Source organism: Ziziphus jujuba, chromosome 3 (assembly GCF_031755915.1).
Source record: "Ziziphus jujuba cultivar Dongzao chromosome 3, ASM3175591v1".
NCBI classification, from domain to species: Eukaryota; Viridiplantae; Streptophyta; class Magnoliopsida; order Rosales; family Rhamnaceae; genus Ziziphus; species Ziziphus jujuba.
This window is the reverse complement of record NC_083381.1, coordinates 18230532-18374710: the sequence shown is the minus strand read 5'-3', so window position 1 is coordinate 18374710 and position 144179 is coordinate 18230532. Positions and strand designations below refer to the sequence as shown.

Here is a 144179-nt window from a genome sequence, read left to right as displayed (position 1 = left end):
GAACTATAACTTTTTATCCGTAATTCAAAATTTGGCATGTCGCCAGTCTATAAACTTGTATCGACGAGATCTACACAATGGTACCTTAGTCAAACCAAAAATATTGGATGTTGAAAAAGTCAACTTGAACCCATGTTCACTTGGTCAAACTTAGTCAACTTGGTCAAACTTGTTTAATCCGTGTTTTTTTTTTTTTTTTTTTTTTTTTTTGTACGGGGTGTTACACTCCTTTAGATTTGTCTTGATTTCATTTAGACTTTATAACTTTTAAAAATCATCATTAACCTTTCTTTAATTTTCTAATATATTTCAAAACAAACCAATTTGTTAGATTTTACTAGTTTGTACCAATTAATTTTAATAATTAAATGTCAAAGAAAAGTTAAAAATATATATTTTATGATTAAATAACATTATGAAAATATAATTTTGGTATTTAATTGTTAAAATTAAATGGTAAAAAATGATAAAAACTGGCAGATTAATTTTTTTAATAATTTTAGAAAACTAAAAAAAAAATGATAATTTTTCAAAAGTATGTAGTTTAAGTAAAATAATGGTAAAACTTAAGGATAAAAAATGAAAATTTTCGTTTTATGCTGATATATCCTGAAAAGCATATATCCTAATGTCCTAAGATTTATTCTTCACCCCCTAACAATTAAAGTGCATTGTCTTGCATTTTCATTATTTAAAACATTGTCGGAAAACTTGTTGGTTTGCGAAATAAAATAAAAATACCAGATCTTGAAATGTTGTGTGATATCGACTAAGGACTCTCTAACTGTCAAGAATTTGGACATTTGATGCAAGATAGCTTTCATGTAAAATAAATTACTCACCATACATAATATGAGACCTCATGACCTTTATGTATAGAGTTAAGCAAAAAAAGAGACCTTTATATATATAGGCCTTTCATAAAAATAAAATATATAAAATAAATACTATTTTTGTATAGTGGATCCTAAATATATTTATATTTAGGACCCACGTCATATTTTTATTGGACCGTACGATCCCAGTTATTTTGTGATACCATATATTTTATATGTATCTTTCTTACTTGATTGGGCATTAAGTCGAGTGATAAAATTCACCACATATTTACTCTATCCCATCAAATAATAATAAGTATAATGATAAAAGGTTAGCTATATTTTTTGTGCCTCTAGTTTCAAATCAGTGCCTTTATTTTTACTTCTTTTTTTTTTTTATATTGAGTATTTTATTTTTGTTTTGGTTTCAATCGGGGTTCTCTAGTTTTTTTTTTTTTTTTTTAATTTTTTCTTTGGTGGGTAATTTTATCAATTAAAACTCTTAATTTTAATTTTGATTTCAATGCATGCCCTTATATAATTAACTTTTATATAACTTATAGTTAGTCTCATTTCGTATCTTATTTTCTAAGTTTTCAAGTTAATTATATTTATTAGATTTTAATATGGATCCTACATAATCAACCCTTATATTATAATTTACCTCGTTCCTTGTCCTTTTTTTTTATTATTTAGATTATTATATTTTTGGACCCTTTATTTTGCCTCAAGTTTATAAATTTTGACAATTTTATTTTGTTATAGACCACATTAGGAATAAAATAAAAATTAAGTGCTTTGATGGGGAAATAAAAATAAAAATGAAAGTGTAGGGTCCATATTAAAACCCAAACTAAAACGGTGGCACTTAATTAAAACAGTTTAAAATAGAGTACCAATTTGAAACCTTGACTCAAAACTAGAGAAACCAAAAATACAACTAACCAAAAAATAAACAAATAGTGTCCACCACTTCATGATCCCAAACAAATTAAAATGGCGTCGCTTTTCGCTTTCTGTTATGACAAGCTCACTTGTCCGTTGTCACTGCCAGATAAAAGAAAGTCCTATATACATTTAATTTAGCGTAAGTACGTGGCATTTTTTTATTTGACCGACAAAATTTCAGCTTTTAGATTTTATGTTTTTCTATTAACTATTTTTAATTTTCTATATTTATCAGAATTTATTTATCGATTTTTTAATTAAATTTTACTGAGTAAAACAAGATTTAAAAAGTTTAAATAAAATTATCTCTTTCTAACCGAGTAAAATAGGTGGTTCTCATTTAAATACAATATATGCCCTCAAAAAAAGCAATTAATCGGTATCTACTACATGATGCTGTTAAATCGACCAACCATTAGCTCCTATAATTTAGAGTAAGTGGCATATCTATTACATGATGCTGTTAAATCGACCAACCATTAACTCGGATATACATTTAAACTTTAATTGAAGTTTTCCTTCATGGCTGAGTAAAGTAGGTGCTTTTATATATATACAATATCTACCCTCAAAAAAGGTAATTAATCGCTATTTACTACATGATGCTGTTAAATCGACCAACCACTAATGCTTTTGCGATCTCAAGCTTGTTCGTGTTCATGATACAAATCATGATTACTAGCTAGTAAAGCTATAGCAAACTAAATTAAAAGTATTTTTTTTTTCTTTATTTTGCGCCCTTTAGAACCCAGATCTTGCAGCATATAAAGTAGTATAAAACTGTTAGTAGGTTGCTCTAAGAAGGAAACCCAAATATAGTAAAATATCTATAAATGAATATTTATGGGATTATGAAAAATTATTTATTTAAAAGAGTTATTAATTTATCAATAAATGAATATTTATTAATTTAAAAGAATTTTACACTATATTTGTGAAATAGTTTTACTAGCTGTATAATATATATTAACAAAGACAAAGATTAATTAAGTTTGATTAAATCTACAATCACAAAATTGATCATCACTCAATTAATACATAAAGAAAAAGACATTATCGATATAGAGAATTTTATCATACAAAAAAGTCTAATAATAAATGCAAAATAAAAAAAAATTATTATTCAATTGGCTAATTAGTTTCCTCTCTACTTATAAAAAATTGCGAATCAATTGATCAATTGATAATTCTTATTTCAAATCTTATGTCCTATTCTTGTACATTTTGGAAAAAGTAAAAAATTTTTAGATGCATATCTTTTAAAAAAATAAAAACTATATCTAAAAAAATAAAAGCTATTAAGTAAAATTTTCTTATGATATATGATATATATATATATATTATTTATGTTTTACAAGTTTAATTAATTATTAATTTATATATTCAATGGGTCCTAAAAAATTTTTTTAAAATTTATTATCATGCATCTAGGAATTTATTCATTTAATACACCGGTCTTAATTGGGATTAAACAATTTTATTTATTTAGCCAAATTATTCAATTATTGAAAATTCATTTATTGAAGTTTTGCTATACTCATTTGCGATGTATATGCATTGAAAGTTTCTGTTTTTTTTTTTTTTTTTTATTTATTAACAAGATTATGGTTAGGGGAAAAGAAAACAATTTTTTTAACATATACATGATTACATAGGCTCCTAATAATTTATTTAGTTTGGCTATGATATGCATAAATTACATATTATTGGCGATTCGGATTATAAATGCCCATCTAGGTGATCTTACCCAACATAACATATAATTGTTATATATAATATATATATATATATATACACATATAATCATATTTCTATCAAATTTGTAACATTCTGGATTTATGATCTAGCTCCACTTGTATGATATTGTCAGTTTTGGATTTAGCCCATACAATTTGTTTTGGTCCAATCTCGTTGGTTTGCCTGAAAACCCTCAATTGTTATGAGAGTGTCTATTTTATGTTTGAACATCACCATTTCATTTCCATATTATGTGAGATTGAATACTAGATAGTATTTGTCAATATGATAGTATGCTAACTATCCACACTCACCCATACTTACCCTGGTAGCATCACATTGGTTTACTCATTACAATCCAACCCCTTAAGGTCCAGCATTCTTGCCCGCACTTATCTTGATAGCATCACATACGTTGATTTGTGGTTGCCACAATCTGCCTCGTTGGGGTCTAGTATCTTCATTGCTATATTTTCTCCAAGTACAAACTTTGATATCATTCTATAACATCTGGGTCTACAATCCAGCTCCACTAGTAAGATATTGTCCACTTTAGACTTAGTTCATATGGTTTTGTTTTGGCCAAGCCAACTGATTTGCTTAAAGGGCCTCAGTAATTAAGAGCGTGTCTAATTTATTTTTGAACCATCACCATTCCATAGCTAAGCAATATGAGATTAGATACCATATAACCTTTTCAAGTACAGTAGCTTACCAATGCCACACACCCCCCTACACTATGTAGTATTTGTAAATAAGGTAACTTACCAGTGCTTTGCATCTTCTCACACTTATCCTATCTGTATCACACTAGTTCACCATTAGTCATTACAATATCAATATGATGATTTTACATCATAACTTCCTTTATCAATCTTTAAATTATTTCAAATGCTAAAATTTTTTTAAAAAAAAAACATTAATAGTTTCATAAATCCTTTAAGGTTCATTTTGTCCCAAAAAAATTTTGTTATGTCATTAAATTCATTTTATAAGCCATTAATTGATTTTCAAATCCTAAACTTTTAAATAATTCAATAGTTAATAAAAGAGAATCTGATACTAAAACTTTCAAGTTAACTTGATGTAAGCATAATTATGTGTGTGCTGTGTATATATATATACATATACATATACGTATATAAAGAGTAATGTTCCATGGGAAACATGTTTCTAACATAAGGTGGGAACATTTCGACATATTAAATACTAAGGGTGCCACCTTAATTAATGATTTAATACTAAAATTCTTGTTGGATAAGTGACTACCCTTAGCACTTATCACATTGTTAGGTATCCAACATAAAATGGAAACTGTGTTCTCAATAAATTAAAACGGTAATATATAAATAACTAATATGTATAAGTATATATAGATATACACAAACAAATTTAAATCAGATTTTTAATATCAAAACTAATAGTAGGCCCTCATTTTTCAATTTTTAAATCATATCAATGTTTTATATTTATTAATCACCAGATCCTGACTGAATTTATTTTTTCTAAATACGGTCTTAGTATATTACTAAAATTTTATTTGAACACTTTAAAATTTTAAATTCTAAACATTGATATAATTAAAGAGTTAATAATTAAAATTTTGATGTTATAATTATTAAATCATCCCGATATAAATTTGACCATATATGTATCTTAATTAGTTTTGTATTTTTTTTTTGGCTGAAATTAATTAGTTTTGTATTTTTTTCTAAGATAATTAGTTTTGTATTTGATCAATATATCATGTTTCCTTTTCATTTATGAGAACCAAATAGAGAGCAAAAAATCCCATAGACCGGGAATTTGGTGGTCCCCAGACACAAAATTGAATGGGGTTTGTATGTGAATTCCACCATCATGTAATGTTTTTCTATATTTAGGGATCATTTAATCCTATGACCATCAAATTTTTGCTGCTGAAAGGATTATATCAAGCTTGGACACATGATGATGGATTGAGATGAACAGATGTGCAGATTTAGAATATATAAGAGAGTTGGAAGAAGGGAGCAAATTTATGTATCATGTTCGATAGTCCATTAGGTTACGTACCATGGACCACAAAACCCCACATAGTCAAAGTCGGGTCCATAGCTGATATATACTTATCGACTAAAAATTAGTGGTCCGGAATTTTGTGGTCTTTAAACATAAAAAACTAAAAAGAAAAAAAATCATATTATATAGATTCCACATATAAACCCCATACATTTTTGTATTTAGGGATCAAAAAATTCCGAGTCCATCATCCATGCGCTTCTCTGCTTGCATTTTTTTTTTTTTTTTTTGCTTGTGCCGCTAGGACTATGTATTTCTTATAATTTTGGAACATACTAAAGTCCAAAAATAAAATAATTATTTTATATTTTTGTTGACTTGAACATGTGGACAATCGATAGTTTTATACCAAAATAGTTTTTTTTGGTAAAGTGTACCAAAATAATATTTATTTACTACATAATATGGTTATATATTAATATTTAATACTAGATAAGTGAAATGTCAAAAATTATTAAATCAATTTGGTAAATAGATAGGGTACTTCTAAAAGTATTGGTGGACAATATAGGATGTACAATAATGAGAAGGCAAAGTAGGCTGGCGGCGCTGAAAAAAATGTACGAGGATTATTTACGATTTTGTTGTCGTCTAGGAGTCATACATATATACCAATATCTCGTATACTCGCTTGACTTGATTTGGCTTGCAAATCACATAAACTACACTGAAACACCCATAAAACTGTCGGTTTGGATGACTTGGCTTAGTTTACTACTATCCTTAGTTGATATCAGTCTTCTTCTTCTTTTTTTTATTATAAAAAAAATCACTGGATTTCGGAAAGATAACTAATAATCATCTCGATTTTATAGGGTGGACTTGCATATGCTCACCCAAAATATTATTTGTAATAATCAGTTATTATATCTGGAAGCGCTAGAGAAGGTCGCTACGGGCCTTTTCAACCTAATCTCGCTCTTCTGGGCTTCCTGCATCTGCATCATACTACCATATCTGTCTTGTAACACTACCATGAAATTTTTATCTCCAAATTTGAATTTTGACTCGATTTGATCAAGATTGATTGGGATTGATTAGGTAATTCTTATAATTGACTTTTTACTATAACATAAATTTTGTATTGATTGAGATATTGTGACAAAGTACTCATTAATACGGATTTTTAAACCAGAAATATGTAAAATCGGAATTAGAAATTTGAAAATTATAGTCAAAATAGTCTTATGGGCATTTTGAGCATTTAACAATTGGATCCCATATATTTAACTGTTGTGCAATTTTATTATTACAATATTATTATTATTATTTTGAAATAGTTAAAACCCATTAACCTGTTAATTATCTATATATATATTTATATTGTAATTATTTATCTAAACTATTAATATTTTATTATTTTTAATGTAAAGTCCCACATCGGTTGGAAAGGGGAACGAAACACACCTTATAAAGTGGTGTGGATACCTTTCCCATACGACACGTTCCCATGAGCAAAAGTAAAACCATGTGGGCTGGGCCTAAAGCGGACAATATCATGATTAGGCCTAGAAAGCCCAGTCCAATGGGACTGGCAGGTAGGGGTTGTAAGAGGATTCCCCCTAGCCATTACAACGCATTTTAACAAAACCTTGAGGGCTGGGTTGTAAGAGGATTCCCTGACAAAATCTTGAGGGCTGGGTTGTAAGAGGATTCCCTGACAAAACCTTGAGGGCTGAGCTATAAGAGGATTCTCCAGGTCTAAAGAGAACAATATTGGACGCGGGTGGTCTGGAAGAAGATAATATCATACGCGGGTGGTCTAGGCTATTACAGATGGTATCAGAGCCGGATCCGGATCAATGTGCCAGTGAGGACGCTAGGCCTCGTGCCAGTGGGATTGGTAGGTAAGGGTTGTAAGAGGATTCCCCCTAACCATTATGATGCATTTTGACAAAACCTTGAAAGCTGGGTTGTAAGAGGATTTCCCAAGCCCAAACCATTATGACGCGTTTTGACAAAACCTTGAAGGCTGGGTTGTACGAGGATTTCCCAAGTCCAAAAAGGATAATATCAAACGCGGATGGTCTGGGTTGTTACATTTAATTTTTAATTTTTAATTTCTTTTATTTTGGATATTTTCACTCTTCCACTCACTACTGTTCATCTGCCTTCCCCGATTACTCAAAAGGAAAAAGAGAAAAGAAACCAGCAACCCCTCTCTCTCTCCCTAGGAGGTGCCAACAAAAAAGAAAAAAGAAAGGGAAAAACAATTCCTCACTCTCTTCCTCTCTCTCTCTTCTCTCTCTCTCTCTCCTCGTTCATTTTCTCTGGGGCACAATAAAACCCCCTCCCTTTCCCCCCTAATTTCTCAACCTTCCCAATGGCCAACCTAGAGAGAGAGAGTGAAAATTCTTCAAAAGTGAGCCTTAACCACTCCAAATTTCTTTATGATTCCAAAGAATTAGAACCTTGAGAACTCATTTGAGGATTTGATTGTCAAGACCCGTACAAGATCCCTCACCGGAATCGCAGACAAGCCCTGATCCCAGGGAAACCTTACCGGACCTTCCAATGGAAAATCCGGCAGAACCTCCCCTAAAGGTTGGACTTACCACAAATTTTTCCTGCCCGAAAAACACTTCTAAAAACATCCCCTTATTCCTCCCACCTTACTACAATTTGTTTCCACAAATTTACAGCACTCCAAAATAATAACATGGAATCAGTAAGCAATTAAACAAATATCTGTCCAATCCGTATACAGAGCATTATACAAATAAATATGAAATTAATACAATGACAGATGAAGCAATACAATATGGAGAGGAAAAAGGGAGGAAATGCTTCTTGAACTTTCGACAAAGAAATGAGACGTCGGATTCGCCCGAGACGATCAACGTCTCCTAACTTGGGCCTAGGGGAATGGAATTTAAAAACATGAGATGCTAATCATTTCAGTGAGTAACCCAATTTAATATACAATTATAATCGTAATAATAATTATAGTACACTTGATTAATTAAGAATAAATAAGTAAATAAATAATAATTAATTAAAAATGATATTTTCTCTCAAAATCCTCACCATTCACTCCGTTGGAAAGGTTCCCCTTTTACAACATGTTCGCAAAACTCAATCTTTTATGCCCCAAAATCAAGGAATAATTAATTAAATAAATTATAAATAAAATACATTAAATCAAAGGTCTAGAATGTATAATAAGAAACAAGAATAATTTTAATAACAATTATTAAATTGTATACAAAATGTCATAAATAAAATAAGCAAAATCACAATAAAATTTACAAAAAATAATCAAGGAAATATCAAATTAAATGGAATGCAATAATTTAGAATGCACATAAATACAAATATTAATTTAGAACTCAATATATACATTGAAAACATTTTAAAAATCCAATAATTAAATTTAGAATAAACATCACTAAATAAAATAAATAAAATCGTAAATAAACTTGTATTAAAGAAATTTGGCATAAAACAAAAATAAACTCAGTATATAAATTATAAAATTTATTGTTTAAATCAATGAAATAATCAAGGAAACATTTTTAATAGATTTTAAACCTCAATTTAAAATAGATAAAAGAATACAATAAAATTCATGTTAAAATCTCAAAATTTAAATAAATAATATCAACATGGAAAAATAAAATTCTAAAACACCAATTTAAAATAATTGATAAAAACATGAATAAATACATTTTAGAAAATACTAATTGTAAATAGGTGATAAAACAAGTTAAATACATTTAATTCAAATACGACTTTAAAACTTTAGGATTTGAAATTTATATCTGAGAAACAATACTTGACATACCACACTATATACCAGTGATGCCCTATGATATCCAACGTCCCGAGCACCATCTGGCGGGAGGTTAAAGAGAGAAACTTGCACACGGTTGCTTCGGCATCCCGACAGTGCCGCTACTTAAACCGTCATCCCGGCCATGGAGGGGGGCAGCTTATCGCCAATATCAAACTTGCCTGCCCTCGGTCCGATGGCAATTCACGGGAGACATTATAACTTACGCGCTCATCCACATGCACAGTACAGAAAACCAGTACTGTATGAGTGCGTCTAAAATCAATTATCAAATTTATTAAAATACCAAGTTTTTTCAAAATTCACCGTGGGAATTATACCATTTTTCAAATTCACAATCCCATATTTTTCTTTAATCCTCATCATAAATCCATCACTTTAAAATCCATCAATTTCAAATCCATCAATGAAATCAACAATAATTTAAACATAGAATATCAATTTCAAATATTCAATTAATACAAAATATTCACAAATTTTATTCCCAAAATTAATTTGAAGGTGGGTCACTCACCTCGAGCACGCAATTAACCCAAGATCCTCCATGGGATCAATTCCATGACTCATACGTGCTCCTAGAACAACAATATTACATAACTCAAATAAATTAATATTTTACTCGGGTATATAATACAAACATTAACCAAAATTTGTGAGTAATATATGGAAACGAAGCTTATGGAACGAGGATCGTGGATTCAGGCTTACCTCCTGGAGATTAGACCCGTGCTGGCAGGGACCTCGTCGAAAATCTCTCGAAATTCAAGTCCTCGATTCTCTCAATCCGTCGCGAATTGGAGGAAAGCGGTTTAGGGAGGTCAATTTACTGGGGAAGGATAGGTGGAGTGATAGGAAACTCACCGGAATTGGGTTTTCTGATGAGCTGCAATGGTCACCGGAATCTGCCACCGCTGGTGGCCCGTCCGGTGGCCACTGGCCGTGAAACTTGGTGAAGTGGTAGATCCAATGATGGGTAACTCAACGAAAAATGTCCTAATTCGGGCGCATCATCAGTGATCTGGCCGTGATTTTTAGCTGGCCGGCCGGTTTTCAGGTGGGATTCAAGTTAGGGTGGCGCATGTGGCTTAAAAGTGATCGGACGGCAGTCAACGGTGGTGGTGGCTTCTCTCCCCCTCTCTCTCTCTCTCCCCCCTCCCCTCTTTCTCTTTCTTCCCCCCGGCTCATGTTTTTTGACCAAAATAAAAGCCACCCATGGATGACACTGTTCATTCATGGGATTGGCTGAAAATTCAACATGTGGCACACAATGTTCACTCAACGCAAAATATATTAAAATATTACAGTATTCGGAAAACTTTGCATGTCCGTAACTTTCAAATCATATGTCCAAATCGGATGTACCACTAGTCTATGAACTCGTATCGACGGGTACTGAACAACCATGCAGGAACAAAAAGTCAACTCCGGCACTCCTTGGACAGTTTTGATCTCAACTTGTTTTGCTCATAACTTTCAATCTGTAGCTCCGTTTCCAATGTGCTATTAGTCTATGGACTCATGACAATGTGTACTTTTTAACTGTACCTCGGTCAATGTGAAATTCCATCAAGAGCAAAAAGTCAACATTTAACCCCTTCTCAATCAATGACGATCAAACCTGGTCAACCTCGGTCAAATTTGAGAAATTTCTGGTGTGTTTCGGGATGGGGTGTTACATGATTCTAAGTAAAAATCACTCAAACTCCTTGAAAACTTCTGCCATCTCCTTGCCGCTGGAGTCAGTTAGATTTGACCACCATTCGTGTAATAGCCTAGAACACCCGCATGCGATATTGTCCTCTTTGGCCCTGGAAAATCCTCTTACAACCTAGCCTTCAAGGTTTTGTCAAAATGCGTCATAATGGTTTGGGCTTGGGAAATCCTCTTACAACCCAGCCTTCAAGGTTTTGTCAAAATGAGTCCTCGCTGGCACATCGATCTGGATCTAGCTCTGATACCATCTGTGACAGGTCAGACCACCCGCATGCGATATTGTCCTCTTTGGGCTTGGGAAATCCTCTTACAACCCAGCCCTTAAGGTTTTAAAAGGCTTCGTAAGGAAAAAATATCTACACCCACTTATATGGAGTGTTTCGTTCCCCTTTCCAATCGATGTGGGACTTCACAATTCGAGACAGATTTTGCACCATTTTGAAGGTTATTATCTGCTCTACATTGGGTGTAATTATTTGTGAGAAATCCTTTTGTCTAAGTCAAAGTGCCATGTGAGGGAGCTCAAACTCAAGCTTTGAAATTGATATGCATTTCTTGGTTTTGGACTTAAATTTAGGTAAATCTTTCACTTTTCTTAATATTTTAAACTTTAGACTGTGTTTTGAATGTGAAATTTTGTTCATTAGAAGTGTGAAAATTTTGGGTTGCTCATCCTTGTTTCTGTCGGCCACGGAATTCTTGGTGGAGGATTATTGTTTGTAAACCATGCTTTGTAAAGGTGATTTAATGACTTGCCATGAGAATCACGTGGTTTGTGAATTGGTTGGAAAATTGAATGTGAAATTTTTTTTTGGATTTTTGATGGAGAAACGGATGATGATTAGTAGAATTTAAATTGGTATTTGTGGAATTAAATGAGTAAAGCTTTTAATTTTAGTAGTTTCTTACTGTCTTTGTGTTTTATTTACTACTTGGCCACAAGAATGAAAATTTAAATAATTCACTTGCTGATTTTCTTGTGAAAGTGGCGGTTTGAACACGTTGTTAGTGGAGGATGTGAATTTTTGAGTTTTGGATTTATGTCAGACTGTGGTAGCTGGTGCCTTGAGTAGAAAAGCTAAGGGATCCTAGATGGGTCTGACATGCCTCCCAAGGAAATTGTTTGTGCTGAACAAGTATGGATCCTCTACTCCCCTTCCAAACTTAATTTTCCACATTTTCTTATGATCTCTATATCAACAGCCGCTCCTGCATACAATCATGTATATAATACATACATTTTGTTATTATTATTTTTGATGAACTGTACATACATATAGGAAAATTTTTCATGGTGCGAACCACAGCAAACGCTTTTTAGAAAAAAGAGTCAGCTGTTGCTGTGTATGTGTACATAACGTACACAGTAAAACTAATGCTTTTTTTCAAAAAGCATCAGCTTAAGTGTGGTCCGCATGTGAACTCGTCCATATCGTAGAACTATTCTATACATTTATATATATATATATATGTGTGTATAACTAGACTCCAATAGAAATGTTAAAGATATCATACAGATGCATTGTATGATGTTCTTAATTTAACATCCTCATTAAAACCTATGTTATTATGATCCTAATTATATACTTACTTTGAATTGGGTACTTTATATAGAGAGTCTTTTGGTACTTAATCTACCTAGGCTTGCATGTAAGATGTTCATATGTCCAAAATATTTGTTTAAAAATTTATAAAAGTTTATATGCTATTTAGCATAACTTTCTTCCAATAAAATCAATTTATAATTTAAAAGGGAAAATGACACACTATTTTTTAAAAATTTAACTAATGTAGCAAGATGTATAAAAGGAACAACAGTGTAACACGATCTATATTTTCTTGGTAAATGTGTAACTAGATCTATATTAATGAGATCTAGATATAGATATACATCATTTTCTAGTACTGTATATTAGATTAACAAATTCAGTGATGCAATCAACCATTAAAAGATTGGGCATTATCTTTTACCATTGAAGAACTGTTTTAAAAGGCAAAATTCAAGGTACTTTTAGAGGTGAGGCACATTTTGGGGTTTAAAATTTAGAACATTATACCTGTGAGTATTTCAGGAGGTAAGCCATACATGCCTTGGCATAAATATATGCTTTTTTGCGTGGTGAGGCATATGCAGTTAAATTTAACCTTTTTGGTTTTTATTTTATAAGAAGCCTATTTCACACTTATTTAAGTAATTTATAAATTAAAAATGTATGTTATATTGTATCTTTATTTGTAATTTATTAATTTTATATTTATGTAGACTTTAATTGCTTTATTTTTCAGTCTAACAAATTGTTTATTTTTTTATTTTTTATTTTACTTATTATATTAATTTCAATATATATTTAATTTTAGTCCTCTAGTCTAAGTTGGTAATTACCACCAAAATCTAGGCAAAGAGATTTGGGCTTACTCCCCCACCCAATTTTTTTTTTTTAACAATATATATATATATATATATATATTTGTTATTTATTTTAAAAGTGTAAAGTCGCACATCGGTTGGAAAGGGGAATGAAACACGCCTTATAAGGTGATATGGATACCTTTCCCTTGCGAGGCCTTTTAAAACATTGAGGGTTGGGTTATAAGAGGATTCCCCAGGCCCAAAGAGGACAATATCGCATGCGGGTGGTCTGGGGTGTCACAGATGGTATCAGAACCGGATCCAGATTGGTGTCAAGATCCATCTAAGATCCCTCACCGAAACCCCAGACAAGCCTTGATCCCAGGGAAACCCTACCAGACCCTTCAATGAAAAATCCGGAAGAGCCTCCCCTAAAGGTTGAACTTACCACAAAATTATCCTGCACGAAAAACACTTCTAGATACATCCCCTTATTCCTCCCACCTTACTACAATATATTTACATAGATTTGCAGCACTCCAAGTAAATGATAGGGAATCAATATATGATTCAATAAATATGTGTCCAATCAGTATACAGAGCATTATACAATACAATTAAGTACGAAATTTCATACAATAAATGATAAAAAGGAAATAATACAAGATAGAAAGGAAGGAAGGAAAAGCCTCTGGAACTTTCGGCAACGAACCAAGATGTCGAGCTCACCCCTTGACGATCACCGTCGACTAACCTGAGCCTAGGGCAACGGAATTTAAAAATATGAAAAGCTAATCATCTCAATGAGTAAGCCAATCTACTATACAATAATAATAATAATAATAATAATAGGGTAAATAACTTAGTTAATTGATTAATAAAAAATAAGTAAATAAATAATAGGTAGTTAAAAATAATATTGTCCCTCAAAACCTTCACGATTCACTCAGTTGGAAAAGTCTCCTTTTTAAAATACTTTCACAAAATCCAATCTTTTATGCCCCAAAAATCAAAGAATGATTAATTTGATAAAAATTTAAATAATCAAATTACGAATAACATATAATAAAATAAATTTAGAATACTTGCATTAAAGAAGTATAACATAAAAGTGAAATTCAATATATAATTCATAAAATTTGATTTAATAAACTAAAATAAACAGTGTCAAAAATATAATTTAAATAATTACAAGCAATCATGTAAAATAAATGATAAAAATATATTATAAAATTCACTATGAAATGTTCAATCAATCTATAAAATAAAAATATGGCAAGATGCATTTAAAAACATTATTTTAAAATAAACGACATAAAATATGAATAAATACATTTTAGAAAATACTAATTGGAAATAGGTGATAAAACAAATTAAATACATTTTGTAACACCCCGTCCCAAACTACATTGGAATTCTTGCACGTTGACCGAGGTTGACCGTTGATCGAGTGGGTCAAAAAGTTGAATTTTTGTTCTGGGTGAAATTTCTAGTTGACCGTGGTACTGTAGTGAAGTACATGATGTCCCGAGTTCGTAGACTAGTAGCATATCAAAAACGGAGCTACTGTTTGAAAGTTATGGGCAAAACAAGTCAAGAGCCAAACTGTCCAAAAGATGCCGGGAGTTGACTTTTTATGGTTATAGAATTTTGTTTTGACTTTTATATGGTTGTAAAATACTCGTTGATATGAGTTCATAGACTAGCGGCACGCTTAAATTGGACATCTGGTTAAAATGTTATGGACATGCGAAGTTTTTCGAATACCATAATATTTTAATATATTTGGCTTTAGTGAACAGTGTGTGCCATGTGTCGCAATTATAGCCAATCCCGTGAGTGAACAGTGTAACCCACGGGTGGCTTTTATTTAGGCAAAAATGCATGAGCCTATGGAAGGAGAGAGAGAGAGAGAGAGAAAGCTAGAGAGAGAAACCGACCAGCCACCACTGCTTAGCCATTTTCTGGCCACCCTTTCTTTACACGCACCACCCCACCTTGAAGCCCACCTGAAAATCGGCCGGCCAGCCAAAAACTACGGCCAACTGACCGTCGACACGCCCAGATCGAGGCTTTTTCCGGCGGCGGCATCGATTCCTTCAAACCCAGATTTCTCCCTATTTCGGCCACCATCGCCGGTCCCATTGAGTTATCCATCACCAGATCTACCTTCCCACCAAAAATCACGGCCAGTGGCCATTGGACGCGCCTCCGGCTGTGACGAGTTCCGGTGGCCACGGCGGATCGTCGGGAAATTGACTTTCGGCGAGTTTCCGGTTGCACTGCCCCTCCTTTCCCACTAATTCTGACCCTCTAAACCCAAATTCGGTGTCCATTTTTCTCAATTCTTAACGGATTGTGAGAATCGAGGGTCTAAAATTTGTGAGCTTTCCGGCAAGATTCCGGCCACCACGGGTCTGATCTCTGAGAAGTAAGACCAGATTCATAATCCTCGTTACTCAAGCTTCGATTCGGTATATTACTCGTCAATTTTGGTTGTTATTTGTGTTCGCTCCCCGGTACCCATTTGGGAGTTACCCGATTAAAATATTAAAATAATTAGTTTTGTGTATTGTGGATATTTTAGGTGCACGTGTGGGTAGTGGAGTTGATCTGGAGAGGATCTCGATTGAGACACGTGCTTGAGGTGAGTGACCCACCTTTAAAACTATTTTGGGGTGATTAATTATATTTATTTTGTGTTAATTTGATATTTAGAATTATGCTCATGTGGTGGAATTTAAATATAATTGTGGAAAAAACATTATTTTATATATATATATATACCCATTGATGCTAAATGAAAGTTTGGGTTATTAACAAATTCTTGATTATTATTATTGTGATTTAATTGTAATTATTACGTTTGAGCAAGGTGTTTTCAGTTAATAAATTGTATTTGGATTTTAATATCATTTTTGGGCATGATTTGATTTTAAATATTTCAAAGAAAATATTGGTTTAAGTTTGGTGGTTTCAAATTATATAATTATGCCCATGTAACATTATTTGATTGATTTTATGATTTGGGGAAATAATTATTTGTATATTATTATCGGTAGATTTATGCTGGAAATGTAAAAGAAAAATGTGGAAGGTTGAGTTCGAAAAAAAATGGTATAATTCCCACGGTGAATTTTGAAAAAATTACGTTTTTTTTTTTTATAGTAAAATTTGGTTATTTATTTTAGACGCACTCATACAATACTGATGTTCTGTACTATATATGTGGATGAGCGTGCAAGTTATAATATCTCCCGTGAGTTGCCATTGGACCGAGGGTAGGCAAGTTTTATATAGCGCACATAAGTCGCATCCCTCCATGGCCGGGTGACGGTTTAAGCAGCGGCGCTGTCGGGACGCTGAAGCGACCGTATGCAAGTTTCTCTCTTTAACATCCCGCCAGATGGTGCTCGGGACGTTGGGTATCATAGGGCTTGGTTTATAGTGTGATGCGTCAAGTATTATTTTTCAGATGGAAATTTCAAATCCTAAAGGTTTTAAAGTCGTATTTAAATTAAATGTATTTGATTTGTTTTATCATTTATTTATAATATTTAAATTATACTTTTGACATTGTTTATTTTAGTTTATTAAATCAAATTTTATGAATTATATATTGGATTTTTCCTTTGTGTTATATTTCTTTAATACAGGTATTCTAAATTTATTTTAGTATATTTCATTACTTTTTATTTGTATTTAGATTATTTAAATTTTTATTAAATTAATTATTCCTTGATTTTTTTGATATAAAATATTGGGTTTTGCGAAAATATTTTAAAAGGAGAATCTTTCCAACACAGTGGATGGTGAGGGTTTTGAAAGTAAATATTATTTTCAATCAATTATTATTTATTATTTATTTAATTGTTTGGTATTGATTAATTAAGTTTCTTTTATTATTATATTATTAATATTAAAATTGTACAGTAAATAGAGTCACTCACTGAGATGATTAGCATCTCATATTTTTAAATTCCGTTCTCCTAGGTACAAGAATTGGTAGACGTTCGTCCAGAGTGAACCTAACATTCGTCGTTGTCGTAATTCGAGAAGTTATCTTTGTCTTCATTTATTTCTATTGTAATATTTCTTTCATCCTTGTTGTATAATTTCTATAGTTAATGATACTTTATGAAGCTCTGTATACTGTCTTGGACATTTATTTACTAATTATGCACTGATTTCCTATTATTCATTTGAAGTGCTGCAAATTTGTGGAATTAAATTGTAGTAATGTGGGAGGAATAAGGTGATACATATAGAAGTGTGTTTTCAATGCAGGAAAATTGTGGTAAGTCCAACCTTTAGGGGAGGTTCTGCTGGATTTTCCATTGGAGGATCCGGTAGGGTTTCCTGGGATCAGGGCTTGTCTAGGGTTCCGGTGAGGAATTTTAAACGGATCCTGACACATTTAATTTAAATGCTGCTTTAAAACTTTAAGATTTGAAATTTATATCTGAAAAATAATACTTGACACACCACACTATATACCAGTGATGCCCTACGATACCCAGCGTCTCGAGCACCGTCCGGCGGGAGGTTAAAGAGAGAAACTTGCATACAGTCGCTTCGGCATCCCAACAGCACCGCTGCTTAAACCGTCATCCCGGCCATGGAGGGGGGCAGCTTATGGCCAATATCAAACTTGCCTACCCTCGGTCTGATGGCAACTCACGGAAGATATTATAACTTGGGCGCTCATCCACATACACAGTACAGAACACCAGTACTATATGAGTGCATCTAAAATAAATAACCATATTATTAAAAAAATATTAATTTTTTCCAAAACTCACCGTGGGAATGATACCATTTTTCAAATTCACCATCCCATATTTTTCTTTAATATCACCAGTATAAATCCAACGATAATATGTAATTTTTCTCATATCATAAAATCAACTAGATAATATTTCAAGTGCATAAATATATATTTTGATAGCACCATAACTTAAACCAGTATTTTTCTTGAAATCTTTAAAATCAAATCATACCAAATTGGGTTTACGGGGTCAAAATTAGTGGGAAAGGACGGGCCGTGCAACTGGAAACTCATCAGAAAGTTGATTTCCTGACGAGCCGCCGTGGTCACCAGAACCCATCACCACCGACGGGGCGTCTGGTGGCCACTGGTCGTGATTTTTGGAGGAGATGTAGATCAGAGGATGGGTGAATGGATGGGATCGGCGGTGAGGCAAGCGGAGGCCGGATTGGGGAGAAATCTGGGTTTGAAGCAATCGACGCTGCCGCCGGAAAAAGTCTTGATCCGGGTGCGTCGGTGGTCGGTTGGCTGTGATTTTTGGCTAGCCGGTAGGTTTTCAAGTGGACATCAAGGTGGGGTGGTGCGTGTATGGAAAGGATGGCCAAAAAATGGCAAATCGACGGTGGCCGGTGGTGGTGGTCTCAAATTCTCTCTCCTCCCCTTTCTCTCTCTCTCTCTCTCTCTCTCTCTCTCTCTCTCTCCGGTCACACGGCTCACACACGGGTTTGAGCCAATAAGAAGCCATCCCGTGGGTGCCACTGTTCACTCATGGGAAAGGCTGAGGGCTTGACACGTGGTGCCCATTTTTCACAATAACACCATTTAATTAAAAATAATATAAAATAATATTGTATCAGAAAAAGTTTGCGAGTCCATAACTTTTTAACCGGATGTCCAAATTAGGCATGCCGCTAGTTTATAGACTCGTATCGATGAGTGCTTTACAGCCATACAAGAGTCAAATCGAAATTCTACATAAATAAAAAGTAAAACTTGGCACCCTTGAACAGTTTGGACTGCAACTTGCCTTGTGCATAACTTTCAAACGGTAGCTCCGATTTTGACGTACTACTAGTCTACAAACTTGGGACAATACATACTTTGAAATGATACCTTAGTCAACACAAAAATTCCGACGTACTTTGGGACGGGGTGTTACAATCGGTATGCCAGCGAGGACGCTGGGCCCAAAGGGGGAGAATTGTAAAGTCACACATCGGTTGGAAAGGAGAACAAAACACGCCTTATAAGGTGGTGTGGATACCTTTTTCTTGCAAGGCCTTTTAAAACCTTGAGGGCTGGGTTGTAAGAGGATTCATTATGTCCGAAGAGGATAATATCGTATGCGGATGGTCTGGACTGTAACAAAAAAGCCTCCCAATAAAACTATAAATTTATCCGATCTTAAGTTAGGAAACTTTTCAAAGTTTTTTCTACTGTGGGTCCCTTTTAATTGTTTTTATAAAATAGTATGTTAAAAAAGGTTTATATCAGGACCCGTCTAAAATTTCTCACTGGAACCCTAGACAAACCCTGATCCCAGGGAAACCCTATCGGACCTTCTAATGGAAAATCCAGCAGAATCTCCCCTAAGGGTTGGACTTACCATAAATTTCCTGCACTGAAAACACACTTCTATAAACACCACCTTATTCCTCCCATCTGACTACAATTTGTTTTCACAAATTTATAGCACTCCAAAATAATAACAAGGAATTAATGCAGTATTTAATAAAATGTGTCCAATGCAGTATACAGAGCATTATACAAATAAATATGAACTTAATACAATGTCAGATAAAGAAGCAATACAAGATGAAGAGGAAAAATGGACGAAATGCTTCTTGGACTTTCTGCAATGAATTGAGACGTCGGGCTCGCCCTGGATGATCGACGACTCCCAATCCTTGTACCTAGGGGAACAGAATTTAGAAATATGAGATGCTAATCATCTCAGTGAGTGACCCTATCTACTGTACAATTATAATAGTAACGATAATTATAACACATTTGATTAATTAAGAATAAATAAGTAAATAAATAATAATTAATTGAAAATAATATTTTCTCTCAAAACCCTCACCATTCACTCCATTGAAAAAGTTCCCCTTTTAAAACATTTTCGCAAAACCCAATCTTTTATGCCCCAAAAATCAAGGAATAATTAATATAATAAATAATTAAATAATCCAAATACGAATACAATGTAATGAAATATAATAAAATAAATTTAGAATACTTGCATGAAAGAAATATGACATAAAATTCATAAATTTTGATTTAATAAATTAAAATAAACAGTATAAAAAATATAATTAAAATAATTAAAATAAAATCATGTAAAATAAGTGGTAGGAAAATACTATAATATTCATTTTGAAATATTCAACCAATCTATATAATATCTTTATGGCAAGATGCATTTTAAAAACATTATTTAAATAAGTGACATAAAATATGAATAAATACATTTTAAAAAATACTAATTGGAAATAGATGATAAAACAAATTAAATACATTTAATTTAAATACGATTTTAAAACCTTTAGAATTTGAAATTTATATCTGAAAAATAATACTTGACGCACCACACTATATACCAGTGATGCCCTATGATACCCCTATGATACCCAGCGTCCCGAGCACCATCTGGCAGGAGGTTAAAGAGAGAAATTTGCATACGGTCGCTTTGACGTCCTGACAGCGTCGCTACTTAAACCGTCAACCCCGCCATGGAGGGGGGCGGCTTATGGCCAATATCAAACTTGCCTGCCCTCGGTCCGATGGCAACTCACGGGAGACATTATAACTTACGCGCTCATCCACATACACAGTACAGAACACCAGTAATGTATGAGTGCGTCTAAACAAATAACCAAATTTATTATTAAAATACGCAATTTTTTCCAAAATTCACCATAGGAATTATACCATTTTTCAAACTCATATTCCCACATTTTTTCTTTAATCATCATCATAAATCCATCACTTTAAAATCCATCAAGTTCAAATCCATCAATTTGAATATACAAATATTTCAATGGCATAAGGTCAAGCCATTAATATTTCAATGCATAAATATTTTTAAAACATAATAATTTCAATCCATATTTTTCTCAAATTCTCAAAAATTAAATTTAAATCATTAATATGAAAACCATATAAATTCCATATATAATTAATTCATATAATTATGCACAATAATTGAATAATAACCATAGCAATAATTAAAATAAATCAAAACCACAATTTCTTTAAATTCCCAAATATATTCTTTTGGCACTAAGACATATATTAAAAACATTATAAATTGGCAATACAATTCTAGATAGAAATTCTCATAATATTGAACACATAAACATATTTTTGAAATATTCCATTATGAAATATTCCAACAATGAAATTTGATAATAATTACCAAAATCTCAAATTCCTTAAAACCAAAATATTTTATAATGTACAAATATTTAATTCCATTCAAATTTGGCATCAAAATTCCAAATATAAATTTACCAAATATTCAACACATCAAACATATTTTTCAAACAACCAATTAACACAAAATATATATATTTTAACATCCCAAAATAAATTTGAAGGTGGGTCACTCATCTCGAGCACTCAATTAACCCAAAATCCTCCATGGGATCAATTCCACGACTGACACGTGCTCCTAGAACAACACTATTACACAACTCAAATAAATTAATATTTTATTCGGGTAAACAATACCCGGTACCCGGGGGGACTAACACAAACATTAACCAAAATTTACGAGTAATATACCGAAACGAAGCTTATGGAACGAGGATCGCATTACCGGCCTCCATTGACCCCAATTCCGCCTGTGGTAGTCGGAATTTGCCCGAGAAGTACTGGCCAAACTTCACCTCCTCATAACTCGCAAACCACTTCGAATTAAACAATTGGAGACCATATTTGAACTCAGAGGACCCAAAATAGGGGGAAAGGGGTGGAAGATCGGGCTGGGTTGGCCGGAAACTGCTAGAATCGCCGGAAAACTCAAACCCACCGCCGCCGACTTCACTGGCTTGATCTGGGGGGTGTTAGGCCGGGAAATTTGGAGGGTGGTGTCGCCAGGGAATGGGCTCCTTCCCTGGCCCGTGCATGTGGCCGTCCGGTGACCGGAATTTGAGAAACGGCAAGGACCCGTGAGGAGGAAAAAGGAAAGGAAAAGAAAGAAGAAGAAGAAAGGTTCGGGGGGGCTGGGGGTGTTTTTCCCACCTGGGGGAAGGAAAAAAAAGAAAAGAAAAGAAAAGAAAAAGAAAGGAAAAGAAAATAATTAAATAATATTAAAATAATATTATTGTATAAAATAATAATAAAATATTATGGTATTTAATCATGGTTGACATGTGGCATCTCACCATTGTGACACATGGCACCCTTTATTAAGTCACACATGACACACTGTTCACATATTTAAAAATAATATTAAAATAATACTGTATTTGAAAAATTCTATAGGTCTATAACTTTTAAACCACATGTCCAAATCGAACGTACCGCTAATCTATGAACTCGTATCGACAAGTACTTCACAACTGTGCATGAGTCAAAGCTCAAATTTGCATGAACAAAAAGTCAACTCCAACACTCCTTGGACAATTTGGACCTCAACTTGTTTTATTCATAACTTTCAAACTGTAGCTCTGTTTTCGACGTGCTACTAGTCGTGACAATGTTACTTTTTAACGGTACCTTGGTCAATGTGAAATTCTATTAGAAGCAAAAAGTCAATATTTGATCTCTTCTCGGTCAACGACGGTCAAACCCAGTCAACCTTGGTCAAATTTTAGAAATTTCCAATGTAGTTCGGGACGGGATGTTACATTTATAACTATATTTTTAGGAAATGTTTCTTTTGCACCATATGAGTTTGTAATAAATACAAAAATATCCGTACGATTCTAAAAAAGAAAAGAAAAGAAAAGAAAAAGAAAGGAAAAGAAAATAATTAAATAATATTAAAATAATATTATTGTATAGAATAATAATAAAATATTATGGTACTTAATCATGGTTGACATGTGGCATCTTACCATTGTGACACATGGCACCCTTTATTAAGTCACACATGGCACATGTTCACATATTTAAAAATAATATTAAAATAATACTGTATTTGAAAAATTCTACAGGTCTATAACTTTCAAACCACACGTCCAAATCGAACGTATTGCTAATCTATGAACTCGTATCGATGAGTACTTCACAACCATGCATGAGTCAAAGCTCAAATTTGCATGAACAAAAAGTCAACTCCAACACTCCTTAGACAATTTGGATTTCAACTTATTTTACTCATAACTTTCAAACCGTAGCTCCGTTTTCGACGTGCTACTAGTCGTGACAATGTTATTTTTTAACGATACCTTGGTCAATGTGAAATTCTATTATGAGCAAAAAGTCAATATTTGATCCCTTCTCGGTCAACGACGGTCAAATCCGGTCAACCTTGGTCAAATTTTAGAAATTTCCAATGTAGTTCGGGACGGGATGTTACATTTATAACTATATTTTTAGGAAATGTTTCTTTTGCACCATATGAGTTTGTAATAAATACAAAAATATCCGTACGATTCTAATAAATTATTCGCACTTTTTGATGGCAAATTAAATGACCCTTTATACCCTTAATAAAATTAAGTTACATTAAAAAGCCTTGTTCCTTTTTTTTTTCTTGGTTTTTGAAAAAATTAATTTTTTTTTATCATTTTACAAAAAGCAAAAATTAATTTTGGATACTTGAAAATTTCTTAAATATTTTTAATTAAATTAAATTTTACTATGTAATAATTTTTCAATTAAAAAAATCATGTGATGTGTAACATGCCAACTCGAAAAAATGTCCCAATTTTGAAATTTTAAACGTGTTTGAACAAGGTTAACCAAGTAGGTCTTACGGTTGACTTTTTTACTGTGAGAGGAATTTATATTGATACAGGTATTATAGCAAAGTACTTATCGATACGAGTTTGTAAACTAGTAGTATGTCAAAATCGAAGCTAAGAATAAAAGGTTATTGTCAAAACAAAATGCGATCTAGATTGATCGGCAAGCTCGAAGTTGACTTTTTATCAATATGATTTTGATGATGACTCATGTACTATGTGATAATGTTCGTTGATATGAGTTCGTAAACTAGTGGCACATTTAAATTAGACATATAATAAAAAGTTATGGGTTCGTAAAATCGTATCTAATTTTTCTGGGATTGATTTTACTTAGTTCGAAGAGTCCCTGATAGGTGCCACGTGGTACCAATTAATAGGTGCCACATGCCATAAACCAATATTGCCACGTGTCACCAACTAATGGTGCCACATGCCACCATAAAACATAATAATAAAATTTATTTCTTTTCTTTTTCTTTTTCTTTTTTCCCTTTTCTTCTTATGATATCCTTCTCCCTGCAGAAAACACCCCTTTCTCCCTCTCTCTCTCTCTCTCTCTCTCTCTCTCTCTCTCTCTCTCTTTCTCTCTCTCTCTCTCTCTCTCTCTTTGTGGGTGAAGGGCCATGGCCACTCTCCGACCGTCGGAGACAACACGCACTGGTTGGTGTGGTGGCTCACGCCCAAGAGAGCCCGGTTGTCCAATTTCAGGCTGTTTAGTAGACGGATGCACTGACATCAGTGGCTCAAGGCCAACTTCTAGCATTTCGCTTGTTGGCCTGTTTTTCGGCAGTCTCCGGTCTTGAGCTCCGTCCCTTCCCCCTAGTTTTTGACCCACTAATCTCAAAATGGCCTTTATTCATCCAAATTCCAAGCCGTTTGTGAGATACATTAGAGGAGAGTTTAACCAAAACTTCCCAACCATTTATCTACAAGTGTCGGCTGCGTTGAGCCCAATGAAGATTAGTAACGTATTTCTCGTTTCTTCTGCTTTTCATTGGTATCTTATTTGCGAATTATGGTAGAGTAATTGAAAAGTTACCATTTCTTAGTGAATTTTGTATTTAGTGTTAAATTGAATATACACATATGTGTCTCGATGTATATGTGTGTGTATGTTTGCAAATATATATGTATTTTGTACAATATTGTTGCTTTTTTTTTCATCTTTTAATGTATTAATTAATGATAATACATTATAAATATATATCAAACAAAAAATATGCTAAATATTTTAATGTATTGACCACTATATACATATTTTATATGAATATGTTTTTGAGGACATATAATAAAAAGAAAAATATTAATACTACATACATATATATATGTAATTTAAGTCCCCTTGCCCTTGGGCAAGTATGTCTATTTTCCCCAAACACCACTTGATAAAATATGCGAGTTGCAAGGAGCCAATGAGCCACAAATCATTATCCTGTTGGCTGGTGACAAACAGCTGGCATCCGCGGCCATCAACCAGTGCTAAGAGTATTTTTAATAAAAAGTGAAAATAAACAAACCATACAACTAAATGGAACCACAATTTGCTTGTTCTTCGTTTAATTAGAAGAAAATGCAACTAAATTCCGGTATTCAGCAAGAGCCCACAATGGAAAAATGTTCCTGTAAGCTGCATAATGCAGCGTGCAATTCTTAAAGAATGCCCCCGTAACTTCCTGCCATTATGTTATTGCACAAATCACAAATCATTACTACTCAAAATTCATATAATTTATAATTTGCTTGTTTTTGGTGCATTAGATTGTAGTTTGTAATTAACCTGCTGTGGGAAATCCCCATTTTCCAATTGGGAATTTATTAAAAGCTTTGCCGCTGCATGCAAAGGAGCTGGGTCTCTATCAGCCTATCACATTATTAAGAAAAACAGTTAATTAGAATGTTCTTGTATATATATATATATAATAAATTAAAAGTAGAAATTAACAACTAATTAGTTAATATACCTGTTGACCATGGATTAAACCCATCAATGCTAATGCAGTCTGCACCAGATTCGAGTGGTCTCCTTCAAGTGGTGTGTATACCTGCACTCCAGTATTCGAACACCAAAATGTTTAAATTAATGTTATAAAATTTAACAAGCTTTGAATAATACGTAAATTTTATGAAAATTTATATAACCCAAGATTGACAATTAATAGTATTAGTAATTGGAGAAGAGAAAAGGAAGACCTTGTTAGGGCATGAAGTGTAGCTTTCGGCCCAACCACCATCCCCTCTCTGTGTATTACGCAAAAACTCAACACCTCTGCGCACAGCCTCGCAGTTGTAGTAGTTCTTCCCAGCAGCCTCCAACCCTCTGATTGCGAACCAAGTCCCATACACGAAGCATATTCCCCAAGTCCCATACCTACAAATCAAAATTAAATGCTCAATTTCTTGGATGTTTTTCTAACTACTTTAACAGTTTTAGCACTATTCTTAATATCATATATATATATATATAAAATCGGGTACATATCAAATCAATAGGATGGTTTTAAAATTAAATATTGGTTTATATAACTTTAAATTTTAAAAATTGAAATTTAAAAAATTTAATTAGTAACCAAATATGGATTTATTAATATACTAAAACTGTATTTGACAAAAATAAAAACAGTAGAAAACCATAAATTATAAATTTGATTTAAAAATTACAGCTTTTGAAGGAATCTTAAGTATAAAAAAAAGCCGGTAAAATCATCCTTTCAACTTAATAGAGCCCATTGTATATAAAATAAATGGAAATTTTCTCCTCGAGTCAAGCCGCAACATGTTGCAAAACGTTGAGGAGCCCACGATGCCTTGGGCGCCCTGCCCCATGAGAAAATTACTATTATATATATATATATATATATAATACCATGAGCCATCTGGCATTTGAACTTGTTCGAGGTATCTCACGGCCTTGGTGACAAACATATCAATCTCCTTCTCCTTCTTCCTATGCTCGGGGAATAACTTCTTAAATAAAATCAGAGCCTGAAGTGCAGAGGAAGTGCACTCTGGGTACCTGATTTATATTATATTATCATTCTCAAATCGTTTTACAAAAAGAATTAGCTGTTAAAAAAAATTATTATACATTAAACCACAAGTTAATTGTAAGAATTAATTTATTACTCGTATTCGATCACAAGGCCCTCAAGGAATTCCACAGGATTCAGCCACTGAAGAGAAGAAAATAATTTGCAGTTAATAAGTATATATATGATTTATTTAAGTAGCTTGTGAAGGGACTAAATTTAAGATTCGCTGATTATGTTTATATGATAATGACATTACTTAACCTCCAACCATCTTGGAGCTCCTGGTGGCTCCCAAGCTGATACACCACCATTTTTACCCTGATTTGAACCCATAAAACATTTTTTTATCATTTACACTAGAAAATGGAACTAAGAAAATGTAATTGCAAACCTTAGTACTTTTCCATTTACCTGTAGTGGAAGTAGGACATTAACTGCATCATAAAAACACTCCGGTTCTATTGGATCCCCAACAAGTTCCGGCGACATGGCTTTGAACATCAAGCAACACTGAAATATGACGACAAATAATATTTGTGGTGGTAATTAAGGCAACATATATATATACACACCCACAAACCCAAACAACAACAACACCCCCCCCCCCCCCCCCCCCAAAAAAAAAACACCCCAGTACACCCTTTGTTGAAACTTGAGATGTGAATATGTGTGCAGAAAATACATATACCTTGAGAGCTTCTGCAGTACAATCAGAAACTTGCCAACCATGATCTCTATCAGAGAAAGTCCATGCTCCTTTAGAAGTGTGGCGAAAATGGGCTAAGTAGTCACCAGAAGGATTCACCCTCACCTTATCAAATATTGATATATTGTACAATTAATTACAATTAAGGAGAAAAATTCCACATTGGCCAGTTAATCAAATTTTTGCCTCAACCATAACCTTTATTTCTTCCTGTATGTGTATTTATGCTTATATGTTCTAGAAATAATAATATTTATTTTACAGTAGAATCCTTATTTTTCAATAGAAATGCTTCTTAGATTTAGTAAAAACCTGTGACATCTTCAAAAACTCATGTGCTTTCTTCAGTATGGGTCCGATTTCGTTACTGACATTGGCAGCAAGCAGAGCTTGAATTGAAAGACTAGCGTCCCATGTCTGACTCCCAAGGCTCTGTAATATCCCAATCCAAATCAGTATATATGTTTTGCTTTTGAATGCATGTTTTTCTTACAAATAATGAAGAAATAAATAAATATTTTAAGCAGAGGATGTCAATAGCAGGTATATAAATATAAATATATATATATATATATATATATATATCTCTACTAACTTGCAATGTCAATCCATCTTCGGCAACCCAAAAGAAATCAACAACTCTTGCAATATGCTTCTTAAAATATTCACCATTTGGATCATCCGCCCAGCAAGCAAGCATCATCAATGGCTGTCAGATATGGATGGAGTAACAAGGAGACTTATTGAATGCATTTTGTACAAGAATATCAATTAACCTCTCTCATTGATTTAATGTATGTTAATTTACAAATTAAGGCCTTAATTACCTTTTCTACGCATGCAATAGTAATGTATCTACTGTTCTCATCTTCATAATGAATATGGTCTAATGCTTTTTGGACAGCACTCTCTCTTATCCTTTTGAAAAGCCTGCTGTTGAGAAGAGGCTCGGCCACATAGTAAAAACCATCCCACATTAGGCGCTGTAATCTACCATGGGGATAGTAATTGTCCTCCTTCATTAACAAATGCATACATCAATCAATCAAGCACGGTCACTTTGAATATGCATATCACAGTCAAATTTTATGAATTTGTAAATAATAAAATGTTCACCTTTGCACAACAATGGCGAACTTTGGCCCATTTGATTTGATTGTAAGGTTGGTTGTAGATTTCTTCTCTGAGTTGTTGAATGAGAGGTGTGATTGGCCCAACAAACCTCTTACCATACAAATACGACATGGGCATGAAAGTCAAACGAGTATAGCACATCATCTTGGCTGCATATTCATATCACTTACAAAGTTATATACAGATTTACAGCTATATACATATATAAATATATAAATATATATATATATATATATATATTAAAAGGTTAAGGATGTACTTACCTCAGCCAAACTGTATAACTTGGTGCTCAGAGAGGATATTTTCAACTTTTGAAGTTGACGATAAATGGGCTCCTTTATTTAAAACTGTTGGATTATATGTATTTAATATCATGGGTTTGCCTGTTGTTCCACTGGGCAGGTTTTGACAATAATTCTTTCACAGGTTCATATACAGAAATCTTGTTACGACTTCTCCTTCCTCTAAATGATAAGGTTCAGTGGACTTCTCGCAATGTCACCGGCAGCAAACAGCCCACGTTGCCTCGATCTGAGCACTTCACCAGACCATTCAATCAGTAGGAACGATGGACAATGTGTACAAAGGGCAGGGACGTAATCAATGACAAATTTGAGGTTATACGTAATCCAACGATTTTAGATGATTAAACCCATTTATCCTCAACTTAAAAAGTTGAAAATATCCTTATCTAAGCTGCATTGTTAATATATATATATAGAGAGAGAGAGAACTGGTGGACTGCTTGTGACTGAGTATATGGTGAAAAAGATGCTTACATGGATGCAAAGGGACAAGAGTTTGATAGAACCAAAACTCTGGTGGCAATGGATTGCTTCCCTCCCAGTCATATACACCAAGAATCTGCAATTAATTAATTATTTATTTATGCAACAAATTATGTTAGTATTATTTGAATTGATATTAGTGAACGAATTTGAATATTCATATTATTCATACAGCCATCCAAGTCTTTCCCCAAGATGCAGAGTACATGGCGCCACCATGATCAAGAATCCACTTTCTTGCTCTGCTACAGGCACTGTTCAGGCCGCCATCCGGTCCTTCTCCGAGTATCCTCATGGCCAGATAGTTGAGAACCGTACACATCATCATACTTGGCCCTTCAATGTGCAATCCCCATCCACCATCTTCATTCTACAATTTATAATTAATTGGTACTTTATTTTTTTTACAAAATTAATTAACTAATTAATTAATTGTTTGATCTATAATATTTAATTTTTTTGTAATAATTAATTAATTTAATTACCTGATGGCAGTACATATACCACAGCATTTCCCTTCGATGATGTTCATTGAATACGGTATGAAGTGTCCCGGTAATATACATACAAAACACCTGAATTTTTATTTATTTTTTTTTTTTGTGGGGGGGCTGTCGGTTAGAATATTAAAGAAAACATTGTACTTAATAAGATTTTGGAGTAATTTAATATATCCAGCAAGAAACAATATGAGGAAATTTTTTCGAGTGCTTTTTGGAACACTTTTTTCCCTTCTCTCACAAATCAGGCTTGTGGACCCCAGACATGTGGGTCCTGTTGGTTCATGAGAGAAGGAAGCAGTGTTTAGAAGAAAACTGAAAATTTGGTCGAAAGAGAGAGAGAGAGAGAGTTAAAAGGGTACTGACAAAGAGAGGGACGTAGAACATAACACCAGCATTCAGAGCAGGCCAATGGCCGTGTGGACTTTGCAAGGCAGACCAGAAGTTGATTGCTCTCCTCATTGTTGCATCAGCAGTTTTATAACTAATTTTCTTATCGCCATCTTCAACCTTCTCTTGAGGAATGCTTTGTTTGAATTTCTTTTCTCTTAGAAGCTGACAATTATATACCATAATTAACAGTTTCTTTGCCGAAAATAAATATTTAAAATTAATTTAATCTCAATTTACTAATGACAACATATTTATTGCAACTTTATGATTTCAAGTTTCCCAAAAAAAAAAATAAAATAAAATTCAATTACTTCCAAGTTTCCAATAAAAAATAAATTTTAAAATAAAAAAAATACTACAATTACTTAATAATTTATGAAAATATTTAACTTTATAAAAATAACAATGTATATTTTAACTTCATTAGTACATTTCATATTAAAAAATTTAAAAAAAAAAAAGTTAAATAAAAGCTGCCCTTTTGATGCCAAGGTTCGTGTCTTTTCACACATTGGACGGTCAAAATAAAGTTGACTGTCTTTTTCCGTGCCTTGCCACTATATGATGTGTTTTTCTCATGTCTCACGCTAAAACACACCAAGATTTTGCCTTTGCCGCCTTTTTAGCATAGCGGTTTTTCTGTTATATTGTGATGTGCCACTACGAATATGTAATTCTTAAAATTTTGGAATATACTAAGGCCCAAACAATAAAATAAAAAAGAAAAAAATCGTTATTTTATTTTTTGGTTAACTTGAACATGTGGACAATTGATAGATATGATATTTTTAGCAGAATTGGTGGACGATATAGATTATACAATAATTAAGGCAAAAAAGTAAGTTGTCGGTGCGGAAAAAATTCTAGGATAGTTATTTATGATATTTTTGTCTTCTAGAAATCTTTTTCAGCAAAAAATAAAAAATAAAAGTTTCTTTTTTTCTTAATATATATATATATATATATGTATATAAATAATTCCACACCACAAAAAATAATAATAATAATAATAATAATAATAATAACCAATTTATGGATGCAAAAACCAAAGCCTGGTCTTACATATATACTAATATCATGTATACTCGATCGACTTGATTTGGCTTGAAAATTACATAAACCGTACCAAATCACCAATAAAAACTGTCGGTTCGGATGATTTGGTTTAGTTTACGCGTATCCTTAATTGATATTAGGTTTCTATTTTTTTTTAATTACTTGATTTCAAAAAATTAGTGATAGTTAGCCCCATTGTATATAGTGGACTTGGTTCACGTTAAGGTAAGCTTCTCCTTCTTTTTATTACTGATAATATGATGTTCTATTAATGGTAATAAGAAAGAAAAATACACCATAAGTTGAATATGAAGTCCACACTACAACAAAATTAGATATGAATATAATAATTAGTTATTATACCTGGAAGCGCCAGAGGAGGTCGCTACAGGCCTTGAGGTTGAATCGGTTTTGGTAGAAATGTTGGCGAGCCTTTTCGACCTCTTCTCTCTCTTCTGGGCTTCCTGCATCTGCATCATACTCCCATATCTGCCTCCCAAGGAAATTGTTTGTGCTAAACAAGTATGGCTCCTTTTCTCCCGCTCCAAACTTAATTTTCCACATTTTCTGATGATCTCTATATCAACAGAGACGCTTCCTGCATACAATCATGTATACAATACATACATTTTTTTCAAAAAAAATTTGTGATGAATCATGCATACACCTTTCTTCACATAAAAAATATACTTATATATATATAAAACAAATGAAGGGCAATATACGCACACACACTCACACACACACACACACATATATATATATATATATATGAAAGATTAATTAGATCTGAGGAGTATTAGTATAGCTATAGTTATATATCAGCTCCAAAAGTGATTGAAAAAGGATCTCACTCTCAGATGCACAACTAGAAATGGAAAAAAGGCCAAAATGTATCTGAATTTTTATGTTTTTACGATCCTATCTCTTCAACCATCTCCTACGCACTTAGAAATAGTTCTCATATATATCCAATTCACTTCCTGCACTATATATAGACCCAGTTAGTGTACTCTACTCACTGCGTTTCACTTTCATTACTTATCATAATTTTATTTTATGTCCTAGCCAAGTGTCTATTACAAAAGTTAGCTTCGTAAAAAATAAAAAATAAAAATAAAAACCTCCAAATGTTCACTTAGCTGGAAACCATAACCATTAAATTCTATTGAAGACCTATATTATTGGGGACCAAGGAAATTTATGGAAATCTACCCATAAAATGCGTACCAAATTAAAATGAAATTATTAATGTTGTCATGTTGATGAAATTATATATATCTTTAAACAAATAATACAATTTTTTTTTTTTATCATTAGAACAATTTATAATTTAAAAAAGAAAAAAGTATATCTCTGATTCATTCATGAATATTTCGTATGGTGTGGATATAATGAGCATAATAGCTTAGCGAAATGTATTAAACGAACAACAGTGTAACACGATCTTGGTAAATGTGTAATTGGAGCTATATCAATGAGAAAGTGATTTAGCTGTGACATACCAAAGGAATATATATATATATATATATATATGTGTGTGTGTGTGTGCGTGCGCGCGCGCGGGGGCGCGGTGATATAACTACAAAATAAACAAGAGAGTATAAGATACTTTTTACATATTCACAATAGCTAATTTTAACTCAAAAAGTAAAGACGATAGGAAATTTCTAATTTGAAAGTTTATGGCTATTCATATGCAAAAAGATGGACTGGTAAAGTATTTAATGAGACTTCAACCAAAAAAGGGCAAAAGAGCAAAAAAAAAAAAAAAAGGGGATCCAGGACTGGTAAAGTATTTAATGAGACTTCAACCAAAAAAGGATAAAACGTGCACGGACTACTGATTTGGAGCCACAAGATTTTATTTTATTTTATTTTATTTTTTAAAAAAGGAATATAGCGGATGCAAAGTTGTCATAGTCACTCCAGATATGAGGTTGACCAAATAAAGCCGGCACGAGAAATAGTCAGAGTAACCACCATGCCAAATTTATTTTGACATTTTGGAAAATCTAAGTAAATTTATATTAAAGTACTGTATATTAGGTTACAAAATTTGGTGCATTATCTTTCACTCGAAAACATATCTTATATTGTATATTTATTTATAATTTATTAATTTTATCTTTATGTAAACTTTAATTGACTTATTTTACAGTTTAACAATTGTTTGTAATTTTATTTTTTAATTTTCATATTAATTTAAATATATATTTAATTTTTATCCCTCTAAAATAATTCAATTCACAATGACTAGAGGTGAAATCTTTTAAATCTAGAGGTAAAGTAACATTTGAACATGGCCGCCCATCCAAATTTTTTATTTTAATATTATATTATATTACACATATATAAATTTTTTTTTTTGGTTATTTATGTTAAGCTTCCCCAATAAAAATATTGATAGTTCAAGTTAGGAATATTTTGAGATTTTTTTTTTTTACTGTGTTTCCACTGTAATTTATTTTTATAAAATACTATATTAAAGAGGTTTATAACTATATTTTTAGGGAATATTTCATTTATAAGTTTGGAATAAATAAATAAATAATCCCTTATGTTTTTAATAAATCATCCACACCTTCCGGTAGCAAATTAAATTACCTTTAAGAGCCTTTTTTTTGGGGCAAAAATTTATTTTTAAAAAAAAATTTACAAAAATTAATTTTGAAGAATTGAAAGTTTTGTTAACATATATTTTTAATTAAATTTGTTTGGACTATGTGATATTTTTCAATTAAAAAAATTATGTGATGATTTTAATTAGATAAGTTTTTTTTTACTATTGATAATTTGTCAAATATATTTAACTAAATCTATTAAACTGTATTATAATTATCAAATATATTTAACTAAAGGTATTTGTCAAATATATAATTTACTTTAAAAAGTTTCTATAATTAAAATTATCATATAATTTTTTTTGAAATAAAAAAGAATTAAAAAAATCACATTTTTAAAATAAATTTAATTAAAAATAAAGAAAAAAAATTTGTTTCAGATCAATTATTAAAAAAAAAAACAAAACGAAAGGTTACTGAAATAATGCCACGTACACATCACTAATAATTCAAAAAGAAATCTTGCTTGTCTTTTTTACTAAAATAAATAATTTATGATGAAACTAAGAATGCAAAGTTTTGTATAATTGTAAATGAAATAAATGATAAGTTGAAAAAGGAGCAAATGTATAGAGCTTTGAGATTCGTTGACAATGGTTTTATCCAATGGCTTTTTTTTTTTCGGCTGGTTCATGTTTTCGATACAAAAGCATGGACCTTGAAAAATGGACTACATTCTATGTCGTGTCATGACAATCTAGAAATTCAAAATATCTATGGCTAAAAGCATGATGATGCAAGTAATATGCAGGTAAGTGGAATAGTTAACAAGCTTTAATTTTAAATGACTATCCGTATGCTTGCTATATATATATATATATATATATATATGCATTGTTTAGTATATCGATTTAAAATTGACATTAGTTGCAATATTCAATAAAAGTTACTCAAGTTTATCATTTTTTTACTAAATTGTCATTCATTATCAATATTGTTGGTGCTTTATGCGAGCATAACAATGACGTTATATGAAAAAAGTGATTTAGGGACACCAAACATGCGACGTAATATAAAAATGAGAAATAACACGTCGCTAAATATGACGCACTTTATACTGCATCCCTAAATAGATAGAAAATTGACGTTTAGCGACATAAACTTAGCGACTATATGAAAAGAATATACCGAAGGTCGCTAAAAACAAAAATAAGCGACTCTGGTTCTTGGTGTCGCTGCATATAAGAATATGAACTCTTTTTCTATTGTTCTTTAATTATTTTTTATATTTTTTTTATCTACAACAAAATACTGAGACTATTTTTTAAAATATAAAGGAAAATTACTGGTGTGGTGATTAATATTTTTATTTTTCAAGTACAGATTATTTTCTTTTAAAATTTGCAAGTAATTCAGATAGTTTTTTTGTTTTATAATTACGAGAACCAGCGATGCAAAGATTTACTCATGCATCGCCTGATATATGAAAATAATATTTTTATGTTTGTTAATAATTTTTTTTTTCATTTTCAAATAAGCACTGAAATTATTTCTTAAACATGTGAAGCAATATTGCTTAGGTGATTATTTAATTTTTTTTTCCAGTACAGGTTATTATGTTTCAAAATTTGCTACCCATTTAAGATTTTCAAATGGAACGGGCGACGAGAAACCTTAGTTTTGAGTCGCTGGTTCAAAAAATAAATTTTTTGTTTTTTAATAATTTTTTTCTCATCTTCAAATAAGCACTGTAATTATTTCCTAAATATATGCAGTAATATTTCTTAGGTGGTTATTTTTGTTTTTCCAGTACAAGTTATTATGTTTAAAATTTGCTATCCCTTTAAATTTTTTTATTTTTTTTGGATGAACCAAGTGACCCAGAAGACTTCCTTTTGCGTTGTCGGTTCCAAAGTTTTTTTTTTTCTCAATAATTTTTTATTTGACCATCAAATAAGCATTGAAATTATTTCTTAAATATCTAAAGCAATACTACTTAAGTGGTTGTTTAACCTTTTTGTATTTTCAGTACATGTTAGTATGTTTTAAAATTTGCTACCAAGTTCATATATATATTTTGAAACAAACAGGCGACGTAGATATTTTGCTTTTGTATCGCGGGTTCAATTTTTTTTTTTTTGATTTAATAATATTTTATCTGACCATCAAATATGCATTGAAATTATTTTGTAAATATGTGAAATAATATTTTTTAGGTGTTTGTTTAATTTTTTATTTTTCCAGTATAGGTTATTATGTCTTAAACTTTGCTATCAATTTAATTTATTTTTTAAAACAAACAGGCGACTCATAAACATTCCTTATGTGTCGCCGTTGATAGATAATTTTTTTTTGATTTTTTATAATGTTTTTACCTCATCAACAAATAAATATTGAAATTATTTCTTAAATATGTGAAGCAATATTTTTTAGGTGGTTGTTTACTGTTTTTGTTTTTCTAGTACAGGTTATTATATTTTAAACTTGGCTATCAATTTAATATATTTTTTGAAACAAACAAGCGATGTATAACTCTTGCTTTTGTGTCGCCGGTTACATTTTTTTTTATTTAATAATTTTTTATCTAACCATCAAATAAGCATTGAAATTATTTCTTAAATATGTGAAGTAATATTTCTTAGGTGGTTGTTTAATTTTTTTTTCATTCTGGCGACGCATCAGCCTAACCTACGCGTCACTGGTTCCATTTTTTTTTTTTTTGAATAATTTTTTATCTCATCTTCAAATAAGCATTGAAATTATTTCTTAAATATATGAAGCGATATTTTTTAGGTGGTTGTTTACTATTTTTGTTTTTCCAGTACAGGTTATTGTGTTTTAAACTTTGCTATCAATTTAATATATTTTTTTAAACAAACAGGCGACATATAATTCATGCTTTTGTGTCGTCGGTTACATTTTTCTTTTGATTTAATAATTTTTTATCTGACCATCAAATAAGCATTGAAATTATTTCTTAAATATGTGAAGTAATATTTCCTAGGTGTTTATTTAATTTCTTTTCCATTACGGCGACGCATTAGCCTACCCTAAGCATTGCTAGTTCCAATTTTTTTTTTTTTTGAATAATTTTTTATGTCATCTTCAAATAAGCATTGAAATTATCTCTTAAATATATGAAGCAATATTGGTTAGGTTGTTGTTTAACTTTTTTTCATTTTCCAGTATAGGTTACTATGGTTGTTTATTTTTATTTTTATTTTTTTTGAATGGAACCGGCGATGCAAAATCCTTCTTTATTCGTCGTCTGTTCCTTTTTTTTTTTTTTGTCTTTTAATAACTTTTTGCCTCATCATCAAATAAGCATTGAAATTGTTTCTTAAAAATGTGAAGGAATATTGTTTAGGTGGAACAGGCAATGCATAAGTCTTTACTATGCGTTGCTGGTGACTTTTTTTTTTTGGGGGGGGGGGGGGGGGAATTTGTTTTACATTACCATCTAGTACGCATTGAAATTATTTCTTAAGCAATATTTCTTAGGTGGTTGTTTAATTTTTTTTTTCCAGTACACGTTATTATGTTTTAAAATTTGCTATCACTTTAGATTTTTTTTTTTTTTTTTTGGGGGGGAATGGAACAGGCGACACAGAATCCTTCCTAAGGCGTAAACGTTGACAATTTGTTTTTTGTATTTTAATAATTTTTTTCTCATCTTTAAATAAGCACTAAATATTTGCAAAACAAATTCACCATTGAATTAATTAAATATTAACTCATGTGCGATATTTACATATTGGTTAACCATTTTATATGTACAAACAAAAGCTATTACACAACCATGCATAGATATTCATTGTGATGAGATGCTTGAGATCATCTGTGTTGCCCATTCTTCTCTAAACTGGTTGACCTGATCAGCTTGTAACCAAGTGACACCTTCATACTGAACATTATAAAGTTATATAATCTTACATATACAAACAATCATAAATATTAATTATTATTAATAGAAATATGAAATCATTAAATAATTTACCATTGTTCTTATATTTTGTCGACGAGGATTTGTCCTGACAATATCTCTCATTATCATCATAATATAATAATCGCATTCAGTGCTTCCGATCTGTATAGGTCTGAATTTACAAACAATATGTAATATTAGGTAAGAATACATGTGTAAGACAACAAACGTGTAAATTTATTAACAACTAATAATGCTCACTTTATATATAATAATTACCTTAGCAATTTGCCACCGAAGTTTCTTTTCGGGTGTCTTCCCCTCGTTCCATGCAACGAATGAACTATATAGAAATATAAATATTGTATAATATTATAGTGTAGTTTAAATAGTATATTCAATATAAGAACAATTAATTAAATAAAATTAAGAGTTTTTAACTTACTCATCAAGCAAAGATTTTAGATCCCCATCAATTCTATTCTTATGAGACTTCAAGGAATCAAAAAATCATGCTCCTGCTTTGTATACATCAACAACACAAAGCATCCAATGATTGCTAAAAACACTAATAAGTATATTAGTTAATATGAGGTTTTATTAAAGTGATATTGTAACAACATAATTAAATTAAAACTAACACAATATACCTTGCACAGTAAGAAAAAAACCATAGCTGATCTGGCGATGCATCTTGCCATTTACTCATTATATGTATCATCTGTTCATAAGGGTTTGTATGACCAACCGGCGCAATAATAGTCGGATGAACAAAGCAAAATTTCCGTTCATATGGTGTGCCCGTCAATCCGTCACATAAAAACCTGCGTAATCCGATTACAAGTAAATATAGTTTTAAAACCAAATTTATAAATAATTGAATGAAATAATTAGTTATAGACACATCCAAATTTAGGTTACCTTATATAGAACAAGATGCACTCAGCAGACAATTCTTGCATGTAACAAAAATAGGATATGTCACTTCTAGCTATGCACAACTTTTGTTCTTCCCGAAAAATCTCTTTTTTCATTTGAAATGTATATAAATTATTGCTCTTGACAATTTTGATCCGATGCAGCAACTCACGTATCGGTGGGATAATGATTACGGGATCAACATCATTTTATCATCCTCAACATGTGAACTCTTTGGACTTCCCTACAAATATCAACAAACAAAATTTGAAGTATAACAAAAACGAAATTAGTTAAAACATACAAATATCAACAAACAAAATTTGAAGTATAACAAAGACGAAATTAGTTAAAACATATACAAAATTAATTATTATATATATCTCAATCAAACAATACCTCATCGGATGGCAAAATAACAAGATGCCTCGGCCATGCAACAAAGGCACCTTCAGCATCACCGACACATGTAATGTCAAATGATGGAACAGGCAAATGTGCAAATTCATCAATCACCTCATCGACAGTGACCTTATAATTTTGTGTACCCAGCTTCGTACCACGGCACATATCCGTTGGCATAGAAGGTACCAAAATGCCACGTGCTACTATATGGCTGACATTGCCTTGTGCAAGATTGCATTTTACGTCCTACAAAGTTAAAAACAAATTAATATATATTCACATGACAATATTCATTCACTCGAAAGACTCGATCCCATGATCTTATGGTCATAGATCGGGTACTCAACCATGGGAGCTACCCACTTGGACAACATGACATCTTAACAATAACCCACTTAAACATATATGTAACTGCATAACATACATATTAATGAGCAAAATATATATATATATATATATATATATATATATATATATATATATATATATATATATTTTTGGTCAAAATACCTCTGCAGATGTCATGGGAGGAGGGTCTACGGTAGCTGTAGATGGGGTCTCTTAAGCAACAACATCATCAGATATAACAGAAATTGACAGGAGAGTAAAACCACATGACGATTCTCTTTGTTGCTTTTAGTTTTGAGGATGCCCACAAGACCAACAATCAGCTTCTCCATATTCTTATATTTTTCATTATCTAGGGCCTTAGCCTTTTTCTGTGGACGTTGCTAAGGGGTATGGAAGAAGTTTGCCACCGTGTATCCTTTGCCTCGACCCTCAAGCCTACCTCCGTATTCGTCATTTCCCAATGCTTGTGTGAGGATATCAACCAAATGTGAATGATCAATTTCTTCTTTTGCTGCTTTGTTCTTTATGACATTCTACAATATATTTATTAAATGATTAAATGTCTCGATTGATATAAGATTTAACAAAATAATAATATATGCAACAAATAATCATAAAAAAAGTGTACTCACAATTTTTTCCACCATATTTTTAGTTTCTTCATTTGCATATTTTCCATCCTTCCCCATATGCGCCCGTATCCATAAGTCATCTCGATCGATACACTCTTGGGTGCCTCTTTATTTTTGCTTCAAAAGTTACAAATAAATTTTAATAATGCAAGTTATTAACAATGGCCAAATTACATATAGTTAAATGTAAATAAAAATAAATTGCATACAATGGTTTTTTCCAATCGGGCATATCCCATTGTACCCATTCGATGCGGATACTTATTTAATTTCCATTTTTCGGAATATTGGCGACTTGTTGCCTACAAAAATTATAAACACATGTACAAATTAGAAAACCCAAATAATGTAAGTCACCATAACACATTTTATACAAGTAACATTAACGTGTATTAAATAAAACTATACCTTGAATTCATCCGACAACTTTTGTTTCACAAATTCATTCCACACCTCTGGGGTTATGAATGTATGCATTTTGGGTCGATGTTCAAACACTTCAGATGTGTCGATATATGGTTTAATAAAATGTACATATAATTTATTCTTGAATTTTCTCCATTTTTCAGCACAAATGCTTAAAGTTCTCTTCTTTAAACTCTTGTCTTTTTTCATATATAGCTGCAAATTTAAAACATATATATTTATTAATATTGGTTAACAAGTAAATGTGGTAAGTTAGAAATACAAGTAAAATGCATACAAGTTACTAATGCAAAAAACCTATAAAATCTGCATCAAATAAATATGACCAATAATAAACAATTAACAATAATGTATTACCTTTATCAAAACCCATAGGTTATCTTTTAATACGTTTGACACGTCTCTCCATTTTTTAATAGTAATTGGAATTGTACTCCTAACCAACGAGCCCTCTAAATTGGTAATTTGGACAGCCGCATGGTTAATAGCAATGCCAACCTCATTATATTGAGGTTCCAAACTTTTTCTGCCCCCAAATCCATCCTAAGGCCTTTCATCAGTGTAGCTCCTCTTCTTCTACGCTCTGTGGATGACGTAGTCGGTATTCCCATATCACTTGATGGCGATCCATCATCATCCTTATCCGAGAAGGCATGATCATTAAAAGGATCCATAATTCTACATACATGCACATTTAAAACAAAATATTAACTATACTTACTGATTAATATTAATAACAAAAATAAACATCCATAGGTCATGTAATTTATTTACCAATTTATGCAGCAAATAGTATCCTTTTAACGTGAATCTCCCTTAACAGTCATTTAACATTTTCAACCACAAAAGGCAACAAGATCACTAATTGGTTGTGAGGCATATTTCTCCTAAAACGACGTCGTTTTTATTTCCCTCGCATTTTATAACAGCTATATCTTGAATGTAAAATATCAACACATAATATAACTATTTTTCAATAAGAAGCTAAACATACACCACCGAACCCCATATATCATAAAAAAAATAGCACACCTTTACAAATCTAGCAAGCAAGAGGAACAACAAGCCACCAAATAGTCAACGGTGACAGCAAGGTAAAAACCCAGCAACCACTGTAGGTGATGGCGATGGCGAAAACCCAGCCACCCAACCCCTACGACGGCGATGGCCACGACCCAGCCACCCAACCCACAACAAAAACTTGAAGTGCTTCCAATCCAACCAACGGCAAGAAGAAGAGTAGGAAAAAGGAAAATTTTTAAGGAAATAAACCGTTGAAATCCTTCAAACCCTTCAAAGAAACCCGATAGCCTAATGTGAGAGAAACCTTCAAAACCTTAAAATATTTTGTAGATTGCTTCCAAAACTCAATTTCCCCTAACATATGTACTCAGGGTTAGTGGTTGACAAGAAAGCCCGTTGGAAGATGTGCCATATTAGTTTCTTATTATTTTCAATATTATTGGTAATTTTAGGGGCAAATAAAAATATTTAAACACCTAAAATATATATATATATATATCTCAAAAGGAACTCGCGACGCTAGGGAAAATATATTAAGTCACCAATTAGCTTTTTTTTTTCAAAAAAAACCAAAACAATTTAAGAGGCTTCCAAACTTGAACACAAAATAAATTGTACTTGAAATATAAGCCAAAGAAAGAAAAATATTAAAAGGGAACTAGCGACGCGTTATATAGTCATTGCATCGCTGTTTAGCTATTTTTTTTTTTTTAAAAGAAAAAAATATATATACAATTTAAGTGACTTGCAAAATTCAACACAAATTAAACTGTACTTGAAAGACAATATAATTTAGGAGCCAAAAAAAAAATCATAGAGTAGAATAGGTGACATGATAACATTCAGTTGCGTCGCCGATTCAATAATTTTTTTAAAAAAAAAATGAAGACTTGAAAGTTTAAATAACAAATAAAATGTAAATATGAAAAACAAATAAATATTTTATTAGAATTGCAAATTTTAAAAGCAAATAAACTATCTGTAACACCCCGTCCCAAATCGCACCGGAATCCGTGCACGTTGACCGAGGTTGACCGTTGACCGTTGACCCAAGGGGGTCAAAAGTTGACTTTTTGACTCGGTGAGAATTTTGAGTTGACTAGGGTACCGTGGCGAAGTGCACGATGCCACGAGTTCGTAGACTGGTAGCACGTCGAAAATGGAGCTACGGTTTGAAAGTTATGGACGAAACAAGTTGCGGTCCAAACTGTCCAAGGGGTGCCGGAGTTGACTTTTTGTTTATGGGGAATTGAGCTTTGACTCATGCATGGTTGTGCAGTGCTCGTCGATACGAGTTCACAGACTAGCGGCACGCTCAAAACGGACATCCGGTTAAAAAGTTATGGACGTTTGAAGTTTACCGGATACCGTATTATTTTAATGTTTTTGGGTCGGTGAACAGTGAAATGCCACGTGTCAGCTTCTGAGTGGTCCACGTGGCATGAACAGTGTCATGCAGGGTTTTAATTTTGAAAAAACTCTCGGGGAAGAGAGAGAAAGAGAGAGAAGAGAGAGAAAGATAGAGAGGAGAGAGAAAGAGAGAGAGAGGACCCGCCGGCCGCCGGTCATTTTCATGTTTTTCCGGCCTAGTTACTGTACACGCGCCGGCCAGCCAGATTGCCCACCTCATTTCCGGCAAAACCTCCAAATTTCACGGCGAACGGCCGCCGGACGCGCCCGGATCGGACGTCCGAAGTTTGGCGGCGATTTTTCCCCCTCCACCGCCGGCCACCGCGAATCGGCACTATTCCGGCCGATATACAGTACACGCGCCATACACCCATCATCCTCTCCTCAAGTCCGGCCTACCCACCAAAAATCACGGCCATCGGACCACCGACGCGCCGGGATCGGAGCGTTTTCCGGCGAGGGGTCGAAAATCTTCAAACGGTGATTTCTCCGCCGTCCGACCTCCGTTTTGCTCACCGTCGGTCCCGTTGGATTGCTCTCCTCACGATCTACAAATCTGCAAAATTTCACAGCAAACGGCCACCGCCGGAAAATACTGTTCCGGCGACGGTTGCCGGTGACGTGGCGGCCCGCCGGAAATTACTGTTCCGGCGAGTACCCGAAAATTCCGGCCAGCTCCAGTCCGCAGTGTTCGACCTCCTGAACCCAAATCCGACTTCCGTTTCCGCCAATTCGCGACGGTTTGGGAGAATTGCGGAGCCGAAACCCGAAAAGCTTCCCGACGAAATTCAAACCCCGTCGGGTACGATCATCGAAAATTAAGACCGGATCTGTGATTAGCATCACTCGAGCTTCGATTCGGTATATAACTCATAAATTCTAGATATCGTTTGTGTTTTGACCCCCCGGGTACCGGGTATTATTTACCCGAATAAAATATTAATTTATTTGACTGTCTGTGAATTTTGTTCTAGGAGCACCGGTGAGTCGTAGAATTGATCTCGTAGTGGATCATGGGTTAATTGCGTGCTCCAGGTGAGTGACCCACCTTCAAATTAATTTTGGGAATTTAATTGGTGAATATATAATGTGTGATTTAAATATTTGGAATTTAATTTCTATGTGCCAAATATTTATTTGAATTATTGTGGAATTATTTGTGAATTTATCGGATTTAAGAAAATGTGTATTTCACCAATTTATGCCATGTGGAATTATTTTATGGTTTTGAGGATTTTGAAATTGGTGTGGTTTTAATGGTAAATTGGGCACGATTCGATTTTCAAATATTTCAAGGAAAATATTTGGTTATGTTGGTGATTTCAATTTTTATGAAATATGCCCATAAAATATTATGGGATTTGATTATGATATTTCGAGAAATTATTTATGCTTGGAAAAAATGTGGATATTTGAATTGATGGATTTGGGAGTTGGTGGATTTGAAAATCATGGAATTTATGGCATTGATTACAAAGAAATTGTGGGAAAATTCCCGGTTCAAGCGGATGGATTATGCCCGCTATGCTTATGAAAAATGTGAAATTTGTTTTATGATTTAAATTTATGGATTTTATAATTTTTAGATGCACCGTGCACGTACTGGTGTTCTGATTATGTGATATGGTATATGTGATATGGTTAGTGTGCACACGGTTGTGATTAGCGCGCAGGTGGGTGTGAGTAGCGCGCGGTTGATATTATGAGGGTGTCCTGTGCATGCCATCGGAGAGGGCGGCCACCCCCCATGGCCGGGACACCAGGTTAGCAGCGGCGCAGTGGGACGCCACGCGACCGTATGCCGGTTTCTTTCTATAACCTCCTGTCTGGCGGTACCTTGGGACGCTGGGTACTGTTGGCGCCACTGGTATATAGTGGGTGCATCAAATGATTTTCAGAACTGTGTTTTAAAAATAAAATGTTTGGAAACTGAATTGGAATTAAAAATATAATTGTTACCGCTTCTGGTATTTAATTGATGTCTTGGTTTTCGGGGAATATGGATAAAGGGTTTTGTGAAATTGTTTTAAAAGGGGAACCTTTCCAACTGAGAGAATTGTAAGGGTTTTGAGAGAAAATATTATTTCCAAATAATTATTATTTATACTTATTACTGTGATATTATATGGTATAGTAGTAGGGTCGCTCACTGAGATGATTAGCATCTCACACTCTTAAATTCCGTTCCTCTAGGTACCAGGTTGTCGGTGTTCACTCGGAGCGGACTTGATCTTCCTTGCTGTTTTAGTTCGGCAGTACCCTGTTATTCTTTTATTGCAGTTGTAATATTTCTTTCACTCTTGTTGTATTTATTTTGCACTGGATTACTGTATTTATTTTTTTTAAGTGCTGCAATTTGTGGAATCGATTTGTAGTACTGTGGGAGGAATAAGGGGATAATTTTAGAAGTGTGTTTTCAGTGCAGGGAATTTTGTGGTAAGTAAATCCCTTAGGGGAGGCTCTGCCGGATTTTCCGTTGGAAGGTTCGGTAGGGTTTCCCTGGGATCAGGGCTGTCTAGGGTTCCGGGGAAGGAATTCTGGACGGGTCCTGACACTATCATTGAAGCATTAACAAGTGAAAATACAGCCTTTTATCAAACTTATGTATAGAATTGGTCAATAAGTCCTTGTTGTGTGGTACAATTCTACATTTAGATCAATGGAATATATGTTCATTGGATTGCTACATTGGTATATTTGTATATGAACAATAAAAAACAGAAATTAAGTAGCAAAAAATTCAAAAAATGAACTGGCGACGCAGTATATAGAAACTAGGTCGCCATATTGATTTTGGAAAGGGAACCGGTGACTCTGGTTGTAGTAATTACATCGCTAGTTCTTAATATTTCTCTTTTAAAAAAAATTGCAATTTAAGTGATTTGTGGATTTAAACACAAAACAAATTATACTTGACAAACAAGATCAGTAAAGAGGGGGAAAAAAGAAACCATTATGCGAACAGGCGACGTGATTTTTGTTCACTTGCGTTGCCAGGTCAATAATTTTTATCAAACAATATAAAGACTTGCAAGTTTAAACAGAAAATGAAATGTGAAAATGAAAAACAAATAAAAATGTTATTAGGATTGCAACTTTTAAAAGCAAACAAACTAATCAATGAGGCACTAATAAGTGAAAATACAGCCTTTTATCAAACTTATGTATAGAATTGGTCAATAAGTCCTTGTTGTGTGGTACAATTCTATGTGAAGAGCATGGACAAAACTGTTTTCTACTTTTAGATCAATGAAATCTATGTTCATTGGATTGCTACATGGGTATATTTGTAGATGAACAATAAAAAATAGAAATTAAGTAGAAAAAATTCAAAATATGAACTGGCGACGCAGTATGTAGAAACTGGGTTGCCATATTGATTTTGGAAAAGGAATCGGTGACTCTGGTTGTAGTAACTACGTCGCTAGTTCTTAATATCTTTTTTGAGGAAAATTGCAATTTAAGTGAGTTGTGGATTTAAACACAAAACAAACTATACTTGAAAAACAAGATCATTAAAGGGGGGAAAAAGAAACCATTATGCGAACAGGCGATGTGATTTTTATTCACTTGCGTCACCCAGTCAATAATTTTTATCAAACAATATAAAGACTTACAAGTTTAAACAGAAAATAAAATGTGAATATGAAAACAAATAAAAATGTTATTAGGATTGCAACTTTTATACACAAACAAACTAATCAATGAAGCACTAACAAGTGAAAATACAACCTTTTATCAAACTTATGTATAGAATTGGTCAATAAGTTCTTGTTGTGTGGTACAATTCTATGTGAAGAGCATGGACAAAACTATTTTCTACTTCTAGATCAATGGAATATATATTCATTGGATTGCTGCATGGGTATATTTGTAGATGAACAATAAAAAACAAAAATTAAGTAGAAAAAAATCCTAAACATGAACTGGTGACGCAGTATGTAAAAACGGGGTCGCCATATTGATTTTGGAAAGGGAACCGACGACTCTGGTTGTAGTAATTACGTCGCTAGTTCTTAATTTTTTTTTTAAAAAAAATGCAATTTAAGTGAGTTGCAGATTTAAACACAAAAGAAATTATACTTGACAAACAAGATCATTAAAGAGGGGGAAAAAAGAAAGCATTATGTGAACAGGCGATGTGATTTTTGTTCATTTGCATTGCCGGGTCAATAATTTTTATCAAACAATATAAAGACTTGCAAGTTTAAACAGAAAATAAAATGTGAATATGAAAAACAAATAAAAATGTTATTAGGATTGAAACTTTTAAAAGAAAACAAACTAATCAATGAAGCATTAACAAGTGAAAATACAGCCTTTTATCAAACTTATGTATAGAATTGGTCAATAAGTTCTTGTTGTGTGGTACAATTCTACTTGAAGAGCATGGACAAAACTGTTTTCTACTTTTAGATCAATGGAATATATGTTCATTGGATTGCTACATGGGTATATTTGAAGATGAACAATAAAAAATAGAAATTAAGTAGCAAAAAATTTCAAAACATGAACTGGCGATGCAGTATCTAGAAACTGGATCGCCATATTGATTTTGGAAAGGGAACCGGTGACTCCGGTTTTAGTCACTATGTCGCTAGTTCTAAATATTTTTTTTGAAAAAAATTGCAATTTAAGTGAGTTACGGATTTAAACACAAAAGAAACTATACTTGACAAACAAGATCATTAAAGAGGGGGAAAAAAGAAACCATTATGCGACCAGGCGACGTGATGTTTGTTCATTTGCATCGCCAGGTCAATAATTTTTATCAAACAATATAAAGACTTGCAAGTTTAAACAGAAAATAAAATGTGAATATGAAAAACAAATAAAAATGTTATTAGGATTGCAACTTTTATACACAAACAAACTATCATTGAAGCACTAACAAGTGAAAATACAACCTTTTATCAAACTTATGTACAGAATTGGTCAATAAGTCCTTGTTGTGTGGTACAATTCTATGTAAAGAGCATGGACAAAACTGTTTTCTACTTTTAGATCAATGAAATATATGTTCATTGGATTGCTACATGGATATATTTGTAGATGAACAATAAAAAACAAAAACTAAGTAGAAAAACAAATTAAATGCAGTATGAATAAATTGGGTCGCCATATTGCTTTTGGAAAAGGAACTAGCGACGCGTCTTGTAGTAACTACATCGCTAGTTCTTCTTATTATTATTTTTTTAAAAAAAATGCAATTTAAGTGACTTGCAGATTTAAATACAAAACAAACTATACTTGAAAAACAAGATCATTAAAGAGGGGAAAACAAACCCATTATGTGAACAGGCGACATGATTGGGTTCACTTGCATCTCCAGTTCAATAATTTTTATCAAATAACACAAAGACTTGAAAATTTAAACACAAAATAAATTGCACTTTTAAAACTTATATAATTCAAAATATAAAATATAAATTAACAGGCGACTCTGAACGAGTATATTGCATCGTCGATCATCCCAAAATTTTTAGCGCCCTACAAAATTTTTATGCACGCCTTTGAATCCCTTTTCTTTTCTAAAACTACATGAAGTACACCATCTAATAGAGGTTAGAGTTGGAAACAATCTATGGGGAATTGAAGAGTTGGATCTTTCGGGTTTAATTTTCAATTGCCTATGCTTTGTTGGGAAGCTGGGGTTCTCTGTTTTGCCCTCGTAGTTAGCTGGGTTTCTTCTTCCTTCATCTCCATCGCCTAGGTGAGTTTCATTTTTTTCTTTGTGGTTAACGGTGGCATGTGGTGGGTTGTTTTTTTTGTTTTTTCTTTTTCCATTTCACCCGTAGGTTAGGTTTGGTTGGGTTTTCATAATCTTGCTTTTGTAGATATTTTGTTTGTTATATTGCTTGACATTGTTTTGCTTAGAGATTGATAGGAAAATGGATAAATCATGGATAACAAAAGATAGAACATCAAACGATTTTGCTAAGGGTGTGAAGGAATTTTTGAAATTTAGCATGGAGAATGCCAATGATTGTAATGCCATATGGTGTCCTTGCATGAAATGTGGGAATATGGAAATCCATTCTATTAGGGATATTAAAGGTCATATATTTTGGAATGGATTTGATGTCAATTATCGGAGATGGATTTGGCATGGTGAGTCATATAATGACGGTATTGGACCATCTTCTCATTTTGATAATGTTAATGTAGAATTTAATGGAAATGATAGTGGTAGTGAGGAAGACGTGGCTTTCAATAACTTAGAAATGACCCGTGCTGTCTTTGATCATTTTGATAATGATTCTAATGAATTTGTTAAGTTATTGGAGGATGCAGAGAAACCTTTGTACCGAGGTTGCACCAAATTTACCAAGTTATCGGCCTTGGTTAAATTGTACAACTTAAAGGCAAGATATGGATATTCTGATAAGTGCTTCGATGTACTGTTGCAATTGTTATCCAAGATGTCGCCAACTGACAATGTGTTGCCAACATCCATGTACAATGTTAAGAAGACTTTGAGTGCTTTGGGAATGGAGTACACCAAGATTCATGCATGTCCTAAAAGTTGTATTTTGTTTAGGAAGGAATATGTGGACCTTAATGAATGTCTTAAATGTGGATTTTCTAGATGGAAAATTGGTAAGAATGGAGTTGTTATCAATATTCCAACTAAAGTTTTATGGTACTTTCCTATTATTTCGTGTTTTGAAAGAATGTTTTGTAATGTTGAAACGGCTAAGAATTTGACATGGCATGCCAATGGGAGAAAGGTTAAGATAGGGAAAATGCAACACCCTGCGGATTCTCCATCTTGGAAGTTGGTTGATCGTTTATGGCCAAACTTTGCATCAGAAGATAGGAATTTGAGACTTGGGATCGCAGCCGATGGAGTTAATCCACATAGTATGTTGAGTAGTAGGTATAGTTGTTGGCCTGTGATGACAGTTGTGTATAATCTTCCTTCTTGGTTGTGCATGAAGCTGAAATTTATGATGTTGAGTCTTCTCATTTCTGGACCCAAACAACCCGGCAATCATATTGATGTATACATGGAGCCATTAGTTGAAGACCTGCAGAAGTTGTGGAACGAGGGTGTTAGTGTCTTCGATGCTTATCGTCAAGAGAATCACTTTGAAGGCAGTGTTGCTATGGACTGTAAACGATTTTCTAGCTTATGGTAATTTATTCGGTCATGCAGTGAAGGGATATTATGCTTGTCCAATTTCCAGTGAAAATACCTTTGCTAGAAGGCTAAAGCATGGGAAAAAATGAGTTTTACCGGGCATAGAAGATTTCTTCCTCCAAATCATTGCTACAGAAGGTAAAAGAAAGCTTTTAATGGATTTCAAGAGTTTGTAGTACCTCCAATACCATTGACTGGAGAAGAAATCTTAGCTAAGCTAAATGCAATGAGTTTTGATAACTCAAACAAAAAGAAAAGGACTGTTGATGCTGAAGAATGTTGGAAGAAGAAGTCCATTTTTTTTTTAATTGGAATATTGGCAATTTCTCTGTGTGCGACATAATTTAGATGTCATGCATATTGAGAAAAATATTTGTGAGAGCATATATGGTACATTTCTTAATATTCCTGGTAAGACGAAGGATGGAGTTAATGCTCGGTTAGATTTACAAGGAATGGGTTTGCGGAAAAACTTAGTCCCTAAACCGCAAGGAAATCGAACTTTCCTACCACCAGCTTGCTATACATTATCAAAGCAAGAGAAGAAATTGTTTTGTAAGTGTTTAGCAGACTTAAGGGTTCCAAATGGTTATTCTTCAAACTTTAGAAATCTTGTTTCAATGGAGAACTTAAAGTTGGTAGGATTGAAATCTCATGATTGTCATACATTGATGCAACAACTCTTGCCTCTTGCAATTCGTGCAATCCTTCTTAAAAATGTGAGACATGCAATTGCAAGACTTTGTTTTTTTTTTTTTTTTTTCAATGCAATTTGCAAGAAGTCTATCATTGTTGCTGAATTGGACAAAGTTCAAAACGATCTTGTTACAACTTTGTGCCTTCTAGAGAAATTCTTTCCACCATCTTTTTTTGATGTAATGGTTCACCTCATTGTACATTTGGTTTGAGAGGTCAGATCATGTGGACCAATACATTTCAGATGGATGTACCCGTTTAAGAGGTATATGAAAGTATTGAAAGGTTATGTTTGAAACAAAAATCGGCAGAAGGTTGTGTTGTCGAGAGTTATATTTGTGAAGAAGTGATTAATTTTTGTAGTAAATTTCAAAAAGGGTTAGAGGCAGTTGGAAACCCCATTGGTAGATATCAAAACTTAAATGGTGAAGATGATGTTGGTGTCCCTATTAAAGGTGGAAAAAATCAATTAATTGATCAATAACTTTTGGAGCAAGTCCATAGATGCGTACTTTCGAATGCACCAGAAGTGGCACCCTATGTCAGATGCGTATACGCATGTTAATGTACAAATTAGTTGATATTTTGAATATATATATTAAGATTATAAATTAGTTGATACTTTGAATATATTAATATGCATAAATAAGTTGATATTTTGAATATATTTAGTAATTACAAAAACTTTTCTTTGTTTTAGTATTCATTTTGAAGTCTTGAACTCAAGCAAAAAAAATTGAGGAAAAAAAGTAAAATTGTTTCAAGATGAACACAAACGTACATTTATTTACTGGTTACGTGATAAGGTATGGAGAAGTTAAATATTCAACATCGTATCATTGTTTTAGCTTTAGCTTTAGTGAATAAATATTTTTTATACTTTTGTCAATTGACTAGATTGAACAGGAGCAATGTCAACCAAATCACACAGTTTCTGAAACATTAAGATGGATAGCCCATGGTCTACAATGGATAGTAACGAAACATGAAGGATATAAGATTAGAGGGGTTCAATTCAACACTTTAGATAGGGATAATAAGCGGGTCACCCAGAATAGTGGTGTCCAAGTTTTTGCCAAAAGTGAGCATTTTGCTAGTGCTAAGGATAATAACCCAATTTTAGCTGAGATGGCATACTAGGGGGTCATAAGAGAAATTTGGGATGTCAATTACACTGTGTTTTGAGTTCCTATGTTCAAGTGTACTTGGGTTGACAGCGGCAGTGTGAAAATTGATGAGATGGGGTTTACATGTGTTAATTCAAATAAAATTGGATATAAATCTGACCCATTCATTATGGCTTCACAAGTTCAACAAGTATTTTTTGTTAAAGATCAACTTAATTCGAGATGGTTAGTTTTTTTAACTCCACAACAACATCGTACTTTTGTTGAAGAATAATTGGTTGAAAAAGATGTTCTTGGCAATACTACAATGGCTCACAATCCATTTATCATACAGTTGCCAAGTGTTGATGAAAATGATAATGAGGATGAATGTGAGAGTGGCTATATTCCTAACGATTGTGAGGAGATATGGATAACAAATACCTTCTAAATAAATTGGTACGTAGATTTATTTATATGTTTTAAGTAACATTTACGACATTTATTATTATCCATTTAATTAATTTTTTTATTCGCTTTTCTAAGAACAACGATAATATTCTTTAAATTTTCATCTACTAAATTATTACTTTTTAATAATTAATATATATTTATTTTGCATAAGTGTTTATAAATTTATTAATTTTTTCATATGTAGTATGAGGGTGTGTAATATCGTCAACAAGGGGATGGCAACTTCCATCTCAATGAATATGCAATTCATGGAGATTTAGTTAACATTGCTTTTGCTTTTGCATATACAATAGTTTACCGAATTGTAAAAATATTTCATGAGATACTATTTCATTTATTTGATAATTATTTTTTTATGAAAATGTTTACTTTCAATTTTTGTATTCTAATTCTTTTGAATGAAGCTAATTGTAATTTGTTTTTGGTATTTATTATTTTTTAATAAATTTTAACAATTAAAAAAAAGGCAACGGCGACATATAAGAAGAAAATTGACGCTAAAAAGACTTGTAGTGACGCATAATAACAACATTGTCACCATTTTCGACCTTTAGCGACACAAAATAATAACATTGTCGCCATTTGCGACCTTTCGCGAAGCATAATAACAGCATGGTGGCCATTTTCGACCTTTAATGACGCTCTAGACTTGCGTCCATGTTTTTAGTGATGCTTTTATTTAAATATATAGCGACGCAAAACAACGAGTCGCTAAAGGTTAAACATATATGAAATTAGCAACACGTAGTTATAAGTAAACGGCAAATTATAATTCCACAAGTCACTAAAAATTCTACAATTTAGTAAGTCGCTAAATAAAATTCTAACAATTAGCGACGCATAAAATATAGAGTCACTGTTTCTTCCATATTAGCGACGTATGAATTTACATAAAATAGCAACACAGTATAGACGTAAAAATTAGCGACGTAGAGAGTTAGAGTCATGGATTTCTCTCTATTTAGAGTTTCAAGTCTCTTTACATTTAGCGACTTGTTTTTGTACTATGTCGCAGTTTCGTCCACATTAGGCGACTTTTATTTCTGCGTCACTGTTGGTATAATGTTTTTAGCGACACAACATTTTGCGACTTTGTGAAATGTGTCTCTGTTTATTGCATTTAACACATTTAATTGCGTCGCTAATCAGCGAGTTTCACGTAATATGACTTTAAACTTGCTCAAGCTGCTGAAATTTTAAATATGATTACTATCAATGAGATTGAAAGTGGGAAAGGACCTAATCATATTGGCACCTTACAGTAGACTAGAGATACACGTTGGGAGCTTGATAATAGTGTTCAATATGACGTGTCTAGTTTTACTTAATATTATCGATGAGGATACTACTATTCATTCTCAACAAGGAGAAGCAAGCTATGCTTATGAGGTATTAACTTCATATGAATTTGTTTTCATATTGCATCTCATGAAAGACATAATAGAAATTACTGATTCACTTTACCAAGCTATATAATGCCAATCTCGAGATAGTTTGAATGTTATGAATTTTATTTCAACCAAGGCACTTATTCAAAATTTGAAAAACGATGGTTTGAATAACTTACTTATCAAAGTCAATTCATTTTGTGAGGCACAGAAAATAAATGTTCTAAATATGAATGCTTGTTATGTTGCTAGAAGAGGTTGAGCTCATAATCAGCAAGATGAAATTATTATTGAGCATCATTATTAGGTTTATATCTTTTGTACTGCAATATGACAGTAGTAAGAATTAACTAGTCTATTTAATGAGCATGTTGTTGAGCTACCTATTCTCAGTTTGCATTTAAATCCTTTTGAAGCATAAAAATCTTTCAAAAAGGATAATATTTGACAGTTAATAAAAAAATTTATTTGTAAGGTTTTGAAGATCATGAAAAGATGAAATTAAGAATATCGAACTTCAACATTATGAATATAATGCTGCTGGGCATTCAAATTTAAAAGTTTGTTCAATATATATGATTTACATCAATGGATGGCAAAAGTTAGAAGATCGACAAGGTATGCACTAGTTATAGAGTGCTTGCGCTCACTCTTTCAGTCTTTACTACAACTACATAACGATCATTCTTGGTTATGCGTATTGTGAAGACTAGGCTTTGAAACAAAATGGATGATAACTTTCTTACTAACTCATTGATTCTTTATATTGAAAAAGAAATTGTAGAAAAACTTAGTATAGATTCAATTATACATGATTTTAGAGACTTGAAAAAAGGGATACTTGCACCGGTAGTCACTAAATTATATTGCTTGTTGCACATTTGTCCCCAGACTTACCTCTTTTTTTTTCTTTTTTCTTTTTTTTTTTTTGGTGGCATTTCCATTCCCAGACTAAGAAGAATGGTTGACCACCATGCCAAACGGAAATATCCCTCAAAAAACTTGACAAAAAAGCACATGGATCTCATATGGCCCTTCTTTTTAGGGCATAGATGTATTTTTACATCATTGAATCTCATTTATTCATTAAAAAAAAAAAAAAAAAACTTAAATTAAAACACTACCCTCAGAAAAGGGCCATGTGAGACCCATGTGCCTATCTTGTCAAGTTTTTGGATGAAAATTTCTATGCGGCCCAGTGATGTACCATTCCTCTTAATTTAGGGATAAAAGTGTCAAACAAAATTTAGTGGACTGAAATGCAACTGAGAACATAATTTAAGAACTATTAATGTAAATATCCTTTTAGATAATGAAAGATACTATTTTTATTTATCCTTTGAGATAATGAAAGGTACTATTTTTATTTAAGTTTTTTTTTTTAATGAATAGATATATTATTGAGGTGAAACATTATATTAAAAAAAAAACATTATAAAAAAAATTATATATTTTTCATAGTTTATATTTTGTTAAATTTAAAATGTGTGTGTACTTATTTTTTACTTTTTTTTTATTTTTTATTTTTTTTGCTATAATGAAATGTTGTATATTAAAATTTTTTATTGTGAATTTTTTTTGAACAAATCTTCGCCCCTCGAAGATCAAGATCCTAGCTCCATCCCTGTCAAGTTCTGGATTTAAAGCCTAGTGATTAAAACATCTTCCCTACCTAATTTATCAAATATATATATATATATATATATTTTTTATATTATAATTAATAGCTAAAAAGCATAGGCCGTCAATGTTCTAAAGTTTACTCCTCGGCTCAAAATATCTTGTCTTGCATTTTCGCCTGTCAAAAAACTTGTAGGTATGCAAAATAAGGAAGAAATATCAGGTTCTTGGAGTGTCAGTGTAGTATGGTATTGACCAAAGACCTTTTAATGGTAAAATGAGAAGAAAATTTGAACTTTTTGTGAAAATACAAGATAGCGTGTAAAATAAATTATTCACGATACCTAATATAGGCTTTTCATGACCCTAATATGTATAGGCTTGTCATTAGGCGTTTTGTAAAATAAAATATATAGAATAAATGTTAATATTCAGATATAAAAATATAATATAATTAGGACTCCAGTCATATTTTCACTGGACCGGCATAATTCTAATTGTTTAGTAATGTGATATATTTTAGATTTACCCTTCTTATTTGATTGGGAAATAAGAGAGTGATAAAATTCATCCTACCGTATCAAGAATAATAATAATAATTTTAAAAGGTTAACTGTATATGTGGGCATGTTTGGTTCTATGCATGATTCCCTCTCATTGTATTAATTAATACAATGCTATTTTTGGTTGGAAAAGAAAAAAAAAAAAACTTCCTAATATAAGAACATTTTTATTGGTAAGTATATTGTTTAAATTTAAGTGATATAAATTTGTAACTAATTTTAAAATTGTTATCAAAAGAATATTTATAATTATTAATTAATTTATGTATTTTACCAAGTTTTCTTTTTTTAAAAGAAAAATTGACCTTTTAAAATAATTTTATTTTTAAAAAATTTTATAATACCTAATAAATATTTTAAAAATTGATATTTATCATGATATTATCTTATCAATTTAATATTTATTTTAAATATTATCAATAAAAATATTATTTTAAAACATTATTTATATTATTTATATATTATATTTATTTTCATAATTTACTTGAAAATATTCAAACATCGTGCCTAAGCAGTTCAATTTTGCGCTTTTCACAGCACCATCTAACCCGCACGTCCTGGGTTTACAGCAGACAACTGCAATTCATTCATTCAATTTTAAGTTTAATTACAATTTCAATGCAGGCCTTTATATAATTAATTTTAAAAGAATCTATAGTAATAATTTGATTGTTAAAATTTTTTTAAATTTATTAAAATCTGTTATTTTTAAAAAATTTTTAAAATTAATAACTTTTTAAATACCATCAAATTTTAAAAAATTTTTATAAAATCCTAATTAAATACATCTAAATTTTAATATATTTTTATAAAATCTATCAAAATTTAAATTGAATATTATTAGATTTGTATGGACTCTTCTAAAGTTTAAATTAAATATTTCTAAACTTTTAAAAACTATTAAAATCGTTGAAATTCTAAATTGAATACACCTTTTTTAGTCTTATTTTTTATTTTATTTTCAAAAATTTTAAGCTAATTATATATATTAGATTTGAATATGGATCCTACATAATTAACTCTTATAATATAAGTTACCTCATTCCTTTTCTTTTTTTTTTTTTTTTTTTGGATATTATTTAGGTTAATTTTATTTTTGGACCTTTTGTTTTGCCTCGTATTTGACAATTTTGACAATTTTATTTTGTTATAGCCCATATTTGTAATCAAAAATAAAAATTAATTACTTCAATTGAAAAGATTTAAAGTGTAGGTTCCATATTAAAACCCAAACTAAAACAGCGGCGCGCTTTTTTTTTAAATTTTTTTTTGGCTTTCTGCCACCTCACGCTCACTTGTCAGTTGTCACTTCTAAGCCGAAAGCAACTCCTATATTTCATTTAATTTATAATAGGTGATCTTTTTTTTTTTTTTAATTATTTGTTTTTTTGTCTGAGTAGAGTAGGTGGCTTTTATTTAAATACAATGTCTACCCCAAAATCGACATTGTGACAAGTTAATGTAACCACCTTATTAAGTAATAACCATAAAATATAAAACATCAATCAATCAGTATTTGCTACGTGGTGCTATTAAATCAACCAACCTTTAATGCTTCAGCGACCTTAGGTATGCTCATTAATCCTTTTTTTTTTTTCACCATTCTTTTTTTGTTTTTTTTTTTGAAAAGGAAACAAGGCTCATTAATCAGGTTGGTACAAGTTATTTCGTATTCAGAAGAACGCAAACTAAGCACGTACAAAAGCAACATAATGGATTAACTTTTTTTCTTTCGAATCACCATATATTGAGAAAAAAGCAATCAATCGGTGATAGACACTACATAACTCTTCTAATATGTGGCATTGATATGTGGCATCAGATAAAGCCAAAGATGAACCAAAGATAAACTTTTCTGTAACCAAGACTAGCATTAGAGATTAGACTTAACTATACTGTTATAAGAGGTTTTATATAAATATAGCATTAGAGATTAGACTTAACTATACTGTTGTTGTAACAGAATTCTATTATCACTACATAATATATTTATATTCACGAGAAATTATTCAGCATATATTGTTTACTAACGTATATTCTGATATGGTTCACATAATCAATAAAATAGAACTATAAATGCCGTTAATTATTATGTTAGATTAAAAATGTAGATCAGTTCTTGGGATTTTAACGTTTTTAGTTTCCGTTAACTTTTTTTTTTTTTTTTAATTAAATATCTTGCTCTACCGGCGTAAAACACCTTTCTTCTCCAACTACGGAACTGGATCCTCCATTGCCAGTTCTCTCTTTGGTCTGCATCTATATAGCTGCACGGTTACACTCCCCCTTTCAATTTATTAATGGATTCTCTTCCTCTAAAAAATTCACGCACAATACAGATTTTTTTATTAATTTAAATCAATACAACTCGAGGGTAATTATGAAACGTCCAATATTTTCTACATGAAGAAATAGACATCAATATTGCATGTAAACTCTTTAATTTACTGGGCAAATTTAGAGAATTAATGGATTATTAAAAATTAGGGAATTAATGGTTTGATTGATGGATTATTATTATTATTATTATTATTATTATTATTATTATTAAGTAGATTGATTTGTGGCTATGTCAATGAAGGTACTTAAACCACAAAAAAAAAAAAAAAAAAAAAAAAAAAAAAAACAAATGGTAAGTTGAAAACCATAAAAAATAAAAAATAAAAAAATGCAAAAGAGGACTACTGGAAACTCTTATTGGTAAAGGTCGGCATTGTCGAGACATATTTATAATCGAGTATCTGCAACTGTTTGAGAAGAATAATGGCATAGCAAACAAAAATAAATAAATAAATAAAAATACAAAGTGGCGTTGTGAATTTAAAAATGTTAATTTGTCACGTTAATCTGACATATAAATAATAATATATGTGTTATTGTTTAACCGGTTATGAGGTCCGAAATCAAGTCATAAACAATGTGTACTTATTTATGTTTCTCTCTTTTTTACCCTCAGTTATTCCTTGTAATTACACCAGCTTGGATGATGATTCATCATATTACCATGTGAACATGGTGTCCTACTTAGGCATAAGTGGCATATTTTTACGCTGATATAACCGTCAGAAAAGATGAGATCCACTAGCTTTAACCGGTTCGTGTGGTAACACATGAAGAGAAAGGGGTTGCTGTCGAGTTGTTTACCTTAGGGAAGAAATTTTGGGATTTTTTTTAAAAAAATTTATATTGAAAGACGTCTATATATGATTTAAGATGATGATAATAATAATAATAATAATAATAATAATACTTTGATAAAGATATACATTTATTTGTATATATATATATATATATATGAAACCGACATATATAATAGATAAAATAATGGAATTTATAATAAAACATTCAATTTGAAACCAAGTGGGACTGTTTTGGTAAATTAACTAAATTCTCTTAAAGCTACTTTGATTATAAATTTTAAACTATAGCTTGAAATTTGTCAGCAAGCTTTATTCAACATTAATATAGAAGTCAAAATCGAAACTTACCACATAAAAAGTTAACCGTGGGGTTAACATCCAATTAACACAATCAACCCTGCTCAAGTTTTGTCAAAATTGGAAAAATTAGATAAATCACTATATGACTATCTTCAATTGTAAATGTAGATTATTATATATATTATTTAAAAATTGATATTTTTGTAACATAAATGTACAATCAATTCAAAAATTATTCTCCAATTATATCATGCAAAAAAAAAAAATATTAATGGTTATAGGTAATTACATATTTTACAAATTTTTTTCCTTTTTAGATTGAATTTACTTTTTAAGTAAAATTTGATTTTCAAAAAATTTAAAATAAATATTCGCTTTAATAATTTCTAAATCATCAGCAAAAACGCTTTTAGAATTGTATCTACTTTGCTTATATAGGTATTAATTTTTACAATTGATATCTTTATTAAAAATACTTTTAAATCCAATAGAGTTCCAGAACCACCTTAAAAAAAGTCCAATAATTACGTGGAGAATTAAAAATACATTTTAAAAATTACAATTTCATATAAAAACCTTTAAGATCTTCATTTAAAATTAGTAGCTTATAGTATAAATGCCTACAAATTAGAAAAGATAATCTTCAAATATATACATACCTTACCAATTGAACCCTTTATCATATATTTACTTAAAAAAAAAAAATTATCATATACGTTAACAAATAGAAGCTTATATATTTTGAGCAATTTAATGCTAAAATTATTATTATTATTATTATTATTCCTTATAACTATCTCAAAGATTTGCTTAGCTACAAAGATCTAATTTATTTGTTTAATCTTTTTTCTGAGAGTGTCAACCTATTATATGATTAATCAAACTCAAATATGCAAATTTGTCCAACTAAAAAAAAAGAAAAAAAAAAAAAACTCAAACATGCAAAGAGAAGGAAAATGGAAAAGAAAAAGAAAAGAGAAAATACCACTATTTTGATTTTTTTTTTTTTGGGTTAATTTGATCTAAATTTTGTAGTGGTTTTTTGTTTTAGCTTGAGTGCATGGTGATTATTTCAAAATTGTATCAACAAAAACAAATGCAAAGAGTGAGATAGCTAAAACAATAACAAGAATTGTGCAAAATGACTTAAGAAAACATGATCAAAAAGCTAAAATTCAATAAATAAATAAATAAAAATAAAAAGGATTCTGAATATTGTAGAGTGAGATAGCCTAAACAATAACAAGGCAAAATCATTTTAGAAAACAAGATCAAAAAGCTAAAATTCAATAAATCTGAATATTGTCAAACATTCTATCAAAGGATTTGTGAATCAGAAAATAATTACAAGGTTCCAAGAAAATAGATAAATATATAAATTTAGACATAACCTTGATCATGATAAAATTCAATAAATCTATTGGTCATTATATATATGTATATATATATATATATATATAATTAGATTCCAATATAAATGTTAAGTTGAAGATATGTATGATGTTCTTAACTTAACATCCTCATTAAAACCAAATTATGTTATTATAATCGTAATTATATACTTACTTTGAATTGGGTAATATATATAGGGACAGTCTTTTGGTCCTGAACCTACCTAGGCCTGCATGTAAGATGTTCATATGTCCAAAATATTTGTTAAAATTTTTTATAAAAGTTTATATGCTATTCTGCATAACTTTCTTCCAATAAAAAGTATACTTTACACACACACACACACACACACACACACACACACACACACACACACATATATATATACATATATATATATATATATATAAACAATATAAACACAAATGAAGGGTAATTACGTATATATATATATACAGATATATATTATTTATACCTGTGAAAGATTAATTCGATCTGAGGAGTATTAGCATAGCTATCAGCTCTAAATGGGATTGCGAAAAGACCTCATTCTCAGGTGCAACTAGTGAATGAAAAAAAAGCGAAAATGAATCTGAATTTTGATGTTTTTAAGATCCTACCTATTCAACCGTCTCCTACGCACGTAGATATGGTTCTGATATACATCCGATTCACTTCCTGCACTATATATAGACCCAGCTATCGTACACCACTCACTGCGTTTGACTTTTATTAATATTTCATATTAATTATCCTATGTCCTAGCCTGATGTCTATTACAAAAGTTTGCTTCTTAAAAAAATAAATAATAATAATAATAATAACCCTCCAACTGTTCACTTCTAGTTGAAACTACGACCATCATATTCTATCAAAAACTTGTATTATTGGGCAATTAATGTTGATGAAGACCAAAGAGTAACTACACTTGTACACTTTTTATTTTTTTATTTTTTTGACGTCATGGTTGTATTTATTGTTTAATATTATTTTTTCATATTGGGATCTTCCATATTCTATTTTTTCTATCTCATTTGTGTCCAACTTATATAATCTTATCTCATTTAAAAGAATTATTATTTATTTGCTTTGTTTTTTTTTTTTTTTTCTTAAATGAAATGATATTATATTATTGATAAAACTGAATATCTCTGCTTTAAACTGTTATGGCACATCCTGATGTATATCTTTTAACAAATAATATATTTTTTTCATCATTTTTTTGTTATCATCCTAGCAATTTATAATTTAAAAGGGAAAAAGACATCGTCTCTAACCCATAATCTTATAAATATTATCATATGGATGCAGGTATAAGAGGCGTAATAACTTAACCGATATCACTTGGACAACTTTTCTTCAAAATTGTACTTTCTACTATCTTATTAATCATATATATTGACACACACTATTTTTTATAATTTTATAAAAATTTAACAAATGTAGCAAAATGTATAAAAGTAACAATAGTGTAACTCAGATCTATATTTCCTTGGTAAATGTGTAATGAGATCTATATATATATATATAGTTTTTATGATGTGTATATCTGTATTATTTTATTATGTAGATGTTCTAAAAAACGATGATTTTTGAAAAAATATCATTAATAATATATACAAAAAAAATAATTTTTAAAAATTATTGTCAATACTACATACAAAAAATTATAGTTTCTTAAAAAACTATTGTATTCGCATAAATCTACACGATAAAAATTAAGATGCCACATCTACATTATAAAATTCCCACATATATATATATATATATATATATATATATGTGTGTGTGTGTGTGTATGTGGTGATATAACTAGAAAATAGACAAGAAAATATAAGATAATTTTCTCTACATATTCACAGTTGCTAATTTTAACTCAAAAAGTAAAGACGATAGGAAATTTTATAATTTTTTATGCAAACAGATGGACTAGTAAAATATTTAATAAGACTTCATTAAGAAAAATGACAGATAGTTTTAAGCACCATCAGTACCTGGATTTGAAACGCGGTCACATTAATCGAATTTTAAAGATAAGCTACGTACTAGAAAGATAAACGTGTACAGACTAGCACTGATTTGGAATTGCTAGATTTTGTTTTTAAAATATAAATTAAAAAATTGCGAATATAGCTGATGCAAAGTTGTCATAGTCAATCTAGATGAGGTTTAGCAAACAAAGTGGGCATGAGAAATTCATCAGAGTAATGCCACCATGCCAAATTTATTTACAAAATTTTGGAAAATTTAATTTCACTGTAAATTTATCTTTTTCTAGTACTGTATATTAGATTAACAAATTCAGTGATGCAATCAACCATCAAAAGTTTGGGCATTATCTTTTACCATTGAAGAACTGTTTTAAAAGGCAAAATTCAGGGTACGTCTAGAGGTGAGGCACATTTTGAGGTTTAAAATTTAGAACATTATACCTGTGAAGCCCGTATTTCAGGAGGTAAGGCATACACGCCTTGGCATAAATATATGCTTTTTTGCGTGGTGAGGCAAATGCAGTTAAATTTAATCTTTTTGTTTTTTATTTTATAAAGAGCCTATTTCACAATCACTTAAATAATTTATAAATTAAAAATGTATGTTATATTGTATATTTATTTATAATGTATTAATTTTATATTTATGTAAACTTTAATTGCTTTATTTTGCAGTCTGACAAATTGTTTTTTTTTTTTTTTGTTTTTTTACTTTTTATATTAACTTCAATATATATTTAATTTTAGTCCTCCAGTCTAAGTTGGTAATTACCACTCAAATCTAGGCAAAGAAATATTTGGGTTATTCCCCCACCCAATTTTTTATTTTTAACAATATATATATATATATATTTATTTATTTATTTATATTTGTTATTTATTTTAAGTGGCCTCACAATAAAAATATAAATTTATCCGATTTTAAGTTAGGAAACTTTTCAGAGTTTTTCTAATGTGGGTCCCCTTTAATTTATTTTGATAAAATAGTATGTTAAAATAGATTTGTAACTATATTTTTAGGAAATTTTTAGCAAAAAACTATATTTTTAGAAAATGTTTCATTTGCACCATATGAGTTTGTAATAAATACAAAAAATATCCGTATGATTCTAATGAATTATCCACACTCTTTGATGGCAAATTTAAATGACCCTTTATACCCTTAATAAAATTAAATTACATGAAAAACCCTTGTTCCTTTTGCAAAAATTAATTTTTTTTTTTATAATTTTGTAAAAATTAATTTTGAATACTTGAAAATTTTGTTAAATATTTTTAATTAAATTAAATTAAACTATGAACAGTTTTTCAACTAAAAAAATTATGTAATGTGTAACACCCCAACCCAAATAAAATACTCCGAATTTGAAATTTTGATTGGATTTTATTAAGGTTGACAAAGTAGCTCTCATGGTTGACCCCTTTACTGTGAGAGGAATTTTATATTGATCAACGTACCATGATAAGATACTCGTCGACATGAGTTCGTAAACTAGTAATATGCCAAAATCGAAGCTAACAATAGAAAGTTATGGTCAAAACAAGATGTGATTCGGACTGATTGGCGAATTTGAAGTTAACTTTTTATCTATAAGGATTTTGATGATGACTCATATGTTATGTGATAGTGCTCGTTGATACAAATCTATAAACTAGTAGCACACTTAAATTAGATCTACGATTGAAAAGTTATGAGTTTGTAAAATCGTATTTAATTTTTCTACGAGTGACTTTACTGGATAGGGGAATAGTTAGAAGAGTCCTGATGGGTATCACATGGCACTAATTAGTGGGTGCCACATGCCACAAACTGATAGTGGCACATGTCACCAACTAATGGTGCCATGTGTTTGGTGCCATGTGTCACCATAAAAGATAATAATAAATTTTATATTATTTTCTTTTCTTTCTCTTTTTCTTTTTCTTTTTCATTTTCTCTTTCCCTCTCCTTCTTGCACTCTCCTCTTCCTCATAAAAAAAACACCCTTTTCTCCATCTCTCTGGGTGAAAGGCCATGGCCATGATTGTCAGGACCCGTCCAAAGTTCCCCACCGGAACCCTAGACAAGCCCTGATCCCAGGGAAACCCTACCGGACCCTTCTGTGGAAGATCCGGCAGAACCTCCCCTAAGGGATGGACTTACCACAAAATTTCCTGCACTGAAAACACACTTCTATAATTGTTCCCTTATTCCTCCCACAGTACGACGAACTGGTTCCACAAATTTCAGCACTCCAAAATAAAAATACAGTAATCCAGTGCAATACAAATACATAAGTGTCCCATACAGTATACAGAGCTTTATGAAGTACTACAAAATACAGAATACAGCAAAAGTGAACGAAATATTACAACTGCAGTAAAAGAAGAACAAGGTACTGCGCGAACAAATACAGCGAGGAAGATCAAGTCCGCTCCGAGTGAACACCGACAACCTGGTACCTAGAGGAACGGAATTTAAGAGTGTGAGATGCTAATCATCTCAGTGAGCGACCCTACTACTCTACACTATCATACCACGGTAATAGGTATATAAATAATAATTATTTGGAAATAATAATGTCTCTCAAAACCCTTACAATTCTCTCAGTTGGAAAGGTTCCCCTTTTAAAACATTTTCACAAAACCCTTTATTCATATTTCCCGAAAACCAAGACATCAATTAAATACCAGAAGCGGTAACAATTATATTTTTCATTAACATTTTATTTTTAAAACACAGTTCTGAAAATAATTTGATGCACCCACTATATACCAGTGGCGCCAACAGTACCCAGCGTCCCAAGGTACCGCCAGACAGGAGGTTATAGAAAGAAACCGGCATACGGTCGCGTGGCGTCCCACTGCGCCGCTGCTAACCTGGTGTCCCGGCCAATGGGGGGTGGCCGCCCTCTCCGATGGCATCCACAGGACACCCTCATAATATCAACCGCGCGCTACTCACACCCACCTGCGCGCTAATCATATCCGTGTGCACAATATCCATATCACATATACCATATCACATAATCAGAACACCAGTACGTGCACGGTGCATCTAAAAATCATAAAATCCACAATTTAAATTATAAAACAAATTTCACATTTTTCATAAACATAGCGGGCATAATCCATCCGCTTGAACCGGAAAATTCTCCACAATTTCCTTATAATTAATACCATAAATCCCATGATTTTCAAATCCACCAACTCCCAAATCCATCAATTCAAATATCCACATTTTTTCCAAGCATAAATAATTTCTCGAAATATCATAATCAAATCCCATAATATTTTATGGGCATATTTCATAAAAATTGAAATCACCAACATAACCAAATATTTTCCTTGAAATATTTGAAAATCAAATCATACCCAATTTACCATTAAAACCACACCAATTTCAAAATCCTCAAATCCATAAAATAATTTCACATGGCATACTTTTATAAAATGCACATTTTCTTAAATCCAATAAATTCATAAATAATTCTACAATAAATCCAATAAATATTTGGCACATAGAAATTAAATTCCAAATATTTAATTCACACATAATATATTCATCAATTAAATTCCCCAAATTAATTTGAAGGTGGGTCACTCACCTTATGCACGTATCTCAATCAAGATCCTCCGCAGGATCGACTCCGCTACTTGCACGTGCACCTAAAACATCCACAGTACCAAAACCACAAATATTAATATTTTATTCGGGTAATCCCCAAATGGGTACCCGGGGAGCGAACACCAAACGATAACTAAAATTTACGAATTATATACCGAATCGAAGCTCGAGTGATGCTAATCACAGATCCGGTCTTAATTTCCGATGATCGTACCCGACGGGGTCGGAATTTTATCGGGAAGCTTTTCGGGTTTCGGCTCCGCAATTCTCCCAAACCGTCGCGAATTGGTGGAAACGGAAGTCGGATTTGGGTTCAGGAGGTCGAACACTGCGGACTGGAGCTGGCCGGAATTTTCGGGGTACTCGCCGGAACAGTAATTTCCGGCGGGCCGCCACGTCACCGGCAACCGTCGCCGGAACAGTAATTTCCGACGGTGGCCGTTTGCTGTGAAATTTTGCAGATTTGTAGATCGTGAGGAGAGCAATCCAACGGGATCGACGGTGAGCAAAACGGAGGTCGGACGGCGGAGAAATCACCGTTTGAAGATTTTCGACCCCTCGCCGGAAAACGCTCCGATCCCAGCGCGTCGGTGGTCCGATGGTCGTGATTTTTGGTGGGTAGGCCGGACTTGAGGAGAGGATCAAGGCTGTCAGGCGCGTGTGGCCGGAAAATGGCCGGAACAGTGCCGATTCGTGGTGGCCGGCGGTGGAGGGGAAAAATCGCCGCCAAACTTCGGACGTCCGATCCGGGCGCGTCCGGCGGCCGTTCGCCGTGAAATTTGGAGGTTTTGCCGGAAATGAGGTGGGCAATCTGGCTGGCCGGCGCGTGTACAGTAACTAGGCCGGAAAAACGTGAAAATGACCGGCGGCCGGCGGGTCCTCTTTCTCTCTTTCTCTCTCCTCTCTCTCTTTCTCTCTCTTCTCTCTCTTTCTCTCTCTTCCCCGAGAGTTTTTCAAAATTAAAACCCTGCGTGACACTGTTCATGCCACGTGGACCACTCAGAAGCTGACACGTGGCATTTCACTGTTCACGACCCAAAAACATTAAAATAATACGGTATCTGGTAAACTTCAAACGTCCATAACTTTTTAACCGGATGTCCGATTTAAGCGTGCCGCTAGTCTATGAACTCGTATCGACGAGTACTTTACAACCATACAAGAGTCAACTCACAATTACATCACAAGAAAAAGTCAACTCCCGGCACCTTTTAGACAGTTTACACTTCAACTTGTTTTGCCCATAACTTTCAAACCGTAGCTCCGTTTTCGACGTGCTACTAGTCTACGAACTCAAGGCGTCATGCACTTCGCCACGGTACCCTGGTCAACTCGAAATTCCCACCGAGTCAAAAAGTCAACTTTGACCCCTTCGGTCAACGGTCAACAGTCAACCTCGGTCAACGTGCACGGATTCCGGTGCGATTCGGGACGGGGTGTTACAATGATCCTGCCGCCGAACAGCAACACACACTGGTCGGCATGGTGGCTCACGACCAGATGAACTTGGCTGTCCAATTTTAGGCTGTTTAATTGGCAGATGTGCCGTGATCAGTAGTCGAATGCCAGTGGCTAGCGTTTCTCTTGTTGGTCAGCTTTTCGGCAGCCTCCTGTCATGAGCTCAGTCCCTCCCCCTAGTTTCCGATTCCCTAATATCAAAAATGGCCTCCATTTTTCCAAATTCCAAGTTCTTTGTGAGATACATTGGAGGAGATTTTGGCTAAAACTTCCCGGCTATTTCCCAACCAATGCCGGCGGCATTGAGCGTAATTGATATTAGTAATGTGTTCCTCGTCTCTTCAACTTTCCATTGGTACTTTGTTTGTGAACTATGGTGGTGTATTTGAAAAGTTGTCATTTTTTAGTGAATTTTGTAGTTAGTGTGAAATTGATTATACACATGTGTTTAGATGTATATGTGCATGTATATGTGTGTGTATGTTTGCAAATATATATATATATATATATATTGTGAATGTAGGAACGTATATATATATGTAACTCCAATTTGGATGAAAATTTATTTTGCCTTGATTGTAAAATGTTAAAGATCAAAATGAATATCGCAACTTATATGAAAACAAACCTACTATCTATAGAGGTTCAAAACAAAAAACATTGACATTGCACTTCTTAAAGAATCTTTTGCTTTTCATGGAGCCAACACAGAATGTATAAAGTCCTCAGAGCAAATTAATGAAATTCACATTTGAACTCTAACAAGCTCAAATATTGTAACTTCCAAACATATATTAAAGATACGTAATTTATAATAAGCTCACAACTATAAATATTGTAAGTCATTTCTCAAGAGAACGAACAACTATAGATATTGTGAATCATTGCCCAAATAATTAAACCAGCAGACATATATTTCTCCTCCTATGTTTTATTTTATTTTATAAGTTGATTTTTTCTGGCTTGCCAATTGCCAAACAAGAAAATAGGACTCTTGCAAATTTGCTCTTGACAACTGGGATTTCAGAAAATATGGGGAATCACACATACAAAAAGTTAAAAACCATGAAACCAGAAAATATATGTGTATATATATATAATTAATATAAATCATTCAGTACTCTCTACATGATATCCAGCCAACAAATTCAAGCATTATAAAAATAAAAATTTTTCAGAACTTCATTGAAGGAACAATCCAAGGCACTTCACCATATACAGTAACACTTCTATCCCATACTTCAAACCAGAGGAATGTATGCACTTCGGTATATGTATATATACCTAGCGTACCAATATCGTTTAAGTTATATATAACAAGTTTTTGAAAACAAATGAAAACATAAATTCGAAGTGTACAAATCGGAGGAATATATATACTTTAATATACAGATGCAAACAAACTTATATTGTCCAATTTATGTATATCATGCTCTTAAAGGTGAAATTGAGATATTTTAGTAATAGTATGAAGCACAAATAAAATTTAATAGGAGTGTGTGTCAAACGTAGTGTGTCTAATTATTTTTGTGGTGTAAATGGAATTCCCTTTTATTATTATTATTATTATTTTCATTTAACAGAATTAAGAGAGGAAGTTGCCCTTATCTAAGGCACATATGTGCAGAACGTGTAATTCTATTTAATATTTTGACTAAAAATGTAAAAGGAACCAATGGTGCAAGCTTCTGCAAGTTAGGGGTGCAAAATACCCAAAAAAAAAAAAAAAAAAATTGTTTATGATGCAATATGCTAAACTCGACGTAGTTTTGGATGCAAAAATATCAATATCCCATATAAGTAAAAATACACCTACTAGTATGGGGAAGAGTGAAATTTACCCTTAGATCTGCATATAAGTAACACGATACATTATATTACCAAAAAAGTAACACAATACATAAATTTGGTTTTACTAGTTAGAGACCACAGTGAACCTTCTTCTTCTTCTTCTTCTTTTTTTTTTTTTTTTTTTTTTTTTAAAGAAATGAATTATACCTTTTAAATATAATCGAGTCAAGATATTAATTTATAAAATGAAAAAGAAAAGACGACAATATTGTAAGCAGTTTTTTTTCTTTTAATGGAGAGGATCATTATTGAGAAAGATGGCTAAATCATTATATTGTATCATAGACACATACTTTATATTAATATTACTCCATGTATTAAAGAATATTATTAATATTGTTAGTGTACAAAATTGTTGCATATTTTTTTCATTTTTTAATCTATTAATTAATGATAATACATTATTAATATATTTAAAAAAAATATACTAAATATTAATGTATTGATAACTATATACATATTTACATGAATATGTTTTTGAGGACATATAATATAAACAAAATATTAATACTACATACATACATATATATATATATATATATATATAATTTAAGTCCCCTTTCCCTTGGGCAAGTATGTCCATTTTCCCCAAACACCACTTGATAAAATATGCGAGTTGCAAGGAGCCAATGAGCCACAAATTATTATCCTGTTGGCTGGTGACAAACAGCTGGCATCCGCGGCCATCAACCAGTGCTAAGAGTATTTTTAATAAAAAGTGAAAATGAACATACCATATAACTAAATGGAACCACAATTTGCTTGTTCTTCGTTTAATTAGAAGAAAATGCGACTAAATTCCGGTATTCAGCAAGAGCCCACAATGGAAAAATGTTCCTGTAAGCTGCATAATGCAGCGTGCAATTCTTAAAGAATGCCCCCATAACTTCCTGCCATTATTTTATTGCACAAATCACAAATCATTACGACTCAAAATTCATATAATTTATAATTTGCTTGTTTTTGGTGCATTAGATTGTAGTTTGTAATTAACCTGCTGTGGGAAATCCCCATTTTCCAATTGGGAATTTATTAAAAGCTTTGCAGCTGCATGTATAGGAGTTGGATCTCTATCAGCCTATCACATTATTAAGAAAAAAAGTTAATTAGAACGTTCGTATATATATATATATATATATATAATAAATTAAAAGTGGAAATTAACAACTAATTAGTTAATATACCTGTTGACCATGGATTAAACCCATCAATGCGAATGCAGTCTGCACCAGATTTGAGTGGTCTCCTTCAAGTGGTGTGTATACCTGCAGACCAGTATTCAAACACCAAAATGTTTAAATTAATGTTATAAAAATTAACAAGTTTTGACCAATACGTAAATTTTATGAACATTTGTATAACCCAAGATTGACAATTAATATTATTATTAATTGGAGAAGAGAAAAGGAAGACCTTGTTAGGGCATGAAGTGTAGCTTTCGGCCCAACCACCATCCTCTGTCTGTGTATTAAGCAAAAACTCAACACCTCTGCCACAGCCTCGCAGTTGTAGTAGTTCTTCCCTGGAGACCCCAACCCTGTGATTGCGAACCAAGTCCCATACCTAAATCAAAATTAAATGCTCAATTTCTTGGATGTTTTTCTAACTACTTTAACAGTTTTAGCACTATTTTTAATATCATGTATATATAAAATTGAGTTCATATCATATCAACCTGATAGTTTTAAAATTAAATGTTGGTTTATATAATCTTAGATCATATCAAAAGTTAAAATTTAAAAAATTCAATCATAATTAAATATGAATTATTGATATACTGAAACTGTATTTGACAAAAATAAAAACAGTTAGAAATCCATAAATTATAAATTTGATTTAAAAATTACAATTTTTGAAGCCATCTAAAATATTTAAAAAACAAAAAATCCTAAAGGTAAAATAATCATTTCAACTTAATAAAGCCTCATTATATATGAAATAGATGGAAATTTTCTCCTAGAGTCAAGCCGCACCATGTTGCAAAACGTTGAGGAGCCCACGATACCTTGGGCGCCCTGCCCCATGAGAAAATTACTATTATAAATATATATATATATATATATATAATACCATGAGCCATCTGGCATTTGAACTTGTTCAAGGTATCTCACGGCCTTGGTGATGAACATATCAATCTCCTTCTTCCTATGTTTGGGGAATAACTTCTTAAATAAAACCAGCCCTGAAGTGCAGAGGAAGTGCACTCTGGGTACCTGATTTATATTATATCATCATTCTCAAATCGGTTTACAAATCAGCGGTTAAAAACAAATTATTATACATTAAACCACAAGTTACTTGTAAAAATTAACTTATTACTCGTATTCGATCACAAGGCCTTCATGAAATTCCACAGGATTCGGCCACTGAAGAGAAGAAAATAATTTGAGTTAATAAGTATATATATGATTTATTTAAGCATTGTTGCCTAAAGTAGGGGACTAGAGGGAGAATGAGTGAGAGAGATAGAGAGAGAGAGAGAGTGAGTGAGTGAGAGAGAAGCAAAGCGTACAAAGAGCATTTATTGCTTGGATTTGGAAATGTTACGAGAAGAAAAGAGATAGGTGGGCAGTACGATTAGTTATACTCTACAGTTGGGAGTATTGTACACTCTACAGTTGGGAGTATTGTACTCTGCCTTGGATTAGCTGGCTGATTTTGACCCCTTTTTAATTTTTTTTTTAAATTTTTTATTGGGCCTATATAATAAAATAAGGGATATAATCTTAAATGATTAAAAAAGGCTTATGGGTCAAAATAATTTTGTACCAAACTGAGAAAAAAATAATAATAAAATAAACAACCATGTTATCGTGTAGCTTTTTGTAAGCCAGATTTTTGGAACTTGATTTATTGATATATATGATGGTTGCAGAATGCGGGCAGAGAAACCTCCATTCTTTTTACCAAGCTGGACAGCAGTGTATGCGTTGAATGCGTTTGTGATAGTGTGGGTATTTGTGGTAGGGTTTGGGTTCGGTGGATGGGCCAGTGTGACCAACTTGGTTAGGCAAGTTGATACATTTGGGTTATTTGCTGGGTTATTTCGAAAAATGGTTTTTTTGAAAACTAACCACCGCACAAATTTATTTTTGAAAAATAGCAAATTTTTTTTTTTTTAAAAACTAGCCAACTTTTAACCCATTCAGACCAAAATATCTTTTTTTATTTTTAAATTTTTTTAATCTTTTTTATGTTTTTTCACTATCCAAACGTAGGTTTTTTTTCTTCTTCTGTTTTTTTGTCTCTTCTTTCTCTTTCCCTTTTCCTTTTGAAAGAAACCTAGGGCTTTCCCTTCCATTTTCCTTCCAAAAAACACCATCTCATTCATAAGAAAAATCGTCCTGTTCACCGGTATTTTTGATAGATTGCTTTCGAATTTGCCTCTGTCCTGCAGATCTGCTACAGTTAGAAGACCCAAAGTCGTACGTACGGCATACGAGGCTTTTTATCCACTCCATTTTACACCGTTCACTGGCTTTGATACTTCTTGGGACACCCAAACATTTCTGGCCACCATCAGTGTTCTTGCCACCATCAGGCTTTAAGGTAAACATATCTCTCTCTCTCTCTCTCTCTCTCTCTCTGCTTTCCTTTTCAATAGGGTTTCGATTCTATTTGATGAAATTATGTTATTTCAATAGGCTTTCCTTGTTGTTTAGTTTTTCCTCTCTGTTCATGTGTGACTTTTGCTAATCTTGTTAAAAGATATGTATTTAGAACACGCACTTTTGACTAGTCATTGACTAGGCAGAGCTCAGAAAATATGTAGCAGTAGTACTAGTTTGATTAGATTTACGAGATATACTTGAGCTAGCTTGCTGTATATGTCCCCAGAAGGAATAAATAAATTCCTTGTAGCTATCAGCAGACGAAATTAGACAAATTAATATGACAAGCAATGGAATATATATAAAATAAGATATTATATACATAGGAAGAAGTCAAAACTATCATCATCTTAAATTCTTTATCCTAGTTTGGAAAACCAATACGAAAACTTGAAAGAGCTAGCCACAACCCATTATAAAATAAAAAAAATAAAAAAAAATAAAAACCCACGGCAATCCCTATTTGTTCGTCTCGTAAATGCCATTTGTAAATAATTCACATTTATTTTATTCATGTTATTGGGGATGATGATGGTCAGCTTGCAATCCTTAATTTATATTTATTAATATAACAAGGAGGCAGATTGTCAAGTCCAAAGCAGCATAATTAAAATATTGTAAATAATTTTTTTAATGCTATGCTAGTAAGTGAGTGTCATTATCGCTGCATAAAAAAAAAAAAAAAAAGAAATAGAGAGAAATGGCACTGGAGATTGGTGTTATGGTTTAATATTCCTACTTCAATATTCCTACTTCTTGACCCAAGAAACAAAACAGAGCCTTTTATATTGCCTCTTGAAATATATAAAAAGTGAGGAAATTCGGAAATTTTATGCAATGATTTTGTCCTTAATTTTTTTTTTTTATTATTTGTATTTTTTTGTAGTTATTTAGTTGTTAGTAGTTCTTGTGGTTTATTTCTGTTGGTGTAAAATTTCCAAATTTCCCATATGCTCTGGTTCATTTGAATAGAAATCAAAGAAAGAATATACAAGGAGACATTTACCTATTTGAGCCTCCAGGCTCCATTTTATCATTAGCTAGGTAAGCAATATTCTGTGGCCTCTCCTATGCACATCTTACACATATAATATGCTAAGTTTGATTGCTGCATGGTTAAAAAAGTCACACTTTTTTTTTTTTTTTGAAAATATGAAAGAAGTCATTGTTGTTACTCCTCTCTGGGGGAAAAAAAATCAATAAATAAGAATTAGGAACAGCTCTGTGTTATGGATTTGCTTGGCACTAAAATTTCCTTTCTCGATTAAAGTAGAGTTAAATTCAATTCAAAGGGCAGAGGTCTTATGGTAGGTTATTGTGGTTATGAAACTAGGCAAATGGTGGATGTGATGAATTAATTTAATCTATTCTAGCTGTCTTGCCTCTATTTATTTTATTTTATTTTTTCTATCATATTCTAGCATATCATTGTTGGGTTTTATGTTACTTTCAAAATTTCCATTCTTTGCCATGAATAATAATAATAATAATGAAGATTGCAAGAAAGTCTAAGGAACTGTTAGGAAATTATCAATAACCCACTTGTTTCGACAAGTTGTGTTCTAGGTCGAGCTTCTTTCATCAGCTTAAGAGATTCAATGCTACTTTCTGGGTATTTTCGGTTGTATTGGTAACTATTTAAATGGTTTCAGTGCTTCTCGAGACAGCAAATGGTACAGGTTTTATTTATTTTTATTTTTTTCATTTTGTTCTATATGCTTTTCCTACTTTTTTTGTTCATATGAATCATTATTTTTTGTGTTTTTATTGTCTTTGATTGAAACATGAGTTTCCTCATAGCTCTATATGAAGTTTGTATTCTTTAGAGTCAATATAGTAATTCTTTGATATATTTATCTAAAATTTTGTTGGGATTGAATGGAAACAACTTGATATTTGCTATATAATTGTTGGAGAAGAAAACTCTGTCTTCAGGTTGAACTCAACATGGTTTCTCGTTTTGAAATTGCTGCAAGAAATGATTTTGGGAATAAGGTTTTTATGCAGATTGATTTATGTTGGAATTGCTGGATTGTGGAATTTGAATCTTTTTTAGATTGAATTTGGATAGAAAATTCAGAGAAAGAAATTTGAATTTCAATTAAGTTGTAAAAACTTTAGAGACTATGTTAGTGAAATTACAAAATAAGTTGGAGCTATTAATCTAAAGACTATGTTAGTGAAATTACAAAATAAGTTGGAGCTTATTGATCTTAGAAAAAAAAAGTTGAAATTTTAGATTCACAAATGTAAGAATAAGTAGAGCTTTTATGAGAAATTTACATAAAGTGTCAGGACCCGTCCAAAATTCCTTCCCCGGAACCCTAGACAAGCGCTGATCCTAGGGAAATACCACCGAACCTTCCAACGGAAAATTCGGCAACACCTCCCCTAAGGGTAGGACTAACCAAAAATTACCTGCACTGAAAACACACTTCTAAAAACATCCCCTTATTCCTCCCACGTTACTACAGATTGATTCCACAAATTTCAGCACTTCAAAAGATAACAGCAGCAACCCAGTGCATAAATAAAGAACAACTACACGTCCAATACAGTATACAGAGCATTATACAGATAAGTGTGGAATTTATAAAATGACAGATAAGGAAGCAATACAAGACAGAGAGGAGAAAAGGGAAGAAAAACTTCTTGAACCTTCGGCAACGAACTGAGACGTTGGGCTCGCCCCGGACAATCAACGTCTCCAACCTGGACCTAGGGGAACGGAATTTAAGAGTGTGATATGCTAATCATCTCAGTGAGTGACCCTATCTACTATACACCTTTAATATTAATAATATAAAAATAAAGGAATTTAATTAACCAGTACCGAACAATTAAATAAATAAACAATTGAAGTAATACTTTCTCTCAAAACCCTCACTATTCACTCCGTTGGAAATGTTCCCCTTTTAAAACATTTTCACAAAACCCGATATTCGTACTTCCCGAAAACCAATGAACCAAATAATTTAATAAACAACAAATAAATAAATAAATAAATACCCCAAATATAAATAAACTGCAATAAATTATAATAAATAATTTTGTACCATTTGGGGTTTGAAACTTTATTTAAAAATTACACCTGACGCACCACACCATATACCGGTGATGCCCTCCGATACCCAGCATCCCAAGCACCGACTGGCGGAGAGGTTAAAGAGAGAAACCTGCAACGGCACTTCGGCGTCCCGACAGTACCGCTGCTAAAACCATCACCCGGCCAAGGAGGGTGGCGGCTGTGCGCAATAGCAAACTTGTCTGCCCACGGTCCAATGGCAACTCACGGGTGAAGTAATAACCGCGCGCTAAACCACATAATACCTGCGCGCTACCACGTGTCCATACACCATACACCAGAACACCAATACTGTATGAGTGCGTCTAAAAATAAACATTATTAACCAACCGTACCGTTTTTCCAAAAATTACCGTGAGAAATACATTAAATTCTCACACTTACCATCCCATATATTTTTATTTAATAAACCGGTACGAAACATTGATAACCAACAAACCACAATTTTTTCGAAGTACGAAATGCAACCATAAAAATACCGCGGGCATAATTTATAAAATTTAAACAAATATTTTCGTAAAATATTTAACCCAATTATGCCCGAAAAATATTACTTAAAACTACGTACAAATACTACCGAAATACACTTTGCTCATGCATAATAATAAATTAAACCACAATAAAACCATAACCAATTTGTACCACATGAGCATAATTTAAATACCAATTAAACATAATTAATTGCCCAAAAATGATATAAAATCCAGACAATCAATTACTGAAAATACTTGCTCATGTGTAATAAATACCATTTAATCACAATAAAATAATAATCGAGAATTTCTTAATGACCCCAAAATTTCATTTAGCACCAATGGGTAAATATATATATAAAATAATATTTTTTCCCGATTATATTTAAAGTACACCACATGAGCACCAATTACACATATCAAATTAATACCACATAAATACAATTAATTACCCCAAAAATATTTTTTAAAAGTGGGTCACTCACCTGGAGCACGCAATTAACCCATGATCCACTACGGGATCAATTCTACGACTCATCGGTACTCCTAGAACAAAATTCACAGACAGTCAAATAAATTAATATTTTAATCGGTTAAATAATACCCGGTACCCGGGGGGTCAAAACACAAACGTTAACCAAAATAGTCGAATAATATACCGAATCGAAGCTTGTGGAACGAGGAGCGCATTACCGGTCTCCATCGACCCCAATTCCGCCGGAGGTGGTCGGAATTTGGCCGGAAAGTTTCGGCCGGTTTTCAATTCACTCGTATCTCGCAAACCGCTTCGAATTTTTGAGATTGGAGGCCATTTTTGAACTCAGATGACCCAAAATAGGGGGAGAGGAGGTTTAATTCGGACTGGGCTGGCCGAAAAACACAAGAAAAGAGGAGAGAGAAATTTTGCCGACCGGCGGCTTCTCCGGCCCGATCGGCCCGCGTCCGGCGGCCGGTGACCGTGAAAATTGGCGGCTGAGCTCGCCTCCTCCCTCCGCTCGTCACTGGCTGGCGCGTGCGTGGTTCTGGTGGCCAGAAAAAGAAAACACGGTGAGAGAGAGAGACGGCCGGTGGGAGAAAAAAAAACTGTGCGTGTTTTGATGGCTCGGGGAAGAAGAAGAAGGGAAAAAAGAAAAAAAGAAAAAGAGAAGAGAAGGAGGTGTTTTTCCCACGTGGGGAAAAGAAAAGAAAAAGAAAAAGAAAAAGAAAAAGAAAAAGAAAAGAAAAAGGAAAAGAAAAAGAAAAATAAATAAAATTAAAAATAATTAAACAATTACATAATAATATTATTATTTGAAATAATAATAAAATAATTTGATTTTAAACATAGTTCACATGTGGCATTTCACCATGGTGACACATGGTCACCTTCATTAAGTCACACGTGGCACATCGTTATGCGTTTAAAAAATAATATTAAAATAATACAATATTTGAAAAACTCTATAGGTCCATAACTTTCAAACCACATGTCCAAATCGGACGTGCCGCTAGTCTACGGACTCGTATCGACGAGCACTTCACAACCATGCATGAGTCAACACTCAATCTTGTATGAATAAAAAGTCAACTCCGGCACCCCTTGGACAGTTTGGACCTCAACTTGTTTTGCTTATAACTTTCAAACCGTAGCTCTGTTTTCAACGTGCTACCAGTCTACGAACTCGTGCCAACGTGTACTTCGTAACGGTACCCTGGTCAACTCGAAATTCCAACTGGAACAAAAAGTCAACTTTTGACCCCTTCGGTCAACGGTCAACGGTCAACCTCGGTCAACGTGCAAAAATTTCCGACATGGTTCGGGACGAGGTGTTACATAAAGCCTTAAGATCAAACAGATAAGATTTTTCTTTAGGTCTCTGTCCAAGTTCTTGAAATGGGAAACTTCCCAAACCCATAAGAGAAGCAGTCCCCCACCAGGCCACAGTCCTAACCCAACCCGCAATGAAAACTAGTGATCCCCACATTTTTCTTGACTTGTCAAAGATGATATGCACTTATCTTGCCTCTTTTTTCTAGTTATTATTATTGTTTGGTTGCACTCTAAAAACATAACCACTCTCATGATGGAGTCTCTAATCCACGCTCCTATTAACTAAGGATAGATATGTAATGATAAACAATGAAAGGAATAAGTTGCTCTTCGATGTTGTCTCTTTGGTGGTAAAAGTGGAGCCGATTATTCTCATTACACTGAAAAAGTGACCATAAAATTTCCTTTTCACATATGCATTTTTTCAACTGGAAATATGTATGAATTGTGTATTACATTTATTTTTCTACCCCTGTTGATCATATATAGAGGTTGTTGTAATTTGTATTCAGGTGCTGGAATTTCCCTTTCATCTTAAGTAGTTGTCAAAGGAAAGATTTGTTGGGATCCTTACTAATATTGATTTTCTATATTTTTCAGCATTAGAGAAGCAAGTGATGGAATGAGCAGAAAATTGAAGCACAAAAGTTGCCATCGTTAGAGTTACAAGTGTATGCTGAGAAAATTACACACACACTTACAAAGATAGAGAAAGAGATATATATATATATATATATATGTATATAAATAGATAGAGAAGCATTGGTGGCAGTTTGTCCCCCATTAATGTAAGTTGCTTCTCTGAACAAAATAGAAAAATGTTGTAAACTAATTTCGCTTTAATGTGAGAACCTTTATTTGTGCTGTATTGAATGGTTATTCAGAATTGTTGATAATTTCCATGATGGATTATTTTAGAGATGACATATCATCTCTTTATAAATTGCTCAATTTTGAACCTTTGTCATTATGAGCTATGCTTATAATATTGTGTTATTTGGTGTGACGGAAATGTTTGTGTTGCATGGAAATGTTTGTGTTGCATGGTTAGAATGTGAAATGTGAAATTAAAACTATTGTGAAGTTGTGTTTTTGTTTGAATTTAATGGGAGGCTTGAATGTGAAACCATAATATATGTGTTAAAACTATAGGTTATCCTTAGGAAGCAATGTCACATGCCCATGGTTGGTTTGTTTCCTAATGTATAATATACACTAATATATAGAAGATATTGTAGCTTTTAAATCCACATATGCGCTGGTTTGAAAAGATTCTTTAGCTATTTTCATTATATTGTTGCACAAATCCCGTTAGGTGTATGTCATTTAGGTTCTGGAAAATTTTCCACCTAGAGGAAAATATTCTCTTTTTTTCCTCCTGGAAGAAATTTTTTCCTCGAGGCGGAAAATTTTTTTACTTCAGGCTCTAGGCGGAAACTTTTTTCCTCCAAGAGGAAAAATTTTCCTCCAGGCTTTCTTCGTGTCGGAAAAAATGTTTCCTCCATATTTTATGCTTTGTTGTATTTGATTTGCAAATAAATGGATTCAGATTACCAATGGAGGTTTTGGGACTCGGAGATATCGAGGGCAAACGTTAATTGTAGATCGAACTTCTGGAAAGCTGTGTCGGATATTAAGTTCAAGCTAACTCCAGCCTAAATAAAGAAGTTCAAGGATAGCTGTTTTTGCCACTTTTTGAAGGCCAACGAGATACAATTTAGTGGCCACATCGTCAACAACATGCTGTATATGCAATGTGTTTGCAACGACAAGGATTCTATGGTATTCAATTTAGGAGGGCGTGGTGCTAGATTTACACGGAGAGACTTCACTATAATTACAGGTCTACAGTTTGGTTACAAACCCAATAGGCGAGTTAACATCTCTACTCGTATTAGTGACACATATTTTGGCGGAAAGCGAAAGGCCACTAACTCGGAGATAACCAAAGCTTTCATGACTGCACAGTGTCAAGGTGATGCTGAAGCCAACGATGATAGATTGAAGTTGGCTTTATTATATTTCCTAGAGACGGTTCTTCTAGGCAAAGAAAGCATGGCCACCGCACCTCATAATCACTTGGAGATGGTGGACGATTTAGAGTACTTCAATAGCTATCCATGGGGTACTTTATCATATACTACCACCATTAGATTGTTGAAGAGTGCTTTTGAGCATATAAAAGACTTTAAACAAGTCAAAGAGTTATCTTTATGGGTTTCCTTTGACTTTCATGGTAAATTTGTTACGCTATTATTTAAAGTTTGTTACACTTGTATTTATGGTGTGTATTTCTTTATTAATTAATTGTTTGACAGATTCCTTCGTTAGGTCAAGCATTCGAAAAGAAGTTGTCGGACATGGCATTCCCTCGAATTCTTAATTGGCATATTTCACAAGTGCCACGATTTGAGAAGGCCACTGAACTCTTCGATCATCGTGATGTAAGTATATGAGTTCTTCCACTTATATGTACAAATATATATATATATATACATTCCAACATAGTAATATTATTTATAGACTTTTGCAGTATTTGTAGGAATATTAGTATTACTTAATAATTACTTTATGATAATCCCTTTTGTCTTTTGCAGTATCTCGTTCATGGCTTAATGAATGTAACTGAATTTGAGCGTGCATATATCGGAAAAATTGCATGGGATGTACGTCATGATAATACTCTATACAATGTTGCACCTGCTGTTCGAGACAAGCCACCACAGGCAAGTCATGATAAAAAAGATGAAAGTCTTCCACTTACAAGAAGTGGAAGAAGTAAGAAACAAAAAGAGGCGTAGGTGGAAATTATGGGTAAAGGAGGGAGGCGGCGAATGGGAGATAAGCCAACAGACCAGCTTTCATCATCGACTGCAGGAGTTGCTGCTCATGTTCGTATTAAACCATCAATTCCATCCCAACCTCCAACGACTCCATCCCATGATGAGGTTTGAATAAATTGTATGAATATTTATCTTTTTATTATTGCAAGTAATAATCATTATTGTTTCTTTTAGGTACCTTTGAGAGAGAGATTAATTATCCTTGAAGGCGAAGTGGTTAATGTACGGCAAGATGTTAAGGATTTAAGAATCGCCATGCTTAGAGAGTTGATAAGTTAATGAAGCACCAAGGAGTGGGAGTTGGTGTTGAGGGTTGGGATATGGGATGTAAGCAGACATTGAAGGGGATGAAAATAAAGAAGAGTTTGGTCCTGATGCGACCCCTGTTGATAGACAGTCACGTCCATCTGTTGTAAACGATGCAGGTTCAAGTGTTACGATTATCGAGAAAGTATCTCCATCAAAGTTTCCTGTTGGGAGACGTGCAAAAAAAGTAGCAGCTGCTAAGCAAAGTATAGATATTGGGAGGCGGGATAGGAAGGCGGCAGCAGCTATTACAGCTCCTTACAGTGTTGGATGCTTGCGAAAAAAACCACAGCGCACTTTACCCGGTGCATCTTCTACTTTGAAGTTCACCCATACAAACCAGTACCCATGCGACTTGTAAAAAATTTTGATCAATTTATGAAGTCCGGTTGGGCAGCAAAGGTTGACATGGACATTTTGACTGCGGAAATAGTTTCCCTTCTCCAGCCTTGGAGGAAATGTTTTCCAACAGGAGGGAAACTATTTCCGCAGTCAAAATATCCATGTCAACCTTTGCTGCCCAACCGGACTTCATAAATTGGTCAAAATTTTTTACAAGTCGCATGGGTACTGGTTTGTATGGGTGAACTTCAAAGTAAAAGATGCACCGAGTAAAGTGCGCTGTGGTTTTTTCGCAAGCCTCCAACACTGTAAGGAGCTGTAATAGCTGCTGCCGCCTTCCTATCCCGCCTCCCAATATCTATACTTTGCTTAGCAGCTGCTACTTTTTTTGCACGTCTCCCAACAGGAAATTTTGATGGAGACACTTTTTCGATAATCGTAACACTTGGTCCTGCATCGTCTACAACAGATGGACGTGACTGTCTATCAACGGGGGTCGAATCGGGACCAAACTTTTCTTTATTTTCATCCTCTTCAACGTCCGCTTCCATCCCATCTCCCAACCCGTCAGCACCAACTCTCATTCTTTGGTGCTTCATTAACTTATCAAGCTTGGTGTCCAAACTTGCAAACTCTCTAAGCATGGCGATTCTTAAATCCTTAACGTCTTGTCGTACATTAGCCACTTCGCCTTCAAGGATAATTAATCTCTCTCTCTCTCAAAGGTACCTAAAAGAAACAATAATGATTAGTACTTGCAATAATAAAAAAGGTAAACTTTCATACAATTTATTCAAACCTCATCATGGGATGGAGTCGTTGGAGGTTGGGATGGAATCGATGGTTTAACACGAACATGAGCAGCAACTCCTGCAGTCGATGATGAAGGCTGGTCTGTCGGCTTATCTCCCACTCGCCGCCTCCCTCCTTTACCCATAATTTCCACAGATGCCTCTTTTCGTTTCTTACTTCTTTCACTTCTTGTAAATGGAAGACCTTCATCTTTTTTATCATGACTTGCATGTGGTGGCTTGTCTCGGACAGCAGGTGCAACATTGTATTGGAATACTGTCATGACATACATCCCATGCAATTTTGCCGATATATGCACGTTCAAATTCAGTTACATTCATTAAGCCATGAACGGGATACTGCAAAAGACAAAGGATATTTAAGTAATACTAATATTCCTACAAATACTGCAAAAACCTATATATATATATATATATATATATATATATTTGTACATATATAAGTGGAAGAATACATCACGATGATCGAAGAGTTCAGTGGCCTTCTCAACTTGACCTAACAAAAGAATTGTCTCAAAACCCCAAATCTGTCAAACAATTAATTAATAATTTTTTGTAAAGAAATACACATCATAAATAATAATGTAACAATCAAAAGCCAAAGGAAAACTCGAACAATCAAAAGGCATCCAAAAAGAACAATGAATGGAAAAATACACAAAAAACAAGGGCTATAGGAAGCAATAACCAAAATATATATATATATATATATAAATGTGTGTGTGTGTGTGTGCCACAAGGAGTCGCAATGAGCATACAAAGAATGAGGAAAAAAATAAAGGAAGGACAAAAAAAAATAAAATCAAAAGGCATTCATGAAAGAAAAGAATGATTACAAAAAATAGAAAAAACCAAGAGTTTCCAGGAAGCAATAACAAATGCAAAATATGCAAACAAACAGAAAATTATAAATAAGTAAAACAATAACCATAACAATCATCTAAAGTAAAGGTACAAACAAAAACCATAAACAAAAAGCGCAATGAACCAACGCATCCACAAACAATAACAAACACAAACTTAGACATTGGCCAGAAGAGCAGTAACAAACACAAAACATGACAACAAAAAAATTAAAACAAAAAAGTCCATGAAAATTAAAAAAAAAAAAAAATAGCAAGCACAAACAACACAAGAAAGCAAGAGTTTCCAGCACACAAAACAGCAAACTAAAAATATGTAAAGCAAGGGCCATAACAATCATATGAAGCAAAGGTACATAGAGAGAGACAAACAAAGCACAAAGAATATCAAGGCATCCACAAGGAATAACAAACACAAACTACACATAGAAAACAGCCACTAGAAGCAGTAATGAAAATGAAAAATGAGAACAACCAAAAAGATTAACAAAAAGAAATCCATAAAAAACAAATACCAACAACACAAGAAAGCAAGAGTCTCCAAAAAAACAATATTAAATACAATAAATGCACACCAAGAAGAAAAGTAAAAGTTAGTTAAAGCAAGGCCACGACATCTAAAGCCATAAATAACAGAGATTCAACGGATCCACAAAGAATATCTAACAACAACATATAGAAAGCATCAGAGCAGCCACAAGAAGCATTAATGAAGAGTGAGCAAAAAAAGACAAAAAAAAAAAAAAAAAAAAAAAGCAAGTAAAAATATGTAAAGCAAGGGCTATAACAATCAGATAAAGCAAAGGTACACATACAGAAACCATAAACAAAAAGTACAACAAATCAAGGCATACATAAGGAATAACAAACGCAAACTACACACACAGAGCAGCCACAAGAAGCAGTAATGAAAACAGAAAATGACAACAACAAAATGGTAACACAAAAAGAAGTCCATACAAAACAGTAAACACCAACAACACAAGAAAACAAGAGTTTCCAGGAAGCACTATTAAATACAAAAAATGCATACAAAAAAGAAAACTAAAAATTAGTAAAAGCAAGGGGCACAACAACCATCTAAAGGGTACATTAAAAACAGAAAACTAAAAATATGTAAAGCAAGGGCCATAACAATCATATGAAGCAAAGGTACGTAGGTAGAGAGACAAAAACAAAGCACAACGAATCAAGGCATCCACAGGGAAAATAACAAACACAAACTACACATAGAAAACAGCCACTAGAAGCAGTAATGAAAACGAAAAATGAGAACAACCAAACAGTAATACAAGAAGAAATCCATAAAAAACAATAAATACCAACAACACAAGAAAGCAAGAGTCTCCAAGAAACAATATTAAATACAATAAATGCACATCAAAAAGAAAAGCAAAAAGTAGTTAAAGCAAGGCCACAACATCCAAAGCCATAAAGAACAGAGATTCAACGCATCCACAAAGAATAGCCAACAACAACATATAGAAAGCATCAGTGCAGCCACAAGAAGCATTAATGAACAGAAAAAAAAAAAAAAAAAGCAAGTAAAAAGCAGCCACAAGTAGAAAGTAATGACATAAAAACAAACAGAGATTTAAAAAAGATAGCAACAAAATTCCACCCAAAAAATAACAACACGAGAAAGCAAGAGTTTCCAGAAGACTAAAAATATGTAAAGCAAGGGCTATAACATTCATATAAAGCAAAGGTACACATACAGAAACCATAAACAAAGTACAACAAATCAAGGCGTATATACACAAGGAATAACAAACGCAAACTACACACACAGAGCAGCCACAAGAAGCAGTAATGAAAACAGAAAATGACAACAACAAAATGGTAACACAAAAAGAAGTCCATAAAAAACAATAAACACCAACAACGCAAGAAAACAAGAGTTTCCAGGAAGCACTATTAAATACAAAAAATGCATACAAAAAAGAAAACTAAAAATTAGTAAAGCAAGGGCCACAACAACCATCTAAAGGGTACATACAGAAACCATAAAAAAAGAACAAAGAATCAAAGGATCCGCAAGGAATCACTAACAACAACATAGAGAAAGCATCAGAGTAGCTACAAGAAGCATTAATAAACAAAAAAAAAAGACAAAAAAGAAAAAGCAAGTTAACAAGCAGCCACAAATAAAAAGTAATGACATAAAACAAACAGAGATTTAAAAAAGATAAAAATAAAATTTCACCCCAAAGAAAAATATTCATAGAAAAAGTTAACTGTCAAAAAAAAAAAAAAATGAAAAGCCAAATACCAAATGTTTGGAATTCAAAACTCTTATAAGGCAATTCAAAATTAATGGAACCAACAAATAGAGGACATTAGGAGAAAAATAAACTTTTTCTTCCAGAATCTGTTGAAAGCTCATAATCTGTTGAAAGCTCATAAGTCTCTATTTTGCAGAGTTGACATGCATAGTGGCGGTTACTAACACAGATTGGGCATCAGATTATCTATTCCCTGACTAAATTCAGATCATATCTGGAAATCTAGGGAATAGTTATAGAGGTCCAAATATCAATTGAGAGAAAATTAAAAATAAAAAATAAAAAGAAAAAATTTAACCCCCTGGAAATATTTACTTTAATTCTTACAACCATTTATATGTTCCTCAATAACAAACCATATATCTTTCATGCACTCCATGAATTTCTGGACATGTACTAGCCCAAAGAAGGAGATATCTAGTACAGTTCTTGAACAATCCCAGAGCAAAATATTTATACAAAAAAATGGAAAGCCAATTAACTATCAAATACCCACAATTAATGGAACCAACAAATACAGGATTTAAGTAAATAAACTTTGATCTAAGAAGGACAATCTGATGAAAGCTAACCAACCTCTATATTAGATATTTTTTTAAAAAATTTTGCACATTCCCTTCCAAGTACTCTGACAGAAAAACAACTAAAATGGTGTAACAAGATCATTATTCCATGAACATATTGAGAAAGAAGTTACCATTACCTGTAGAAATCTGTTGAAAGCTCATCAGCCTCTATGTTAGATATTTTTTCTGGAGTTACTTCAGAAATAGACCAATTCTGTGCACTCCCTTCAAAGTATTCTAATAAGAAAACAACTAAAAATGGTTTAACAAGATCATTGTTCCGTGAACATAGCGAGAAAGAAGTCACCATTACCTGAAGAATTCTGTTGAAAGCTTGTCAGGGGCACCAGTAACAAGATCGTTTATTCCCTGAACATGGATTCTTGCAAGATGCTAAATGGCCCCGAAAGAAATTAGGAGAAAATCACAAAAAAGCAAGGCAGATTATAATTTAACCAAAAAAAGAACTCTAAAAGAAACCATTAATTACATCAGAATATGATAAAAACAAAGAGAAGTAAACTGCACAAGATATATATATATATATATTACCTAAAATTTGTGGAGTTGACATTGGTAGTGCTGGTTACTCTTGGATCTAAAATGAATCAGGTATCAGATTATTTGTTCACTGAATATATTCAGACCATATCTGAAAATCTATAGAAGTCATAGATGACCTAATATCAATTGAGAGAAAATTTAAAAGCAAGAAAGAGAAAATCCAATCCATGGAAATTTACAACCATTCATCTGTTCCTCAAAACAAACCATGTACGGAGCATGCGCTCCAAGAATTTCTGGACTTGTACTCGCTGAAAGAATGAGATATCCAGTACAGTTCTTGAACAATCAAAACAGATATAAATTTACAATTTAAATAAACATTGAGCTCTAATTTAAGAAGGAAAATATGCTTTTTCATCGTTTTTCCAATCAATATTCACAATTGAAAGAGAAAGAAGTCTATCACTTACCTGACGAAATCTGATGAAAGCTCATCAACCACTATAGATATAATTTCAGGAGTTAGAAAATAAATAAACCAATTTTGCACATTGCCTTCCAAGTACTCTGACAGAAAAACAACTCCAAGAGAAAGAAGTCACCATTACCTGAAGAATTCTGTTGAAAGCTCGTCAGGGGCACTAGTAACAGGATCATCTATTCCCTGAACATGGATTCTCGCAAGATGCTGAATGGCCTCGAAAGAAATTAGGAAAAAATCACTAAAAAGCAAGGCAGATTATAATTTAAAAAAAAAAAAAAAAAAAAAAACCATTTATTACAACATCAGAATATGATAAAAACAAAGAAAACTGCACAATATATATATATATTACCTAAAATTTGCGGAGTTGACAATGGTAGTAAACCAATTTTGCACATTCCCTTCCAAGTACTCTGACAAAAAAACAACTACAAATAGTGTAATAGTGCAACAATATCAAGTAAGAAATAACCATTACCTGAAGAAATCTGTTGAAAGCTCCTCAGCCTTGATTTTTTTGGGGGTAAGATTAGAAATGCACCAATTGACATTCCCTTCCATGTACTTTATGACATAAAAACAACTGAAAATGGTGTAACAGGATCATTATTCTGTGAACATATCAAGTAAGAAGTCAACATTACCTGAAGAAATCTGTAACAAGATCAGTTATTGCCTGAATATACCAGCTTGCAGGATTCTGAACGGTCCTGAAAGAAATTAGGAAAAGTAACATCGAAAAAAATCACTAAAAAGCATATTGAGAAAACAAAAATACCCTAACGAGGGAATTTTAACAACTACCGCACCACATTTCATTCAATTTCTCCGATCAAATCAGAGACCTATTCAGCAACAAGAAGTAGCCAATTAAGAGGAGTAACCAAAATAGATAATTAAAATAACAGGGAATGTAATACATCTGTATATATTTGTGTCTTAGCATATTACCATAAACATACAGGTAAGGGAAATATTCGCATAGAAAGTTGTCTATTTGGAATTAGGTTGGAACTTCTTCACCATTACCCACCCACACTGTATCCCACACTGTATCCCAATCTAAACCAACTAAAAGAATCATGTAAATCTGATAAACATTTTATGCCAGAGGAATGAAAACTGACCAAAATGCTAAAGGTCATAAAGTCTATGGGACATTAGGTATTTAGCATCACATGAAACAAAATGGTAGAGGGGAAAAAAAGAAAAGTGAAAAAGTAAGTTGGATTGTCAAACTCAGATCATATCTGGAAATCTAAAAAAGAGTTATATAGGACCTAACAAAACTTGAACAATCAAAAGGCATCCAAAAAGAACGATGAATGGAAAAATACACAGAAACAAGGGCAATAGGAAGCAATAACCCGAAAAAAATAAAAATAAAAAAAATGTGCCACAAGGAGTGGCAATGAGCATACAAAGAATGAGGAAAAAGCAGAAAACTTATACTGCAACAATGAACACAAAGAAAGGACAAAAGAAATCAAAAGCCATTCATGAAAGAAAGAATGATTACAAACGATAGAAGAAACCAAGAGTTTCCAGGAAGCAATAACAAATGCAAAAAAATGCAAACAAACAGAAAATTATAAATAAGTAAAACAACAACCATAACAATCATCTAAAGCAAAAGTACAAAAAAAAAAAAAAAAACCATAACCAAAGCACAATGAATCAAGGCATCCACAAACAATAACAAACACAAACTACCCCTAGACACTGGCCACAAGAGCAGTAACAAACACAAAACATGACAACAAAAAAATTGAAACCAAAAAAGTCCATGAAAATAATAAACACAAACAACAGAAGAAAGCAAGAGTTTCCAGGCACACAAAACAGAAAACTAAAAATATGTAAAGCAGGGGCCATAACAATCATATGAAGCAAAGGTACATAGAGAGACAAAAACAAACCACAACGAATCAAGGCATCCACAAGTAATAACAAACACAAACTACACATAGAAGCAGTAATGAAAACAAAAAATGAGAACAACCAAAAAGTAATACAAAAAGAAATCCATAAAAAACAATAAATACCAACAACACTAGAAGGCAAGAGTCTCCAAGAAACAATATTAAATACAATAAATGCACACCAAAAGGAAAAGCAAAAAGTAGTTAAAGCAAGGCCACAATATCTAAAGCCATAAAGAACAGAGATTCAACGCATCCACAAAGAATAACTAACAACAACATATAGAAAGCATCAGAGCAGCCACAAGAAGCATTAATGAACAGGAAAAAAAAAGACCCAAAAAAAAAAAAAAAAAAAAAAAAAAAAAAAGGCAAGTAAAAAGCAGCCACAAGTAGAAAGTAATGACATAAAAACAAACAGAGATTCAAAAACTATAACATCAAAATTCCACCCCAAAAAATAACAACACGAGAAAGCAAGAGTTTCCAGAAGACTGAAAATATGTCAAGCAAGGGCTATAACAATCATATAAAGCAAAGGTACACATACAGAAACCATAAACAAAGTACAACAAATCAAGGCGTATATACGCAAGGAATAACAAACGCAAACTACACACACAGAGCAGCCACAAGAAGCAGTAATGAAAACAGAAAACGACAACAACAAAATGGTAACACAAAAAGAAGTCCATAAAAAACAATAAACACCAACAACACAAGAAAACAAGAGTTTCCAGGAAGGACTATTAAATGCAAAAAATACATACAAAAAAGAAAACTAAAAATTAGTAAAGCAAGGGCCACAACAACCATCTAAAGGGTACATACAGAAACCATAAACAAAGAACAAAGAATCAAAGCATCCGCAAGGAATCACTAACAACAACATATAGAAAGCATCAGAGAAGCTACAAGAAGCATTAATGAACAGAAAAAATGGCAAAAAAGAAAGAGCAAGTTAAAAAAGCAGCCACAAATAAAAAGTAATGACATAAAACAAACAGAGATTTAAAAAAGATAAAAATAAAATTTCACCCCAAAGAAAAATATTCATAGATAAAATTTCACCCGAAAGAAAAATATTCATAGAAAAAGTTAACTGTCGAAAAGAAAATGAAAAGCCAATTAAATACCAAATGTTTGGAATTCAAAACTCTTAAAAGGCAATTCAAAATTAATGGAACCAACAAATAGAGGACATTAGGAGAAAAATAAACTTTTTCTTCCTTTTCCAATCAAGAATCACAATTAAAGAGAAAGAAGTCACAATTACGTAAAAAAATCTGTTGAAAGCTCATAAGTCTCTATTATATATATATATATATGTTTTGGAGTTAGATCAGAAATAGACCAATTCTATACACTTCCTTCCAAGCACTTTGACAAGGAAACAACTAAAAAGGGTATAACAAAATCATTTATTCCCTGACAAATCGAGAAAGAAGTCAGCAGTACCTGAAGAAATCTGTTGAATCATCCTCTAAACAGAGAGAAAAATGGTGTAACAAGATCATTGATTCCCAGAAAATATCCGCTTGCAGGATGTTGAATGGCCCTGAAAGAAGTTAGTAAAGGTAACAAATTAGGAAATCTAACATGGATAATATCACTTAAAATAAAAGCGTTTTAAGAAAACACAAATACCCAAATGAGGGAATTTTCACAACTACACACCAAATTTCATTCAATTTTCTATGGAGCTCAAACATCATCAGAGACTTATTCAGCGGAAAGTAGACAGTTAAAAGGACTAACCAAAATAAATAATTAAAATAGTAGGCAATGTAACGCATCTATTACACGTTTGCGTATTAGAATTATACCATAAACATAGAGAAAAGTATGAGAAATTTAATTTGGAATTAGATTCGATGACCCAATAGAATAAGGAAAAAAAAAAAAAAAAAAACAATCACTAATGGCTACTTCTATAGGTTGGAACACCTTCACCGTTACCCACCAAACCCACAATTCAAACCTCCATTAAATCAAAGGTACATACAGAAAAATCATAGGAACTTACCAAATGAACCTCTGCATCGAACTCCAAAAAACTTCGGCAAACGGAGGAAAAACAAAAAAAAATAAAAAATAAAAATAAAAAAAAATGAGAGAGGGAATGGGAGGTGAAACTGGAGAGGTGGACAGAAAATGAAACATTTGGGAAATTTTATACTACCATAATTGGTTTTCGGCTTAAAAGCATCTGGATCTTTTTTTCTTTTTTTTTTTTGGGGGACAATAGGAGCGTCTAGATTTTGAAATTTGAAATTCGATCAGCAGCAACGGCTAGTTTCAAAATTGGAAGATTATTTTTGCTTGGGAACATCTGGAATTTTGAAACTGAGCGAAAGAATTGGAGAGAGAATGAAATATTAGGGAAATTTTATACCGTTAATGGTTTTTGCCTTCGGAGTGTCTGGAATTTTGAATTTTGAATTCTCGATCAGCAGCAACGGCTACTTTCAAAATTGGGAGATCATCTTGGCTTAGAGATCCTTTGGGATTTTGAAAATCTATCCGCAAAGGCTATTTTCAGGGCATGTTGCTCGAACTCTATTCGTGGCCTTTCCGGCAAGAAAGAAAAATAAAAGCCAAATAATAATATCATTTAATTTATGTTATATTATATATGCTTTAAAATACCGTAAGAATATTTGTTTTTTTCTTTTTATTTTTTATTTATTTATTTATTATTTTCTATTTTTCTGGGTAAAATGAAAGAATATGCGTGTTGAAGGTGGCTCATTTGAGCTATTATAAAATAGAATTATGTGGGTAATTATTATTTAAAAAAAGGATAATCAATAAAAATTACATTTTTTACAAGAATCAAAGAATTCTAAGTTGTAGTTTGGTAACTAAGGTAGTACTAAGGTGTAGCTTTTGAGATTAGTTTGAGATTGATTTGGTTTTAACTTATTAGAAATCAATTCATCAAAAGGGAAAAATGAATAATAAATGAAACCACGAGCTATTTTTGAACAACAATATAAAAGAAGCTTGGGGGGGGGGGGGAGTAACTTGAATTTCTTTTTTTTTTTTCAATATACGTATCTATACAAAAGTTTTATTATTAATTTAAATATATTGTATACTTATAATACATTAAAAAAAATCTTTTATGATTAATTTTATAAAATTTTCATAAAGAATAATTTTATCAAAAAATAATAGAAAAATGGAATTTATTAATAATTTAGTGTTAAAAATAAAATAAAATTAAAATTAAATATTCAAAATTTTAAATTTTTATATTATAATAAGCCAAGCCAATTTTGAATAAGGTATTTAAAAATGTTACAAAGTTGAGCTAAGTAGTAGCACTTTTCCAATTACATAAACTGAATTTCAAAATTCTAATACTTGGATAGATTTGGCTTATTTACACCTCTATTGATAGTTTGTTTGGGTTTTTTTTTATTCATATATCCTTTTTCTATATTATAAATGAGAAGTGTGATGAGTTTTGGTCTTTTTTACTGTTTAAAATGATTCAAAAACGACTGCACCTTGTGTGTTTTGCTTGTTGTTTTGTTTTGGATTTTTTTTTTAAATTTATTTGCTTTAAAATGCTGTCGTTCATAATAGAAGTACCAAAATCTACCATTTTGTCATTTTCCTTCTAAAATGGCATGCTAAAGATATAATGGTAACTTCACAAAAATAAATAGATCCCTAACGTAGTTTCTGATTGTGATTGGTATTTTAACTATGCGGCAATTTCTTTTTTTACCCCTTTTTTGCTTTTTGTGTTGCTCGATTTTACCGTTCAGTAGCACCCATTACATAAGCAACAACTAATTTTTTTTTTCTTTTTGTTTTTTTAATTAGAAATTAATAAGTTAAAATTTTTTTTATCTAGATTTTGATATTGTAATATGTTTTCATTATTTTCTCATAAAATTGATATTTTCATTATTAAAATTATATTGATTAAATTAAAAATATTATTTTTTAATTTTAATTTTATTCATCTATAATATTAACAATGTAATTTTAAAAATTAAATGCAATATTAATATGTGTCAACAAATAAATATTTTGTAATCAAAATTTGATTACCATCCTTAATCCGATATAAAACTTTTAAAGTAATCATTTTTATTAGATGTATAAGTGTTTTACTGAAACTTTTAAAAAGATTATAATATATTGATTAATTAACACTAATAAATAAAAAGTATTTTGCTTTTTAACTTGTGAATCAAATATTTTAATATCATTTTATTTGAAGATGCGAATACATATATACATAAATAACACTACTACACCTCAATACACGTGCAAAGCACGTGGGCTAAACCTAGTAATTTTATATAAATTGCTTATTTCAAATATTACTTAATGTTAGTTATAGAGTTTAGCAGATATCTTAATTAAGTTAAATTTAAGAGGAAAAAAATGTAAACACTAAATTTAAAACCATTTGCAATAAAAATTTGGTAAATGTGCAAAAATTTAAAACTACAAAGAACGTTTGTAAAAAATATTAATATAGATGTAAATTTTGGATAGGCCCAAAAAAAAAAAAATATATATATATATATATACACACACCATTGTTTTGCTTGAAAATATTTACCAATTTTGATGTTTAGAAAAGAAAACAATTCATTTCAATTTTATTATTACTTAGAGGGTGACTTAGAAAATTCAAGGTGGAAAGAACTGAAATGAAACAAACTTGATCATGCGGCTTTAGTGACACAGCAATTAATTGTGTTATTATTATTTTGGAATTATATCAAAAGCAAAATTTATATAGCAAGGGTTAAATTGAATTGGATCGATCATGGGGCTATATTTCACATTCCAAAATGACATTGACCCTTTATACAAATGAAAATTCTCACCATATTAGTTCTATGATGGTTTATGTTTAGGCAACTTTTTGAGTAATTTTTTCAAGTGTGTTTTTTCAAACATTTTGAGTAAATTGTATGGTATGAACCTGAACCCTGCATAGTTGGGTTCATTGATTATTATTGTTAAAGCATTAATTTAATTAAGATCGGACATATCTTAATGAGTTTACTTAATAATAGCATTAAGATAAGCAATTTATTAATTTCTTTATGGCGGTTGCTCAGATTAAAATCATGAAAAATTTAATATAAATTCCAGTAGCAATGCTTCCTAAGAGTAATAATGGAACCCAAGGTTCGTAAAGAAGTGGCAGATTGAAGAGACAAGAGAAGGAAGCTCCTTCAGAGTTACATTGAGAGATTGCTCAGCTGCCAAGGTGCAAAAACCAGAAATAAAAAAGCTATATAATTATTTATATATTACATTAACTTGTATGTTTTGGCTTCAAGTTCATAACCCATTAGTTTGATAAATTGAGAATGAAGCATGTTAAAATGGATACTGTGATAATTGAGAGTGACATGGTTTCTTACGCTTTGATAGAATTGATTTCTACTCTCAAAATAAGAAGCTAGTTGTCGTAACCAAAAAGAAATCCGGTTTCAGGTACAAACCTCTATCGTACGAAACTTTAATTTGTAGGCATTGTTGTTTGTTTTTAATGCTTCTCGCTTAGGTTCTTCCTTTTTAAAATATTCATTGCCTAAACAATATAAGAAAATTATCACCATATCAATTAAAAGCAGCTCGAAATTCAAAGGATCGTGAATTACAGTTGTGTTTTTCAAATTTTCATTACCTGAATAGCGTTTGAAAATAAGTAGCATATCAATTAAAAGAATTACAGTTCTCTCTTAAAAAAAGTTCATAAAATTAATAAACTTTGTTAAGAGAGAACTATTATCCTTTTAATAAACTATTAAAGTATTTAAAAATACAAATATAATTTTTTTTAAAAATAAAAATAATAATCTATTCATATTATAGATATTCAAAATAAAATAACGAACATAAATACCTAAAAAAAAAAATTTATCAGGTAATTTTTATAAAAAAAATAAATTTTTTTTGAAAAAGTAAAAGCTTAATTAAAAAATACATATTTTATCACCAACCAAAAAAAAAAAAAAAAAAACACGTACGATTGTTTGGTTGGATTAAGTGGTGAGTTTTGAGATTTTATTTTGGCTTTAAGTTTTTGTAGTTTACTATTTTTTTTTCTTTCTTTATGTGCAACTTATTTCTTTTTAGTGTAATATATACAGATTGAATCAATTTTTATGAGTGAAAATATTTATAAAAAAAAAAAAAAACACACTTACTCAAATAATTATATTATATTGCAGATCACCTCATTTTAGATTTGTCAAGTTGGTTATCTAAAATTGTTGACTCAACATTGTCAATAAATTATGTCCTAGATTGAATTTAGGACCTCCAAAATTTCCATCGGGTGGGCCTTGGTGAAATGTTACAAAATGTATCCGACTTATTAACCCGGAAAATTAATTTGACCAATTAAATAAATGTTAATATAATGATGTGTCAACAGTCATGGTTACCACTTCATCACAATAGCATTTTTATTTTTTTTTTGGGTGAAATCACTACACAATAACACTTGTCATAAAAAGAGAGATATGATAAAAAATTATAATAAAGAATTAAAATATCGAATCATATTATTTGTTTTTAACTTATATCAATTGGTTTTTATTATATGTAATAAATTTATGAAAGGATAATATAGAATTAAATAATTCTTAAACCACCTAATTTTGTTTTTCCCTCACCAGCTAGCCATCCATGTTAACTATTTTTCCACATTGCGGATAGGTTGAAATAATTCCTTTAAACGCAAATAATTATATAATGCATACCTATTAAGGTCTAGCTACTGATCGATCATGAAATATGCAAGCAAGTGATTAATTTGTATGTTTACAACATTTCATTTTGATAATAGCACAAATTTTACATTGTAGTTTGCCCAATGGCAAATAATCGTATTTTAAGACAATAATTTAAGTTTTTCTTTCTTTCTCTTTTTTTTTTTTTTTTTGGCACAGAAAAAACACCGAAAAATAAAATTTTACGTTATGATAATAATGAGTATGCCTAAGGCATGCGGAACCAAATTTTAGGAGCTACCAAAATTTGGACATTATATTAATCCAGAAGAATAATCTAACAAAAATAAAAGTTTAACCATTAATTTCATATTAGCTACGAGACTTTAGCTTAGCAGTCGATACATTCCTGATAATTAATACACATGTAACAAATACAAAAAGAAAACACAAAAATACAATAATAATTTGGTAAATTAGGCCATAAATTAATTCGGCGCCACTATTTGTTGGTCCTTGCTTCAATCCCCAGCCTTACAACACAGGCCTTCTTTTCAAAAAGAACTGGATCACAGTTTGATTAACAAGAAGAAATTTACCCTATTTTTGAAAATGACATCCGTTTGATCTTTCATCTTTCCATAAAAAACAATTTCCACACCACTACTTTCACTCAAAAAAAAAAAAAAAAAAAAAAAAAAAAAAAAAAAGAAACGTCCAAATCAATACCACCTTCGCTGCATGATCACTGCCACTTTCGCTACATGATCCAACCCCTGTAGCCATCCTCAGCCTAATCTAACGGCTGAATATAAAAGTTGTATGACTAATTTTATCATAAGCATAACCTACATTGAAAGATTATGTCATTTCATTTCAAGAGTGTTTTGTAATATAGTTAAGCACTTTTAAGAACCTAATTTTTTTTAATTAAAGAAAACTGTAATTTGGCTTTTCGGGAAAAGTTTTCTTATATTAGATTTTAAAAAAAAAAAGTTGGTATTTTTTTATTTTGCTTTTTAATAAACTAGTGTACATTCCTTATTTTCTATTTTCTATCAAAGCTTTGAAAGTTCTCCAAACTAATCTAACAGTAGCTATTGACTCACAGAAAAAAGTGGTGACCTCAAAAACTTTCGAAAACAATCTTACTAAAAGTGAACTTTACAGGTGGCTAAAGAAAAAGCACATCTTTAAGGACCTTATCTAGAAAGTCTTTAGCCTATTTCACATGGCTTCTCAAATACTATTTTTCTTTACAAAAATCAAGAGTAATTTATGAAGTGTTTGAATAGTTTTTTTTTGAAATTTCAAGCCTTTATAAAAGCTTTTAACCAAAGCTAATCAAGCGTTGCTTTTCAAAAGCTTTTCTAAAAATGCTAAACTTCGAAGAAACATAAGCAAAAATTATCGCAAAACCAAACAAAAACAAGGTCTAAATTAAGTCAAGTGTTGATTAATAGTGTAGCATAAAAATCAAAGGTCTAAATAATGAACACTCATACTTAATACTTTTATCTTCCATGCAGTCTCCGCGGTATTTCCATGATCTTTCCCATATCTGCAACCTACTGTACATATCTTTGGAACGTTGTGCCACCTCCATAAGCATATATAGCAATAAGTCTCAAGAATATATACTGTCTCGCAATAATATATGTTGTACACATTATTTCTGTTCAACTCCAATTATTATCAGTGTTGAAACAGCTCTATAGCAAAATCATTCTTTTTTGAGATAGTGTTTCCGATTTCGAATTCTCATGCATGCATCCAATATTTAGGATCTTCTCTATTTTGGTTGGTCTCACGATTATATTGTCAAATATCCCTTTAATTCTTTCACTATTTTTGATTGGTCCCACGACTATATTGTCAAATATCCTTTGATTCTTTCACTATTTTCTTTTTATAATCATTTTTCTAGTTTCTCTATATAGCAATGGCGATAAAAATTTTAGCCTTTTTGTCCAGCAAAAAATAAAAAGGAAGCTCTCACAAAAGTACAATTGAACAGTATTTAACATTTTACCCACAAAAATGTTAAAGACTGACTGGTTGGAAATCTGATGTAGTAAATTTATCATAAAATGTTCTGCCATGAAAGTTTAGCTATTATGAAAAAGCTTCCATGGCTACATATAGCCGAATTTTGATATAGTTATAAAGGAAAGTAATTTGTTACCTTGCAATCAAAATGTCAAAGTGAAAGTTGTTTAATTCCTTGCTTATTGATCTATCAAAAAAAGGAAAAAAAGTGCCTTATTGATGAAAAAAATCTGTAGAATTGAGAAGAAAAAGTTACTACATGGTATACCATGGCAACAAATATGGGACACATGTGGTAATATAAAAAAATTAACGGGAACTACGAAAATAGAGAAATATTAGAAACTAATGGGAACTAAGGAAAACATAGCTTATACCTCTGCCATGTATAGTTTGCGTTTGCTTCTGTGATCCGAAAATTCTTCATGGTAGAATTTTTGAAGAAATTATTAATAGACTCCATCACAAGCAGTCATCTGGCTTTATTTATTTATAGGCAAATCCTGTATATTGCAAACATAGTAAATTTATGATAAAATGTTCTGCAATGAAATTGTTAGCTACAGTGAAAATTTGATTCAGTTATAAATGAAAGTTAATTTTCACCTTGCAACTTAAATATGCAAAAGCTACTACATAGCATAACATGGGGGAAAAAATACGGGACGCATAGCCGCACAAGACATGGTTAAACAAACCAACATTGCTGAACTTTAACGTTTCGTTAATGTTCAGGTGGCCTCCATAGAAGTCATTCAACAACTATCTTGTTTTATCAATCAGTACATCATTATTTTATTTTATTTTTTTCCTCGGAAAGTGCTTGGGCGATTTTAAATAAAAACTTAGAAAAATCAGTTAAAAAATGGTGAGGATTTATTTTTCCGGAAACTGGTCCTGGTCCAAGCAAAGAGCTCCATAACTTGGTATGAGTAGAAACTTACTCTAATATGCATTAGTTGTTGACCATCAACCAGGTAGATTTCAGTAAAAAATAAATAAATAAATAAATACATTCTAATCTATAGAGTCTAAGTTGGCAGTGTTGATTTATGATACAACACAAAGGTTTTATGCTTTGTAACTCACAAATCTTGAGATGTTGAGGGCTGGCTGAGAAAGATAGCAGAGGATCAAGGCTGCTGAAAGAATAGGTGCAAAATTGGTAAGTGAAACTGAGAGCCAACAAATTATGAAATCTGCTATTGTCAACGTAAAAAATGTATTCTTCCACTCTTCCTTTGGACGCCAAGTTTGATATCCTTTAGGAGGGGTAATTGCTTTACTCAAATTGTTATGTATGCATAATCAAATAAAGAAAAAAAAAATTTGTTATATACGGATACTTTTATTAATATATATGGCTTTCCATTTTCAAATATTTTAAAGAAATCTATCTTTCAATTTTTTTTTCTTTTAAATCAGAAACCTGTTGGATGTGAAACAACATTTGACATTCGGGAAAGCATTAAACGTTTGTTCTATTCCAAAAAAAAGCTGGTACAATGCGGTATAAGCTTCAGCTGCAAACTACAAAAAAGGAGGTATGTCAATGACAGAGAAAATTTATATGAAATGAAGAGCATATACTTGATGCTCTAGCTTCAGCTGATAATCAGATATCAGAAGATGATCATGTTCTTCACATTCTAAGTGGTCTCTGCTCAGATTATTGTGCATTCATTAATTTCATTTATAACGAGGTCAGAACCTCTAAAGCTACACGATGTATGAGCACTCTTGTTGTAATATCCAGAACTAGTCTCAAACATGAATACCTCATAGCTTAAATTATTCATGGATATAGTGTGTGTATGTATCAAGCATATTAGGAAGCTAATCTATTGATTAAACAAGGAAAAAAATTATTCAAACTTTATTGTTATTATCATATCAAAAGTTGAAGCGATGGAATAATATTGCATTTTCATTGATACAATTTCCTTTGCCCTTGTTGAATGTGTGCCACTTTTTAAAGAGACATTCCTCTGTTACAACTAAATTAGGAAATTTTTTGGGAGAACAATTAGGAACTTACCACCAATGTCATTTGATTCCGAACCTCTTGTAAGCCACGGAATTTATGCAAGTGTTAAGTCTCAAGTGAGTGGAGGAAAGGTACAAAAACAAAGAGTTCCTTTACCACCAATGATAAACCAACTTTACAAACACAATATAACAGTAAAAAAGAAGCTTGTTGAAGCTTGTAATCAATATTTATGATTTTTTTTTTAAATTAAATGGTATGCTAGTATCATATACACAGCGGAAACCTGATCGAGACTGAATAAAGCATGTGATAAATAATGTCACTATCCATTTAATTTACTAACCTTTATGCACAGGACCTTCCAAACTATTCTTTAGTGATAGATCTGCGTGTGGGCGCACCTGATCACAAAAGAAATAAGAAATTTAATCTGAAAAACTCTCTGAAACAGTTTCTATTTTTCTCTCAAGGTGTTTTTAATTCTCTGTGGAGATTCACAATCGCTCGAAAATAATACGTAAAAAATCTATATCTGGAGGCTAGTAAGCAGTATATTTATAGACTGCTAACCCTAATCCTCTTAGGGTTTCATAACACCTTGGGCCCAATTAATAGGCTCCTTTTTGTAACTTAATAATCAATTAAATGGATTCTGTCATTTAATGAGCTAGTTTGGGGATCCTACAGTCCATTATTAATCAAGGCTCCTGATCATGGATTAGCTTGCTTCAGGAGCATAAATCCAACAATCTCCCACTTGTTCTGAGCAAGCTTGGGACTTTAATCTCATCCGGTGCTACTCCACTAAAAGCCCAAATGTGAACTCCAAGATTAATAACCTTTATATGAAATGTATTTTTTCTTTGTAAAATATCAATAATTAATCAATGATAATTTCTGTTAATTAATTAATTATTTATTCTCCTGATTTATCAGTTTCTCTAATGGATCCAATGCACTGGCCAGTGACTTTCAATACCCGAGTATCGAAACATGTCAGGAGGATATTTCATATAAATTCCATTTTGTATATTTCATAAATACTTAGTAATCAAGGAACCATAATTCCCAAATCATCAAGATATTGGCCGTTCAAAATAGACCTCACTTATTGATAACTCAAAGAATCATAGTCACTTAATTACCTATTTATAATATACTCAGGATTAAGAAAAAATAACATATCCAATATTGCTTGATATTTAATTTCTTTTACAGAAAGTTATCCTTAATTAAATCTCTTCCGATCCTCTCAGAATGACCATAGTTCATTCCAATATTTTATAATAATCAAGACAGATTATTTCATAAAATATTGCAGTCTAAATAAAAGTGCCCAGCTTTTTTTAACAACTGTGAGACAATTCATTAATTATGAGAACCTATGATTATGTCTTCTATGAATGTATCCATATGATCCATATGATCATATACTACATAATTAATCTGGACCTCATACGTAAAACAAAATGTGCATAAGAATTTTAAAAAAAAAATTCATACTATTAAATCAGAAAATGATATTACAATTAGTCTTGCTCCTAGAGCATAAATGTAACCAATTCCCACTTACTCTAAAGTAAGCTTGGGATCCTTTTAAGAACCATACAATTTACATGCTTATCAAACACTCGTTCAGGAAGAGTCTTAGTAAAAGGGTCTGCTAGGTTCTCCTCAGATGCTATTTTAGTAACCATTGTATCTCCTCCATCAATGAAATCACGGATCAAGTGGTACTTTCTTAATATGTGTTTCTGCTTTTTGTGAGACCTTGGTTCTTTGGATTGTGCTACGGCCCCACTGTTATCACAGTAAAGGGTGATGGGCTGATCTGCACTTGGTATCACATGAAGATCCAAAAGGAATTTCTTAAGCCATACCGCTTCCTTTGCAGCTTCAGATGCAGCCACATATTCAGCTTCAGTTGTGGAGTCAGCAACACAAATTTGTTTAATACTCCTCCAACAAATGTCTCCCCCATTTAGGGTAAACACATATCCTGATGTTGATTTACTATAATCAATATCCCCTTGAAAATCAGAGTTCGTATAACTAAGTGTTTCAAGACTCCCACTGGAATATACCAACATATAATCCCTCGTTCTCTTTAAACACTTGAATATATGCTTCACTGCAATCCAGTATTCTACTCCAGGATCTGATTGGTACCAGCTTACTACTCCCACTGCATAGCAGATATCTAGCCTGGTACATAGCATGGCATACATAAGACTACCAACAGCCGAAGCATAAGGTTTCTTACTCATGAGTTCTTTCTCTTCGGGAGTTTTTGGTGATTGCTCCTTAGAAAGATGAATTCTATATCTAAAGGGTAGAAGGCCCCTTTTGGAATTTTCCATGCCAAACCAGGTCACTATTTTGTCAATGTAGGAAGCTTGGGATAGAGCTAACATCTTATTCTTCCGATTACATAAAAGTTTGGTTCCTAGAATATAATTAGCTTCACCCAAGTCCTTCATATCAAACTGCTCTTTCAGGTAACCCTTTAGGTCTGACAACACTTTCACACTGTTTCCAATTAACAGAATATCATCTACGTAAAGAACCAGAAAGATTACCACTATACCTTGAATCTTTTTATATACACATGGTTCATCTGGGCTTTTTTCTAAATCGTATGATTTGATAATTTGATCAAATCTGATGTTCCATGATCTGGATGCTTGCTTAAGTCCATAAATTGACCTATGCAACTTACAAACCATGTGTTCTTGATCTTTTGTTATGAACCCTTCTGGTTGTTGTATACAGATGTCCTCTTCCAGCTCCCCATTTAGAAAAGTTGTTTTGACATCCATTTGTCAGATCTCATAATCAAGAGCTGCTACTAGAGCTAAGAGAATCGGAACAAATTTAAGCATGGCTACTGGTGAAAAGGTTTCATCATAATCTATGCCCTCTTTCTCTGGGTATAACCTTTTGCCACCAATCTAGCTTTGAAGGTTTCAACCTTCCCATCTGGTCCTCTTTTTCTCTTGTAGATCCACTTACACCCAATTGGTTTTATCCCTTTAGGTGCTTCTACAAGAGACCAGACTGAGTTAAAATCCATAGATTCCATCTCATGATCCATGGCCTTTCTCCACTCTTGCACATTAACATCCTCCAATGTCTCTTTGTATGTGGTAGGTTCATCATCGGAATTATCCAAAACGACTTGATAAGTCTCTCCTAACAAAGCATACCTTATAGGTTTATGTATCATTCTCCCACTTGAGTTTGCTGCACTGGTTGTTGTACATGTACAGGAGGATCTAAGTTTTGTGGTTCAGGTGGATTACCAATCTCTTCATTATGTTCTTGTTCTTGAGTTTCTTTAATTTGGTCCTGAGCTGTTTCCTGTGTTTGTTCACCTTCGGGTACAGTTTGTACATTTTTCCCTCATTGAACATCAACAGGAAACAGGGGTGGAAAACTAGGAATTTTTGGTGGATCTCGAACTGAGTCAAGCTCTTTGAGAACCACTTTACTCTTAGGTTTAAAATTGTTCATATAAACCTCTTCTAAGAAAGTAGCATAAGTACTCTCTATCACCTTCTTTTCCTTTAGATTATAAAATATTCCACCTCCTATTCCCTTGGGATAGCCAATAAACATACATAATTCTGTACGAGATTCCAATTTTTGAGATTTTTGTGCTAAAACGTGTGCCGGGGCACCCCAAATCTGAATATGGTTTCAACTGGGTTTGTGCCCTTTCCATAATTCTATGGATGTCTTTGAAACAGATTTAGATGGAATCAAATTTAGTATGTATACAGCTGTTTTTAAGGAAAATCCCCATAACGATTCAGGTAATGATGAATAACTAAGCATTGACCTCACCATATCTGAAAAGGTTCTATTTATCCTTTCAAAGACTCCATTTTGTTGGGGTGTTCCTGAAGATGATAATTGAGAAACTATCCCCTATTTAACCAAGTAAGACTTGAACTCTCTAGACAAGTATTCACCGCCTCAGCTAGGCCGAAGCTGCTTGATATGGACACCCAATTGCTTTTCTGCCTTAGCCTTATACTCTTAAAATATATCAAAAGCTTCAGACTTATGGTGCATTAAATAAACATAACCATATCTTGAGTAGTCATCAGTAAATATGTTGAAATACTCATACCCGCCTCTGGCTTGAACGCTCATTGGTCCACATACATCAGTATGTACCAATTCTAATTGTATGGTGGCACGATTTCCTTTGGCCTTGAAAGGCCTCTTTATCATTTTACCTTCTAAACGTGATTCACATACTGGTATAGGTTCAAAGATTAAGGAATTTAAAATTCCACTTTTAACCAAACCATGAATTCTGCTAGAATTAATATTACCCAATCTCAAATGCCATAGATAGGTCTCATTTGAAACTTTCCTTTTCTTAGATAAAGGAAGTTGCTCATCATCAGTATTTTTAATGGCATTTATACTATAAGACAAAGGAGTTAAAAAATAAAGACCATTCATCAATAATCCAGAATAAATAAAAGTATTATTACTCTTTATTGAAACTGAGGTATTAAATTGTATTGTTAAACCATGTTCAACTAAACAACTAACAAAAACCAAATTCCTTTTAAAATCTGGAACAAATAAACAGTCTGATAAATATAAAGTTTTATTATTAAAACATAACTCCACTAGTCCTACTGCCATTACGGAGACATATTGCCCGTTTTCCAACTTCAAACTTCTTTGTCCTTTATTAAGTGGGCTGCTTTGTTTGAACCACTGCAAAGAGTAACAAACATGGTTAGTGGCTCATGAATCAATGATCCATTTATCATTGTAATTCTCCACTAAACAAGACTCAACAACATTTAGAATACCCATACCTGATTTAGGACAATCCTTCTTCCAGTGACCTTTCTGTCTGCACTTGAAGTACTTGCCTTTCGACTTCTTCATTGCAGCTGGTTTGGTAGCTGGACCTGTTCCTTTCTGATTCTTGTTCTTCTTTCCACCCTTAGGTTTTCTTTTAGGTTTTGAGGAACTTTTAGCATGATAAGCACTTCCTTGCTTCCTGAGAGACCTTTTAGCACTCTCAAGCTCGTGCATCAATTTAACAGGTGTAAGCTTTAGTTTGTTCATATTATAGTTCATTTTGAACTGACTAAAGCTATCCGGTAGAGATTCTAAGATCATGTCTATCTTCATCTATTATTCTAGCTTAGCCCCTATCACTTCCGCAGTACTGATATGCGCCATCATCTTTAGAAAATGATCCCACACATTTCCTCCAGTCATGCGGGTGTTCATTAGTGCCCCTATAGCTGCTTGTCTAGCAGTACTGCTACTTTTAGCAAATATCCCATCTAGAGTTTGAATTATTTTTTATACACACTCTAGATTATCAAGTTGCTTCTGCAGATACTCTACAACACTGGCAAGAATATAATAGCGAGCTGTTGTATTCGCCCGTTGCCAATCTGCAAATTGCTTCTTAGTTTCCTCTGAAGCATTAGCAGTGGGCTCCTGGGGTTTCGGAGTTGTTGTAATGAATTTAATTCTCTCAAAATCAAAAACAACGTAGAGATTGGTTTTCCATAGGTCGTAGTTATTTCCATCCAAAGGTTTTTAATTCAAAATTTGTAGAAAGAGGATTAAAGGATGCCATTTTCTGAAAATTAAAATGCACACATATTAACACGTAATCAACACAACAAACATACAAATATGTAGATCCCTTAAACTACTTATTATTAATGTTTATTGTAACAATAATTTAATTTCCATTACAAATGCTTACGTTGGGTAAGACATTTGTAATAGATTAAACTTTGAACATGGTATGTTTTAATGTCCTACTAAGTTAGCTTCCAGGAAAGGTGAGGTGGGTCTCAGACTCCTTAAAAACCTACCTCCTTAGACAGAACCTTCTTAGATAACACCAACACATACCACTAAAAATTGATTTAAAAAATTAAAACTTTTTGAACCTGATATGTATAATGTCCTACTAAGTCAGCTTCCAGGAAATGTAAGGTGGGTCAAAGACTCTTTAAAAACCTACCTTCTTAGACAGAACCTTCTTAGATAACAAACACACATCATTCAAAATTAATTTTAGAAATCAACCATTGTTTCAATAATTTTTGGGCTTTTAATAACACTAAGAGAGCCTTGTTGGAAAGATTATTAACGTCACTAAAATTGAATGTAATAACCATTAATTTTAATTTCAAAATTATCTTTAATATCTAAGCATTGTCGACATTGGGCCGTACAATCCTTATTAAAATTTTGAAATTATTTTAGATCCAATTCAATAAAATCCGGTCATGCTTATCCATTGGGGCATTACATAACCATTTTATTATTGGACCCTTAATAGAGCCCGTAGGTTTCAAATTAATTGAATTAATTTTTAACCTTCACCCATTCAATATTTTACATTAATTAATTATGATTTTCCATAATAACATTATCTAGATAAAACAAATATTATTTTGCACATGTATATATCAAATGATGCAATTATATGGCACCATCTATTCTAAATGGCATGTTAAGCACATATCACATGTTTTATCCATATAATTTAAACAATTATAAACATAGAGTAATTAATAGGTCCTAATCCATAGTTTTCTAGAAAAGAAATTACAAGCCCAATAGGGCTAAGAAGCCCAAATTGATATCTGGCCCATTCTTCTTCTTTTCTTCTGATCTTGCAAGTGTATGGGATGTGGGCCAAGTTAGAATTGGTTTCTAGGGTCTTTAGCCCAAGAAACACAAAACTCTAACATGTCCTCTATTGATCCCAAGCACCAAAACCGCCGCCAGCCGCCACACAAACCTCGGATCATCATGAAATTTTATAGGGAAGTAGATAGCCACTGAAAGAACGATCCCACCAAAACTCATCAAATTCCCACCATGTACGTGCCTCCATGCTCCAGATGAATTAAGGCATGTGAATCCCACTCTTAGACACTTTGCGTGGCGCGTGTGGGCACGTGAGGATGTTTCCGGTGACCATTCTCCTCCCATCGATCCTCCATCATGTCATTTAACTTCCTATGGAGTTGTTTTGTCAAGGAACAGCTCCAATCTGCATGAAAAATGATGAACAGCAACTTGTATACAATTTTTCCCAGGTACTTTTACATATTTTTCCAATAAATCTGAATTTTCATATAAAAATTCAAATAAAAATTGCAGGAAAAATAAATAAATCAATAAATCAAAGAGGAAACCCTAATCCTATGATTAGCCTCCTTGTTACATGTGAAGTCTCACATCGGTTGGAAAGGGGGACGAAGCATGCCTTACAAGAGAATGTGGATACGTTTCCCTTGAGAAGCGTTTTGACAAAATCGTGTGGGCTGGGCCCAAAGTGGACAATATCTCATGCGGGTGGTCTAGGCTGTTATAGATGGTATCAGAGCCAGTACCCGGATCGATGTGCCAGCGAGAACGCTGGACCCTAAGGGGGGTGGATTGTGAAGTCCCACATCGGTTGGAAAGGGGAACGAAATATGCCTTATAAAAGGGTGTGGATACCTTTCCCTTGAGATGCATTTTGAAAAAACCGTGCGGCCTGAGCCCAAAGCTGACAATAGCTCATGCGGGTGGTCTGGGCTGTTACATTACATCCAAAAAAAAAGAAAACAAAAATACAAGCAAAAATCTACCATGGATTAAGGCCAAAACCAAATCATTCATTTATAATACAAAAATTATAAATAACATGAATAATAGAATGCTTGGTGCTATATATCTAATATACATCATATTATACATGAAAATAAAATTGTAAAAAAAAATTAGATTCGATTTATCACACACCGATTCAATCACAGCTCTGATACCAATTACTAGTATCATATACACAGCGGAAGCCTGATCGAGACTGAATAAAGTATGTAATAAATAATGTCTCTATCCATTTAATTTACTAACCTTTATACGCAGGACCTTCCTAACTATTTCTAGTGACAAATCTGCATGTGGCGCACCTGATCACAAAAGAAACAAGAATGTTAATCTGAAAAATACTCTGAAACTCAATTTTTGTTTTTCTCTCAAGATGTTTTTAATTCTCTATGGAGATTCACAATCGTTAGAAAATAATACATAAAACACCTATATCTGGAGGCTAGTAAGCAGTATATTTATAGACTGCTAACCCTAATCCTCCTAGGATTTCATAACACCTTGGGCCCAATTAACGAGCTCCTTCATGTAACTTAATAATCAATTAAAGGGGTTCTGTCATTTAATGAGCTAGTTTGGGGATCCCACGGTCTATTATTAATCAAGGCTCCTGATCATGGATTAGCTTGCTCCAAGAGCATAAATCCAACAGGTATGCCATATAATTTTTGCCTCTCGATACTTTAATGTTGATGCAAATTATAATCCTCAATTACAGGGATAAGCTGTGTCCCAGCTACATTGGAGGAAAATGTTTATGCAAGATAACTCAATCAAGAGATCCCTTTAAATTTTTATTGTGGTTGAAAATCTATTTGTCACCATTCTAAGTAATAGGAAAACGGATTTAGGTGCTAGAAAACTAATTGCAAGTCATATGACTCATATCCTTGACTTAACTTGAAAAGACAATACATTAGGAAACTAATAGGAAACCAAAAACAGAGCTTATTCCTTTGCCATATTAGTTGGGTTTGTTTTGCATCAGAAAGTTCTTCATAAAATAATTTTTTAAGAGATTACAATTAAAACTATATATAGAACTTTGTTATTAAAACTAATTATGTGCGTGAAAAGCTATTAGCTGTTGTCCAAAAGTGTTTTTAGTGACAACAATTCATAGTGGCGCGTTCATTTTTATGCAGTGAATTTCAATCAAATTTAAATCAAAATTACACAAATAATAATGATAATGATAATAATAACAATAATAAAATAGGCGTACACAGAGTAAGAATATTTTGTACCTGTTCTTCCAATTAATCATGCATATCCATATTATTTATAAGGTTTTTTGGAAAAATAGCCACCCCGTAAATTGTCTTTTGAAGAATAGTAAATTTTTTTTTTTAAAAAAAAAAAAGCCAACTTGGAACAAAAATACCTTTAACCAAATTGAAAATTATGCAATATGTTTTTTCTGATCCTTTCCTTTTTCCTCTAAACACCCGTTCATGTTTTGTGCAAGACATTCTCTAACAGGTCATAAACACTCCTTGCATCTCATCTGCTTTCACTCTCTTTTTCTTGTATTTTCTTATTTCTGAAACTAAACTCACGTAAAAATTTTCTCTTTTTTCTTATTAGATGAAACTGAGAAAATATGGGTATGTATTTTTTTTCTTTTTTCTAGTATTTTTAGTTAGTTTTGTATTTTTTAAGATTTATTTAATATGGGTGTTAATATATTAGTTTATGAACTGTTATATGTGAGTTTAAAGATACTTAGGTGACATATGGTTTGAAAATAGGGGAAAAATTGTGTAAAACTGGAAAATCATGAAACACAGTAAAAACGGACGAAAATTGGCGAAAAAGATGAATTTCTACCACTTTCCTCTAGTTTGTCAGTTTTCTCAAGTTTTTCGCTAGTTTTCCGCTAATTTTTCGCCATTAGGAAAATGCTATATTTGGTGGGAAAAAAAAAAAAAACAGAATCGACTTTTTTAATACAGTTAATATGTTTGTTTAGTATTATTCAAATTTTTATATATTTATTGATTTTGTTTAACGTTATTCATTGGATATGGAGAGAACGAGCAAGCATATGCATGGTTTTTCCAAAACCTTAAGGATGTCATTGGATATTTTCCGGATTTGGTGTTTATGAGTGATAGACACCTCGCTATTGAAAATGCATTACGCAAAGTTTTTTCCAATGTATACCATGTGCTATGCACATATCATATAAGCAAAAATATTAAAGCAAATGGACATGCGAAAGATGAAACAATAATAGAATGTTTCATGCTCACAGCTAATGCATATTTGGTTGAAGATTTTGAGTTTTATATAGGGCAAATTGAGGCAATAAACAATAGGGCTGTTCAGTATATTCGATCATGTGACCCTACAAGGTGGGCATGTTCTCTTTCTCCATCCCAAGGTGAACATTTTATTGGACGTAGATGTAGCTGATGCGGTGGTGTTGGACATTATAGGTAGAGATGTACGAATCCATTGTCTTGTGCTTCGAATTAGAAAGTTTTAATTTAGTGTTATGGTTTAATATCTTTTGATAATTCTTTCATATCTTGGATATTATATTTTCTACTTCACGGTAATGATTTATTAACATTTTTTTTTAAGAATTTAATCCCATATGAAAAAAGGCTTTCTGGAGTTGATTTTAAATCTTTAATTTACATCTCATTTTATCAAATGTCCAAATGATTTTGAAAAGAAAAACAAATATATATCATTTTCTCTTGTCTTTTAAATGGTTATTGATTTTAAAAGTCAATACATTTTTTGTTAAATCCATATTCATCTTATATAATATTTGTCTAAACTCTCAATTTTTTTACCCCAATATTAATTTAAATAATCTATTAAAAATTGATTTTCCAAATGGAGGAAATTAGTTTCTAATAGAAGTAAATATTTTTCCACAATTTCCGTTTAGAGGAAATTTTTTTCCAACAAGAGGAAAATGATTTCTGCTTGGAGGAAAAATTGCGGAAAAATTTTCTGACAGGTGGAAAATTATTCAGAAGCTTCAATTGACCTCCATATAAGGGATTTCCGACTGGAGAAAAAAATTTCTGACAGGTGGAAAAATTTACAGAAGCTACAATTGAGCTATATGTGTAACATTCCGTCCCAAAGTACATCGGAATTTTTGCTCGTTGACCGATGTTGACTGTTAATCGAGGGTCAAAATTTTGACTTTTGTTCTGGATGGAATTTGGCATTGGCTGAGGCACCGTTGCGAAGTACACATTGACTCGAGTCCGTAGACTAGTAGCACGTAGAAAACATAGCTACAGTTTGAAAGTTATGAGCAAAACAAGTTGAGACCCAAACTATCCAAGGGTGCCCAAATTGACTTTTTATTTTTGTAAAATTGAGCTTTGACTCATGCATGATTGTGAAGTACTCGTCGATATGAGTTCATAGAATAGCGGCATGCCTGATTTGGACATGTGGTTTGAAAGTTATGGACCTGCAAAGTTTTCCGAATACTGTAATATTTTAATATATTTTGACTTGAGTGAAGAGTATGTGCCACATGTCATGTTTTTAGCCAATCCCATGAGTGAATAGTGTCACCCACGGGTGGCTTTTATTTTGGCCAAAACACATGTGGGCCAGGGGGGAAGAGAGAGAAAGAAGGGAGGAGAGAGAAAGAGGGAGAGAAGCCACACCACCGGCCACCACCATTGACCGTTGTCCGGTCATTTCTAAGCCACATGCGCCACTCCAGCTTGAAGCCCACTTGAAAACCAGCCGGCCAGCTAAAAATCACGGCCAGATCGCGGGCGACGCACCCGAATCGGGGCATTTTTCGATGAGTGGTCGATTTACTTCTCTAGTTGATATCCCCCAAACCAGACCTCTATTTGCCTCACCGCCGGTGCCGTTGAGTTAGCCATAACCAGATCTACCACTTCACCAAGTTTCACGGCCAATGGCCGTCGGATACGCTACTAGAGGTGGCGGAATCCGGTGACCACGATGGCTCATCGGAAAACCCAATTCTAGTGAGTTTCTGATCATCCCACCTATCCTTCCCCACTAATTTGACCTCCCTAAACCCAAATTTGAGGTCCGTTTCCTCCAATTCGCAATGGGTTGAGAGAATCGAGGACTTGAATTCCGAAAGCTTTCCGACAAGATTCCGACCACCATGACTCTGATCTCCGGGAGGTAAGCCTTAATCCGTGATCCTCATTCCATAAGCTTCATTTCTGTATATTACTCACAAATTTTGGTTAATATTTGTGTTAAATCCTCCGGATAACCGTGTATAATTTACCCTGATTAAACTATTAATTTAATCGGTTTGTGTATTGTCGATGTTCTAGGAACACATGTGAATTGTAGAATTGATCCTATAGAGGATCTTGATTTAATTGCATGCTCGAGGTGAGTGATCTACCTTCAAAATTATTTTGGGATGTTAAAATATATATATTTTGTGTTAATTGGTTATTTGAAGAATATGTTTTATGTGTTGAATATTCGGTAAGTTTATATTTGGAATTTTGATGCCAAAATTGAATGAATTATAATTATTTGTGCATTAAAAAATATTTAGATTTCAAGAATTTTATGGATATGGGATTTTGTTAATAATTGTTAAATTTTATTGTTGGAATATTGTGTAATTAGAAATGCTTTGATGTGAATTTTAATATATGTTTAATATTTTAAGAAATTTCCATTTAAGTTTATAATGCCGATTTATGACGGTTTTAATATATGTATTGTTGCCAAAAATGTATTTGGGATTTTAAAGGAATTATGGTTTAAGGTTTTTAATTAATTATTGTTAAGTTTGATGTTGATTTTATAATATATAACAAATGCGTTTACATTATTTTGAGAATATATGAATTTCATGTGGTGTTAATATTATTTTTGGCATGATTTGATTTTAAAAGATTTCAAGAAAAATATTGGTTTAAGTTATGGTGCTTTCAAAATATATATTTTTGCACTTGAAATATTATCTGGTGTATTTTATGATATGGAAAAAATTATATATTATCGATGGATTTATGCTGGTGATATTAAAGAAAAATGTGGGAATGTGAATTTGAAAAGTGATATAATTCCCACGGTGAGTTTTGGAAAAATTGTTATTTTTAAAATAATATGGTTATTTGTTTTAGATGCACTCATACAGTATTGGTGTTCTATACTATATATGTGGATGAGCACGCAAATTGTAATGTCTCCAGTGAGTTGCCATCAGACCGAGAGCAGGCAAGTTTTATATAATACACATAAGTCGCCCCCCTCCATGGCCGGGATGATGGTTTAAGTAGCGGCGCTGTCGGGTTACCGAAGCAATCGTATGCAAGTTTCTCTCTTTAACCTCTTGCAGAACAGTGCTCGGGATGCTGGGTATCATAGGGCATCACTGGTATATAGTGTGGTGCGTCAATTATTTTTCAAATATAAATTTCAAATCCTAAAGTTTTAAAGTCGTATTTGAATTAAATGTATTTAACTTTTTTTATCACTTATTTCCAATTAGTATTTTCTAAAATGTATTTATTCATATTTTATGTCACTTATTTTAAATCAATATTTTTAAAATGCATCTTACCATATTTTTATTATATAGATTGGTTGAATATTTCAAAATGAATTTTATAATATTTTTTACCACTTATTTTATATGATTTTTTGTAATTATTTAAATTATATTTTTGACACTGTTTATTTTGATTTATTAAATCAAATTTTATGAATTATATATTGAATTTCACTTTTATGTTATATTTCTTTAATGCAAGTATTTTAAATTATTTTAATATATTTTATTCGTATTTAGATTATTTAATTATTTATTAAATTAATTATTCCTTGATTTTTGGGGCATAAAAGATTGGGTTTTACGAAAATGTTTTAAAAATGGGAGTCTTTCCGACGGAGTGAATGGTGAAGGTTTTGAGAGAAAATATTTTTTTTAATTAATTATTATTTATTTACTTATTTATTCTTAATTAATCAAGTATACTGTGATTATTATTACTATTATAATTGTATAGTAGATAGGGTCACTCACTGAGATGATTAGTATCTTATATGTTTAAATATGTTCCCCTAGATACAAGGATTGGTAGACGTTCGTCTGGAGTGAGCTTGACCTTCGTTACTGTCGTGTTTCGAGGAGTTCTTTTCTTTTCATTTATTTTTATTTGTAATATTTCTTTCCATCCTATGTTGTATAACTTTCATACTTAATTGTACCCTATGATGCTCTGTATACTATATTGGATCTATTTTATGAAATACTGCATTAGTTTCCTGTTTAATTTATGAAAGTGTTGATTATTGTGGAAATAAATTGTAGTAAAGTGGAAGGAATAAGGTGGTGTATATAGAAGTGTATTTTTAGTGCAGGGGATTTGTGGTAAGTGCAACCTTTAGGGGAGGTTCTGCCATATTTTCCATTAGAGAGTCCGGTAGGGTTTCCTTGGGATCAGAGCTTGTCTAGGGTTCCGGTGAGGGATTTGGAAGGATCCTACAATATGTAAGATGTTTGTGCATAATGGAATTCTAATAAATAAACATGACACATTTTCTATAAGGTAAATTAGTTGTTCTTACATCAATAATACATCGTTATCATCGTTACATCTATAAACATGACAAAAGTAAATAAAAATATATCACCACTTAGCTTATATGCTTAGTTCTTTGTTATAAGTCTGATAAGCATACTTCCTCCTAAAGAACTCTATGTCATCTTGTGTGAAAGTCAATGGTAATCTAGCATGTAAAAATTCTATGCACTTGAGTGTAAAAATACCATAGTTACCACTGCAACAAAACAACCCATTGCAAATTTTTTAAAAACTCCATTTCTTAATGTCGTATTTATTGCAACTTAATGATTTCAAGTTTCTAAAAAAAAAAATAAAAATAACTTAAATTCCATTGTTTCCACGTTTCCAACAAAAAATAAATTTTAAAATAAAAAAAATACTACAATTACTTAATAATTTATGGAAATATTTAACTCATAAAAATAATAATGTATATTTTAACTTCATTAGTACATTTAATATTAAGAAATTAAATTTTAAAAAATTAAAAAAAATGAAAAATAAAAAGTTAAATAAAAGCTGCCCTTTTTATGCGACGGCTCGTGTCTTTTCACACATTGGACGGTCAAAATAAAGTTGACTGTCTTTTTTCCGTGCCTTGCCACTCTATGGTGTGTTTTTCTCATGTCTCACTCGAAAACATGCCAAGATTTTGCCTTTGCCGCCATTCAGAATAGCAGTTTTTCTGTTATATTGTGCTGTGTCACCAGGGATATGTAATTCTTATAATTTTGGAATATACTAAGGCCCAAATAATAAGATAAAAATGAAAAAAATCGTTATTTTATTTTTTGGTTAACTTGAACATGTGAACCATCGATAGATATGATATTTCTAGCAGAATTGGTGGACGATATAGAATATACAATAATTAAGGCAAAAAAGTAGGTTGTCAGTGCTGAAAAAAATCTAGGATAGTTATTTATGATATTTTTGTCTTCTAGAAATCTTTTTCAGCAAAAAATAAAAAATAAAAATTCTACTTTTTATTAATATATATATATATATATATATATATATGTATATGTATATAAATAATTCCACACCACACCAAAAAAAAAAAAAAAAAAAAGATAATAATAATAATAATAATAATAATAATCAATATATGGACGCAAAAACCAAAGCTCTGGTCTTACATATATACCAATATCACGTATACTCGATCGATTTGTTTTGGCTTGAAAATCACATAAACTGTACCAAATCACCAATAAAAACTGTCGGTTCGGATGATTTGGTTAAGTTTACGCTTATCCTTAGTTGATATCAGGTGTTTTAATTACTTGATTTCAAAAAATTACTGATAGTTAGCCCGATCGTATATATTGGACTTGGTTCACGTTAAGGCAAGCTTTTCCTTTTTTTTTTTTATTACTGATAATATGACGTTCTATTAATGGTAACAAGAAAGGAAAATACACCATAAGTTGAATATGAAAATTCACACTACATCAAAATTAGATATGAATCATAATAATTAGTTATTATACCTGGAAGCGCAAGAGAAGGTCGCTACAGGCATTGAGGTTGAATCGGTTTTGGTAGAAATGTTGGCGAGCTTTTTCAACCTCATCTCTCTCTTCTGGGCTTCCTGCATCGGCATCATACTCCCATATCTGCCTCCCAAGGAAATTGTTTGTGCTAAACAAGTATGGATCCTCTTCTCCACAACCCCCAACCCCCGCCCCCCACCCCCACTCGAGGCCCCAAACTTAATTTTTCACATTTTCTGATGATCTCTATATCAACAGAGACGCTTCCTGCATACAATCATGTATACAATACATACATTTTTTTCCCCAAAAAAATTGTGATGAATCATGCATACATATATATATATACACCTTCCTTCACATAAAAAATATACTTATATATATATATATATATAACAAATGAAGGGCAATACATACACACACTCTCACATATATATATATATATATGAATGATTAATTCGATCTCAGGAGTTTTAGTATAGCTACAGTTAAATATCAGCTCCAAAAGTGATTGAAAAAGAATCTCATTCTCAGATGCACAACTAGAGAATGAAAAAAAACGAAAATGTATCTGAATTTTTAACTTTTTACGATCTTACCTCTTCAACCATCTCCTACGTACTTAGAAATGGTTCTCATATATATATATATATATATATAGAAATGGTTCTCTCATATATATATATATATATACAGTCCGTATATGATGCGGACGGTTCTCATGCGAACCACAGTATTGGTAACGGTTTTTCATAATATTGGTGACGATTTTCTAAAAAACCGTTGTTAATATTATGAAAAACCGTCACTAATATTACGGTCTTCATACGAACCATCCTCACCATAGAATTTCCATATATATATATATATATATGTATATCCAATTCACTTCCTGCACTATATATAGACCCAGCTAGTGTACTCTACTCACTGCGTTTGACTTTTATTATTTACCATAATTTTATTTTATGTCCTAGCCAAGTGTCTATTACAAAAGTTAGCTTCGTAAAAATAAAAACCTCCAAATGAACGTTCACTTAGCTGGAAACGATAACCATTAAATTCTATTGAAAACCTATATTATTGGGCACCATTGAAATTTTTGGAAATCTACCCATAAAATGACGTATCAAATTAAAATGAAGTTATTAATGTTGTCATGTTGATGAAATTATATATATCTTTAAATAAATAATACATTTTTTTTTTTATCATTACAACAATTTATAATTTTAAAAAAAAAAAAGTATGGCTCTGATTCATTCATGAATATTGTTGTATGGTGCGGATATAACGAGTATAATAGCTTAGCTAATTTCAGTTAGATAACTTTTCTTCAAAATTGTACTTTCTGTTATCTTATTACTCTTATACATATATAGATAAATTCAATATTTTTATAATTTTATAAAAATTTAACAAAATGTATGAAACTAAAAACATTGTAACACGATCTTGGTAAATGTGTAATTAGATCTATATCAATGAGAAGTTGATTTAGCTGTGACATACCAAAGGAATATATATATATATATATATACATACATGTGGGTGTGTGTGCGCATGTGTATGCGTGGTGATCTAACTACAAAATAAACAAGAGAATATAAGATAATTTTCTCTACATATTCACAATAGCTAATTTTAACTCAAAAAGTGAAGACGATAGGAAATTTCTAATTTGAAAGTTTACGACTATTGCTACTCATATGCAAAACTGATGGTTTGGTAAAATATTTAATAAGACTTTGACGAAAAGGCAGCACCAACAAAAAAAAAAAAAAAAAAAAAAAAGACAGAGAGTTTTTAAGTACCATCACTACCAGGATTTGAACGCGGTCACATCAATCGAACTGTATGGATAAAACGTGGACGGACTACTGATTTGGAATCACAAGATTTTATTTATTTATTTAAAAAAAAAAAAAAAAACGAATATGCAAAGTTGTCACAGTCAGTCCAGACATGAGGTTGACCAACTAAAGTCGGCATGAGAAATCGTAAGAGTAACCACCATGCCAAATTTATTTACAAAATTTCGGAAAATCCAATTTGACTATAAATTTATATTAAAGCAGTGTATATTAGGTTACCAAATTTAGTGATTTTAAGGATGTCTATTATTGATGCAATCAACCGTCAAAAGAGTCTGCATTATCTTTCACTTGAAGAACTGAGTTTTAAAAAGGCCAGCTCAAGGCACATGCTTTGGGTATAAAAATGCGTTTCTTTTTTTTTTTTTTTTTTTGGTTTTTTTTTTTTTTGGGGTGTGGTGAGGCATATGAAGTCAAATTTAATCTTTTTTGTTTTTTATTTCTTACAAAAGCCTATTTCACACTCATTTCAATTATTTATAAATTGAAAATATATGTTATATTGTATATTTATTTATAATTTATTAATTTTATATTTATGTAAACTTTAATTGATTTATTTTACAATTTAACAATTGTTTATAATTCTTTTAATTTTCATATTAATTTAAATATATATTTAATTTTTCTCCCTCTAAAATAATTCAGTTGACAATGGCTAGTGGTGAAATCTTTTAAATCTGGAGGCAAAGTAACATTTGGACATGGCCTCCCACCCAATTTTTTTTTAATATTATATTATATTACACATATATAATTTTTTTTTTTGTTATTTATGTTAAGTTTCCCCCAATAAAAATATTGATTTATCTGGTTTCAAGTTAGGAATCTTTTGAGAGTTTCTTTTTTATTTTTATTTATTTATTTATTTATTATTATTATTATTATTATTTTTTTACCGTAGTTCGTTTGTAACTATATTTTTAGGGAATATTTCATTTATAAGTTTGGAATAAATAAATAAAAATCCCTTATGTTTTTAATAAATCATCCACACCTTCCTGTAGCAAATTAAATTACTTTTAAAAGTCTTTTTTTTGTGACAAAAATAATTTTTTTAAAAATTTTTACAAAAATTAATTTTGAAGAATTGAAATTTTTGTTAATATATATTTTTAATTAAATTTGTTAAGACTATGTGATAGTTTTTCAATTAAAAAAATTATGTGATGATTTTAATCAAATAAGTTTTTTTTACTCTGCGATAATTTGTCAAATATATTTAATATAATTATCAAATATATTTAACTATTTTTCAAAGATATTTAACTAAAGGTATTTGTCAAATATATAATTTACTTTAAAAAGCTTATATAATTAAAATTATTATATGGTTTTTTTTCAAATAAAAAGGAATAAAGAAAATATCACATTGTTTAAATAGATTTACTTAAAATGTGAAAAAGGATGGTTTGAATAACTTACTTATCAAAGTCAATTCATTTTGTGAGGCACACAAAATAAATGTTCTAAATATGAATGCTAGTTATGTTGCTAGAAGAGGTTGAGCTCATAATAAACAAGATGAAATTACTATTGATCAACGTTATTAGGTTTATATCTTTTTTACTGCAATATGACAGTAGCAAGAATTAAATAGTCTATTTAATGAGCATATTGTGGAGCTACCTATTCTCAGTTTGCCTTTAAATCCTCTTGAAGCATAAAATTCTTTCACAAAGGATAATGTTTGGTAGAGTCAAATTTGTTAAAACATGATCTAGGAAAATGAAAATTAATTGCAATATGGAGTTTATTGTTATCTACAACTGGCCCAAGTTGGTATCCAAAATTTTTACCACTCCACGGAGGTCTTTTTTATATAAAGTATTATTATAGAAAATTTATTCTTATTGGTTTTTCTTGGGCAACGTTGAGCTTCTTATGTTGTTAGACTAAAATCGAATTACATGTAATTCTCATGATATTTCATTCCAAATTGTATGTAATCAATCGACAATCAAGTATATAAATGATCTAACATCGCCTAGTAAAACATTCTCCTATGTATTTATCATATTTGATTAGCCAATGGCTAAATTTAATTTAACTATGATAATTCATCAACATTTATCTCCTCCGTCTACAAGGTGAACAGCTCTGCTTATAGCACAGTGTGTTCACCACCACACCGGGTAGATTTAGTAAGTATAAATTTTTTCAAGCTTTTGGGCAAGACCGTCTTCACACTTTCTGCAAACTTGCTCCACGATTTGCCTTTTGTTTAATTAGAATGAAATGGAACTAAATTCCGGTAGTCAGCGAGAGCCCACAATGGAAAAATGTTCCTGTAAGCTGCATGGTGCAGCATGCGGTTCTTCATGAAAACTCCCATAATTTCCTGCCATTACCATGTCACAACTCTATTACTCAAACTAATATAATTTAATTTTTGCCAAATTAATTTGGTTCAGTTTTTATATGCCTCTCACATCCTTACTCATAAAGCCGTATGTTCCAACTATGCTTCTCTTCCCTTTAGATTTAGAAATTGTTGTAATAATAATAAAACAGATTAATATACTTTATAAGTTATAATTTAACTTATTCGCTACAAACCTGTTGTGGGAAATCTCCATTTTCCAATTGGGAATTTATCAAAAGCTTTGCAGCTCGATGTATAGGAATTGAGTCTCTATGAGCCTTATCACATTACAAATTTAAATTAATCACAATTTTCGTATATATATATATATATATATAAATTAAATTAAATGTAAAAATTAGCAATTAATTAATTAATTAATTAATACGTGTAGACCATGGATTAAACCCATCAATCCTAATGCAGTTTGCACCAGATTCGAGTGGTCTCCTTCAGATGGTGTATATACCTGGAAATCAGTATTCAAACACACCATGAAGTTATGTAAAATTATATAATCCAAGATTGACAATCAAATAATATTTCATTGGATAACAGAAAAAAGGAAAGACCTTATTAGTGTATGATTTGTAGCTCTCAGCCGAACGACCATCCTCTCTTTGTGTATTAAGTAAAAACTCAACACCTCTGCGCACAGCCTCACAGTTATAGTAGTTCTTCGCAGCTGCCTCCAACCCTTTGATTGCGAACCATGTCCCATACACAAAGCATATTCCCCAATTCCCATACCTAAAAATCAAAATTAAATACTCAACTTCTTGGATGTTTTCTTTCTAATCACTCTAACAATTTTTATAAGTAATATCCTTAATACCATAAAATACATATATATACATATATATATATGTATATATAGATTAGCTACGGTGCACACATGTCCCCCACTATAATATGCACACCTAACAACAACATATTATGAGATGAAAAGGTCAGGCAACATGTTGCTTGATGTGAGTCGATCATAGTAAGGGTCCGGTGTGTATTTTAGAAAAAATTTTTAAAATACCATGAGCCATCTGGCATTTGAATTTGTTCCACGTATGTCACAGCCTTGGTGATAAACTCATCTATCTCTTTCTTCCTATGCCCGGGGAATAACGTCCTAAATAAAACCAAGGCCTGAATTGAAGAGCAAGTGCATTCTACGTACCTGATTTATATTACCTCATCGCTCTCAAAATCAGTTTAAAAAAAATAATTAACAGTTTAAAATTGATTAATATATATTAAACCACATGTTAATAGTAAGAATTAATTAATTACTCGTATTCAATCACAAGGTCCTCAAGGAACTCCACAGGATTCAGCCACTGGAAGAGAGGAAAATAATTTGTGGTTAACAATTATATATCTATAGAGACTTTTTGACTCGGTGGGAATTTCGAGTTGACCAGGGTACCGTGGCGAAGTGCACGATGCCACGAGTTCGTAGACTGGTAGCACGTCGAAAACGGAGCTACGGTTTGAAAGTTATGGACGAAACAAATTGCGGACCAAACTGTCCAAGGGGTGCCAGAGTTGACTTTTTGTTTATGGGGAATTGAGCTTTGACTCGTGCATGGTTGTGAAGTGCTCGTCGATACGAGTTCACAGACTAGCGGCACGCTCAAAACGGACATCCGGTTAAAAAGTTATGGACGTTTGAAGTTTACCGGATACCGTATTATTTTAATGTTTTTGGGTCGATGAACAGTGAAATTCCACATGTCAGCTTCTGATTGGTCCACGTGGCATGAACAGTGTCATGCAGGGGTTTTATTTGTTAAAACACTCGGGGAAGAGAGAGAAAGAGAGAGAGGAGAGAGAGAGAGTCACCGGCCGCCGGACTTTTTCATGTTTTCCGGCCTAGTTACTGTACACGCGCTGGCCAGCCAGATTGCCCACCTCATTTTCGGCAAAACCTCCAAATTTCACGGCGAACGGCCGCCGGACGCGCCCGGATCGGACCTCCGAAGTTTGGCGGCGACTTTTACCCCTCCACCGCCGGCCACCGCGAATCGACCCTGTTCCGGCTGATCTACAGTACACGCGCCGTACACCCATCATCCTCTCCTCAAGTCCGGCCTACCCACCAAAAATCACGGCCATCGGACCACCGACGCGCCGGGATCGGAGCATTTTCCGGCGAGGGGTCGGAAATCTTCAAACGGTGATTTCTCCGCCGTTCGACCTCCGTTTTGCTCACCGTCGGTCCCGTTGGATTGCTCTCCTCACGATTTACAAGTCTGCAAAATTTCACAGCCAACGGCCACCGCACGCACGCGCCGCCGGCGACGGTTGCCGGTGACCGCGGTGGCCTGCCGGAAAATACTGTTCCGGCGAGTACCCGAAATTCCGGCCAGCTCCAGTCCGCAGTGTTCGACCTCCTGAACCCAAATACGACTTCTGTTTCCGCCAATTCGCGACGGTTTGGGAGAATTGCGGAGCCGAAACCCGAAAAGCTTCCCGATAAAATTCCGACCCCGTCGGGTACGATCATCGGAAATTAAGACCGGATCTGTGATTAGCATCACTCGAGCTTCGATTCGGTATATAATTCGTAAATTTTAGTTATCGTTTGGTGTTCGCTCCTCGGGTACCCATTTGGGGATTACCCGAATAAAATATTAATATTTGTGGTTTTGGTACTGTGGATGTTTTAGGTGCACGTGCGATTAGCGGAGTCGATCCTGCGGAGGATCTTGATTGAGATACATGCACAAGGTGAGTGACCCACCTTCAATTTTATTTTGGGGAATTTAATTGGTGAATATATTATGTGTGATTTAAATATTTGGAATTTAATTCCTATGTGCCAAATATTTATTGGATTTATTGTGGAATTATTTATGAATTTATTGGATTTAAGAAAATGGGCATTTTACAAAATTATGCCATGTGAAATTATTTCATGGTTTTGAGGATTTTGAAATTGGTGTGGTTTTAATGATAAATTGGGCACGATTTGATTTTCAAATATTTCAAGGAAAATATTTGGTTATGTTGGTGATTTCAATTTTTATAAAATATGCCCATGAAATATTATGAGATTTGATTATGATATTTCGAGAATTATTTATGCTATTGGAAAAATGTGGATATTTGAATTGATGGATTTGGGAGTTGGTGGATTTGAAAATCATGGAATTTATGGTATTGATTATAAAGAAATTATGGAGAATTTCCCGATTCAAGCGGATGGATTATGCCCGCTATGTTTATGAAAAATGTGAAATTTGTTTTATAATTTAAATTGTGGATTTTATGATTTTAGATGCACCGTACACGTACTGGTGTTCTGATTATGTGATATGGTATATGTGATATGGTTAGTGTGCACACGGTTGTGATTAGCGCGCAGGTGGGTGTGAGTAGCGCGCGGTTGATATTATGAGGGTGTCCTGTGGATGCCATCGGAGAGGGCGACCACCCCCCTTTGGCCGGGACACCAGGTTAGCAGCGGCGCAGTGGGATGCCACGCGACCGTATGCCGGTTTCTCTCTATAACCTCCTGTCTGGCAGTACCTCGGGACGCTGGGTACTCTGGCGCCACTGGTATATAGTGGGTGCATCAAATGATTTTCAGAACTGTGTTTTAAAAATAAAATGTTTGGAAACTGTATTGGAAAAATAAAATTAATTATTACTGCTTCCGGTATTTAATTATTTGATGTCTTGGTTTTCGGGGAATATGAATAAAGGGTTTTGTGAAAATGTTTTAAAAGGGGAACCTTTCCAACTGAGAGAATTGTAAGGATTTTGAGAGAAATTATTATTTCCAAATAATTATTATTTATACTTATTACTGTGATATTATATGGTATAGTAGTAGGGTCGCTCACTGAGATGATTAGCATCTCACACTCTTAAATTTCGTTCCTCTAGGTACCAGGTTGTCGGTGTTCATCCAGAGCGGACTTGATCTTCATCTCTGTTTTACTTCGTGAAGTACCCTGTTCTTCTTTATTGCAGTTGTACTATTTCTTTCACTCTTGTTGTATTTATCTTGCACTGGATTACTGTATTTTTGTTTTGAAGTGCTGAAATTTGTGGAACCAATTTGTAGTTTGTGGGAGGAATAAGGGGATATTTTTGAAGTGTGTTTTCAGTGCAGGTAAATTTGTGGTAAGTAAATCCCTTAGGGGAGGTGCTGCCGGATTTTCCGTTGGAAGGTTCGGTGGTATGTCCCTGGGATCAGGGCTGTCTAGGGTTCCGGAGGAGGAATTCTGGACGGGTCCTGACACCTACCGAACCCTCCAACAGAAAATCCGGCAGAGCCTCCCCTAAGGGATTTACTTACCACCAATTACCTGCACTGAAAACACACTTCTAAAAACATCCCCTTATTCCTCCCACAAACTACAAAGTGATTCCACAAATTTCAGCACTTCAAAAGAAAACAACAGCAGCAACCCAGTGCATAAAAACAACTACACGTCCAATACAGTATACAGAGCATTATACAGATACATGTGGAATTTATAAAATGACGGATAAAGAAATAATACAATACAGAGAGGAAAAAGGGAAGAAAACTTCTTGAACCTTCGGCAACGAACTGAGACGTTGGGCTCGCCCCGGACAATCAACGTCTCCAACCTGGACCTAGGGGAACGGAATTTAAGAGTGTAAGATGCTAATCATCTCAGTGAGTGACCCTATCTACTATACAATATAATACCACAGTAATACAGTAGATAGATAATAATTAATTGAAAAGTAATAATTTCTCTCAAAACCCTTACAATTCTCTCAGTTGGAAAAGTTCCCCTTTTAAAACATTTTCACAAAACCCTTGTACGTACTTCCCAAAAACCAAGGAACCAAACAAATTAATAAACAACAAATAAATAAATAAATAAATACCCCAAATATAATTAAACTGCAATAAATTATAATAAATAATTATAGAACACCTTTGGGGTTTAAAACATTATTTGCAATTTACACCGACGCACCACACCATATACCGGTGATGCCCTCCGATACCCAGCGTCCTGAGCATCGACTGGCGGGAGGTTAAAGAGAGAAACCTGCAACGGTCACTTCGGCGTCCCGATAGTACCGCTGCTAAAACCATCACCCGGCCAAGGAGGGGGGCGGCTGTGCACAACAATAACCTTGCCTGCCCACGGTCCAATGGCAACTCACGGGTGAAGTAATAACCGCACGCTAAACCACATAATAACCGCGTGCTACCACGTGTCCATACACCATACACCAGAACACCAATACTGTATGAGTGCGTCTAAAAATAACCATTAACAATAATAACCAACCGTACCGTTTTTCCAAAAACCACCGTGGGAAGTATACCAAATTTTCACAAAACACCATCCCACATATTTTTATTTAAACAACCCGGTATGAAACATTGATAACCACAAATCACAATTTTCTTCGAAATACGAGATGCAACCATAAAAATACCGCGGGCATAATTTATAAAATTCAAACCAATATTTTCATAAAATATTTAACCCAGCTATGCCCGGAAAATCAATTTTAAAAACCATGTACAAATGCCACCAAAATACACCTTGCTCATGCATAATAAATTAAACCACAATATAATTCATAAATAAATCACACCACATGAGCATAATTTAAATACCAATTTAAATATAATTAATTGACCAAAAATGATATAAAATCCAGACACAATCAATTACTGAAAATACTTGCTCATGTGTAATAAATATCATTTAATCACAATAAAATAATAATCGGGAATTTTCTAATGACCCCAACATTTCATTTAGCACCAATGGGTAAATATATATATAAAATAATATTTTTTCCCGATTATATTTAAAATACACCACATGAGCACAAATTACAGATATTAAATTAATACCACATAAATACAATTAATTACCCCAAAAATATTTTTAAAGGTGGGTCACTCACCTGGAGCACGCAATTAACCCATGATCCACCACGGGATCAATTCTACGACTCACCGGTGCTCCTAGAACAAAATTCACAGACAGTCAAATAAATTAATATTTTATTCGGATAAATAATACCCGGTACCCGGGGGGGTTTAAACGCAAACGTTAACCAAAATAGGTGAATGATATACCGAATAGAAGCTCGTGGAATGAGGATCACTAATCCGGTCTCCATCGACCCCAATTCCGCCGGAGGTGGCCGGAAAGCTTCGATCGGTTTTGATCTTGAGGGATCTTTCAAACGGTGGGGATTTTGGGCAAACTAACCCCGGAAATGGACTCAGAGGGGTCGAAAATAGTGGGATAGAGGTATGGGACGGGCTGGGTTGGTCGGAAACGGCGAGAATCGCCGGAAAAATTTCCACCCGCCGCCGCGACTTCGCCGGCCCGATCTGGACGCGTCCGGCGGCGGCTGGCCGGGAAACTTGGTGGCCGAGGTCGCGAGGTGGCGGGCTTCCTTGGTGGCCGGCGCGTGTAGCATTCAGGCGACTGAAATCCGGCGAAACACCGGTCAAACAGGGAGAGGGAGAGAGTCAAAGGAGAGAGAAAGAGGGAAAGGTGTTGCTGCGTTTTGTTTAAGTCGATCGGGCTCAGGGAAGAAGGGAAAAAAAGAAAAAAAGAAAAGGAAGGGTGTTTTCCCACGTGGGGAAAAGAAAAGAAAAAGAAAAAGAAAAAGAAAAGAAAAAGGAAAAGAAAAAGAAATAAAATAAAAATAAAAATAATTAAATACTAATATTATTATTTAAAATAATAATAAAACAATTTGATTTTTACACATGGTTGACATGTGGCATTTCACCATGGTGACACATGGCCACCTTCATTGAGTCACACGTGGCACATCGTTATGCATGTAAAAATAATAATAAAATAATACAGTATTTGAAAAACTTTACAGGTCCATAACTTTCAAACCACATGTCCAAATCGAACGTGCCGCTAGTCTACGGACTCGTATCGACGAGCACTTCACAACCATGCATGAGTCAACGCTCAACCTTGCATGAATAAAAAGTGAACTCCGGCACCCCTTGGACAGTTTGGACCCCAACTTGCTTTGCTCAAAACTTTCAAACCGTAGCTCCGTTTTCAACGTGCTACCAGTCTACGAACTCGTGCCAACGTGTACTTCGTAACGGTACCTCAGTCAACCCAGTATTCCAACCGGATCAAAAAGTCAACTTTTGACCCCTTGGTCAACGGTCAACGGTCAACCTCGGTCAACGTGCAAAAATTCCGACATGGTTCGGGACGGGGTGTTACATACACCACCATTTTTACTCTGATTTCAATCCATAAAACATCTTTTTCATCGTTTACACTTCAAAATGGAAGTAAGAAACATGTAATTGCGAACTTTAGTATTTCTTCACAAATTACCTGTAGCGAAAGTACGACATTAACTGCATCGTTTAAACACTCCGGTTCCATTGGCTCACCCACAAGTTCCGGTGGCAAGGTTTTGAGCATCAAGCAACGCTGAAATATATGATGATTAATAATATTTCATATTTATGTTATGTGGTGGCAATTAAGGCAACACAAATACATATGCAGTTTTGATATGGTGAGGGACTAGTTATGAGGGACTTATGGAAATGTGAATATGTATGCCCAAAAAAAAAAGAAGGTATACCTCGAGAGCTTCTGCAGTACAATTAGAAACTTGCCAATCATGATCTCTATCAGCGAAAGTCCATGCTCCTTTAGAAGTGTGGCGAAAATGGGCTAAGTAGTCACCATAAGGATTAACCCTCACCTTATCAAATATTGATATATTTTACAATTAAGGAGAAAAATTCCACATCAAGTTATTAATGAAGAAATGTGTTGGATTTAATGAAAAACCTGTGACATCTTCAAAAACTCATGTGCTTTCTTCAGTACAGGTCCAATTTCATTACTGACATTCGCAGCAAGCAGAGCTTGAATTGAAAGACTAACATCCCATGTCTGACTCCCAAAGCTCTAGAAAAAATATTCCAAATCCCAATTAGTATATATTTTTCTTTTGATTTCAATGCATATGTTTTTCTTACAAATTAATAATAAACCAAAAAAAAAAAAAAATACTAACTTGCATGGTCAATCCATCTTCTGCAATCCATAAGTAATCAGCAACTCTTGGAATATGCTTCTTAAAATATTCACCATTGGGATCATCCACCCAGCAAGCAAGCATCATCAATGGCTGTCATATGGAGTAACAGAGAGACTTAAACATTGATTGCATTTTGTACAACAATTTCAATTAATCTCTCTTATCGAGTTAATATTTGCTAAATTTACAAATTAAGGCTTTAATTACCTTTTCTATGCATCCAATGGTAATATACCGACTGTTCTCATCTTCATAATGAATATGGTCTATTGCTTTTTGGACAGCACTCTCTCTTATCCTTTTGAAGAACCTGCTATTCAGAAGAGGCTCAGCCACATAGTAAAAACTATCCCATATTAGGCGTTGTAATCTACCATGAGGGTAGTACTTATCCTCCTGCATTAATTATTAACAAATACATGTTAGTCATTTAAATATGCAGAGCACATTCAATTTTTTTTTTTTTATGAATTTGCAAAATAATAAAATGTTTCACCTTTGCACAACAATGGCGGACTTTGGCCCATTTGATTTGATCGTAGGGTTGGTTGTAGATTTCTTCTCTAAGTTGTTGAATGAGAGGTGTGATGGCCCCTACTGTGAGATCCCGCATCGGTTGAAAAGGAAAACGAAGCATGCCTTATAAGGGGGTGTGGATACCTTTCCCTTGAGAGCCCTTTTAAAACCTTGCGGACGGGACCCAAAGCGGACAATATCTCATGCAGGTGGACTGGGCTATTATACCTACAAACCTCTTTCCATACAAATACGACATAGGCATGAATGTCAAATTATAGTAGCATAACATCTTGGTTGCATATTGATATAACTTACAAATTAAGTTATATATAAAGCTTGAGTTGACTATATATGTATAGCCGGTCCACATCTGATCAATTTGATAATTTTAATATTATAGGTTAATATTTAAAATCTGTTATCCTAGATGTGGGTTTCTACTACTAAAAACGTAAATACCAAATACACATACACAAGAAGAAGATGATAGAAAAACCTGTTAGTCGAGGCAAGAATTTGATTCTTTAGCCTTAAGATAATTTTCGCCCTGCACTGGTGCTCAATGGATTGATAGATGGCGAATGTCTCCCAGGATACAATGACTACTTTATGAGAATAGTAACATTCCAAATTCTCAGAAACAACGAACAACTTTATGTTTCATTCTCTCTCTGTTTTTTTGAATGAATGATGCAAAAACTAAAAATAATGAATATTTCTTTCTATTGTTATTCTTTAGTCAAAGAAATATATTAGTTATAATAGAAAAGATTGCATCTATATGAAGAAACCCAATGCTTCAGAATGTACGAAGCATTAAAAGTTGCTTCGTTTAAAATAATAGGCACATTTTCACTCTGAAGATGTATTCTTTCACTAGAACACTATTTCTTATTATTTTATTTATTATTTATTTACTTTAAAATAAAACTCTAGTATTTTAAGTATTATGGTAACCAAATAGATAAATAAATAAATAATATTTATAATTTCTATTCACAAATTCCTACAAAATCTTATTTTAGGAAGGTATATTCTTTAGAGATAGATGAAATGCAAATAAAATTTTAAATTTTAATTCTTAAAGCAATTTAAGTGCTAAAAAAGAAAGCCTAATCTATTAAAAGTGATTATATATATATATATATATATATATATATATCCAGACCATCCGCGTCCGATATTGTCCTCTTTGGACCTGGAAAATCCTCTTACAACCCAACCCTCAAGGTTTTGTCAAAACGCATCGTAATGGTTAGGGGGAATCCTCTTACAACTACTACCTACCAATCCCACAGGCGCGGACTTCCAGGCCCAATCACAATATTGTCCATTTTAGGCCGAGCCTGCACAGTTTTACATTCTCTCATGGGAATGTGTCGTATGAGAAAAGTATCCACACCACCTTATAAGGCGTGCTTCGTTTCCCTTTCCAACCGATATGGGACTTCACAATCCTCCTCCCTTGGAGCCCAACGTCCTCGCTGGCACACCGATCCGAGTCCGACTCTGATACCATCTGTGACAGCCCAGACCACCCGCATCTGATATTGTCCTCTTTGTGCCTGGGGAATCCTCTTACAACCCAGCCCTCAAGGTTTTGTCAAAACGCATCGTACGGGAAAGGTATCCACATCACTTTATAAGGCGTGCTTCATTTTCCTCTCCAAACGATGTGGGACTTCACAATCCTCCCCCCTTGTGGCCCAGCGTCCTCACTGGCACACCTATCCGGATCCGACTCTGATACAATCTGTGACAGCCCAGACCACCCACGTCCGATATTGTCCGCTTTGGGCCCAGTCCGTATGGTTTTACTTTCCCTCATGGGAACACATCGTACGGGAAAGTTATACACACCACCTTATAAGGCGTGCTTCGTTCCCTTTTCCAACTAATGTGGGACTTCACAATCCTCCCCCCTTGAGGTCCAGCGTCCTCGCTGGCACACCGATTCGGGTCCGGCTCTGATACTATCTGTGACAGCCCAGACCACCTGCGTCCGATATTGTCCTCTTTGGGCCTGGGGAGTCCTCTTACAACCCAGCCCTCAAGGCTTTGTTAAAATGCGTCGTACGAAAAATGTATCCACACCACCTTATAAGGTGTGTTTCGTTCCCCTTTCCAACCAATGTGGGACTTCACACACACACACACATATATATATATATATATATATATATGTATATATGTATATATATAACTGGTGGATTGGTTGTGACCGAGTAAAGTATATGCTGGACATGATGCTTACATGGATGCAAAGGGACTAGAGTTTGATGGAACCAAAACTCTGGTGGCGTTGGGTTGCTTCCTTCCCAATCATACACACCCAAAATCTGCAATTAATTATATGTGCAACAAGTTTTATGTAATTATTATTCTGTAATTGAGATAGTAGTCTTGAAATGAATATTCATATTATTCATACAGCCATCCAAGTCTTTCCCCAAGATGCAGAGTACATGGCGCCACCATGATCAAGAATCCACTTTCTTGCTCTGCCACAGCCATTGTTCAGGCCGCCATCCGGACCTTCTCCGAAGCTAATTGTAATTTTTTTTTAATTTATTATTTTTTAATAAATTTTAACAATTAAAAAAAAAGCAACGGCGACGTATAAGAAGAAAATTGACGTTAAAAAGACTTGTAGTGACGCATAATAACAACATTGTCGCCATTTTTTACCTTTAGCGGTGCATAATAACAACATGGTTGCCATTTTTGACTGTTAGCGATGCAAAATAATAACATTGTCGCCATTTGCAACCTTTAGCGACACATAATAACAATATGGTTGTGAAGTCCCACATCGGTTGGAAAGGAGAATGAAGCATGCCATATAAATGGGTGTGGATACCTTTCTTGTACGACGCGTTTTGACAAAACCTTAACGGCTGGGTTGTAAGAGGATTCCCCAGGCCCAAAGCGGACAATATCGAACGCGGATGGTCTAGGCTATCACAGATGATATCAGAGCTGGACCCAGATCGGTGTGCCAGCGAGGACGCTGGGCCCCAGGGGAAGAGGATTGTGAAGTCCCACATTGGTTAGAAAGGGGAACGAAGCATGGCTTATAAGTGTGTGGATACCTTTCCCTTGTAGACACGTTTCCATGAGGGAAAGTAAAATCGTGAGGGGTAGGATTGGGCTCACCACCTAGCGTCCAAAGCGGACAATATCTCGGTTGGGCCTGGAAGGCCCGGGCCAGTGGGACTGGCAGGTAAGGGTTGGAAGAGGATTCCCCCTAATCACTGAGATGCATTTCAAACCCATGAGGCTGGGTTGTAAAAGGATTCCCCAGGCCCAAAGCGGACAATATCTACATGCGGGTGGTCTGGGCTGTCACAGATGGTATCAGAGCCGGACCCGGATCGGTGTGCCAGGGAAGACGTTGGGCCCCAAAGGGGGAGGATTGTGAAGTCCCACATCAGTTGGAAAGGGGAACGAAGTATTGTGAAGTCCCACATCGGTTGGAAAGGGGAATGAAGCATGGCTTATAAGCGTGTGGATACCTTTCCCTTGTAGACATGTTTTAAACCCGTGAGAGCTAGGTTGTAAGAGGATTCCCCAGGCCCAAAGCAGACAATATCTACATGCGGGTAGTCTGGGCTCTTACAAATGGTATCAGAGCCAGTACCCGGGTCGATGTGCCAGCGAGGACACTGGGCTCCAAAGGAGGAGGATTGTGAAGTCCCACATCGGTTGGAAAGGGAAACGAAGCATGCCATATAAATGGGTGTGAATATCTTTCTCGTACGACGCATTTTGACAAAACCTTGAGGGCTGAGTTGTAAGAGGATTCCCCAGGCTCAAAGAGGACAATATCAGACACGGGTTGTCTGGGCTGTTACAATGGTCACCATTTTCGATCTTTAGCGATGCTCTAGACTTGCGTCCTTGTTTTTAGTGAAGCTTTTATTTAAATAGATAGCGACGCAAAACAATGAGTCGCTAAAGGTTAAACATATATGAAATTAGCGACACGTAGTTCTAAGTAAACGGCGACGTATAACTCCATAAGTCGCTAAAAATTCTACAATTTAGTGACACATATGTTTAAATAAAACAGCGACGAATTATAATAAATCGCTAAAAATTCTAACAATTAGCGATGCATAAAATGTAGAGTCGTTGTTTCTTCCATATTAGTGACGTATGAATTTACATAAAACAGCAACGCAGTATAGACATAAAAATTAGTGACGTAGAGAGTTAGAGTCGTAGATTTCTCTATATTTAGTGTTGCAAGTCTCTTTACATTTAGCGACTTATTTTTGTATTGCATCGCTGTTTCGTCCACATTTGGCGACTTTTATTTCTGCATCGCTGTTGGTATAATGTTTTTAGCGACACAACGTTTGGCGACTTTGTGAAATGCATCTCTATTTATTGCATTTAACGCATTTAATTGCGTCGCTAATCAGCGAGTTTCGCGTAGTGTGACTTTAAACTTGCTCAAGCTGCTGAAATTTTAAATATGATTACTATCATTGAGATTGAAAGTGGGAAAGGACCTAATCATATTGGCAACTTACAGTAAACTAGAGATACACGTTGGGAGCTTGATAATAGTGTTCAATATGACATGTCTAGTTTTACTTAATATTATCGATGAGGATACTACTATTCATTCTCAACAAGGAGAAGCAAGCTATGCTTATGAGGTGTTAACTTCATATGAATTTGTTTTCATATTGCATCTCATGAAAGACATAATAGAAATTACTGATTCACTTTACCAAGCTATATAATGCCAATCTCGAGATAGTTTGAATGTTATGAATTTTATTTCATCAACCAAGGCACTTATTCAAAATTTGAAAAACGATGGTTTGAATAACTTACTTATCAAAGTCAATTCATTTTGTGAGGCACACAAAATAAATGTTCTAAATATGAATGCTTGTTATGTTGCTAGAAGAGGTTGAGCTCATAATCAACAAGATGAAATTACTATTGAGCATCATTATTAGGTTTATATCTTTTGTACTGCAATATGACAGTAGTAAGAATTAACTAGTCTATTTAATGAGCATGTTGTTGAGCTACCTATTCTCAGTTTGCCTTTAAATCCTTTTGAAGCATAAAAATCTTTCAAAAAGGATAATATTTGACAGTTGATAAAAAAATTTATTTGTAAGGTTTTGAAGATCATGAAAAGATGAAATTAAGAATATCGAACTTCAACATTATGAATATAATGCTGTTGGGCATTCAAAATTTAAAAGTTTGTTCAAGATATACGATTTACATCAATGGATGGCAAAAGTTAGAAGATCAACAAGGTATGCACTAGTTATAGGGTGCTTGTGCTCACTCTTTCAGTCTTTACTACAACTACATAGCGATCATTATTGGTTATGCGTATTGTGAAGACTAGGCTTTGAAACAAAATGGATGATAACTTTCTTACTAACTAATTGATTCCTTACATTGAGAAAGAAATTGTAGAAAAACTTAGTATAGATTCAATTATACATGATTTTAGAGATTTGATAAAAGGGATACTTGCACCGGTAGTCACTAAATTATATTGCTTGTTGCACATTTGTCCCCAGACTTACCTCCTTTTTTTTTTCTCCTTTTTTTTTTTGTTTTTTTTTTTTTTGGTGGCATTTCCATCCCCAGACTAAGAAGAATGGTGCACCACCATGCCAAATGGAAATTTCCCTCAAAAAACTTGACAAAAAAGCACATGGATCTCATATGGCCCTTCTTTTTAGGACATAGATGTATTTTTACATCATTTAATCTCATTTATTCATTAAAAAAAAAAAAAAAAAAAAAAACTTAAATTAAAACACTACCTTCAGAAAAGGGCCATGTGAGACCCATGTGCCTATCTTGTCAAGTTTTTGGATGAAAATTTCTATGCGGCCCGGTGATGTACCATTCCTCTTCATTTAGGGATAAAAGTGTCAAACAAAATTTCGTGGACTGAAATGCAACTGAGAACATAATTTAAGAACTATTAATGTAAATATCCTTTCAGATAATGAAAGATACTATTTTTATTTACCCTTTGAGATAATGAAAGGTACCTTTTTTATTTAAGTTTTCTTTCTTTTTTTTTTTAATGAATAGATATATTATTGAGGTGAAACATTATATTAAAAAAAAAAAAAACATTATAAAAAAATTATATATTTTTCATAGTTTATATTTTGTTAAATTAAAAATGTGTGTTTTTATTTTTTATTTTTTTGGCTACAATGAAATGTTGTATATTAAAATTTTTTATTGTGAATTTTTTTGAACAAATCTTCGCCCGTCCAAGATCAAGATCCTAGCTCCATCCCTGTCAAGTTCTGGATTTAAAGCCTAGTGATTAAAACATCTTCCCTACCTAATTTATCAAATATATATATATATATATATATATATATATATATTTTATATTATAATTAATAGCTAAAAAGCATAGGCCGTCAATGTTCCAAAGTTTACTCCTCGGCTCAAAATATCTTGTCTTGCATTTTCGCCTGTCAAAAAACTTGTAGGTATGCAAAATAAGGAAGAAATATCAGGTTCTTGGAGTGTCAGTGTAGTATGGTATTGACCAAAGACCTTTTAATGGTAAAATGAGAAGAAAATTTGAACTTTTTGTGAAAATACAAGATAGCGTGTAAAATAAATTATTCACGACACCTAATATAGGCTTTTCATGACCCTAATATGTATAGGCTTGTCATTAGGCGTTTTGTAAAATAAAATATATAGAATAAATGTTAATATTCAGATATAAAAATATAATATAATTAGGACTCCAGTCATATTTTCACTGGACCGGCATAATTCTAATTGTTTAGTAATGTGATATATTTTAGATTTACCCTTCTTATTTGATTGGGAAATAAGAGAGTGATAAAATTCATCCTACCGTATCAAGAATAATAATAATAATTTTAAAAGGTTAACTGTATATGTGGGCATGTTTGGTTCTATGCATGATTCCCTCTCATTGTATTAATTAATACAATGCTATTTTTGGTTGGAAAAGAAAAAAAAAACTTCCTAATATAAGAACATTTTTATTGGTAAGTATATTGTTTAAATTTAAGTGATATAAATTTGTAACTAATTTTAAAATTGTTATCAAAAGAATATTTATAATTATTAATTAATTTATGTATTTTACCAAGTTTTCTTTTAAAAAAAAAAAATTGACCTTTTAAAATAATTTTATTTTTAAAAAAAATTTTATAATACCTAATAAATATTTTAAAAATTGATATTTATCATGATAATATCTTATCAATTTAATATTTATTTTAAATATTATCAATAAAAATATTATTTTAAAACATTATTTATATTATTTATATATTATATTTATTTTCATAATCTACTTGAAAATATTCAAACATCCTGCATAAGCAGTTCAATTTTGCGCTTTTCACAGCACCATCTAACCCGCACGTCCTGGGTTTACAATTTCATTCATTCAATTTTAAGTTTAGTTACAATTTTAATTAATTTTAAAAGAATCTATAGTGATAATTTTTTTAACAATTTTATTGTTAAAATTTTTTTAAATTTATTAAAATTTGTTATTTTTAAAATTTTTTAAAATTAATAAATTTTTAAATACTATTAGATTTTAAAAACTTTTTTATAAAGTACTAATTGAATACACCTAAATTTTAATATATTTTTATAAAATCTATCAAAATTTAAATTAAATATTATTAGATTTATATGTACTTTCTTAAAATTTAAATCGAATACCTTTAAACTTTTAAAAAATTTTAAAATCTTTTAAATTCTAAATTAAATACATCTTTTTTAATTTTATTTTTTATTTTATTTTCAAAAATTTTAAACTAATTATATATATTAGATTTCAATATAGATCCTACATAATTAACTCTTATAATATAAGTTACCTCATTCCTTTTCTTTTTTTTTTTTGGTATTATTTAGGTTAATTTTATTTTTGGACCTTTTATTTTGCCTCGTATTTGACAATTTTGACAATTTTATTTTGTTATAGCCCATATTTGTAATCAAAAATAAAAATTAATTACTTGAATTGAAAAGATTTAAAGTGTAGGTTCCATATTAAAACCCAAACTAAAACAGCGGCGCGCTTTTTTTTTAAATTTTTTTTTGGCTTTCTGCCACCTCACGCTCACTTGTCAGTTGTCACTTCTAAGCCGAAAGCAACTCCTATATTTCATTTAATTTATAATAGGTGATCTTTTTTTTTTTTTTAATTATTTGTTTTTTTGTCTGAGTAGAGTAGGTGGCTTTTATTTAAATACAATGTCTACCCCAAAATCGACATTGTGACAAGTTAATGTAACCACCTTATTAAGTAATAACCATAAAATATAAAACATCAATCAATCAGTATTTGCTACGTGGTGCTATTAAATCAACCAACCTTTAATGCTTCAGCGACCTTAGGTATGCTCATTAATCCTTTTTTTTTTTTTTCACCATTCTTTTTTTGTTTTTTTTTTTGAAAAGGAAACAAGGCTCATTAATCAGGTTGGTACAAGTTATTTCGTATTCAGAAGAACGCAAACTAAGCACGTACAAAAGCAACATAATGGATTAACTTTTTTTCTTTCGAATCACCATATATTGAGAAAAAAGCAATCAATCGGTGATAGACACTACATAACTCTTCTAATATGTGGCATTGATATGTGGCATCAGATAAAGCCAAAGATGAACCAAAGATAAACTTTTCTGTAACCAAGACTAGCATTAGAGATTAGACTTAACTATACTGTTATAAGAGGTTTTATATAAATATATCTCACGAAGATACAAGTAACAGAATTCTATTATCACTACATAATATATTTATATTCACGAGAAATTATTCAGCATATATTGTTTACTAACGTATATTCTGATATGGTTCACATAATCAATAAAATAGAACCATAAATGCCGTTAATTATTATGTTAGATTAAAAATGTAGATCAGTTCTTGGGATTTTAACGTTTTTAGTTTCCGTTAACTTTTTTTTTTTTTTTAATTAAATATCTTGCTCTACCGGCGTAAAACACCTTTCTTCTCCAACTACGGAACTGGATCCTCCATTGCCAGTTCTCTCTTTGGTCTGCATCTATATAGCTGCACGGTTACACTCCCCCTTTCAATTTATTAATGGATTCTCTTCCTCTAAAAAATTCACGCACAATACAGATTTTTTTATTAATTTAAATCAATACAACTCGAGGGTTATTATGAAACGTCCAATATTTTCTACATGAAGAAATAGACATCAATATTGCATGTAAACTCTTTAATTTACTGGGCAAATTTAGAGAATTAATGGATTATTAAAAATTAGGGAATTAATGGTTTGATTGATGGATTATTATTATTATTATTATTATTATTATTATTATTATTATTATTATTATTATTATTATTATTAAGTAGATTGATTTGTGGCTATGTCAATAAAGGTACTTAAACCACAAAAAAAAAAAAAAAAAAAAAAAAAAAAAAAAAAAAAACAAATGGTAAGTTGAAAACCATAAAAAATAAAAAATAAAAAAATGCAAAAGAGGACTACTGGAAACTCTTATTGGTAAAGGTCGGCATTGTCGAGACATATTTATAATCGAGTATCTGCAACTGTTTGAGAAGAATAATGGCATAGCAAACAAAAATAAATAAATAAATAAAAATACAAAGTGGCGTTGTGAATTTAAAAATGTTAATTTGTCACGTTAATCTGACATATAAATAATAATATATGTGTTATTGTTTAACCGGTTATGAGGTCCGAAATCAAGTCATAAACAATGTGTACTTATTTATGTTTCTCTCTTTTCTACCCTCAGTTATTCCTTGTAATTACACCAGCTTGGATGATGATTCATCATATTACCATGTGAACATGGTGTCCTACTTAGGCATAAGTGGCATATTTTTACGCTGATATAACCGTCAGAAAAGATGAGATCCACTAGCTTTAACCGGTTCGTGTGGTAACACATGAAGAGAAAGGGGTTGCTGTCGAGTTGTTTACCTTAGGGAAGAAATTTTGGGATTTTTTTAAAAAAATTTTATATTGAAAGACGTCTATATATGATTTAAGATGATGATAATAATAATAATAATAATAATAATAATAATACTTTGATAAAGATATACATTTATTTGTATATATATATATATATATATATGAAACCGACATATATAATAGATAAAATAATGGAATTTATAATAAAACATTCAATTTGAAACCAAGTGGGACTGTTTTGGTAAATTAACTAAATTCTCTTAAAGCTACTTTGATTATAAATTTTAAACTATAGCTTGAAATTTGTCAGCAAGCTTTATTCAACATTAATATAGAAGTCAAAATCGAAACTTACCACATAAAAAGTTAACCGTGGGGTTAACATCCAATTAACACAATCAACCCTGCTCAAGTTTTGTCAAAATTGGAAAAATTAGATAAATCACTATATGACTATCTTCAATTGTAAATGTAGATTATTATATATATTATTTAAAAATTGATATTTTTGTAACATAAATGTACAATCAATTCAAAAATTATTCTTCAATTATATCATGCAAAAAAAAAATATTAATGGTTATAGGTAATTACATATTTTACAAATTTTTTTCCTTTTTAGATTGAATTTACTTTTTAAGTAAAATTTGATTTTCAAAAAATTTAAAATAAATATTCGCTTTAATAATTTCTAAATCATCAGCAAAAACGATTTTAGAATTGTATCTACTTTGCTTATATAGGTATTAATTTTTACAATTGATATCTTTATTAAAAATACTTTTAAATCCAATAGAATTCCAGAACCACTTTAAAAAAAGTCCAATAATTACGTGGAGAATTAAAAATACATTTTAAAAATTACAATTTCATATAAAAACCTTTAAGATCTTCATTTAAAATTAGTAGCTTATAGTATAAATGCCTACAAATTAGAAAAGATAATATTCAAATATATACATACCTTACCAATTGAACCCTTTATCATATATTTACTTAAAAAAAATAAAATTATCATATACGTTAACAAATAGAAGCTTATATTTTTTGAGCAATTTAATGATAAAATTATTATTATTATTATTATTATTCCTTATAACTATCTCAAAGATTTGCTTAGCTACAAAGATCTAATTTATTTGTTTAATCTTTTTTCTGAGAGTGTCAACCTATTATATGATTAATCAAACTCAAATATGCAAATTTGTCCAACTAAAAAAAAAGAAAAAAAAAAAAACTCAAACATGCAAAGAGAAGGAAAATGGAAAAGAAAAAGAAAAGAGAAAATACCACTATTTTGATTTTTTTTTTTGGGTTAATTTGATCTAAATTTTGTAGTGGTTTTTTGTTTTAGCTTGAGTGCATGGTGATTATTTCAAAATTGTATCAACAAAAACAAATGCAAAGAGTGAGATAGCTAAAACAATAACAAGAATTGTGCAAAATGACTTAAGAAAACATGATCAAAAAGCTAAAATTCAATAAATAAATAAATAAAAATAAAAAGGATTCTGAATATTGTAGAGTGAGATAGCCTAAACAATAACAAGGCAAAATCATTTTAGAAAACAAGATCAAAAAGCTAAAATTCAATAAATCTGAATATTGTCAAACATTCTATCAAAGGATTTGTGAATCAGAAAATAATTACAAGGTTCCAAGAAAATAGATAAATATATAAATTTAGACATAACCTTGATCATGATAAAATTCAATAAATTTATTCGTCATTATATATATGTATATATATATATATAATTAGATTCCAATAGAAATGTTAAGTTGAAGATATGTATGATGTTCTTAACTTACCATCCTCATTAAAACCAAATTATGTTATTATAATCGTAATTATATACTTACTTTGAATTGGGTAATATATATAGGGACAGTCTTTTGGTCCTGAATCTACTTAGGCCTGCATGTAAGATGTTCATATGTCCAAAATATTTGTTAAAATTTTTTATAAAAGTTTATATGCTATTCTGCATAACTTTCTTCCAATAAAAAGTATACTTTACACACACACACACACACACATATATATACATATATATATATATATATAAAAACAATATAAACACAAATGAAGGGTAATTACGTATATATATATATATATACAGATATATATTATTTATACCTGTGAAAGATTAATTCGATCTGAGGAGTATTAGCATAGCTATCAGCTCTAAATGGGATTGCGAAAAGACCTCATTCTCAGGTGCAACTAGTGAATGAAAAAAAAGCGAAAATGAATCTGAATTTTGATGTTTTTAAGATCCTACCTATTCAACCGTCTCCTACGCACGTAGATATGGTTCTGATATACATCCGATTCACTTCCTGCACTATATATAGACCCAGCTATTGTACACCACTCACTGCGTTTGACTTTTATTAATATTTCATATTAATTATCCTATGTCCTAGCCTGATGTCTATTACAAAAGTTTGCTTCTTAAAAAAATAAATAATAATAATAATAATAACCCTCCAACTGTTCACTTCTAGTTGAAACTACGACCATCATATTCTATCAAAAACTTGTATTATTGGGCAATTAATGTTGATGGAGACCAAAGAGTAACTACACTTGTACACTTTTTATTTTTTTATTTTTTTGACGTCATGGTTGACAAATTTGACTCAGATTATATTGTTTAATATTATTTTTTCATATTGGGATCTTCCATATTCTATTTTTTCTATCTCATTTGTGTCCAACTTATATAATCTTATCTCATTTAAAAGAATTATTATTTATTTGCTTTGTTTTTTTTTTTTTTTCTTAAATGAAATGATATTATATTATTGATAAAACTGAATATCTCTGCTTTAAACTGTTATGGCACATCCTGATGTATATCTTTTAACAAATAATACATTTTTTTCATCATTTTTTTGTTATCATCCTAGCAATTTATAATTTAAAAGGGAAAAAGACATCGTCTCTAACCCATAATCTTATAAATATTATCATATGGATGCAGGTATAAGAGGCGTAATAACTTAACCGATATCACTTGGACAACTTTTCTTCAAAATTGTACTTTCTAATATCTTATTAATCATATATATTGACACACACTATTTTTTATAATTTTATAAAAATTTAACAAATGTAGCAAAATGTATAAAAGTAACAATAGTGTAACTCGATCTATATTTCCTTGGTAAATGTGTAACGAGATCTATATTATTGAGATATATATATATATATATATATATATATAGTTTTTATGATGTGTATATATAATATATACAAAAAAAATAATTTTTAAAAATTATTGTCAATACTACATACAAAAAATTATAGTTTCTTAAAAACCTATTGCATTCGCATAAATCTACACGATAAAAATTAAAATGCCGCATCTACATTATAAAATTCCCACATATATATATATATATATATATATATATATATATATGTGTGTGTGTGTGTGTGTGTGTGTGTGTGTGTATGTGGTGATATAACTACAAAATAGACAAGAAAATATAAGATAATTTTCTCTACATATTCACCGTTGCTAATTTTAACTCAAAAAGTAAAGACGATAGGAAATTTTATAATTTTTTATGCAAACAGATGGACTAGTAAAATATTTAATAAGACTTCATTAAGAAAAATGACAGATAGTTTTAAGCACCATCAGTACCTGGATTTGAAACGCGGTCACATTAATCGAATTTTAAAGATAAGCTACGTACTAGAAAGATAAACGTGTACAGACTAGCACTGATTTGGAATTGCTAGATTTTGTTTTTAAAAAATAAATAAAAAAATTGCGAATATAGCTGATGCAAAGTTGTCATAGTCAATCTAGATGAGGTTGAGCAAACAAAGTGGGCATGAGAAATTCATCAGAGTAATGCCACCATGCCAAATTTATTTACAAAATTTTGGAAAATTTAATTTCACTGTAAATTTATCTTTTTCTAGTACTGTATATTAGATTAACAAATTCAGTGATGCAATCAACCATCAAAAGTTTGGGCATTATCTTTTACCATTGAAGAACTGTTTTAAAAGGCAAAATTCAGGGTACGTCTAGAGGTGAGGCACATTTTGAGGTTTAAAATTTAGAACATTATACCTGTGAAGCCCGTATTTCAGGAGGTAAGGCATACACGCCTTGGCATAAATATATGCTTTTTTGCGTGGTGAGGCAAATGCAGTTAAATTTAATCTTTTTGTTTTTTATTTTATAAAGAGCCTATTTCACAATCACTTAAATAATTTATAAATTAAAAATGTATGTTATATTGTATATTTATTTATAATGTATTAATTTTATATTTATGTAAACTTTAATTGCTTTATTTTGCAGTCTGACAAATTGTTTTTTTTTTTTTTGTTTTTTTACTTTTTATATTAACTTCAATATATATTTAATTTTAGTCCTCCAGTCTAAGTTGGTAATTACCACTCAAATCTAGGCAAAGAAATATTTGGGTTATTCCCCCACCCAATTTTTTATTTTTAACAATATATATATATATATATATATATATATATATATATATATATATATATTTATTTATATTTGTTATTTATTTTAAGTGGCCTCACAATAAAAATATAAATTTATCCGGTTTTAAGTTAGGAAACTTTTCAGAGTTTTTCTAATGTGGGTCCCCTTTAATTTATTTTGATAAAATAGTATGTTAAAATAGATTTGTAACTATATTTTTAGGAAATTTTTAGCAAAAAACTATATTTTTAGAAAATGTTTCATTTGCACCATATGAGTTTGTAATAAATACAAAAATATCCGTATGATTCTAATGAATTATCCACACTCTTTGATGGCAAATTTAAATGACCCTTTATACCCTTAATAAAATTAAATTACATGAAAAACCCTTGTTCCTTTT

At 32.3% G+C, this 144179-nt stretch overlaps 2 protein-coding genes and 3 long non-coding RNA genes across 10 annotated transcripts; all 5 read right to left on the bottom strand.

Moving 5' to 3' along the window:
* Positions 1–25324: 25324 nt before the first annotated feature.
* LOC107422768 (beta-amyrin synthase 1) lies at positions 25325–32949 on the bottom strand. 2 transcript variants are annotated; one of them, XM_048477129.2, is made up of 19 exons: positions 32567–32949; positions 32076–32310; positions 30630–30818; positions 30249–30338; positions 29936–30133; positions 29755–29839; positions 28958–29124; positions 28669–28857; positions 28437–28550; positions 28154–28273; positions 27824–27946; positions 27547–27645; positions 27397–27453; positions 27230–27276; positions 26970–27119; positions 26297–26474; positions 26068–26148; positions 25884–25967; positions 25325–25779 (listed from the first exon to the last, which is right to left on the bottom strand). In XM_048477129.2, exons 2-19 carry the CDS (start codon positions 32274–32276, stop codon positions 25663–25665), a joined length of 2289 nt encoding a protein of 762 aa, XP_048333086.2. In that variant the 5' UTR covers positions 32277–32310; positions 32567–32949; the 3' UTR covers positions 25325–25662. The 2 variants fall into 2 exon arrangements, with proteins under 2 accessions (XP_048333086.2, XP_048333085.2); XM_048477128.2 differs by having other exon boundaries at positions 32076–32949.
* Positions 32950–59717: 26768 nt separating this feature from the next.
* Positions 59718–61891, bottom strand: LOC112492272 (uncharacterized). Its single transcript, XR_003056510.3, has 3 exons — positions 61665–61891; positions 61364–61418; positions 59718–59894 (listed from the first exon to the last, which is right to left on the bottom strand). It is a non-coding gene; the product is annotated as an uncharacterized LOC112492272 (long non-coding RNA).
* Positions 61892–70655: 8764 nt separating this feature from the next.
* LOC125419860 (beta-amyrin synthase 1-like) lies at positions 70656–131788 on the bottom strand. The gene is made up of 17 exons (XM_060815372.1): positions 131738–131788; positions 131550–131645; positions 129532–129595; positions 129284–129381; positions 128995–129183; positions 128764–128877; positions 128535–128654; positions 128323–128445; positions 128067–128165; positions 127954–127968; positions 122017–122063; positions 121760–121903; positions 121379–121482; positions 71510–71583; positions 71281–71361; positions 71091–71174; positions 70656–70986 (listed from the first exon to the last, which is right to left on the bottom strand). Exons 1-17 carry the CDS (start codon positions 131771–131773, stop codon positions 70870–70872), a joined length of 1605 nt encoding a protein of 534 aa, XP_060671355.1. The 5' UTR covers positions 131774–131788; the 3' UTR covers positions 70656–70869.
* Positions 75893–92601, bottom strand: LOC132803245 (uncharacterized). Of its 5 annotated transcripts, none has more exons than XR_009638326.1 (9): positions 92188–92601; positions 92032–92062; positions 91464–91563; positions 88728–88793; positions 88436–88647; positions 87645–88287; positions 87406–87485; positions 87230–87329; positions 75893–78287 (listed from the first exon to the last, which is right to left on the bottom strand). It is a non-coding gene; the product is annotated as an uncharacterized LOC132803245 (long non-coding RNA). The 5 variants fall into 5 exon arrangements; XR_009638327.1 differs by having other exon boundaries at positions 88436–88496; XR_009638324.1 differs by having other exon boundaries at positions 88436–88793; positions 92188–92297; positions 92401–92601.
* A 5719-nt stretch (positions 131789–137507) lies between the features above and the next one.
* On the bottom strand, positions 137508–141692 carry LOC125423364 (uncharacterized). Its single transcript, XR_007241924.2, has 3 exons — positions 141442–141692; positions 141165–141219; positions 137508–139705 (listed from the first exon to the last, which is right to left on the bottom strand). It is a non-coding gene; the product is annotated as an uncharacterized LOC125423364 (long non-coding RNA).
* Positions 141693–144179: the final 2487 nt, after the last annotated feature.

What these genes read in the sequence shown, in the direction of transcription:
- LOC107422768 (XM_048477128.2), bottom strand. Translation starts at nt 32,276, where the DNA reads ATGTGGAAAATTAAGTTTGGAGCGGGAGAAAAGGAGCCATACTTGTTT. An exon ending in ACCTCCTCTGGCGCTTCCAG is followed by an intron (nt 30,819 to 32,075) that starts GTATAATAACTA and finishes TATAATTGTCAG; the next exon opens with CTTCTAAGAGAAAAGAAATT. An exon ending in CTATTGCATGCGTAGAAAAG is followed by an intron (nt 28,551 to 28,668) that starts GTAATTAAGGCC and finishes CATATCTGACAG; the next exon opens with CCATTGATGATGCTTGCTTG.
- LOC125419860 (XM_060815372.1), bottom strand. Translation starts at nt 131,773, where the DNA reads ATGTACTCTGCATCTTGGGGAAAGACTTGGATGGCT. An exon ending in GGGGAAAGACTTGGATGGCT is followed by an intron (nt 131,646 to 131,737) that starts GTATGAATAATA and finishes AATTAATTGCAG; the next exon opens with ATTTTGGGTGTGTATGATTG. An exon ending in ATGGGGATTTCCCACAGCAG is followed by an intron (nt 70,987 to 71,090) that starts GTTAATTACAAA and finishes AAATAATGGCAG; the next exon opens with GAAGTTATGGGGGCATTCTT.